A 144,179-nucleotide genomic window follows, 5' to 3' on the forward strand; every position below is an offset into this window, starting at 1 on the left:
GAACTTGTACTTCCCGAATTTCTCTTTTGTGTTGCGTATTGATTTGATTCTGATTTTGTTTAAATTTCTTAATTTGTTCGTACTCTTCTGTGTTACTACAGACTACCGGTCTACTGTCATTCAGATTATCATCTACCTTGGTATATAAATTATTTAGCTGATCCGAAAGTATGGCTACTTTCTCTCATAATGAACAGATTTCCTCAGTGTGTTTTTCTGAACCAAGATTCAGAGTGTCCATTTGTGTTGAAAACGTATCTACTGTGTCCTTTAAGTTTTCCTGAGTTTTTGCAAGTTGCGTAACCGAATCGGTAGATGCAACTCAGTCAATTTCAGCTTGCAAGGTGTCGTGATTTTCATGAGCAACAGTTTGCAGCTCTTTTATTGCTGCTTCGTGATTCTGTAAAGCATTTTCATGACGCGAAAAATAGGTTGAAAATGCTCACAAATTTGCGTTATTACGTCATTACAGACTTTTGACATTTCGATTCCATTTTAAGCAACTCAGCAGTTAAAACTTCACGTGTTTGTTCAAATGTGATGTCTAACTTTTGATGCTGTTGCTGTGTTTGTCTCTGGTGTTGTTCCATTGTGTCTAACTTTTGAAGCTTTTGTCCCATTTGTTGCATTAATTGTAATAAGAATGCACTGGTGTCTGAATCATGTTCCTCAGTGCTATTCGCCAGTGCATTTGCACCGGCAATATTAGCGTTTTGAAAAGGAGAAAATATATATATATATATATATATATATATATATATATATATATATATATATATATATCAGTTCATGACATCCAGTATTTTACTGTCTCTGATGGACACACATCCAGATCATCCGCTCTCAAAACTCCGCCATCTCTCTGCCCATATCCACCACTGCTGGCGGCACACCTACAACTGCGCAACTCTACGCGCTGATCACGTCCAACTCCCCAACACTAGAATAGGAAATATTACAACAATGCAAACCTGCCACAGACTGCACACAGCACAGTCAGTGATACTCATACAAAGCGTTACGTGGCGTTACCAACATCAAAACTTAAATATCTTACTTACAATATCACATAAGATGCTGTTTGCATTCATAGAAGTTCGATGTATTCACAGTCGAACTGGAATTTATTACCTCAGAGTGAGTCCTCGGCCACTAGTGCCCAATTAATAGTGCAGTTATAACCAACAACATTTAAGTCTGTAAAGAAAATCAATTTAATGCTACCGTTGAAATAATTCATTAACAACACATTGCTTTAAGTAAAATGATCAGTTTTATGGGGAACAATACCACACGTACACAACACTAATGTATTTTCATGTCAAAATGTTCCATAAAGGCTGTTACGAAATTGTCAGTTTTCATACTGAAGTACATAAGAATTTACATAACGTAAGATGCTGTTTGCATTCATAGAAGTTCGAAACATTCTCAGTCTAACTGGAATTTATGACCACAGAGTGAGTCCTCGGCCACTAGTGCACAATTATTAGCGCAGTTATAACCAATAACATTTAAGTCTGTATAGTAGATCAATTTAAAACTACCGCTGGTATATTTCATTAGGATAGTGGCTAACATAAGACAATCACTAATCGATTCTGCTTCAGGATATGTCTTATTCGTAATATATTAAATTTTTCTCGCCTTCAACATATACACTAAAATTTGAAAATGTTTCTGATTGTTATAAGACACATTAATTTTTACCATTTACCAATAAACTACGCTCTAAATCAATAGCGCTAACGCCTGCGCTCTTTGGTAGCTGAGCTGAAAAATTAACGTTTATATAGGACGAGAAATACAAAGAAATAAAATTACAAACAAAGAATATTCATTTAATAACACATAAACTGTATTGTCAAATATCGGTTAGCAACATTACAATACTTTAGTACTGTATTTTACAGACGTCTGTTTACGAGACATCAATAACATCCTGTGAGTACAATAGTTGGAACAAGAAGGAAAACGATTTTTCTACAAATTAATGGACAAAGAAAGATTAAGATTTTCATTGTACTTTTTACATGGCTCTATAATTTTTTTACAAAATATTATATTATGTTGTTGATAATAATTATTTATTATTTTATTACCGATGAAGTCCTTTTTATTAGTATTACGTGGATAAGATCTATGTTCGGTCATATCCCACATACAACGCAGTCGTGAATATTATTTTGAATAAAATATGGGCGTGGATATTACATTGACAACTTTGTTATAACATTCGAGTTTTGTGGATTAATGTTGAAGAGATTAGTCTATCTAAATCCCAACACCTCTATAGGAAAAAAGTTGAATATAATGTGGATGTGAAAGTGATTCAAGCGACACACGTAGGCTCTATGTAAGCCCGTATTAAAAACCACGTGTAACGGGTTATGCAGCCCTAGGAGCCATATATCATCAGACCTATAATTTTGCTACTTATATTCGCAATAATATTGAAAATACGCACCTGATATTGCAAACGTCGCCCAGATTATTGAGTCTATCAATTCTTCACATACATACAGAGTGCAAAAGATAAGAATGAAGATATCTTTACTGATCACTGAGGACATTGTGTTGACGACATAACATCAGTATTTTGGTAATTTACTGACGAATATTTACAGCTGTTACAAGTAGTATCTTTTGATGTCGATTAGTACTTCTAGGTACTAGTAGTAAGAGCGAGACATTAATGCTTGTTTTCCCCTGGGCAGCAGCTCATGTGTTGAAGTGTAGATGGTGGGGACGCAAAATGGCTAGTAGAAACTGACAGGCGTAATCCACTTAGCGGTAGAGTTACGATCATGAAGAAAACATCAGGTCGTAAAGTTTGTGACGTGTTTGCGGGACGAGTGTTCGACAGAGAGAAAAAATAACCAACACAGAGACGTGGGTACGTATTAAGGTACACACACACACACATATATATATATATATATATATATATATATATATATACGTATAGTTCTACGTCATAGGGGTCTGATGACCTCAGAAGTTAAGACCCTTAGTGCTCAGAGCCATTTGAACCATTTGAACCGAATTGCAAATAGAATAACTTCTCTCTCAGCAGCATCCTGATACAAAACACCTAAAAGAATGGTTAAGAATGCCTTAAGCAGAAAGCATTCTACAAATCTGAGTATCTCAGAGGCTTCCCCTTACCTGTGATCAATGCAATGAATGCAAGGAATGAAAAAAAGGCAGTGCTCCAAGACTTAATAGAAAACACCAAGAGATCCTTATCAGTTGTGGAAACAAACCTCGTAAGTGGTTTATGACCTCTTTCATCAATATTATGCTATCGGTTAATCTTCCAAAAGCTTTCAAATGAACACAATTTGTAATTGTAGTGAAGCCTCGTAAATTACCCGATAAAGCTGGTAAATATTGTCTAATCGTCATCCTGAACTGCTCTAACTAGCTGTTTGAATGGCTCGTCCTTAACAGTATCGGTCGGAAGATCCATGGAATTACCCTGATTAAAGAATCAGGATTAAGAATTAAAAGAAGCCGTACAGATCAATTACTTACCTTAGCTACGCACATGGAGGCAGGATTCGACAAACAACTTAATATATCGAAGGATTTTGTAGACCATACAGCTGCCTATCATAAGATGTGGTAGCAAATATACCTGTACAGACTTGTAAGTGCCTTACACTGACAAACTATAATAAGAATTATAAGTAACAATTTGACTGAGAGATACTTTGAAGTCGTTCTCAGCTGATGATTTAGCAATCAGATAAAACTTAATACTGGTTTTCCACAGGGTTCAGTCCTTGAACCGATTTTGTTCAACTTATATATTCATCTGTCTCTCTGTAACAAGGTCCAGGAAGTTGATTTACATACACAATCTGCCCTTGGCCACTCAACAGACATGTCTTGAAGCTGGTGAAAAGATACTTTCTGTTGTTGTAGGATTAATGTATGAATACATCAATAAGTGGAGATGAACACCAAATCCAACTAAAACAAAAGTTAATTGCTTTCATCTCGAGAATAGAATGGCCAAAGGAAAGATAAACATCACTTTCAATGATCTAGTCCTGCACCACCAAGACGTTCCAAAATATTTAGGTGTAATTCTTGACAGAGTCTTGTCCTAGAAGAAACACACAGAAAAATCGAGCACAGCTGAGTTCGCGCAATAAATTTGCAGAAAAGCTGATACCTTATGTGTGAGCGTGTTCCAAGTGTCGTTTCTGAGGACTCGTGAATTCTGCTATGGAATACTGTGCTTCAGTATGGCTTATGAGCTGATATGTGATGAAAATCGTTGTTAAGCTGCACCAACCATTGAGGATAATAACTGATTGCATTTGGTCTACTTCTCTTCAGTGGTTACCATCTTGAAGCCATAGAGTGCCATCAGATACATGAAAACAGAATGTACTTCTCAAGGAAGATGAATAATTAATTTGCAATGCCCTGCTCCCAACCATCGCTGCTGTGCCTGTACTCAGAATAGTCTGATTAAAATACATGCAGTTACCCAACATATTGGCAGAATAGCCAGAAACAATCGGTTTCAACATGAACAGGAAGTGATCAGATAAGTGGAATAGCATTGCCCAAGAGGAATGTCACATTCTCATAAGAAACGATACGAGATCAGCCGACACCGTATTATCAGAACGTGCTTAGACAATAATTAAGAAGTTACATAGAGGACACACCATCAATGCAGAAAGTGTCTACCGATGGTAAGGGCTTAATCATCTCAACGTGACAGTGGAAATGAAAATAAGTTTTTCGAACAATTGGTAAGAAGCCATAGCGGACGAGCTAGAAATATTGAACATTTATTGAATTGCTAGAAAACTTGAATATAAATTTGTAGATTTAGTGGATTAGTTATATTCATTTTGTAAGATTTTGCAAATTATGTATGTTACTAGAACTTAGATTGTATTGCCAAATGATAAATAAATAACCTAAGTAGAGTAATATATATACGGAGTATACGTATATATATACGGGGTACCAGGTAGTCATACTCTGATGTGAATGACATTAAAGAAACCGTAAATATGGTGATATGCAGCGACAAAACAAGATGATATGGGCCACCACAAAGGTAGACTGTTAAGGTGAAACAGGCTGAAACGTTTAAACTTTCATGAGAAGCTGGACACCGTATACTAAAAATCACAGCCCAAAATTTATTTGGAAAACAGCTGCATGCGACCACTACTGTGTAAGTGAGTATTAAAGTGTTTACGATATTATAAATGACTGGTGACATGTTTCATCTGTGAGTAAAATCCGCCCCTCTCCATTAATTCCTCTTTAATTTATTTTACCTTCACTTTTAATATTATATTAACGTACAGTCAATTTTAAGTCCTTCGGACTGAACTGCGGGTGCTCTTTTAAGTCACATCAAATTCTTATAGTCTGTCCTAATCAGGTCTGTAGTAGAAATTGCCAGTGTTAAATCCTCTTCCCTACTGCCGATTTTACATCTTAGACTAAGTCTTATTAATAGCAATAATGATAATAATAATATCCTGCGCCGGTATTCTGAGAGTACATAATACGTTTAACACCCAAAACCTAATCGGCTATCTCACAGTGATTAAGAGCCTAACAGCTTCTAAATAAGATAGCCGCTTCGAATATTCTGCCAAAATCAGGTGAGGAAATCAACATTTAATAAGTCTACTGTTGTACTCACCTTTAAGTAAAAAAAACGTGTTAATTTTGATACACTGTAGTGTGTGAGTCTGAAATGGTAAAAATGCTCACTATTTACCCAAAAAGTTTCATAAGCGGGAAAATTTAGTAGTATAGAATAATACAGTCTTCTGTAGTCCAACGTTAATTCCGCAGTACAACTATACATAAATCAATGTCTCCTATTGTGTAAATGCGCGACGTTTACGAAGCTAAAATTTTCTTGTCGCACTCAAAATTAGCTACCCATTTTACAAAAATACATTTTCAGATGAATTCTGAAACATTGCTAGTACCATAATTTGCTCTGTTAATTACTGCTCCTCAAGTAACACTTACATTCAGCAATGCACAGAACAGCACACACTACTCTGGCCAGTTTTCCAAATAAGACATGAAACAGTACTGCACTCAGACTGCTGTTTCAGTGTCGGAATACTGTGTGCCAATCAAAACAAAGATCGATTCATTTCGTCGGCGACATATAAAATACCATAAAAATATGAACAATGATGATTATTTATCATTTCAAAACCGAAAGTTTTTCGGAATACATTAAACTTCTAGTCAGTTTATCACGCAAGTAATTTTATTTTAAACGGCAATTGCCAACGTATTTAATAAATTACTATGGTTTCTTCTTCATTGTTGTTATGGTCTTCAGTCCGAAGACTGATTTGATGGAGCTCTCCTTGTTACTCTATCCTGTGCAGGCGTCTTCATCTAAGACTAACTACTGGGACCTATATCATTCCGAAACTGCTCACTGTATGAATCTCTTGGTCTTCATCGACGATTTTTTTTCCCAAACGCTTCCCTCCAGTACTAAACTGGTAATCCCGTGATTTCGAATGTGTCCTGCAAACCGATCTCTTCCTCTAGTCAGTTGTGCCACAAATTTCTCTTCTCCCCAGTTCTATTCAGTACGTCCTAATTAGTTACATGATATAACCTTCTTATCTTCAGAGTTCTTCTGTGGCATCGTAATTCAAAAGCTTCTCTTTTTGTCTAAACCGTCTATCGTCCATGTTTCACTTCCAAACATGGGTACATTGCATACCGATACTTTCATAAATGACTTCTTGCCACCTAAATCTCATAAACGTCTCTTCCTCAGGAACGATTTTCTTGTCATTATCAGTCTACAAGTTAAATCGTCTTTACTTAGATCCATCTTCAGCTATTTTGCTGCCAAAATAGCAAAACTTATTTACCACTTTAAGTCTCTCAGTTCCTAGTCTGCTTTGCTTGGGGTCACCAGATTTAATTCGACTAAATTCCATTACCCTCGTTCTGGTTTTATGATTTTCAAGATATTGTCCATTCCATTCATCTCTTCCTGCTAGTCCTTTGCTGTCTCTGACAGTATTACAACATCGGCAAACCTCAAAGTCTATATTTTTTTTCTCTGGACTTTACTTCCTACTTCTAGTTTTTCTTTTGTTTCCTGTACTGTTTGCTCAATAAACAGATTAAATAACATCGGGGATAGGCAACAACTCTGTCCCACTCGCTTGTCAACTACTGCATCACTTTCATGCCCCTCGACTCTTATATCAGTCATCTGGATTCTGTACAAATTGGAAATAGCCTTTCTCTCCCTGTATTTTGCCCCTGCCAACTTTAGAATCTGAAAGATAATTTACAGTCAACACTGTCAGATACTTTCTCTTAGTCTACAAATGCTATAAACGTACGTTTGCCTTTCCTTAACCTTCTTTTATGAGAAGTGGGCTCAGTATTGCTTGACGTGTTCCTAAGTATCTTCGGAATTCAAACTAGTCCTTCCCGAGGACGGTTTCTACGAGTTTTTTCATTCTTCTGTAAAGAATACATATGCGTAGTTCGCAACCATGACCTATAGTCGGTAATATTCGCACCTGTCAGCCCCTGCTTTCTTCGGACTTTGAATTATTGTATCGTTCTTGATGTCTGAGCGTATTTCGTCTGTCTTCTACATCTTGCTCCCCAGATGTAAGAGTTTTATCAGTAGATTTAACGGAATGTTGTCTACTCCAAGGGCCTTCCTTCGTCTTTCGTTTTCCAGTTCTCTGTAAAATTCTTCTCGCAACATCAGGTCTCTCACATCATCTTCAAGTACGCACCTTCTATTCTATAACTTTTCATACAGGTACATCTCCTCGGTCTCTTGCAAGTCCATAATCTTGCCATCAGGTACATCTCCCTTGTAGAGACCCTCTGTATACTCTTTTCACCTTTCTGCTTTCCTTTCTTTGCTTGGGACTGGATTTCCATCTGAGCTCTTGATAGTCATACATAGTTTTCTTTCCTCCAAAGATCTCTCTAATTTTCCTGTATACGGCTCCTATCTTTCCCCCAATGATATATGCTTCTACATCCTAAAATTAGTCCTCTAGCCATTCCTGCTTAGTCATTTTGCAGTTCCTGCCAGTCTGAGATTTTAGACGTTTGTAGTGCCCTTCACCTGGTTCATTGACTGCATTATTATATTTTCTTCTTACATAAGTTACATTCAATATCTTTTATGTTACCCAAGGATTTATAAAGACCTCGTCTTTTTCACTACTAGATCCTCTGCTGCCTTTACCATTTCATCTCTCAAAGCTCCCCAGTCTTCTTTTACTGTATCCATTTCCCCAGTGGATTAAAATTACACTATGCAATGGATTTACTGTGGTTACCATTTGCATGCTACAGAATTTAAGCAATGTTTCTTATTGTAGTGCCTGATTACTCACTAAACAGTTCAATGTTTCTTACCGCATTACCTAATCGTCGTCTTCAACAATCCTCCGATCTACCTTGTGTATCACTCTGACTGTGCACGCTGTGTACAATCGTCTTTCCTGGCTGACTGTGTTGCCAGGTACCACACTCTCTATGCTCCCCACTATAGCGGCTTACGTCGTGAATACTGTCCAATTGGCTGCCGCTGCAGCGCTCTTCGCATCCAGTGATGAGCGCTGCGTGTCTTTGACGTATGTAATCAAATTCAAGGACGTAATAACATTGGGGTGCACCTCTGATTCCAACGATCATACTCTGGAAGACCAACTGTTACGAACAGCAATATTTCAGAACACTGTGCCATGACATATCAGTGTATAGACATATTTATGTGCCTTAGACATTCCAAATTCCATTAACGGAATCGTAAAACAAGTACTACGATATTACTATAAACAAAAGATCTTTTTTGATACTACACTTATTATAAGAAAACACTAAAAGGAAGTTAAGTAGCTGTGAACTGAACTGCCTTTACATGTTACAAAAACATCGACAGTGAAATATTTTAGAATGCTGCTAACCTTGTCTGTTAATTAATTTTCCTACATTGAAAACATTAGCAACTTTCCTTTCTTCACTTTTAATTGGATAACACCCTATTTTTGGGACGTTGATGTTAAAATTTGGCGTCTTGTACTACGTCCTGGCTTGTGTCAGAGGTAAATGTATTGAGCCAACCCGTAGAACAATTCAGTCGTGCTACGCCTTTGGTATCCGCAAGAAGTGAACTGCAAAGTTCCGCAAACGTAGTGCTATGCAGTCGATATGTATATTTGCGGCAGCTGCTTAGAGGAAGACGTGTGCAAAAAGTTAGAGCTATTTCTCTACTGGTGTGGTGTACCCAGAACACGTGGTGACCCGCCGAAGGCGATTCCCTTCTCCGTGGGATGTCGCCGCGCTCGTTCCTTTCCCACAGATCCGTCAGCGGCACGGGGCTGACGCAGCTGTCCAGGATCGTTAACGTGCCCACGTACCGGGTCACGTACGGCCTGGCGCGGCTTAGCACGGCATTAGCCGCAGATTGGGACGTGTCGCCCTGCGGCATTGGCCGATATTCTGCGACGCAGCTGGCATCAGCTTGTAACATAGCAAGAGCAGCACAGCATGTTTCCTCATGAGCGCCCCAGTCCGATATTTATCAGACAACGTCTTCTTGGTGTAACAATTATAATGGCCAGTAGCGTAAGTCATACTTCTAGAAGTAAGCCTTTAACCTTAATGTATCTGGAAGAGGTAGTTTCAGCGATCATAATTTTGTAATTTTCATTTAGGAACGTGACTGAGACTTTATAACACAACAGATCTTTAAAAAAAGATTTATAAGAGCAAATTCGTTAATATTACAGAAGTAATAGAAAAATACCTTCGTAGTCAAGACTAAACGTAAGAACCACTACAATTAATTAATATCAAATCCAGCTAATAAGTCCCAAAAACACTGACTCTCATATCAAAGGCAAATAACGTAATAACTTGGGTATACTGCTACATAAGAACATTTTAGAAACATATTCCTAATTCAGAAATGAATTGATTGCACAATGTGCAAATAACAAAACTCAATCATAATGTAACAGTGAAAACATATATATACAACAGTCTCTACCAAATAACACACTCACAGGAAACCAGAAACATTACAAGGTGTACGGAATATCGTTACAATTAAAAAATACACCAAGGTGAGGAAACCTTTTCAAATGAATTCTCAAAATATTTTTAAGCATTGCACTCAGATATGGAGTTATGGGTAACAACGTTAGGTTCATAACTAACTCATTGCAAAAGGAACCAGAGCAGTAATTACAGCACTAGATCGAAGGCACCAAACTATGCGACTGGTTTGGTTTACTTAGGTGTGCTCACATCACCTGACAAATGTACAACAACAATACCCAGTTATTCTCCGAGTGAAACTGCCTTACTGACCAAAATCATGAAAAGCACACTGCCGTAGAGGTAATCTGCTGGAAAAATGCTTAAGAGTCACTTCCGTGCATACCAGTAACACTGCTCTTTCCTATAAGCACAGTATCAGTAGTAGGACGAACAGAGTTAACAACAGTGTGCACAGTTAAGCCCTGTATGACAACACATTTCCACAGCTCAAAATGCTGCCTCAAATTCGTGCTTTCGAGGAACCGCCAGGGAAACACTGGACTACAGCAAACAGCGCCAGACGTGGCATAACTCAGCAGTTTGGACTAGGACTATTGATACAATATCGATGTATCGATATATAGAGATTCATCCCAAAAAGTATTGATATATATCGGCGATATTATTTTCATTGATGTATCATTACATCGATATCGGAATGACAATATGGAGTGCCGATATTTTTGTTTTATATTATATTTTTTTGCAATTTTAGGTAAATATTTGTTGTTTTGTAATTGCAGTAGAACATATTTTTACTTTCAGTGTGTGAAGGAGTCTTACTGTTTTTGAACTTTCATGAGATTCAGTCATGGCAGTGTGGAGCACGTATAGGTGACACAAAGCAGAAGTTCGATTGCACTCGAGGGGGCGGGGGGGGTATATGAGTGCAATAACGAGATGTCCAACGTGAGCAAATTGCACACCAGGTGCGTTTAGAAACAATTTTTAACGCTACTAGCATCCTGTTCTTTCACATCGAGACTCTTCAAAAAGTGACGCTGAACATGATGAATAGTAAGCTAAATGACAATATTGGTCTTTGCTGTTGGCGGAGACGTGTGAGGGGAAATGTTGCGTAATTGGCACTCGGAGCTCCCTATCTGTAACTTTTAACTTCACCACCCAATTTTGACACTGCAACTGCTAAGTCGCTGGCGTCCGCAGGAATGGAAAAATAGGTAAGTCGAGGTGAAATGTTCCAGACAAATCCGATAAGTGATGAAACTGGTTGGCGGACCCATCGGACAATTTTTATTGTGTACTTACATGCAGTTACCATTGATAGCTAAGTGGTTACCGCCAAGAATGAACGTGCATCGGTTTCCTTTCAATTTTTGTTCTAAGGAGGTTAAGCAGGGAACTAGCTTGGTGACACGCAGAATACCTAATAATAAATCAGTACTTAAATGTATAGCTCTAAGACTGGCAGTATATTTACTATGTTCAGCCTGTGTTTATAAGCCGGTGTATCGATATTCTTTTCCACTGATATGTCGAGACTCGATAATGGTATTCTTTTGCATATCTGTGTATCGTATTCCCGATACTATTAAAAATAACAACAATCCTAGTTTAGACAGTACAGTCTTGTTATCGGCTGCCGGCTAGACCAGGCCGTACCCTGGTACTACTCAATTCTTTAGAAAATCGAAATTACAATCTCACCACAGTTATTTAAAGGAGATAGGAAGCCCGAGATGACTGATGATGGACAAGCTCTAGATGGTTGTAGAATTTTAATTTGACATAAGACAAATTTTATTATAAACTTCAGTTTGGACACTTGCCCTCTTACTGATGCAATATACAATTCTTCACTTTAACTGAACTAAATGAAAGCGAGTAAGAATCACATTATTTTGCGTGCGCAACCAAAATCATTGATAGTAGGTACGGCGAATAATCAATCACAAACAATCGTCCTTGTTTAAGCAAACTCAAAAGACTAATAACATTATACACATCCAACCAAAGATACACAGCCACACAATACCACAACTTCAAAATGAACATGAGATCTTAAAGCTTAATAAAACAGAACTGCCCACATAAAGGTCCACAGTGAAACATGCTTATACTAAAAATAAAAGGTGGGCCGACCACGCTCGCAAAACTTGAGCACAGAAGTAATAACAAACGATTGTTCAAATGTGTGTGAAATCTTATAGGAGTTAACTGCTAAGGTCATCAGTCCCTATGCTTACACACTACTTAACCTAAATTATCCTAAGGACAAACACACACCTATGCCCGAGGTAGGACTCGAACCTCCGCCGGCGCCAGCGGCACAGTCCATGACTGCAGCGCCTAAGACCGCTCGGCTAATCCCGCGCGGCGCAAATGATTAAAGTAGGTGTTAAATAAGAATGGCTACTAATAACTCAGCCAGTAAAATAACTTACAGAAGGCTAATATTATAACAGGGTGGCCTCACTTAACTAACAGACATAATTGCGCTTAACTTTAAAGAACAGCATCAAGGCCCAAAGCAGTATTTGGAAACAATAACGCTACGGCCGGCACGCAATACAAGCGTTCACTGCCCACGGCTTGTGCACAGTGTCACAAATCAGGTGGTATATATATGTATATCTAATCCGACCGGCTCTACAATGAGCGGTCCTGACAATCCATAACCGAGCCGACGCCATGGAACAAGCAGTCTTAACAAATAGCCAGCAGCACAAAAAGATTGCAGTTAAGACAAGGTCCAATGACAGCCACACTGGAATAAATAATAAGCATACCCCCAAATTCTTACGGAACAATAACATTACCCGACTCCCATTAAATTAGCGAGAAACTTTAGAGATCGCTTCCAGTTGCCTAAAGACCCTCTCAACATGATATAAACATACTAAATGCTGCCGTGACGAATGATTAAACCATTAACTCCACGGCTGCCGGGCACATACACAATTACAACCAGTCTCAAAGCTGGAAATATGTGCTAAAACGTTATAATTTGCATGAAAACCACTTAAAATACACACTCCACGGATAACCTGATGTGTTCCAACTGGTCTCACAATCCGACTCGCACGGGCGTGTGTGTCGCGGCGCCATCGCTGATAATGCTGTGCCGCAGTCGCAATTTCGTTTGCGTGGTTTTTCAAACTGAAGTGACTGACTGATATCTTGTGACGACATCGAGCCACATCCTTGCTATGCTGGCAACTGAATTAAGAAAAGATAAGGTAATAGTGAGAAAGTTGTTTCAGCAGCCCCAACTTGACAAAAGCTTCTACTTTACTGGTATGGCAAATAGTTGTTTGAGATACCAACCAAATGTATTTGCTGGTGGTATACATTTTGAGCATATTGCATTCTAAGAAGGTGCGTAGGTGACCGGCGAATTGGTAGAACAAATCTTCGCGAGCCTATGAAATTGTCAATGTGTGTGGTGTTAAAATAACATTGTTTACTCTGGTAATTCCAATCACGACTGCACTTTAATCTGTAAGTTAAATTAGCAGTACTGTTATAGAGTGTTTTAAAATGTTATAGAATAAACTTTTACGTGATTTGTTAAATTTAACATTTGATACAAAGAGAGAACCGTCGTTATTGACTATTGTATAATCTATTTCGGTAGTGCTAATAAGCTGGCCACATTCATTTCAATAAGTGACACAGAAAATTTGTATGTGGATATTCTTCATTTTAGTGTTTACTGTACTTCCAAAGTGTGGTACAATTATCGAATTGTAAACATTCACTAGTGCTGCTTAACCTGTGAGGTATTCTTGAAATGTATACTTTTTTAAACTTTACGGAATAATTAAGTTTTGACGGTAGTGTCTTGTACTCTAAACCTTACACATTCAGGGACAACAATAAAATATAATATTTGTGCAAAGTTCCAATTTTCATTTGCAATCAGACATATGTAATTGTACTTGCGTATTACGATAAGCAACATAAGCAACCCGCGTGTTTGATTGTATTTGAAATCATTAATTATTTCGATAAATAACTTTTTCATCTCTGTCTTGTCTCACGATGGTCACTGGCCATGTTTGATGTGTATCGTGCTCTACTACTGTACTTGGCTATTTATTACATAAACATTTGTCATTTTGAATATTTCCTTGTGAATTATGAAAATATACACTTTAAGTCGTCACAGTGAAGATACCATCAAACACGTTCTTCCATTCCCAAAATATTCTTTAGTCCGTGCGATTACGTTTCACCTACGTTGTGTATCTTTACATCACCTATTGTCCTTTGATCCATGGTATTATTTAGTATTGAATCATTGAAAATACAGTTTGTGAATGTATTAAATAGCGTTGGCACCAGAGTTCCAGTTTGTAAACGTTGTAGCCTTCCTAAAAGCTTTTTTGTCCATAACCTTAAGTGGATATAGTTCACATGTAAGCGTAAGGTGATAGTAGCATGTTAAATAACATCGACTACATTTTTCATGCTTGAAACATGATGCGTTAACTTCTTCATGTCTAAAACGGTGCTCATAAGGTGAAGCAATACTTGAAAAATCGTAAATATATTAGGTGAACTCATTTCGTTCTATGAACCATCAATAATTTATTCTCAGATCGAAACGCCAACACTCTACTGTTTTAAGCATGGAGATAGCATTGTAACACTTCATCCAACGTTGTGTGTGTGTGTGTGTGTGTGTGTGTGTGTGTGTGTGTGTGGTGTCTGTGTGTGTGTGTGTGTGTGTGTGTGTGATTCTAACTTACTTAAATGTGGAAATACTCTATACATAGTTTTATGGACAAATACTTTCAAAGATGGAACCTACATTGTGATTGGCTGTTTCCTTTTAATGGCTGATAAGTTACTGGGGAGTGATTGCTTGTTTCGTTTTATTGGCTGGGAGAAATATTGGTGTGAGATTGCCTGTTCCGTTTTATTGACCACTGAATTACTAGTTATGACTGGATGAGATATCTCACTGTGATCAGGGGAATGGGGTATGATCTAACATCATCTTGGTTTGTTATGTCATACATAAGAGATGTGCCGCTTTTCACGTGATAAATACGTAGGACGTGCTTGTGAGTCATTACTCTGCATATAGGCAACTGGTGTGGCTAGTTTCGCTGACTACTAGAGTGATATTGGTCCAGAAGCCTTAATACCCTCCTGCTAATAAGAAGTGTATTTCTTCCATTTACGAACAAAATGCATTCTTATTTTTAGCACTGCTATATCTAGTATAACACACTGAAATTAGAAACAACACATAGCAAAATTTTATATACTGTAAACTAATTTTATTTCATTGTGCTCGGTTGTTAAATACATGCTCTTTAAGTTGTGCTTGCCCATAAATCAAATTTATCAAACAATGAAATAATATCAGGCCACGAGTATTTAAGGTAAGGGGAGATTCACATTATTATCCTCTTTTAACCATACTAATGTTTTATTTGGCAGTAATGTTTTCAATATACAGAGTAACAACCTCAGTTAAACACTCTGACCTGAATGAGACAGATGCAGTTAATGACACTTGGCAAAAACGCCACCCATGTGACATCTGCTACAGCTTCCGTGATCCTGTTATTTACGAATCGTCATTCTTCTTATTCGATTGATGCTCCCTGGGATGATTCCTTTTCCTGTACCAACCTCTTCATCTAAGACTATCACATGCACGTACCCTCCTCGGCTGTTTGTTGGATACGATTCAGGCTTTGTCTTCCCTCAAAATTTTCGCCCTCTACAAGTTCCTCCTCTGTCATGGAATTTAATCCTTCATGTCTAAACCAATGTCCTGTCATCCAGTCCATTGTTCTTGTCAGTGTCCTACATATTTTGCTTTCCTCACCGATCGTGCACAACATCATATCTCATCAGTCCATCTACTTCACAACACCCGTTTATAGCATTGTGCGTGAAATGCTTTGGTCGTATTCTTTTGCGTTTTTCTCCCAGTCCATGATTCAATATCATGTAATACTGTGCCCCAATCGTACATTTCCAGAAATATCTTCCTTAAAGTAAGGCCAAAGTGTCATACTTGTAAACTTCTTTTGACCCAAAATTGTATCTTCACTTGTCCTAGTCTGCTTGTTATGTCCTCGTTTCTTCGTCCCCCATGTGTTATTTTGTTTCCAAAGTAGCAGAATTCATTCACTATGTCTACTTCGTGGTACCCGTTTCCGAAATTAATTTATCGTTAATTTCATTTCTGCTACTTCTCATTACATATGTAGATCTTTGGTTTACTTTCAAGTCACTATTTGTGTTCAATATCACTTAATAGGTGTCGTAATTCTTCTTCACTTTCGCTGAGAATAGCAATGTGAACACACCGATAATTTAGCTCACTCCTGAATGTTTCATTTATTTCAGGCATTGTTTCTTCGATGTATACATTGAACGGTAATGGCTGTAGAATACATACCTGACCTACACAACTTTTTAATCCGATCACCTCGTTTCTTGTAATCCATTTTCATTGTTCCCTCTTCTTTTATGTACTTATTACCCATTTACAGATTTCTCTGCTGCTTACATATTCACTCCTGGAAATCGAAATAAGAACACCGTGAATTCATTGTCCCAGGAAGGGGAAACTTTATTGACACATTCCTGGGGTCAGATACATCACATGATCACACTGACAGAACCTCAGGCACATAGACACAGGCAACAGAGCATGCACAATGTCGGCACTAGTACAGTGTATATCCACCTTTAGCAGCAATGCAGGCTGCTATTCTCCCATGGAGACGATCGTAGAGATGCTGGATGTAGTCCTGTGGAACGGCTTGCCATGCCATTTCCACCTGGCGCCTCAGTTGGACCAGCGTTCGTGCTGGACGTGCAGACCGCGTGAGACGACGATTCATCCAGTCCCAAACATGCTCAATGGGGGACAGATCCGGAGATCTTGCTGGCCAGGGTAGTTGACTTACACCTTCTAGAACACGTTGGGTGGCACGGGATACATGCGGACGTGCATTGTCCTGTTGGAACAGCAAGTTCCCTTGCCGGTCTAGGAATGGTAGAACGATGGGTTCGATGACGGTTTGGATGTACCGTGCACTATTCAGTGTCCCCTCGACGATCACCAGTGGTGTACGGCCAGTGTAGGAGATCGCTCCCCACACCATGATGCCGGGTGTTGGCCCTGTGTGCCTCGGTCGTATGCAGTCCTGATTGTGGCGGTCACGTGCACGGCGCCAAACACGCATACGACCATCATTGGCACCAAGGCAGAAGCGACTCTCATCGCTGAAGACGACACGTCTCCATTCGTCCCTCCATTCACGCCTGTCGCGACACCACTGGAGGCGGGCTGCACGATGTTGGGGCGTGAGCGGAAGACGGCCTAACGGTGTGCGGGACCATAGCCCAGCTTCATGGAGACGGTTGCGAATGGTCCTCGCCGATACCCCAGGAGCAACAGTGTCCCTAATTTGCTGGGAAGTGGCGGTGCGGTCCCCTACGGCACTGCGTAGGATCCTACGGTCTTGGCGTGCATCCGTGCGTCGCTGCGGTCCGGTCCCAGGTCGACGGGCACGTGCACCTACCGCCGACCACTGGCGACAACATCGATGTACTGTGGAGACCTCACGCCCCACGTGTTGAGCAATTCGGCGGTACGTCCACCCGGCCTCCCGCATGCCCACTATACGCCCTCGCTCAAAGTCCGTCAACTGCACATACGGTTCACGTCCACGCTGTCGCGGCATGCTACCAGTGTTAAAGACTGCTATGGAGCTCCGTATGCCACGGCAAACTGGCTGACACTGACGGCGGCGGTGCACACGGCCAACACCGCGGTTCCTGGTGTGTCCGCTGTGCCGTGCGTGTGATCATTGCTTGTACAGCCCTCTCGCAGTGTCCGGAGCAAGTATGGTGGGTCTGACACACCGGTGTCAATGTGTTCTTTTTTCCATTTCCAGGAGTGTATTTGCTAAGAGTTTCCAACATGTTGCATCATTTTGCATTGTCGAAAATCATTTTTAGTTTGACCAATCTCTTGAACGTGTCTTGATTTTCCTTCGGTCTTGCTTTTATTACGAGCGGCGTTCCACAAGTAAAACAACACTTTCGTTTTCGGACAGTTTTAGTTTTGAAAAAAGCGGTATTTGTTGTGAGACGTCGTTGCACATTCCCGCTTCAGTACCTATAGTTTCATGTAGTTTCGACAGGTGCCGGTGTTATACGTACTCTTCAAAATGGCGTCTTTAACGGATCTGCGTTCCAAGCAGAGAGCCGCCATTGACTTTCTTTTGGTGGAAAACCAGAGCATCACACATATCCGCAGACGGTTTTAGAACGTCTACGGCCGCGTCGAGTAGCCGGATTTCTCCTTCTCCATTACAACACTACGCCTCACACAAGTCTGCACACCCAAGAAGAGCTCACGAAACTCCATTTTTTCGGTCCAATGAAGGATATACTCCGAGTGAAGCAATATACGGAAGATGGCGGGATTACCAATGCAACAAGACGTTGGCTCCTACATCGACCAGCAGAGTGGTACCATGCTGCCATACAGAGAGTCCCAGTAATGTGACTAAGGAGGCCACATTCAACAGAAATTACGTTGAGAAATAGGGTTTTGTAATTAGAAGAGTGGGGAATGATATTGTGTACTGGGATCCTGAATAAAATCAACTTTCTTTCAGAAAAAAATACATGCCACATTACGTATTGAATGGTGGCTCTGCTTTCCCTAAAGCCAAACTGACTGTCATCTGACAGAGCGCCGAGTTTCTTTCCCTCTTTTATGCCACCTGTTTTAATGCATGAGATGTTAATAAGATAGAGTCATATGTTTAGAAACACCCTTGCTATCTTCGGGTCAGTGAGGATGATATTTTTTCGAAGGTGTGATGATATGCCGTGAGAATCGTAGATTATACAAACCAACTTCAATAGCCTGTTGGCTACCACTTCCGCTAATGATATTAGAAGTTCAGAAGAATAATGTCTATTGCTTCCAATTTATTTGTTCTTAAATCTTCCAGTGCTCTGTAAAACTCTGGTTCTATTATGGGATCTTCTATGTTCCATATCGACATGCATATCGTCTTCTATGCCGTCTTCAGATGAGTCTTCCCCTCGTACAGGCCTTCAATTCGCAAGCTTCTTCTGGTTTAACAGTGGAAGTCCTCTTCCTCTTTTAATGTTGGCGATTTTGCTTTTCATTTCACCTACAGGTGTTTCGAACTTTCTACATGCTGACTCTGTGCTTATGACGAACGTTTCTTTTTCGATTTTCTCGCATTTTCCTACAACCATTTGCCCTTGGTTTCCTTGATTTTCCTATTTCTTTTATTACTAAGATACTTATATTGCTCCACTCTTGCCTTTTGCTGGTCATTTATGATCTTCCTTCTTTCGTTATCAACTAAAGTATTCCCTCCGTTAGCCAAAATTTCTTCAAAGGTAGCTTGCTTGTACCTATATTGTCTCTCCAACCTCTGTGATTCTCCCTTTTAGACATGACCATTACTCTTCCACTGCCTACTGAGCTGTTTACTGTAGCAGTATCTAAACTCGTCATTTCTCAGTAGTTCAGTAGTCCCGATCCTTCCATAATGTTGATTCCGGACGGTTACTTTAAACTTCATGAACACCTTAATCATTTCTAAATTGATGTCAATCTGTATTTACTCATTCTTACATCATACAACCACTTGTCTGATTTCGGAATCTCTATCTCACCATGACGTATTCCAGCTGAAAACTCTCCTTGTCTCTGGAACGTTACCGAATGCATAGATTTTTGACTCTGTCTACACCATTACTACCTTTTAATTACTCTAGACATAAATTGGCTTCTGCTGACTACCATCCTTCATAACGAGCACATTTTCACCCATACCGGGTTATTCTATTCCTTCTCCTCTACAACTTTCTAATCGCCCAAGACTAATAGATAAAGATCTCGTTCTATATGCTGCACTATCTGTTGAATATTTTCTTATACTTCCTCTAAATATTCATCTTTTGCTTGTGGCGTCGACATGTATACCTGAAATTTTGTTACTGCCGTTGGTTAGCTGTAGATTCGTGTGCAAATAATGGTATCACTGAACTGCTCATAGTAACCTAGTCTCTGCAGTCCATTCCCAACCTTGAAAAATTCCTCTCTTGGTTGACGATTTTATGCTGCTGTTGGTATGACTCTGTACTCATCTGACCATGAATACTTATGTTCTTTTCATCCCACTTCATTGTGCCCCGCTATACCTTGACTGGGCCTTTCCATTTCCATTTCTATATCACGTAGATATAGATGGGAAACCAGACCTAAGCAAAGAATGGGAAGCAGAAAGAAGGAAGGAGAATACAGAGGTTCTATACAAGGAAGGTATACTTGAGGGAAATATTATGAATGACATGGATGAAGATGAAAGGGCGACCTCAGGCATGGATGTGTGTGTTGTCCTTAGGTTAGTTATGTTTAAGTAGTTCTAAGTTCTAGGGGACTTATGACCCCAGCAGTTGAGTCCCATAGTGCTCAGAGCCATTTGAACCATTTTATTGAAAGGGCGATATGATACTGCGTGAAGAATTTGACAAAGTACTGAAATACTTAAATCGAAACTAGGCCCCCTGGAGTAGACAACTTTCTATTAGAGCTACTGATAGCCTTGGGAGAACCAGTCATGACAAAACTCTTCCATCTGGCGAGCAAGATGTGTGAGACTGCCGAAAAACCCTCATATTTTAAGAAGAATATAATAATTGCAATTCCAATGAAAGCAGGTGCTGACAGGTGTGAAATTTACCGAACTATTAGTTTAATAAGTCCCGGTTGCAAAATACTAACACGAATCCTCTACAGAAGACTGGAAATACTGGTGGAAGCCGACCTAGAGGAAGATCAGTTTCGATTCAGGATAAATTGGGGAATGCGCGAGGCAATACTGATCCTACGACTAGTCATGGAAACTGAGGAAGGCAAATCACCGTTTGTAATATCTGTAGACTCAGAGAAAGCTTCTGACAATGTTGGCTTGAATATTCGTTTCAAAACTCTAAAGGTGGCAGCGTTAAAATAAAGGGTGCGAAATGCTATTTGCAATTTGTATGGAAACCAGAAAGTAGTTATAGGAGTCGACGGACAGAAAACGGAAGCAGTGGTTGAGAAGGGAGTGAGACTGTAATGCAGCCCATCCCCGATGGTATTCAATTTTAATCTTTAGCAAGCAGTAAAGTCAACAAAAGGAATATTTTGAGTAGGAATTAAAGTTTAAATCTTTGAGGTTTGCCGATGAAATAGTAATTCTGTCAGAGACAACAAAGGGTTTGGAAGCGCAGTTGAAAGAAATGAACAGTGTCTTGAAAAGAGGATATAAGATGAACATTAACAAAAGCAAAACAAGGGTAATGGAATGAAGTCGAATTAAATGTTCAGTGAATTACATTAGGAAACAACATCCTTAAAGCAGCAGATGAGTTTTGCTATTTGGGAATCAAAGAAACTGATGATGGTTTAAGTAGGGAGCATATAAAATGTAGACTGGCAATGGCGAAAAAAGCTCTTCTGAAGAAGAGAAGTTTGTTAACATCGAGCTTAGATGTAAGTCTCAGGAACTCCTTTCTGAAAGCATTTATGTGTAGTGTAGCCATGTGTGAAAGTGAAACTTGGACGATGAACAATTTAGTCAAGAAGAGAATAGAAACTTTTGAATTGTGGAACCACCGGATAATGCTGAAGATTAGATGGGTAAACCACGTAACTAATGAGGAGGTCCTGCACACAGTGGGGGAGAGGAGAAATTTGTGGCACAACCTGGCCAGGCGGAGGTAGCGGATGGTAGGACATATTCAGAGGCATGAAGGGATCCCCAATTAAGTACTGGAGGAAATCGTGGGGAGGGGGGGGGGGGAGGCTAAGAATCCTGGAGTGAGACCAGCAAGTGAATATAGTAAGCACATTCAGAAGGATGGAGGTTGCAGTAGTTACTTGGAGATGAATAGGCTTGCACAGGATAGACTAGCAAATGAGAGCAGCATCACAATAGGCTTATGGCTAAAGGCCGCAACAACAACATCACCTAGATTATTTTCCACTTTCAGACTTCTGTCATTCCACGCTCCGGCTTGTAGAACGTTAAATTTCACTGGTTATTCAGTATTTCGTCAGGGTCACTTCCCCACTGGTAGTCGCCTCGCGGAGATCCGAATGTCGTACCAATTCGGAATCTTTTGTCAATGGACGGATCGAAATGACGGTATTGCAGTTACAAGCCACAAGGTCTGTGGATGCACATTAAATGCACTTAATGCATTGATTTACATTGCCTTTTGCTTTATCATACTGTTGGTCATCGCTCATGCTTTTACCTTTCGCGGACAATTTCCAACAACCAAGGACAAAATTCTGCACCTTATCTCTGTCCATACCTTCACTCTCCCTGACAAGATCGTTGACAGAAAGAGTGTGGCTCCTTATAACGGAAGACTTTGGTCACCACTGCTGATAATCTTTATTCAAAGTTTAAACAGTGGCTGCGGCCGAAACCTAGACACAGGATAATCATTATTCAAGTTTAATCTGGGGGTTCCATCGAAACGTAGACCCAGGACGTCTCCATTAGTTGCCAAGGACGCGACCCTCAAATCACGATGACAAAGATACAAACATCCTAAGAATAAGAGAAGCGTGTTGTATTGGAGACACGAAGGAAATGTCACTCTGACCATGTCATGAATAATAAGTGACTATAAGTATGAAAACAATCTCATATAATAATACTTAACAATTAAGTTGCAACTGTGGGTGATCTTGACATTCGAACACTGTGTAGATGTAAATGAGGTTGTGAAACTAACTGTCGCACATGAAGAAAGATTAAAAATCTGTTGGGTGTTGCATCACTTCATAGTACAAAGTAATTTAATTATAAATTCCAAAATCTACTTTTCGGCCGAATTTCAGTGGTGTTCCTCTGGGCCGCTCTTCCTGTGAGGAAGGCCGTTGTAATTCGGGCTAAACGTTAGTTCTGGGATTAATAATTAAACTATTTTGTACTATGATGCAGCACAACACCCAGACGAATTGTAATCATCGTAACAGCGGTCGCAGAGGCCTATGTAGCTATAAACGTGATGCACGTCGTCGGTTAATATGAATGTAATGTAACGGATGACGCTGTAACTTTCGCTTACCCAGATTTAAACCGTAATTCAGAAACGGTACGTAATGGCTTTGCTATCATACTTATGTTTATATCAATTGTGACGTAGTTATGCGGTGAGAGGTTCGAAGCAATCCTACAGTAACCGCAAATGGGAAGCGTGTACATCGTTCCTGCGTAACTGATATTTAGTTGAGAAACCTAAGATTTTAACTACTAAAATAGGAAACAGTCATCAAGTTACTGTTTGTAGTATGACCAGTTTCTAGAAATTTAAGTATCATAACTTATCAGTGGCCACTATGGCTTCAATTTAAATGAGTTGTAACCAAGTAATATAAGTAATAACTTTTCGGTAATTTGTGTGCCACATGCTTAGGCAGTTAAATGAGAGAAACAGTAACATATCAAGGTAATCAGAAATTCTGAACGTGATGTGCATTTCATACAGCACCAAATAGAACATCATCAAAATGTTTCAAGGATTAATAGTTTGGGATTACAAGACAACTCAATACTTCGTTTGAAGGCTGGAACACGCACAGACTGATTAGTGCATATAACATACTGTTTGGATGGCAGCAGTGTGTACTGATGTTTCCCTGTGATGGAAAACCAGTTGCGTAGGCAGTGCAATTAATGGGACTGTTTAAGACAAGATTTGCGCGGCAATTGGATACTTGCATGATATTGAAACGAAGCATTACTGAAGATTAAACTGCTTCTGCTGAGAGGAACATGTCTGACAAGTGTTTCTTCCATTTGATGTACAAAAATAGTGCGTTACTTGACAGAAGCGAATGTTGCTAACGAAGAATTCGATTACCGAGATGACAAATCTCAGCTGGCCATTTACATAGAATGACATGCTCAAACTTAATTTAGCAAAATGGTATTTCAGAGTGAGTGACAGTGGTTCGGTAGAGACAGAGGTGCCACGGAAACGTTGGCCTCGCTATAAAGTGATAATAGGATATTGTTTCCTATGTTAATATCGGTGTCTGATGACGTTTTATATTTATACGGTAATCGTTTTACAACAAAAAAATTTGTAAAATCTTAACTGCAATGAATCTAGCCATAACCCAGAATAAAATGGAGTTGTATGAAACGTAAGTTATATTCTTGAAGATGCTGAACTTGAAACTTCTGTTTGTGGGTGACTACAGATTCTGCACTCAAATTTTGTCATTACTAAACGTAGTAATTTAAATTAACTTCTAAATTGGGACTAAGGAAATTATGACTAAACAAATTAGCTGCTTGCATGTCGATAACGGTAAGAAAAGTAAACTACAAGGCTCTACTTCTTCCTCTTAAAGTATAGAGATATTGTTCGAGGTCTTCGTCTCTACGAAGAAATAAATTCTACACTGGAATAGGAATACATCGTGAACACATTACTCATTGTAGTTTGACTGTCCCTGTTAACAAATATATAGATATTTCATTTTAAGTCCTGCGAAGCCTATTACTGCAGTTCATTTTAAGTCCTGCGAAGCCTATTACTGCAGAAACAGACAAGAAGATATTCTACTTAATCTGAAGCACTAGGAGACCTCTGTATTCGTAATAAGAAGTCAGGCAACTGTAGGCAGATATGACCATAAATTGCGTAGAATTCTTCACATGTTTCTCACATGAATGACCCACCATGTAATACATGTCATACAAGCCACCACACTGACAAACTCTGGAACACGCATTGCTTGCTTGACAACGTATGTATATCTAACAGCCGCAGGCCTGTAGTGAGAGATTAACGGCCGTTGCTGTCCGAGGAGTGGCCATATGCGGCAGCTAATTTTCATTGTTAATACACGTGCGTAGGCTCTGCTAACACCCACATTTGCGCCCACTCACATGAACGCACAGACGTGAACTCACAAACACGCGAAAACGTTGGCGTACACACGAACCCTTCCACCAAAACTTTCTCCCCACACATGAAACAGTTCCTTATGTCATTGTCTTGAAACTACGGTTATACCTCACAACAAAAGATGTCCAAACTATTCTACACAGGATGTAGAAGCGTCTATGTCTGTATAAAGATAAGCTTTTAACAGTAATTAGTATCGGTAAGACATGGGTCTCAACACTCATCGGCTTCAATGTTTGGAAGTAAAACACGGACAGACTTAACCCACGATTTATAGTATCCAGCTCTGACTGGTTGTTGCGCACTATCGTGAAAGGACAGCAGTATTTTGGCTTCTAAAGAGCCAAATCAGTTTTTAATGTATCAAAAAAAAGAAACAAGGTTCTTTCAAAACCCATCGCATACGTGACAAGTTTCATAAATTTGTAGTCAATAAAATGTTTCATGCAACAGAGACTGTTTCTACATGTAAATGACCTATTGCTGCTGAAAATACATAGGCAGGAACGCGCAAAACGATTACAATCTTCTTATGAAGCCTAACACTAGAAACATCCGAACTAAAATAATTCTTTTTTCTAAAATTTAGTAATAACATTGTCACTCTTTCGTCTGATGACATGTGACAAACACAGTGCACAGAAAACAGTCAAGGATTTGACTAATACCTCCAGTGAACTCCATAAAACATTATCGTACTTAAAAGTTAGATTCATGTTACGGGGATCACATGCATGGTAAATCGTACTGAAATGGACCATGTCATTTTATATTCAGATAATCAATTTGTAAGTATGGCGACATGCCGACCAACTTTCGCTTCTTTTTATCCAGATGTTAGTCATTCCTACCCACCGTCTTTACACAGTACAATAATAGAAATTTTTCTACGGGACGAAAACTATCGAAGAAAAATCTTTTCCGTTTGTTTTCAAATTTAGCTTTGGAACGTGTAAGAGATTTTGTACCACTGGGTAGATGATCAAACATTTTGGGTGCGGCATTAAGTACCGGTTATTCGCTAATGAAAACGCTGATGTGGAGTATAAATTGTCATTTTTTCTTCTGGTATTGTAATAATGTGCATCGTTGTTTCTTTTTAACAGCAGTGGATTATTCACAAAGAACTTCATGAGATAATAAATATAGAAAAAAGCAGAAACCAAACAGATATCTACAAGATGACAATGGGTGGGCACCAGATATTATTCTTACAGCAGGTATTTGAAGAATAAAGACTGTCTCCCTTAAAGATGAGTTACCTGAGAACATTATTCCACATGATATTATTGAATGACAATTTGCGAACAAGATCAATCACCTGAGTAGTCTCTCCTCAAGATATGCAGTGATGGTAAGTGCAAATGCAGCTGCACTTAGTGGTTTTAGGAGTTCGAGGTCGAGTTTTCTCCAGCTGAACTCTCTTCAGTATGGACACCAAACCATTCTCATGTTTTGCCCGTATTTATTATATTCTCACCATGTGTTACTGTATCACTATTGTAGTATCTGTGGCTGTACATAACTGAACGCGCGTCTTTCTGAAATCGAGAATGAGACTACTAGCAGAAAACCAGTCGATGATATTTTTAAGAACATTGTTTACCGTTTCTTCTCTATCTGTATACATTTTTGGTTTGATTACGGTACTAGTGTCATTCACAAAAGAGTTAATTCAGTTTGTACTATATTAACTGGAAGATCCTTTACTCATATGAGGAACGATAACACACCGAAGATTGAACCTTGGGGAACCCCTAGTCAGAAGGTTTTCCCCTGATTACGTTCGTTGCATTACTAAATAAACTTTCTGCATTCATTTGTTGAATGTGACATTATCTAATATTCGGCTATTCCATCATTTGCCAAAATCCTTAAGTTATCTAGCAGAATTTGTGATTCAAACAGTCAAATTCCTTAGCCAAGATGCAGAAAATATCAGGGGTGCTATTTTTAATCTAGTGTTTATGAAATATGATGACTGCACGTATAAATGGGATTATCAGTAGAACAACTCTTCTGAAATCCAAACTGTGAATTACCCGATGCGATGTTATTCTAGAATATATCACATTTTCAAAAATTGAGGAAAACTATGTCAGGGGTGACACAGGTTGGTAATTATAGACATTTCTCCTGTCACTTCTCTTACACAGGGGTCTAACTATGAAATATCTCAACCTCTCTGGAAAAGTGCCATTATTTAGTGACGGATCTCATATTTCAGATAATACAAGGCTTATTATTTGCAAAAAACGTCTTTAATACCCTGTCGAAATAGTTCAAGGGTGAACTGCCGAATGTCAAAGTCGAATATTTCGGCAAACAACCACTTTGTCATGATCAATTTCACTGATGACTGACTGACGTGGCGTCGAGTCTGTGGGAGGAGAGGGGATACAGATGCTGCAAACGGCCGATCAGAGGGAGAGGGCAAGGCATAAAAGCACGGTGCTAGGCCCCCATCTGTCTGTTTATCAGCGCATCTGCTGATGGCAACGCATTCGTCTGCCGAAATACTGTTCTCGTTGATCTCAGAAATCCGATAGCTCAGCCGTGAACTATTTCTACACGAAGTCCTCCAGAATAAGCTGAACAACCACATCTTTAGAACTCTGTCGGCAACAGTGTCGTACCCTGATGTAAGAGTACTTCAGGAGGAGAATTTTCTGATAAATTAGTCTGATGGAGTTTTTTAAGCGTTGCTTTTTTATATACTGCTGTGACTTTTCTCTTTAGCTGCACGTCCGTATACTTTCTCTTACCTGCAGTCGACCATTTGCAGCCAATCCACTTAATTCAGGAGAGTTGTTATCGTAATCTGTGTTCTGTTATCCTGCTTCTTACTCACTGCATTCAATAGATTCTTAAGTCTTTTGTTGGCATTACTGATGTAAATGTTCCTCGACTTTTAAAAGCTTGTCTTAGCAATTTGGAGTAGTTTTTGTAATGTTCGACTATTTTACGATATTTACTTGCTCTTGATAACAGGTACCGTTACATTTTCCTGTACCATGATACTTCAATCTCGCTAGTGACCTATGATTTATTACATCGCCCTTTAATTTCCATGCTGATAAAATTATGCTGAAAGCTATTGTCACACAATCATATGAATTTATCACAGAATAGACAAAATTATGTGGTCAGCATTTGATTCATTATAAATTGCGTCTCAGGTCAACTCTTGCAAACTGTTCTCAATAATATCTTTTCAGGAGTCATTAATTATTCCAACTGATGACCAGTGGGGAAAATATATAGTTTAAGACACTAGATTCTCACTCTGCAGCGGAGTGTGCGCTGATATGAAACTTCCTGGGAGATTAAAACTGCGTCGCGGACCGAGACTCGAACAAGGGAACTTTGCCTTTCGCGGGCAAGTGCTCTACCATCTCAGCTACCCAAGCACGCCCCATCCTCACAGCTTCACTTCCGCCAATACCTCGTTCCCTACTTTCCAAACTTCACAGAAGCTCTCCTGCGAAACTTGCAGGACTAGCACTCTTGGAAGAAAGGATATTGCGGAGACATGGCTTAGCCGCAGCCTGGGGGATGAGATTTTCATTCTGCAGCGGAGTGTGCGTTGATATGAAACTTCCTAGCAGATTGAAACTGTGTGCCGGACCGAGACTCGAACTCGGGACCTTTGCCTTTCGCGGGCAAGTGCTCTAACTTCTACCAGAAAGTTTCATATCAACGCAAACTCCGCTGCAGAGTGAAAATCTCATTCTGGAAACATCTCCCAGGCTGAGGCTAAGCCATGTCTCCGCAATATCCTTGTATCCAGGAGTGCTAGTTCTGCAAGGTTCGCAGGAGAGCTTCTGTGAAGTTTGGAGAGTAAGAGACGAGGTACTGGCCGAAGTAAAGCTGTGAGGACGGGGCGTGAATTGTGCTGGGGTATCTCAAATGGCAGAGCACTTGCCCGCGAAAGGCAAAGGTCCGAAGTTCGAGTCTCGGTACCGCTCACAGTTTTAATCTGCCGGGAAGTTTCACACTATGCTATGTATTTGTTACCGGGTATACAGCCATTTTCCAGTGTGAGCTGCACCTAAGGATACATTATCAATTACTTTCCTACTTTCTCTATCCACCGGTTGGAAGGTGATTGCTGATATCAAAATGTAGAATCCAAATAAAGATACCAGACTATTTTTCCGTATCCGAACCCTTCACAACGGCTACACTGATTGCTGCGTCTTCCGAAAAAGACACAGCCAGAGCAAGAGGACCACAGGCGCAAAGATGCGAGCTGGTGCCACTTGCGCGAGCTGCACCAGCGCCACTGGTGGCGCTGAGGATGAAGTTATCGACTTTGTCTCGGCTAATTGCAAGCCGAGAACAGTACATCTATGACCAGACGACAACGGGGAGAAGATTACTCGGAAGACAGAAGAGTAGTTCTCGCCACTTGGTTATAGACCATAGTCCAGGGCTGACTTAAAGAACGTCGTTTAGTGGACTCTTAGAAGTGAACAGACAGTTGTTGTAAATTGCATTTGCTATGTACTGTGAAGTCTACCTACGATTATTTGCACTTAGTCATAGAGGGCTTTTTGTGTTACATTAGAAGCAGTATTGCAGACTTCGTTATTCAATTAGTCACAAAGACAAGTAAATCTTTTAATCTATTTGTGTGCCTTAGTTACTAATTTGTTCGAATGTTGCAGAAACTTTGTTCTTCTAACCTGTGACCTGACTCTTGGGCATAGCTGTGTAATAGTGTCAGGGAGGAATTGTCTTAGCGGTGTACAGCACCAGGTGCCGTTTCACGAAATCACTAACTAGGCCGGTGATAACAACAGTGGAAACTCGGCCTCAAAAGCAGGAGCGACGAGGCCTTTACAAAATTGGTGGCGAGGGTTTATCAAACTGACATCGTCACCGACTATTAACCGTTTGCAGCTATCTGGCATATAGCAGGGTAAGGACTCCACATTCATCTCAAACCGTTCTCAGTTTCTGGTGTGGGTCCATATACAGAGTTAAAACAAAAAGTGAAATCTTTTTCATTGCTATTTCAAAAGAACGTACTTCTATGTGCTGATGATTGCACTATCTACTTGTCTCAACGTTTCTGAACTTGAATTCTGTTTTAATCCACGTAACAACTTCTCCATTTCACCTATCATTTCCACATGGGTAAGCTGTTAGAATTTAGTGTTCTATAGACAGTGTTTCTATCTCTGTGGTGCGGTGGGGCTGGGACAGGTGCAGGACGCCTATCTTCTTAGCACTCTGTCCATTTCCCAGACAGACATGAAACTCTTGTAGCTTTTTACCCAGTCCTCAAATGTTATTAAGAAATAAGCTAGCTTACTTTTCTGTCCAATCCCAAGCATTTTGTGAGGTTCCTCTGTTATTTTAACTTGTCTCATAACAGAGTGTCTGAATCCTAATTATAACCTTAAAAAGGGACCCTCCTGACGCCAAGTATCTTATCCTGGGTGTCGGTGACCATTTGCACATTTTCAGGAAAAGCTCAGTCAACCTATATTTCATTCCCTTATTCAGGTATAATGGGTGTCTGCTATATCCCCAACACCAAATCGTAGCAACAGGCCCTGCAATCATAAGAGTAGCAACCTACTCACCTAAGTGTTCACATGGATCACAGCACTGGTCACCCAGAGCTGATCATAGAGCTTCTGGACCTCCACAAAACTCGAACTTGTGTATGTAGTTGCTACTCCTCTTTCATCCAAGTCGCCTCTAATGCGTTTTTTTCCGTCTTTAACCAAGCTCATCATTGCTCCACTTACTGTGATAACCCCATACTCATTGTCAACATATTTACACCTTCCCTATGAGCTGTGTCACCTGTCTAAGGCTAGCATTAGGCTTGGACACACTTGCGATCTGACATCCTGTTCCTAATTTCTCTTGTGCCGTCTATCCTACACCGCTGCCGTGATTACTATGCAGCAGCAATAAACTTTTGTTTCTCCTCTTTTATTCTCTGAAAGAAGTCTGCTGCATCCTAAAGCGACCTACAGTTGGGTGAGGCACTTCCCTTTCTACTTCAGGTAACAAATTAAACTTATGACACACTGTGGACTGAAATTTAGATGAAGAAGTGTAGGGGCTTTTCCCCTATCATCCTTACTCTTTACCTTTACGCAGCTCCCATTATATTTTTCCTCCTTCCGCATATCTACCTAATATTTTACGTAATGTATATGATCTTGAAGGTCACAAATCTTTCCCTCCCGTTTATCGATTCTTTCACCCTTTTTTGCAGAAGTTACAGATCCATGGAGGTTTCCCCTTTAGTTCCCCACAAGAGTCACCCAAGTGAAATTCCAGCTCACATTCGCCATGTATACTATTCCATCTTTGACTGGTATAGGGCGATATCCACACTTACCACGCACTGTGACACAAATTAGATTCTCACAAAAAAATGATAAAATTACTTTACACACTTTACACTACACAAATTTTCATTATTTACAAAACCCTGAAAATACGAATTCTGCACTCATTTACTTGTAACATTTGTTAATTAACTTATTCACAATAATATGTAGTTTTGATCATTTCTTATCAGAAGTATTAACTGATACTACAGAATGTTTACTATCCACAGAATATGGCCAACGACGTGATTTTACGTAATAATTTTAGTAAAAGTCCACAGATCACAAAATTGAGATCATCGCACACCAAACTACCGGAGTAATTCAGTTTGTAAACGTGCCACCGCACAGTCAGTTTGTTTCATACAATCACAATAAGATAGTGTGAAACTAAAGTTACAGTTTCATTAAGTCCATGATCCTCTGTGTATGATGTCTCAGGTCTCTTGGCTTGGCAGATTAATCATCCTCCTTTGGGTATTCAAATGTATCGTTCTCAGCTTTATTGCACAATAAATGAGGGACGTACGCAATTGTATTCTTCAGGTGCTGCGAACTGTGTGTTACTATGCCTCATCACAGCCTCGACTCCTATCGCACTGTGCAGTATTGTCGGCGTCGCACAGCTCTTTATAATTGACGAGGGGACCGAGCATTTGACTTGTTAGTGACGGAATTCCATGAATCTTGGATATGTTGTAGAGAGACCAATTTTCAGTAGGTGGCTAGAGGCTTTTGTTGCGGTGGCTCCTAATCTTCGAGAAAATCGTTCTTAAAGTATCAGACATACATTCTATGCACATAACGCTACTCAGGTTTCCACCGAGAGAGCGTAGCTCTGCGGCTGAGTCTCTCGCCTGCCACGCTGGCAGTACGAGTTCGGACCCGGTACGTACACTTTTCTTAGGTCACTGGTTTATGGAGACGGCAGACTGATCGGACACTTTACTATCAAATTTTTGTAGATGAAGCATGCACCTGCGTTGTACAAATTATTCCACCCAAATGTACGTTATTTTGGCATTCCTGTATTTTTTTTTATTTACTTGTTTATTTTGTTGAGGCAAGTTAATATTTTCACGAAAAGGGCTCATACCAAAGTTAGGTGCGTATGGTGTTTTGCTAAAATCTAGTAGAAAAAATACTTCGAAGGAAGATTCCACGTCAATACATTGTTTAATTCTCCAGCAGTTTAATGTACCTGCTCTCCCAGAACAATCTTTCTGAATTTAAACGAACTCTATTTTGCGGTTCACTTCTCTAAAATCTAGATGCATGCAAGGCAGTAGGTTTCAGTAAATGTGCGTGGTGTTTTAGGTCTATGTGTTTTTGTTGCTTTTACGATAAACACCTGCCGTAATTCTGTTTAAGAATCGATGCTAGCGATAGGTAGTATGACGATTATGTAATCGATTTTGTAGCTAACGGAATACAGATCTGAAGAGAGTTCTCTGTAATTATTGATTTATAAATAATATTGTTATGCCAAAAATGACTGCTTTTGAATAATTTTGCATGAAATACGTATTTAATGATATCCTGTATGACGAAATTGAGAAAAAATTGTTGTGAAGCACGAATGAAAAATCTTCGGCTCTGTGGTGGGTTCTTAGACTTATTTCTGCAGGAGGCAAAGATGATATTACAACACACACAAAACCCTAGATAACTTAATTGTAGCTTGAGCAAAATTAAATATTAGACTTTGTAACAATGCATGACCACAGGAACATTGTGCGTATTTATTATGGTCAATGATCACTAAAATATCACTTGGTAGAGTACGAAGTAATAACCTCTTCTCTCAAAGCACACTTGATTCTAAACTTTACTACATTTTTCTGTCTAATACAACTTCCCCACTGGTATTTGATTGTAATGAGATGGTGTTTTCGTCTTCGACTATGATTGCAGAGAGGGCTGATTGGCACTCAGTTCTGACGTAGGTAAGCTTGCTGCCTTGGTGACGTATGGAACTCTTGACGGTGTGTCTAAGCCGAGACTTTCATTTGTCGCTGCTTGTGGCAGAGACTATGGTTAGTTGTGGTCCTGTCAATCAACTTTGCCACTGAACTCGTTCTTAGATCTACAGTTTAAAAAAGTTGTAGGAGCGAGTTTTGAAGCTGTACTGCCAGGTCGATAGCCGGGAACCTTAGACACTGCGCTACGCTCATTATGAGTATACTAGGTATGCATGAACTTCAATGCCGACTGTCTTGGAAACAAGGGGTCATCGCACGAAAAGCCACTAGACATCAGGCTAGGTCCTTCTACAAAATATCTAAGACTCATCTTAATACTCGATTGAAATATCTGATGGTACACTTGTGAGTTCGACTTTGATACATCCTTTGATACTCTTTGGTTTTGCAGAGCCGCACTGATATTCAGTGAAACGCACGTTAGCTCAACATCTCCCAGTTCTGATGGGCGAGACGGCTGACAAGATCTGAATAAACTGAGTGCCAGATTCCAAGACATGTTTGAACTAAAATCTCCATACCAGTTAATTAGATTTCTTTTCATATTGATTTAGGTAGGCTAGTTAATTACGCTATCCTAGAAACTGATCTCTTCTATCACAACACGCGTCTTGTCGTATTTGATATGATGATAGTTCTCTGTACAGTGCTCAGTGACAGCAAAAGCTTGATGGTTTTAGTCGGGCGTCTCATTCTTGTTTCTTGGATCTCGCCTCGACTATTCCGATTGTTTGCCCCATGCAAAATGTGGCCCACTCGCTTGCAGTGCGATACACCGCCGATACTGGCAAAACTTCACCAATTTTGATATTATAAAGTAGACACTTTGTCTTAGTTGAATGGAGCACAATACACTTGGTATGAATTTTCCGTAATAGTTTCCCCTGTGTTTTTGGGCACTGGGTCAGCAAAAAGTGCAGAAGTGATTACAGGCTTCTTTTCCTCTGTCTGGTTCAAATGGCTCTGAGCACTATGGGACTCAACTGCTGTGGTCATAAGTCCGCTAGAACTTAGAACTACTTAAACCTAACTAACCTAAGGACAGCACACAACACCCAGCCATCAGGAGGCAGAGAAAATCCCTGACCTCGCCGGGAATCGAACCCGGGAACCCGGGCGTGGGAAGCGAGAACGCTACCGCACGACCACGAGATGCGGGCTTCCCTCTGTCTGTCTCAACGTCTTTTTTCGTTAATAATTATTTCTCAGCACCGTCTATCGTGCAACACCGTTGCAAGTTTTCAGGTTTCTGACAAATCTGTATACACTCTGATCACAAGATTCGTCCATTCTTTTCTTAACTACCAATCCGAGGATAGACAGATGAACTTCTTTTGGAAGTTCCACATTGTATTCCAAATTATTAAGATGTCTTCAACTTTTCGTCCCATGTGGCCAGGTATCGCTAGATAAACGTTGGATTGCACTTAAAGACTTCTCCTAAATATTTCTTGTACATACCCCACACGATAGGCAATAACGGACACGCCATTCGTATGTTCATAACATTCTTCGTCAAGCTCTAAATAGGTTGTGAGCCGTTCAGGGCCTCGCGTTGGTGCCGTTGCTAGTTTCGCATCGTTTAGTTGGTATAGTTACGGTTGTCGTCTTCTTCTTGCGTTCATTGGCGCCACTCAGTTTGCAAGCGTCGTCTGGCCGCTAGTCGCCGTAGAGGTAGTTATCGATACCTAGTAACGGTGGTACTATCTTTGGGGCGACGTCGTGGTGTTTCCGGGTATCGTGTGATTCTGCCATTTTGTTGGGGGACGGACGAGCAGCCAGGTCCGCGCAGAGCGCAGACACACCAGGACCACTGGCGGTATGCATGCACTGCCGGATGGAAGGGCTGTAGTCGCGAGGTGTACAACCTTGTTGTCAACCGGACCCGGGATGTTTAAGTTGAGGGGACCTTAATTCAAGTAGTGAAACCTCCACAATTGTGAGATCTCGGCATTTGCTTGCGTGTTGCTGCTCGCAGTGTCTCCGAGACAAAGAGCAGCGAGTGGAGCGTTTGGGGAAGGCGAACCTAATTAACTTCCTCCACTTCTTATTATTAATTGTTGCATTCTATATGTTATTATTTGTGAAGTTCAACCAGTCATATTTTTCCTGCCTAGTGGCCCCTAACGCCCCAATTACCTGCCCTGGAGCGTAGTGTATGTTACGGCAGTGTACATTTCCTCGGCCTTCCGCTGCTGTCCGGTAAGGCGTGTAGTTTAACAGCTTCCTTAATCTTTGGCCGGGTAGTGTTTGTTTTTTTTGTGCCCCTGCTCTGGTAGTGGTGGTTCTTTTCTGCCTCCGGATGCTCTAAACACCGGAGACTAAAGATGTAGTGGTGACTAGCGTTTAGGCTTGCCTGTGTTATTCCACCGTTGCATTGGTCATCAGACGTTAAGTAGATTCGACAAATGATTATTGGTCATGTATTTAAACTGTCATTAGTCTGAGTTACCATTTCGTGAAGTGAATGCAGCTTTTGTCTGCCTGTCTCATCGCTTGCGAAATTTTGAGAGACTTCCCCAAGTCGATCCCTGGAGCAACGCCTGAGCCCCTCGCCCCTTTCCCCCTTGTTTTTGACAGATTTGATGTTTTTTTTAATGTTAATAACTGTTTGAAAATATATAACTGGTTCTTAAAGGATTGATAGTCAGGACTTCAGCCATGAAACAATTTTTAAATTATTACTATTGCGGCCTTCAGACGAGAAATAGTTGAATTGGTTGTCATTAAGGCCTTCAGCCGTGAGTGTTACCTGTCTTAAAATTTTATTTAGGCAATTGTATTCTAGCAGTCAGACTTTTGAGATTGTTCTTTTAAAATATTTTAATCACTGTAATTGCAAGTTGAAGAAGTTAACTCGTTCTTAAAAGATTGCTACTCAGACCTTCAGCCGTGAAACCGTTTTTAAATTATGACTATTCGGGCCTTCAGCCGAGTAATAGTTTTGAATTTGTGTCATTATGACCTTAAGAGGTGGAACACTTCTTGATTTATTGTCACGTTTTAATTGTTTTTTTTTTTTCAAATAAAGTGTACGCGATTTAAAAAAGACCAACAGGAATTGATCACGGCCCCGTCCACAAACGCAACCCATTCCAGCCTTCCTTGGTACCAGGTCTCAGGTGGACAGCAGTAGGTGCTCAGAGAGGTAGTGAAACAACCGTAGAATGTTCCCGTATTTAGTTCCAAGGGGTTGGCGTGACCACTCCGTCCAGCTTTCCAGTGCAGCATCAAAAGGACGAAAAGTTGGTGCAACTGCGTGTTGCGGCTGCGATAGCGGTGTAGCGGTGGCTGGCGCGTAATTTTGCATTGCACGTTGACCCTGGACGAGCTGTCCAAGGTCACATAAAAACTGATCATAAAATGAATATTCGCTTATCTCTTCAATCGCAGAGTCGCAATTGAAGGGATTAGCGCATGTGGTTTTCTGTCTTCCCCTCATAATCTCTGAATATGGGTTTACGATATTTTCCAGCCGGTATCTAGGCGTGCAATATTAATAATAATAGATTTCAATGGAATGCCTTTCTTGTGCATTTTAGGAACTCCATATGATCTTGGTGGATCGTCAGCACTTGTGATAACGACGTGAATTCCGCAGTAGTGGAAACAAACCACGGCCTGTAATTCATGTGCAGATGTCGATGGAAACAGGTTATTGACTGTAATATACGCCCTCCTTCCTACTTCCATTTGTAGTCCACTTTACACAGTGTCTTTTAAGAAGATTTGAGAGTAGCGAAGATTACAGTAAACCTTCTAGTGTACTCAGCTTGTCATGTTGCGTTGGCTCCAGTTCTTCATGTCTTGGGGTCTGATACGTGAAGCTGAAACTCTCACATTTTAGGTCCTCACGGTTGGATTGAATTAAATACATCTGAAGACTGTTGTTGCAGAATTTTTGTGTATATCACATAATAAATTTTCTCACATTTAAGCATATAACAGAGTCCTTTTATTTTTCACATTAACAATGCCGAAATTACATTGTTCGCACAAGGGTTTGCAATTTAACATATGAATTTCTACTAGTTTCTGTTAAATTATTAATTTCGACTATTATTTCATAAATGAATTCAGAAATAAACGTAGTAAACAGTACAGGATTGAGTAATTAATAATAGATATTTTAAGTGTACCAATAGTTCGTAATTTCCAATGTTCCTTACAAAAATAATTTTAAGTGTACTTTCAGAACTAGTACCTATCGATTATAACATCGAATACAAAATATTTTATGAAGTAATTACTTTTCATAAATTTTAGCTTGAAATACAACATCCTTTGTACAAAATAAAAGCAGCTCAGGTAATACTGACCTGTCTAAAATTCGAAACTAATAATGGTGTCGACAACTACTGTTGAGGAAAAGTAGTGCTAGAGGAGGATGGCCCGTCACGATGCTCAGAATAAATGTGGTTGTGCCGGATACTGAAATTATTCAGGATATAATCAATCAATGTTGCTTCCTCTCCGCAGAATGCCGTTCTTTCCCTGATTTTTCCTCGGTTGCTCACTTGTTAAGTATGGTGTCGTAACGTGGACTACGGTTTGCTCTTACCTGAAATGTTCCTACATCAACTTCATCATCAGCCTATAATGATTATGTGGCTTATCATGTTTGTTTCTGTGTCCACCCCTCCATACCTTTTACACTACTATTGTAATAATCAAGTTGTTCATTAACAGCTATTCCAAAGTCGTATGACGGAAGTTTTCACTGGTTCTCCACGCTTTGGTCTCAGTACGTCGGTCAGAGATTGCTCCCAAGTCTGTATTTCTGCGTAACATCCTCTCGACATTTTTAACTCATACCATGAACTTGTAAGATTCCTAGTCACATTTCCACCGCCGTGGAAGAAGCAATAGCAGCCCTCAGAACCGTCATGGCGGCAGAGGGGGCCGCCTTCGCAGCCGCCGTGGCTCCGGAAAAGGACAAGGCCTTGAGGCAACTACGCGCAGTCCTGGCCCAAGGCCTACGATCAGCAAAAGGGGCTGAAACTCTAGCGAACGCTCCTGCACCCACACAGAACGGAACACCAAAAATGTATGCGAGAAAGCACCTGACTTCTCCCAGCCTAGCGGCAGTCACTTTAACCGCCTTAGAAAGCCGGAAGTTGCTGACATTTCCAGCATCACACAGGCACAGCAAGGACGGTACACAAAGCGGGGAATTGGCGTAGGGAGACGTGTGGTGAAAGACAGCGTTCTTAAGAAGATGTTTATCTGGAGAGTGAGGATATTCCTTATAAATCACGGAATCTGACAGATCTTGAGGCGCTCAAAAATGAGTCTGTCCAGAGCTCACGCAGAGGGAGCAGCTATAAAGACGTGTTAGGTAGCCGCTCTCGCAACTGCCTCGGAATGCAGGAAAACATCTTAAGAATGTGAAATCGTGAGGAAAATGCCAATTCAAGAGGCACACGCCAGCTCACGCCAGAGAGAAATTTTCACACCGAACAGAGAGGCGTGGCGACAAAATGGCTATCCGTCACTGGGCTACATGAAAATTTCGTCCGACAATGACACCATCGGAAGAAAGAATATTTCGAGCAGCAATTGAGCTGGGAGATGGGAGGAGAAGGGAGAAGGGAGTCGTGGAGACACCGCCGAAGTGAGTGGACAGGCCGGCAGGGGTGGCCGAGATAGGCGCTACAGTGCGGAAGCGCGCCACCGCTACGGACGCAGGTTCGAATCCTGCCTCGGGTATGGATGTGTGTGATGTCCTTAGGATAGTTAGGTTTAAGTAGTTCTAAGTTCTAGGGGTCTGATGACGTCAGAAGCTATGTCCCATTATGCTCAGAGCCATTTGAACCATTCTGAGTGGACATGGGGGCTCTTTCACCCATCGCCAAGATGCGCTTCCGACACCCTGATAGGATAGCTTCAGCCATCCAACTTGCAAAGGGCAGACAACACGGAGATCGTACCTGCTCCCAGCCGCAACGCCGCGATTGCTCTTTACAGTAGCCTACTCTTGCCGTACAGCTCCGTGGCAACACGCCGAACTGACGCAGCGCCTTTCGCCCACAGAAAAACACGAAGAACGATAAGAAGAATGGTGAAACGATTGCTCCCCTCTCCTTCCCCTTAATTAAGCCATGTCCATGCCCAGTCAAATCGGCGCTGAGATTTGTTATTTTGCTTTGGTTTGTGTAAATAGCACGAAAATAAACACACAGCTTTTCATATTTTGAATCACAGAAGCAATCTTATACGTTCATAAATAAACACCTTAACTTTGGTTCCTTTGTGTTTTATTTCGTTTAGTTATTGATATCAATTAATTGTTGGCACGTAACGTGGTTCAGTCTCTTTAGTCATGTCCGCCAGCAGAGGGAAGAATTCTCAGTTCACAACATTTTTGGCGCCCAACTTGAGGTGACCTCATATGTAATTTTCATGGTGTCAGATGTCACAAAATAGTTTCTCTAGTTCACTATATTTTTCGCGCACAGCGTGGGGCTTCGATTTGACTTCATTGTCACGTTACTGGTAGTGTGAGAACTTCTAGGTTTCGAGACACGACTCATGAAGAATACCCATTCCATTATGAGCATATGTTAACCGCATTGCGTGACTTGTCAGTGTCAGGATGGTATGTTTGTGTGTGCTCAGTGCGTTGCAAATGAGCGGATAAAGTCGACATAGCGGTAGTCAGTATAGTCGGGTTTTGTTCCCACTGCCTCCCCATACTTTTTGATGTAGTTTAAGAATGTGTAGTTTGTTGTTGTCAATATTCTGTTCCGTGGTTTCCATTCTTCTGTTCGCTGTTATCAGCGTTGTCATCAGAATTGCACTGTTTCTGTTCGTTCTGTGGAGTGCTTTTAATTTTTAGTTTAGTTTCTCTATGAAACTGAGGTATGGGTGACTGATAAATATGCAAACAGTGAAGCCAGTTGAGGAAATTTCGGGTAAATGCGAAGAAGCACAAGGTACGTTCATGGGGGATACGCAAAGTCAGAGTCCACAAGATCGAATTCTCGCAGCATTAGAAAACCACACATCACAGTTAACCGCCATAAGGGAGGAGAGTAAAACACGACTTGAAAGATTGGAACTGAGCTAAAACTTTCCAAATAAAACCCTGATCGGCAGATCAATGAAGCTAGGCACGAATTGGTGACCGAAACGGCAAAGATACGGATGGAGGTCACCAACAACCTTGATGAGGTGAGTAAAGAGTGTGAAACGAGGATGACATCTTAGAAACGTGGGTAAAAGGAAAGATGACTGATAGCTCTGTGCGCGTGGATGAGGAAGGTAAATCATCCAAGGAAACACAGACACGAGTGTCAGTCCTCGAGCAAGAAGTGTTTGAATTGGGGGAAGATGTCCTTGTATCCCAGGTCATGCGAACGAATGTGTAGGCTGCACTACCGCTGCATGGGGTGGAAATACCATTTAGCAAGCTCGGCCGAACGTGCAGCACTCACCCGAAGGCATATGTAAAGAATTTGGACGCGTATCTGCGTGCGAAGGAATTGCCGGAATGTAACGCTTTATTCATGGCACGCCAGGCTGCCTGGTTTGACGTTACAGTTTGCGAGAACTATAGTTACAGGATTTTTGCACTACGTTTATGGCAACGTAATGGAACCTGGCCACAGAAGCGAGTGCAAAGATTAGCATATATCGTGGACAATATGCACCACAGTCACGCCAATCCTTGACAACATACGCTGCTCACTTTGTCGTTGTGGCTGGATACTTGGATGACAAAATGTCAGACGAAGAATGGTGCAGCGCGGTGGTCTCACATTTTCCTGCTCATGTACAACAAGCATTCGTCAGGGCATTGTCGAGAGGTCCTTGGACGAAACTAAAGAGCAGGGGATGCAAAGGACACCAAATAGACACGCAATTAGGACAGAAAATGGGGCGCCGCAAGAGTTTGTGCACCGCAATGACAGACAGAACTGGCGCAATAACGGAAGAAGGAAGAAAGAGAGGAATAATCGAGAGCGAGATAGACGTCATGGCCCACACCATGGGGAACAAGGCAAGAACCAAGTGCCAAATCACAGACGCCACGTGGACTGCGTGCAAGCGTCGCATAATGAGAGAGACCGTGAGAATAATGGAGGTTCACAACCTTTGGCCCTACCTCAGGCAGAGGGGCGTGAGATAACACAAATGAATGATCAGAGAAAATGAGGTATCGCAGGGGACGCCACAATAGCGAAACGTTCATCACATACGCAATGTGCCGTATTGCCAATCACAAGTGCAAGACGATATTGACCAGTACTGTGATGACCCAGAGTTTCCGGAAGAAGCAGACAATTGGCACCCCTTATTGAAATAACCGTGGAAGGAATTACGATGAGAGCATGTCTGGTTTCTGGGTCGGAAGTGACAGTGCTTTCAACGTCTTTTTACTCAAAGCTGGTAGAAATTGGTTGCAAATTAGGCGAGATACCCGTAAAAGGAATCTCACTAACTCCCACTTTCGGGGCGAAAAGAAAGAAGGTAGAGAAAAAAGTTTTGGTGTCGTTAACCAATGGAAAAGTACCATCCAGGTGAATGCAGTTGTAATCAGTGGGTTGTCGCTCGATCTTATAATTAGGACTGGCATAATCTCGAGTAGCGTGATGATCATTAGACCGCTAAAACCATAGTCAGACCTGATCGCATAGGTTTCAGAGGTCATGAAGGGCACAGTTAATTTAGTAAAATGTAGGGAGAACGATGAAATTTTCATACATGGGCTATGGGAGCTAAAAGGTGATTTATTCATTGACAAATATATTATATTAGAACTGGCATGTGATTACATTTTGAAGCAATTTGGGTGCATAGATCCTAGAAATCAGTGCCCAGAACAACAACCTCTAGCCGTAATAACGTCCTTGATACGCGTGAGCATTGAGTCAAACTAAGCTTGGATGCCGTGTACAGGTACAGCTGCCCATGCAGCTTCAACGCGATACCACAGATCATCAAGAGTAGTGACTGCCGTATTGTGACGAGCCAGTTGCTCGACCACTATTGACAAGATGTTTTCAGTTGGTGAGAGATCTGGAGAGTGTGTTGGCCAGGGCAGCAGTCCAACATTTTCTGTATCCAGAATGGCCCGTACAGGACCCGTAACATGCGGTCGTGCATTATCCTGCTGAAATCTAGGGTTTCGCAGGGATCGAATGAAGGGTAGAGCCACGGGTCCTAACACATCTGAAATGTAACGTCCACTGTTGAAAGTGCCGTCAATGCGAATAAGAGGTGACCGAGACGTGTAACCAATGGCACCCCATACCATCACGCCAGGTGATATGCCAGTATGGCGATGACGAATACACGCTTCCAATGTGTGTTCACCGTGATGTCGCCAAACACGGATACGACCATCATGATGCTGTAGACAGAACCTGGATTCGTCCGAAAAACTGACGTTTTGCTTTCGTGCACCCAGGTTCGTCGTTGAGTACACCATAGCAGACGCTCCTGTCTCTGATGCAGCGTCAAGGGTAACCGCAACTATAGTCTCCAAGCTGATAGTGAATTCTGCTGCAAACGTCATCGAACTGTTCGTGCAGATGGTTGTTGTCTTGAAATCGTCCCCATCTGTTGACTCAGGGATCGAGACGTGGCTGCACGATCCGTTACAGCCATGCGGATAAGATGCTTGTCATTTCGACTGTTAGTGATACGAGGCCATTGGGATTCAGCACGGCGTTCCGTGTTGCCCTCCTGATCCCACCGATTCCATATTCTGCTAACAGTCATTGGATCTCGACCAACGCTGGCAGCTATGTCACAATACGATAAACCGCAATCGCGATAGGCTACAATCTGACCTTTATCAAAGTCGGAAGCGTGATGGTACGCATTTATCCTCCTTACACGAGGCATCACAACAACGTTTCACCAGGCAACGCCGGTCAACTGCTGTTTGTGTATGAGAAATCGGTTGGAAACTTTCCTCATGTCAGCACGTTGTAGGTGTCGCCACCGGCGCCAACCTTGCATTTGCATATCACAGCATCTTCCTCCTGTCGGATAAATTTCATGTCTGCAGCTCGTCATCTTCGTGGTGTAGCAATTTTAATGGCCAGTAGTGTATTAAAGGGAACAGGAGTTCCAGATGAAATCAAATTGCCGTCCGCAAGTCGTGATGATAATTCCAGGCACACAGCCGACGAAAGTGAATCTGACTGCGACTGCTCGTGGGTTAGCGTTCCTGGCACATATAATATTAGGATCTAGAGGCCCAGAGGTCGTTAATGAGTACGCTCCATTGACACTCCATGCCACTTATGCGAGTATAGATAACACGCCCTTAATGGAGCATAATGATAAGGAGAAAGAGACCACGACAAGAGCGCCGAGACTATGAAAAACGATGAAGGTGAAGCCTCCACAGTTAAAGAGAAGCTTATGGGGAGTGTAAAATGCGCAAGCAATTGCAGAGTGACAGAGAAACACTGCGAAGTGAGCCACAGAAGGAGTCGCCAGTACTAGAAGACAATGTTGTGCCCTCCGCGGTTGCAATATGTGCAAAAGTCAGATGGTTTTCGGAGGATCGAAGGTGTTTCCATACTTCCAAGTGGTGCGAGAGATGGACGTCTCCTTCGGAAGCGGGGGAAACTACAGACTGAAACGAGTTGTTATGCTATTTATGATGGCGAGGGCTCGGTTGATACATTTAACACCCACAGCCTGAGAGCATATCTGGCTCAATAATGTAGCGTATGGCGGCTTTGGTGAAGAATGTTGGTGATGATTGTTAACAACAAGTTGTATTTTGTGATCAAATTTTCGGTTGTAATAATTAATACGTAGTTTCTGTACTTAGATGGTCATTTTTGAGCGTGTCTGGACTGCGAGACACTTGGTGTGAATGTGGGGAGGCGATGTGACTTTTGTATGTGTGTATGTCTGGGTTCCGTACGCCACTGCGACGCGCTGCGCAAGGTGGAGATTAGCTGCTCGCAGTTGACAGAAAGATACTTCCTATCGCGCAGGATTACCATCCATCTCACGCATGCGCATTGCCATTTCCACGTCTTTCAATTTTTGTTTGTTTGTTGTATACATTAAATTGTAATGCAGTGCCATGGATCCATCTTTTACCATATTACCATGCGAGGTGTTCAGTGTAATGACTTTAGCGTCAAAGCTGAAAATTACACATACATACAGCATACAGAGAGGTAACAAAGATACATTGCAGTTGGCGGAGAAGACATTTTACCTTGGCAGAGTAGTACATGAAACGTTGACTGAAGCATGTTAGGATTATTTTGTATGTTACAATTTTAGGGATGAATACATGTTTATTTTGCATACACCTTGTGTACATCTGTGACGTTATCATCATATTTATTGTGTGCAATGTTATTGGTTTGGTCATGTATAGTATACTTGTTTCGATTTTCATGTATTTGTGCATGTCTTGTCTAATGTACGTATCTGATGTTAGAATCACATTCATTGTGTTAAGCGTTATTTGTGTTCCTCATGTATTATTTACTTGTTTTTGTCTTCATTTATATGTGCGTGTCTTGTGTGATGTAAATATGAGATGTTATTATCACGTTCGGTGTGATGATGTTCTTCAAGAACAGGAAATTTGTTTATTTGGTATTTCTTTTACCTCTTTACTAAGGGCAAACATACATGTAAATGGTCGACTGGGCTCGACACGCTAGGGCACAGCTGGAAACTTGATATCCCTACACTATCCCACATCAGTGAGTGGAGTGTTGGTTTATTAGGAAATGAAGACTTTTGTTTTCTTTTGAAGTGCTTGTGCAATGGGTCAGGTGAACATAGATAGGTCACTTTTCTATGACTTTCAACCTTCAATATCACAAACCTAATGGTCATTACAAGGAGCTGTGTAATATGTCGGACCGCAGCCACTTTCGCCAACTCGCCGATAGTATCTGAGCAGGAAGAGGAAGTTGGACACCCTGGGGTGAGCCCCTGGGGAGAGGGCACTGCAGTCATTCTGCAAGGACACAGCGGGATGCAAAATGGGCACCCTCACCTCGCTCAAGGAGGGAAATGTTTCGAAGGGCCCATCAGACAATGAGAGATGTGCCAAGAGCTGATGGACACTTGCAGCCATTAGGGCGAAACGTCAATAAAGTACGCGAGAAAGCATCTGAGTTCTTCTGGCCTGGCGGCAGTCATTTTAACTGCCTTAGAAAGCCAGAAGTTGCTGACATTTCCAGCACCACCATGGGTACAGCGAGGAGGGTACACAAAGCCTGGGGGATTAGCGCAGTGAAGCCATTTCTTACAAACCACGGGCACTTGAAGATTTTGAGACAGAGCCCAAACATGGGTCTGTGCAGAGCTCACGTAGAGAGAGCAGTTATATAGGAGTGTTGTGTAGCTGCTCTCCCAACAGCCTCGGGATGCAGAAAAACATTTTAAGAGTGTTAAATCCTGAGAAAGTTGCCAATTCACGAGGCACACGCCAGCCTACACCAAATAGTAAATTTCCACTCCGTATGGAGAGGCGCAGTAATGAAATGTCGATCTGACACTGGGCTGCATTGAAAATTTCGTCCAATAAAGACATGGGAGATGTGAGGAGAAGCGAGAAGGGAGTCGCGGCAACACCAGCAAGCGAGGGGACACGGGTGCTCTTCCACTCATCGCCAAGATCCGCCTTCCGACACCGTAATAGCACAGTTTCGGCCACGCAACTGAGAACAGTCAGACAATGCGGAGATTGTACCTGGACCCCGCCGCAAAGTCGTGATTGCTGATGAGAGCAGCCGATTTGCACCGCACAGATCTGAGGCGACGCGCCGAACGGACACAGCGCCTGCCGCCATCAGCATTACACGACGAACGATAGCGAATAAAGGTGAAAAGATTCGACCCCTCCTCCTGCCGCTTAATATCTGAGTCATATCCTGGTTCAGTCAAATCGGCCCTGAGATTTGTAATTTGGTTCTGGTTTGTGTAAACAGCACAAAAATAAAGACATTTCTTTTCATATTTTGATCATAGAAGCAACGTTTTATATTCATAAATGAATACCTTAATTTTGTACTTGTGTTTGACTTCATTTAATTATTGATATCAGTTAATTGTAGGCTCACAGCGTGGGGCAGTCTCATTAGTCATCTGCTCGTCATTTCATGTCGACAAGCAGATAGAAGAATTGTCATTTCACAACAATTTTGGCGCCCAACGTGGAGCGAACTCATTGGTAACTTTCATGGTATCAGATGTCACAAAATATTTTCTCGAGTTCACTATAATGCTGTGTCAAGTCACTAACGACATGGCGCAGCAGAGGGCTGAAGGCAGCGCAATGCGCTGCCGCACCGGACTCCTCTTACTATAACGACCTATGGCACAGACATGGTATCCGCTTGCACAGTACTCGTTAGTAATGTAACCTACCCTTGCATGAGCTGTCACAATCATCAAGATATCCGCTACTGCTTTTAATGTCCGATCCAACTACCGGGGAGGCTTTTTTCCCTTGGCACTTGCCTTGTCACTTTCTTCATGCCACCACCATTAGTTCAATTATCGACTCAAACTATCTGCAAATGAGAGTGTATTACAGGTTAAACCTAACCAGACGTTTACAAACATCAAAGCACCCACATGCAGCGAGACCTCACTTTAATGAAGAGTAACCCTTATGCAGAGATGGCAGTAGACGTTTTGCGTTCGCCATCATGCCAATGTGGGTGTGGAGGGGCTCCCCATCCTTTAAATAAATCTTGGATGAGAGTTGTTTGAAGGTCCTGTTAAGCGACGTTTAGATGGAACACATGTCTCTAAAGGCTCTGTTAACTAACCGACAGACGGAGTGTCCCATGCTAGGACACAGACATCGCAGATAACATTCCACGTAGCAGAGCTTAGGTGATACAGGAGAAGGGAGAGTGGGTAGGGGCGGAGAACAAAACAAGACATACTGAGGCCACCACCCAATGACAAGTCAGCAGCCTTCCGCCTAGTTGATAGTTAATATTGAAACAAAATTTTATGATAACCCATTACAGAATTGTGTTTTGAGTTTATAAATATTCTTAAGAGCAATAGTCCAGGAGCTACTAGCATTTTATTGATGATCAGTTTAGAATAGGGATGCTTAAACCTATGAGCACAGCGGCGGCGAGATTTTGGCTTTTTGCCTGCATAATTTGTCCAGTCGTCCTTCGGTGGTATCTTCTTCCACACCTATCGCCTTCTCTGTTAGAAAAGAAGTTCTTCGAGTGGCAAAGCGTTAGTACCACTGTACATGTAGGGTGCATCAAATATTTCCTAGTTCCATCTTTAACTAGCTATTAAATCATAGATACTTCTTGAATGGAAATAACTGTATACAGCCTCTTCTAGGACACAAGTCAGTATTTAGTCCGAAGTTACGGTTTCGAGATTCACATGTGTTCATGGTCTCTCTCAATATCCAGCATATGGTATGCACCGAATCTGTTACTGGAAAATTTAAAGACAGATTTTGAATGAGATAGGATACTCGCCCTTTGCTACACAAAACGGTCGCATCAAACGCACTGTCGTCGATTACGACTCGTATAGCAAGCAGCGGGAATTTTAATTACTCATAAAGTCACAGTTCATACTTAAAATCCAAAACTCACAGTTTTGCTATTCGTCTGTAAACACTCTCCCATTGATTTTATAACTTCATATTCACGCACAATAAAACATCTCTTCAGAGCTCATGTAAATGCGCCCAATCCAACACGTGTCTTACCTCCATTAATCCTCTCTCTTCTTATTGGCTGAGATACGTTACAGGCAATCAGTTATCAGTATTAAACTGTGCTGTTTGAGGTTTTTTACATCCGAACAATCACAACATTATATCTTTTCCGAGCAATTTAGAAAACCAACGAATTTCAAATTAAACCCCTGTTTAAACAACTAAAGTACCTGAGTATTCATCTCGTTTCCCCAGTACCGTACCATTTACAACTACAGATGAACAATTTTGCCTGATCGTATGACCTACTCACACTCTCCAGATAAAGTTGTCACGCTAACTTTTTAAGCAGTGCTGCAATAATTAATAGAAAACAGAATATTAGGGAAAGATGAAGTCGTTCATGAAATATGTATTGCTTTTATTGCATTGGATTCCACTGTCTGTAGCACGGCGACATCTCTCAGTTGGAGCCTTAACCGTCGGCACCTGTTAGATTGTAGAAACACATCTTTCGCGAAGTAGCTGTGACCCCTTACTACTTGTATGCAGCTACTTGAAATCAGCTGACTTCTATTGGTATGATGTGTGACACCATGCCACTACATTTAATTTGGTATGAGGTTTTAATTCTTCATCACATCATTGGCACTGTATCATATTCTGTAATTTTTTGGTTTCTGATCTCGTCATGTTCACCAGTAAGGCTGCTACATTCAGTGAAATATGAAATTCATGGAGATTCCATGAACGCACGTTTGCAGATTTCAGAAAGTCACAGATTTCTGGCTCAGCATTTTATCTTCCCAGTTACCTGTGTCCACTCTAGCTTATGAGGCAACTCAGTGAAATATGATGCTCATGTATAGACAACAACGAATGTCAACCTGTAGATGAAGCATGACTAATATCTTTTCTTTTTGCAACAAGATTAAACTTGATGATCAGCATGGATGGATGTAATGCAGGCAAATCAGTAGGAGCAGTAAGTTATTGATGATGTTTCTGCAGCTGCTTTAGCATCATAATCAACATTTAGGGTTGTCTTTCGATATGCACACACTCATAGGAAACTCACGAAAATACTAGCCTGACATATATTACTTACAAGTGCTACTAATAGTCTTACATCATTCACCTACCGATTACTTGTTGTAACTCAGGAGAGCTGGGCCATTCTCGTTCATTGTGGCAGAGCCGGAAGCAGCTAGGAGAGGGATGGAGCACAAACCATACACAGTTGCTGTTGTCCCCATAAGAGGCCGGAAGTTCCTAGTTATAGTTGTGAAACAACCAAGGACGAAATTCTTACCAACTGTTCTTGTCTGCAGACGGATTGCAAAATATACCTCCCAGAGTGGTTTCTGCTCTCACCGAAAATCAACTTCATTTTCTGAATTCTGTAAAAGTGCTCAAGGCGTATCATAGTAGGCATAAGAAGATGGACATCGTCGACTGTGAGACTGTTTCACAGATACAAACGAAAGTTTTCTTGTTTTAGCCTAGAATTCAGTATATTAAACGTTAAAGTTTCAGCACTAACTATGTACATACCATTACATAAAGTAGCATGGCACTGTAATATTGAGAAAATTTATATGCACTCACTAGGAGAAGATTACTGTGACACAGTATTTGTTTTGTGAGACACATTAGTTTTCACAATAAAGTGACAGGCTTTGTTGCACATGAGGTCCCTTCTAGTCTGTTCGTATCTTGTAAATCAGCATGCAAAGTACTTAAATATTTTCCAAATGCAAGAAAATTAAACTTTGCTAGCATACTGCTTAGTTCCGAACTGAATCATGTGAACATATTCAAAACGCAGGACAAAAACGCCTCTGTTAACATTTGTATGATATCCACTACTGTGGTTATGAGCGGATAATCATAGAAGATGAGAAAGATGATCACAGATGAAACACGAAGAGGAAAGAATTTTGAGTTTTACCATTGTACATCATGAAGTAGCTGCAAGAGGAACATCTATATCTATAAATTTTGTAATGGTCTATTAGAGATACGCACAATTTTTATTACACGAAAGACCTTTAAAGGCTAGCTCACAGTATGGGACAGCTCGACGACATTCGTTTTAGGAATATGAGCTCTTTTTTTTTAATTTTTCTATTCCAAACAAAAGTTAGTTGCCCACTCAATTAAGTGCCTGTAAGGCCCTGCAATCATGGACTGCGCGGCTGGTCCCGGCGGAGGTTCGAGTCCTCCTTGGGGCATGGGGCATGGGATAATTTAGGTGAAGTAGTGTGTAAGCTTAGGGACTGATGACCTTAGTAGTTAAGTCCCATAAGATTTCACACACATTTGAACATTTTTGAACCATTAAGTGCCCACAATTTAAGCTAGTCAAAACCATTATGCCTAGAGGCAGGAATGAGTATACCAGCTTCACCAATTCATGCTGATAAGTAATGCATACTAGAACCGGTTACTACTTACGGTCATAAAACCCTAGTTGGTATCCCACATTTACGTACATAATTAATTGTAGGTTATTATGTGTACCGCAGCTACGTTTACATTGTCAAGAGATATCTATTGCATTAAATGCCTCACTGAACAACTGCATGTAAGTGCTCAAACTATGAATGGTTTTATATTTCCGACTAAAAAGTAGGACCTAAGTCCTGAACAAGAATTAGTCTTTCACTCTGTCATATTTGCTGAGAACAGTTTAGGGAAGGTGACGTAAAAGATACAAATAGCTGTCATTTTACTGGTGATTATCGTTGTGCAGCATATGACAGCCGCAACATGAACTACAAGCTACGCATTTCAGTCTCTGTCACAACTGCGCAAAACGTGATATACGACTATCATTCTTTAATCACTAGTATATGAAAACAAATAACAGGTCATGATGAAGTGAAACTAAATCCGGGGCATATTTCCCTGCTGCCATCGAGTATGGAGATATATACATAATTTACAAATAGTATTTCAACAATGAATCAAGACAGGAAATGCAGCATAAATTTCAGATTTATAGGTTCGATTACCTACCTGACATGTTCCCTCAAGAAATGTGCGTCACAACTTAAGCTGGATGGCGACAATCTTCTGTTTACTGACAATAAATTTAGTAAGATTGTCGTGTCTTTCTGTTTGTCTTTTTGCTTATGCTTCTCCAAAGACATTTGACGAAGCGTCATGGGGTTTAGGCTGGTCACTTCAGCACAGCTTTGGGCAACGTATAAGCTTGACGTCCTCGAAATCGCGTCGCTGAAAAAAAATATTGTGATTTAAAGTTATGTTATACGTGTCTTGTCTGTTTATTTGAACACGCTAAACTTCAAAACAAATAACAAATTTTCATGCGGTTTTCACGGGTAACTTGGGCATAGCTTGGGACACCGTATCGACTACAACTCACTAAAATCATAAGTTAAAGATTATCCACGCTAATATTATAAATTCGAAGGTAACTCTGTTGCGCTTTCATCATTGACCTGTTGAAACGATTTCAATGAAATTTCGTGTAGGTGTGTAGTACAAATGGGTTATTGATGTAATGAATATTACGAGGACTTTGGAAAATAATTACTCCTTTATAAAGCTATTTACTATATCACTTTCAGTCTTCATTATATTTCTAAAAATTGTGTTCTTGGTTGACATATGCTTCGTGATACGATTCAAAGTAACCAAAACACCGCTTATTCAACCATCAGTGTTTTTAATCCATGTTTCCACGATATTTGTTGCTTAATGTTGACCTTGTGTAATGTACAGCAGGTTCAGTAGCGCGGTGCATAGATGCGTGCTCCTGCCGATGCCCCTATGTAAGCACTCTTCTGAAGCGATACTGCGCATGCTGCCCACAGTGCGCTGGGACAACCTGGTAGGGAGATGTGATGATGAGGGGAGTGGGGGGGGCGGGGCGTATGGTAGGACGCTTATCACGAACTACGTTTACCTGGACAGACAAAACGTGGGGCAACGGATTTTATTGCACGTACAGTACAATACATTCTCGTTATCACTCATCTCAACAAAGCTACTGACATGAGAGGCAGCTATGGACCCAGAGCTAAGGTGCACTCACCTCCACATTACCACTTGCCATCCCTGCAGCAACAATAATTTTGTCTGCAGCGGCATGAGGCCCATCCAGCAAGTCAGGTAAAACGTCCCACCATTCCGAGAGTTTCAGCAGCAATACATTTTCAATGCTTAACGTACGCGCATGCTCAGCAAGGAATACTGGATGGATACAGCGACTAGTGACTAGCCACAGGTAAGAGCTATTTTGAAAATATTTTCCTGGTGATTGTAAGTGTAACTTCCTCCGTCACAAAGACTTTTTTCTGTATGTGAGGGATGAGTCTATTTACTGGCTGAACCGCTAATTGATAAATTTAAAAGTTTATTAAAAGGTGAAGGTAACACAAAAGCAAGTACCAAATAGACTGCTGTTGTTAGGTATTTATTAAGGTGTAAAACAGTAGGAGATTAATCCTATTTGTATTGGAAAATTTGTGTGTTGCTCCATGCTGGTGCATTAAAAACTTCTGTAGTTCATGTCTTAAAAGACATAAATTCGATCCTTCTCATTTCATTATTTCACTCAGCTTATCATAACATACTCTACTGAAAAATTACTAGAAAAGAACAATGGTTTGTTACTGACATTGAGCAATTTCATTTTATCGAAAGAGGCCTTAAGACGGTACAGTTCAGTATTCATATAGATATTCTGTTGCAAAACCACAATTCCATTGCCAGTTATGTTGGTGAAACTAACGAATCTTACACTGTTTATCCTCATGATATCCCTTACAGCAGGATAACGATGCAGTATCTTCTAGTGTCAAATTTAGTAGGGCTTTCTCTAGAGAGGGTTGAAACACTTGTGAAAAAAGTATCAAATGATTATGAAATACGATAAATTTAGAAGGTTGAACTCGAATATCATTCATTCTAATTTGTCCTTGTGTCCTAAACCAAACATTCGGGAGGACGACGGTTCAATCCCGAGTCCGGCCATCCTGATTAGGTTTTCCGTGATTTATCTAAATATCTTCAGTCAAATTCCGGGATGGTTCCTTTGAAAAGGGAACAGCGGACTTCCTTCCCACCCTTCCCTAACGATTAGACCGATGGCCTCGCCATTTGGTCTCCTCCCCCAATACATCCCATCCCATCCTAAAAGAAGATTAGCATTACCTGATAGCAGAAACGTAGATACATTAATTTCAAGTTTGCACGGTAAGAAATCTATGTTGTTCATTACAGAAACCTAAAACAATTTATCATTTATAAACTGGTATTACAAAAGACTGACAGAGTTTCGTCATTTAGACAAGCTCGGTGGATTCAGATTAATGCAACGAAACATATTAGTGCAGGAAATGGGTTTGAGAAGAATTATTCAAACATATGAATAACAGCAATTTGGTAAAAGTATGCTGGATGTTCGAAAAATGAGTGAAATCGCACTATTGATATTCTACGTAGGTTGGTACGAAGTGGGTGGACTGTTTGCTAAACTTAGTTTCGAAAAGAGGTTTATTTTGAAGGACGATCATGTTGGCATTCAATTGCACTGAATCAACATATTGTTTAATAATCCTGTAGCAGCAACAACGGCTCTTTAGGTATTTCAAAGGCTCGTCTTGTAGACTTTCCTTATGAAAATACACAGAACAATTTCCAGTAAGGCAAGTAAAACAGCGTTGCCATGATAGTGGTACCTTAATTTATGTATTAAAACTCGAAATATTTGTGAGGATGTGAGGAGTGTTGTACATAAATAATTTGGTACTTTACGTTACTAGGGAAACAGCAGATACAACATTACACTTGAGTTAAATGACGAATGCGCTACTGAATTCATCAGTCAAATGGCTAAAACATATACAGCCGTGACTAAATCAGGACCTTGAATGCGGAAAGCTAAGGGAGCGTAACAGTCTTCTGTGGAATTGTTACCCATTGATGGTTACCGAGTGTGTGTGCTGCAGTAAACTTTTCACGCTGAATGCAATGTTTTTTTTCGCGTTTGCAGGCAGTCGTAGTTATGAACATACGACGGTAAGTGGACTGGGCATTTGTCACACGTTCTCAGGTCAGCCATCGAAGACCGACGAAGACGTCCCCAACGCTGCACTTTAGCACTGCGCTGCAAGTATTCGATTTATTCTTCAAGATAATGCTGGCACATTGAACACTATGAGGCTGACAGCGCCCCACTGTTGCAACTGCATGTTTCCTCAGGATTGCCGTTGGTCGCAGCATACTAGGTCGTTTTCATTCAGAGCAGGTCTTGGAGATAATCGGATTCCACGCATTATCCATCTTGTAGCCGCTGGCACGGTTCATCATGTTATCTGCCAGGCACATTTGCAGGTATTATTTATTAATGGATTTCTAAAATGACGTTACTGTAGCCAAAGTTATTTTTTTATTATACACAATTGGATATATGGTACACATACATTGTTTGGCTATAAGTGACTTGTTTGCCTGCAAAAGGAAAGCTGAATGCTGATGTTCAGGACAACCTTCTCCCACGACGCGCATGGTTTGATCCACGATATTTCCTTACCAATCTGCTGGGTAGATTATCTATAGCCCCTGAACTCTGTCCTTAGGTGACCGAGCTCTGTAGACAACCTCACTGGGTCTGAGACTTACGTGACAAAAGTGCTATAAACACACTCATAGTTTGCGTTGAATTATGATAATTCGTCAATTTTCAAAAAAGAGAACTAGAAAATGGATAAAGAGGGGACCACAGTGGCGCAATCTCTAACTTTTCTTCACTCTGTTGGTAATATTTCGTGTAAGACAGCAAGAATCCTCTGCTTTTCGCCCAGCATCTTTTCTCGAAGACTTTCTAGGATCAGTGAACGACAGTTTTTTTATTGTGGAAAGCTCCGATTTACAAGGTACTTCGACAATGTGGTATGGTTTACATACGTGAGACGACACGCAGTGTGGATGAATGCTGCAGTTGCCTTTTGCAGCGAAGCAAGTCTGCTATTACCGACCACTGAATCATCACCAGCAATTCAGTGGAATATGATAAAACAATAATTTTGGACACACAAACACATAATTATGTGTCCATTATTATATAATATTTGTAGAAACACCTGGTGGAAAATCTTATGTATTCTGAAAGCGGGTACCAACTGGTTAATGTGTGGAACCCGATCGACTCCACGATTTGCTCTAATGGAAGACGGCAGACTGCACTGATGGTCATAGCGAGCGCACTTCCAAGTACAAGCACACAGTTTGCCGTATAGCACGGTCTGTCGTCCCCAAGATCTTGACACATCAGTGGAATACTCACAGCACACTTAAGTTATGCAGAATATGCATTGAATTCTGATGTATGTGCTACCCAATCTCAGGGTTATGTCGTTTTTAGAGTCGGACAGCGCAAGCTATGTTTATAAGCAAAGTACGAGAAAGGTTTTCTACTTCCTGATTAGTGGATATTTTAACATCGGTCACAACTGTCTGAAAAATGATGATGTCCGACCGACTTTAGTGTGCGTATGTGTGTGTGTGTGTGTGTGTGTGTGTGTGTGTGTGTGTGAAAACATAAAATGCGATTTGTAACGGATATATTGTGAGAGAATAGAAAAACATATTTGTATTGTAACTCTTTTGTTATACGATAATAAAAAAAAACAAATAAGATATTAGACATGAATTTTATGTAATTAATATGAAATTCCCTTCTGCGACTTCTACAGTTCGGTTTAGTTGAAGATGGACCGTTATGTGATGCATTATAATGCTTGAACAAAACACACAAAGTATTTACTAGGGCTACAAATTCTTTACAAACCGACTAACGTAAGGAATTTTAAAACCTCCTCTTTCAAGAAGTTAATGCAAAAATTTTCTACGAATCACAATTCGTCGTTTTCCACCTTTAAGGTTTCTGTTTCGATAGGAAGCTTTAAGGTGACACGTTTACTGCACTGTTTCAAACGGATTAACATGGTTCAAGATCTAGTAAGTCACTACAACGACAGGAAACGAAGAGCAATAAACATGATACCTGATGACATGGTAGATAATACCTTTTATCTGTTGTGTATAAGATCTAGGTGGTAGAACCCCTAGAAGCTAAGTACAGCACCAAGGATTTTGTCAGAATTAGCAAATGTAAGAGAAATCCTGAATGTAGGCTCAGCCCTAACAGATGAACAGAGGTATTCAGATTCAAGCAGTCCAGGGACAAACTGAAGGAGGCAGCTCATGGAAGATTACACATCATAACCTGCAGAAGGACGTTTCTGTAGCACAGAACTACAAATACCCATGCTCATACCTCATTCTAAAATCATACACACGAAAGGAAACGAAGCTTTAGTAAAATGGATATGTTTTGTACTCAATAACTGGCTACACAAGTATAATCACCATCAAGATTAATCATGTAAATGGAGTTTTAGAAGTATTACTTTAATAGAAGTATTCTTTAGATTGCGCATTATATTCGTCACACGATAATTTGGTGTGCTTCGAATTGTTAGGTAGCCACTGGAAAATTGCCATAATCTTAATCATAGCTGAATCGAGATCTACTATGTTTCGCTTTCACCTGGAAGGAAACTGATAGCGAGAGTATTCACTTTACCATCCTAGTAAACGTTCAGTGGCATTAAACACTGGTCAGGCGAGGTATCGTGGTGGATGAGAGCCAAGATTAACTGCCCTCAAAAGGGACGTGGTTAGATACTATGTTTACTTGTATGGGTATCGGAGCAGTAGTTACTTCATGTTGCAGCGTTATAGATAATAATGGCTTGTGCATAACCTGGTGGTCAGGTACATATATGCTCTCACTTCTTTATTTGCTTAACTTTCGAACACTTATATAGACACTGACGGATCCAACAAATCATGCTAAAACATTAGCAACGTGGTCTCTATCTCACAAACACGCATAACGAAGGTAAACCATCGCAAATTAAAGATTCTTTATTGTCGTTAAGTTCAAGAAATTTGAGATAATGCAATGACTGTATCTAAAAACGATTTAACATAGCCAAGATATTGTGTAAAATTTATGTAACGAATAGTAAATGGAGAGTCGTCCTGAATGGAGTAATAGTGCTGTTCTGCAAAGGGGCATAAACACGTCAAAATAAAGTGAGTAAAATCTATGATGAAAGGATGTCAGTGATAAGACTCTCTGACGACATTGGTGTCCTGGGTGGAAGTGAGGAAGAACTACAGAATCTGCTGATTCGCATGAACGCTCTATTGAATATAGAATATTTATGGGGAACAAGTCGACAAAGACGAAAGTAATGAGAAGTGGGAGATATAGGAGTAACGAAAAACTTATTATCAGAATTGAGGATCACGAAGGAGACGAAGTTCAGGATTTCTGCTACTTAGGCATCAAAATATCCCACAACGGACGAAGAACTGAGGGCATAAAAAGCAGACTAGAACTGGAAAAAAAGGCATTGCTGGCCGAGAGAAATCTACTAGTATCAAATATTAGCCTCAATTTACTGATGAAATTTCTGAAAAAATACATTTGGAATACAGCATTGTGTTGTAGTGAAAGACAGACTGCGGCATATCCGGCACAAAAGACAATTGAAGCATCTGAGATTTGGTGCTCCAGACCAATGTTGGAAATTATGTGAACTGATAAGGTGAGAAATAAGGAAACTCTCCTCAGAATTGGCGAAAAAAGGAATCTACGGAAAATATTGACAATAAAATGGTGCAGGTTGATATGGCATTTATTAAGACATCACTGTTTGACTTCCGTGGTATTAGAGGGAGCCGTTTACGGTAAAAACTGTAGAGGTAAACAGAGATGATAATATACCCAGCAAATAATTGAGGACGTACGTTGCAATTGCTACTTTGAAACGAAAAGTTTGTCAGAGGAGAATATATCGTGGTGGACAGCGCCAAACCACTTAGAAGACTGATGACTCAATAACCAAATAAATAAATATGCGCCCTTGAAAAATAAGACATAATTTGATGAGTAGCTCGTGTAGACAACATTCATTCCTTTCTTGAGAGATAATTATGAATCTGAAGGGTCTTGAAATAGCTTCAAATACCGCCCATATCAATTAAGTAAAGCGTACTCATTAGCGTATGTAGAGCAGGAGTTTAAAGGATTGAAAGTAAAAAGTTTGTCGATGGAGGAGTATCCTTAATCGATTACTATCAGGTAAAAAGCTCTCGCCGGAGATTCACATGTAGTTCTATCCTGACATAACAAAATTTGCATCATAATTTGTTGACTTTAGGGAAAAAAATTCACCGTGGACACATTTCCAACAGTTATTTGTTGTTTCTCAAAGCAAACCTGCTATCTCCGATAAAGTACCAAAATCAGTTTTCCGACGCATACCCTACAAGGATTGTTCACTGAAGACCTCTTACAGTTTCACATGTCAAATATCAAATTGTTTACTGTCGGGTCGTCGACAGCCTGAGTGAATATGATTGTAATGATCTGGAACAGTTCGTGAACAGTTCGTCCCTAGTCGTATGTCGTCTTGTTATTTCTTGAGCACTTCAGGAAATATTACGCCGATCTAATTTCATGGTAATAAAATTAAGCTCACTGTCTATTCAGCTGAAATTACTTTTAAAAACTTCATACTGTAACGAGAAAAAGAGGATTCTGTAGTCATACTTATTCCCTCGTATTATATTTCAGAATTCAATTACTATGTGAATGAGACAGAAATTCAGTAACCTAGAATTCATGTATTCGATTGCCTTATTCGAATCATTGTGACATTTACGGAAGTTTCTGTTTTGTCTCGCAATGATGAAATCCAAGTAGCTGTAATTCCATGGTTCATTTCCGACGTATTTTGATTAGACTTGGTATTTACAGTTTCTCTTTGTTTTCAATGTGTCAGTTTTTTTTCTATTATTGTTCAGTAACGAATGAAGCACTATTGCTGGGTGGCAATGAGCGCAGCACAGAAGTTCATTAGGAGAGTTAATTTATTTATTGTGAAAAATGGTGCACTAAAGCATTTTCCGTTGACGTGTTCGCTTACACTTCTCTACTACCACAGCGGTAACAGTATCTTAGCTATCAGCGATTTTTCAGTGCGTGAACAGTGAAATAACGCGTTAAACGCCTGATGCTGAAGAGGTGAAATCTCTTTAGCCCACACCTTCCGTTCTGCGCTTTCGACCTGCTGAAAATATATTCGCTCAGCTATTGTAAGCGTCCTGGACAAGGCGTGATGTATGGCAGGCGGGCTATATATTACTTCCAAAATCTATTGTTGCCGGGCGTTCCGGAAGAGGGAATGTAATGGGATGCGGCCGAATGGAAAACAAACCTAAGTCCTTGTTGGATGAAAACAGCGGGAAATGTCTTGAGTGAACACTCCATAAAAATTACCACTGGCTGCCGCCCGTCACTATCCCACTAACGACGAAATACATATCAATACAGGAGGATTCAGACCCGCTTTGATGACAGTATGAATCTGATAATTCAGTAGTGTCGACAAATCGGAAGGAAGAAAGGGAGACTAGGGTTACACGTCGAGTTGGCGATGTGTTTATTAGAGAAAGAATATGGAAGAAAATAGGCCGTGCCTTTTCAAAGGAAACATTCCAGCTTTTGCATTAAGCGGTTTTGAGAAGTTACGGAAAATCTAAGTCTGAACACGTGGACGATGATGATGTTTCAGATCGCACACTGTTTACTGATTTCACAGATGACGGTATATTTCATAAAGAAGTTCTTTACAATATTTGTGACCACTAACACGTATTTGAGAGAAGCAAAGAAACGATGTGAACGTCAGTTACTAACATCTCCTAATGTTCCTAAGGTTACCACATTCTTAGAGAAATCAATATGAAATTACTGTGGAATACGCATTTCAAATTTTAATTTCTATTTACAGACGGCGTATATGTCTGTACGCGAGAACATTAATACATTGCAAATGCATTTGAAACCAGCATGGCTAGTAACATCGACTCTTGACGTATGGACAACGGACAATATTTTAAGGGCAACAACATGGAATGCACACATTACCTAGCAGGGAATCGTTTATTATCGCAAGACGATCAAATACATTGTGAATCTAAACATTTTAAAATATTATAGAGCTGTATGTAGATCTAAATTAATAGTCTAACATAGCGGATAATGGGTCGACTCTTAGAAAAGTAATATAAAATGTATTTGATAAATAAATGCTAATGTTTGTTTATTTTACTGGTTTTCAACCTGTTTTGCTCATGACACGTCTTGTTGAATCTCTCTGCATAACAAAAGATACAGTCTAATCAAATCAGAACTATATTCTCTGTTGCGTTAAGGGATTCGTATAGGGCCATTGCCGAAGCGTTTAGTAATTCTAACCATCGCTTCACTCTTGACGGCATAAAAGGTGATTGTGGCTGAAGTATAAGTTGCTCGTCGTGCTACGCATGAGCTAATAACATTACAGGAGTATTGTGATGTGCATTAGAGGGGAGGAACATCGCAATTGAGTAACTAAGGCAGATTTGCTTATTGGCACCCAGAACGGGGCCTTGTAAAATGTCTGATCATAAGTATTTAAATTCACTTTGCCTACCCCTTTACAGGGCCCATTTACTCCTGTATAATTATGTACATGCGAGTCAAGTTTGCGTTGTTATTACGCTAAACCCTCTTTTTAGAGTGAAACCAACTGCTAGCTGGGCCACTATGTACACCCTATACCCTCTATAGACAACCTTGAAAACCTACAGGACCCCGAGTCATTCAATAGATATCATATTTGGGGAATGAACTTGAAGTCAGAAGTTGAATTCAAGAGGATAACCCTAGTAAGGTAAACCAGAATGTCACAGCACTTGGTGTAATGCTTTTGCTTCATATAGAAAATTGTAATTTTGGTAATGATTTGGCTATCACACGGAAGACTAAAGCTTCAGTAGCAGCTGAATAACAGCGGGCAAAATCTCAATGAAAGAGGTTGTACTGTGAGACACTGTCAGTAGAACCTTTGCTTGCGTGTGAAGTGCAGGATTAGAGAGACAAGGAGTCGAGTTCTATCTTTTTATGGAATGAGATGTGTTAAGGCCATGCTGTGTGCCGGCATTTATTTTCTTATAGTATTCTTCATTTATAGAGAGATACTTATTTCGTAAATTCATTGAGATGGCTTTAAAAGTACTTCAGTAGCGCATTTGCCAAGACATCCAAGATTAGTTATTAATTTGGTTAGGGATTTAGAATCGGAGATTTTATGATAGCGTAACAGTTTTTGATATACTGTTTTTCTTCACAGATGAATATCAAACGTGTCCATAAGAAAGTAATGAGAATTTGTTCTGGTCTCTTCACTATAAACTTAAACTGAATTTTTATTACTCCAAGATTTAAGATATTCTTTCTTGGTCTTTGATAATCCATTTTCTTTATTGTTTTCCCATCAATCAGCATTCTTCTCCTTATTTCATATTTGAAGTATATAATTTTCCTTTCTCAAGTTTCTCAGTAAAAACACCTTAATTGACAATTATCATTGCAGTAAAGAGGTTTATTAGCACAGAAGTTTTGTCGATGTCTCAGTACTTTAAAGCACGGATTGTACATCGCGCTGCCTGCGGTTTGAAGTTTATATTTTCTTAAGTAGCATAGAAGCAGCAGGCACAGTAGTTTGGAGGTAGCAGAAGCACAGCATTTATTTATAGCGTAAACAGATGAGATGTTGATAATTTACGTGTGATTCAATTAGTATTTCAGTAGTAACACAGTTTTCAGACAGGATATTTTTGGTAGTTATTTATATCTCACGTTTTTCTCGCACTCAGACTACTTGTATTACTGCAAACAGGACAATTTTCTTGAATTTAACAGCACAGACTATACTCTCTCCACGAGCGTTGTAGTATACATCTTAACGTTGCATTTATGATTAAATTTTCCGTTGCTGACCATTGAAACTGTAATGAAGCAATCCTGTATTTCCATAATTCCAGCATTTCCCTTCAGGAATATGACATTCCTATCACATTGCATTTTGAATGCAGTGTGTCTACGGAAGAATAGGATATCAGTCGAATACATTTTTTAACGCCAAGCCAAAACTCAAACAGGTTCACATCATACTTTACTTCAGCAGATCCCTCTTTTTATTCTTCAGACGACTAGTCACATTCCGACGTCTTACAAATAATGCAAGCCAAAGTTGACAACAGTGAGGAAGCGTCCAATGAAGACAAATCCCGATTACAATAAATTTCAACCAATCACTCTCACATTTTTGACAACATTCCTGGTACCATTGGAAGATTCCTGTATGAACTTCAAGTCCAACCCCATTATCCTTTGGTCGCCCCTTGTTATACTATTCTTCTCTGTCACTGAAACTAAGTACAACAAGAAACTGAGCACTATCAAACCAGCCACCAGGTCACTTCATGTTTACACAAAAAAGACGGATCTATTCAACTTCTGTTTGACTGATGATGCATTAATGACATCATTGTTTCAGAAACAGATCGACCTCAGGCGTTAGACTAATTTCAAGGCATAACTGTATTTTCTACACTAGACTTGAAATCCGGTTTTTGGCAGACTGAGCTGCATCCCAATTGCCGCAAATACACTGCATACAGCCTTTGTATGTTTCGGTATCTGTTACCAATGGTGTTAATTACCATTCGGCTTAAAGATTTCTTCAGCAGCCCTAATTAGAGGTTTAAATTCGGTTCTACTAGACTACCTAATGAGAAGAACATCAACATGGAGATAAAACCTAGCAACTACACACCACTATTTTGGATTCCCAGTTGTAAGCAGTGGCATTACCATCAAACTACAGCAGAACAGCTTTCAAATTTTTAGCTCACATTATTTCGGCTTTTGATATCCACCCGAATTCAGACAAACTCCAAACCATTTGCGACACTACAGGACCAACAAATAAATGTCCGGTTAGTAGTTTTCCTGGACTAATTAATTTCTTGCGCTGTTGTACTCACTATAAAGCCTGGGAAACTCCCAAATTATGTGGATTGTCCAGTAACAATTCAAACCAAGTTTTGGATGAGAACACAGAAAAAGACATCGAGAAACTTAAACAAGCCTTATTAGATTCACCTTTCCTTGTCCACACTGACCTTCGGCATGACTTTTGCTTCGCCACAGACAGTTCAGAGGCAGCTGGTGGTGTTTACCCGTTCTTGCAGGGTCTTTTTCTGGCCGGAGATTTGATGTGTTACTGGATTGCTAATATTTACGTTACACTCTTGAAATAATCGTACTGAATAGTGTCCACTTTATCACGACCTGCGACATGTTGTGTCCCATCCCAGACATAAGAGAAATAACTCAGATGTGTGAATGGCATTCTACAAAGGTTGAATGGAGAGAGAGAGAGATATGATTATGTTATGCAGTTTTCTGATCAGCAAATCTTTGCTCTTACACATGAGACAACACACACATTTACTCAAAGATTTACGCTACAACACAACATTTTACCTTCTCTTAACAAGAACTTTTTTTTTTTGGTTTGATTCGGCCAATATTTATTTTCCATTACTTGTTTTACCATGCAGTTTCATTTCTAGCATTTAAGCATTTTCATGTTAACGCATATATTACCATTTATTTTCTAGGTCTTGTGTAATTATATGATGGTTATTCTAAAGTTATATTACCATATATCGTTTTCTAAATTATTGTAAATAACCTTTAGAAGTAGGTGAGTATGCAAAGCAACATTTCTTTCTGACATATATCTACAATTGAGGTCTTATTTCTTGGGAATTCTGTGAAAACGGTTACTAGATGCCAACAAAGTATGTGATACTTTGTACAACATAATTTTCCTCTATGCAGTTATAGACGATTTCTCACGCTGGTTACTGGACACGTACTTTTTTGCACTCAGATGCATATATTACTTGGACTCTTTATGACAGAACACTATCGTGAATAGGAACATCGACATACAGTCAATACTTGTGTCACTAAAGGGCTCTTAATGATTAAGCCTTATAATGATTAGGAATTGATGTAATGTGATGAGGAGATATACGAGTATACCTCTTTGAAAGTTATCCTGGCATAGGATGCCACAACAAAAGTGAAGACGTTAGGGGGCTATATAAAAAGGAGGGAGAATATATGCGAATTTTAGTTTACTGACAACATTTATTTTGCCAAAAACTAAGACTGACACGATTTATGCAAAACACGTCATGATATAATATCGTAAACAAACTTACAGGTGGCTTAAGACCACAATGGACAACGATCCTGGGTGGCAAAAGTGAGTCAAGTACTCTGGCCCTAAAAACGTGGATAACGCCATCTGAATTTCTCTGACGCCGAGCAGACGTAGATCGATAATATATAGAAGTCTATATAGGTGCAGCTGAGAACAAGTGGGGATTATGATTTTATGCCCTGACGTGCCCGGAGCAGCAGTAAGTTTTCCTGTTTGCTTTGTACAGCAATGTAACTTGCACCTAGATGTGTGTGGCGAGGGCGAGGCGCTAGGCTGCATCTGTGAACCTATCGCGGCCATGAAAGAAATGCAAAATCTCACGGTCTAGCGATCAGGCAGAAGGAGCGCAATTTACTCTCAACCAGAGCCCTGAAATCACGATATATTTCAATGTGTGACTCACCCGTTCGCTGGTCGTACCAAGGACCAATTTGGCTCGCTTATACGACAGAGCACACAATCATACCAAACGTCAAGACGGGTAAACCAAAAAACGAATAAGTGTGCCCTTGACAGACGAGTAGTCCAAGACGTTTGAAGTCACACTGTCAGTACAGTAGGAACTTCACCACAGGCTCTCCAGTCTAACTGCTCGCAAGTAAATTCAGTCTTAGGACTACACAAGCCAGAGCTTCGACCAGAAGTTACTTCCAGACTGGAGTCCAGAACCTGAGAGCCTCGAACCTTTCGAGATAAAGAAACATCGTTTCCTCGCAAAGTGCGCGAACGACACTGGCTTCACCCCATCTTGAGCCAGTCACAGGACTTTAGAGGCACCTACCCTCCTACACAACAGCACAAACTCACGTCGAACAAGCCAAAGGGTTAAGGAACCTGCGTCTGTGGAGAAAAAGAAACCACCAATTAATGGTTTTTTTAAGTTTTCGCAGTAGGAGAAAATGTTTTTCTCCGAAGTCATGTCACATCCCATGGCAACCAGTGAACAGATACAAACCTAAGGATCTGAGTCCAAATAGCGTGTGCCTTGGAACATATTAGCGCTAGCTATATGGTGTCATAAAGATTCTATCTCTAAACGTTTCTCAGACGCCTGAGTTTCTTATGCAACCGAGGCGGCCGATGGAAGTGGGTCACAGGCCTACTAGCAGTATTGGCGAACACGAAAACTTGTTAATTTTTATTAGGCGTGGGGCTGCACACTAAGTGAAGTTTACCACTCAACTGTGTTGACATGTTTCTTTAGTCCGTCGCCCCAGCCCATCCTCTGGCTGCGCCAATGTAGGTATAGTGGCACTGTTCTGCTGGAGACTTGTCATGACAAGAGGGTGCTCTGTCTACCCTGTATGACTGTGGGCGTGTTCGACAAGATTTACTGAGGGGTGCACTCGGCACTACTTACTTTCCACTTCCAACATGCCGTTTCTACGAAACAAGAACCATAAAAACACCTCATGTTTATAGTACCCTACTAGGCTACACCAGTGCCTGCTCAGGTCGTTAACTTTCTAGAGTCTCGCTCAAGTTGTGTAGCGTTGTAAGAAAATCTTTATGAAAAGTAGCTGAGAGAGTAACTTGTCCTCTCTCATCTTTTTACTTTCCCTGATTGAACTACATTATGCTTCGAGTGACTATGCACAAGACAAATTGAGACGGACTATTTTCCGACATTGTAGTAAAAAGTTATTGAGTGGTTGTCGGTGGAGGTTTGTAATAACATGGAAACAACAATAGGATCCCTCCTCTGAGTCAGCACTCAGTATCTTCAGTTACACATTTTCCATGGAAGAATGCCACTGAGGACTACCTGATAGCATTTGATTTCAATGGAGTGTACTGCAGTTCATTAATTACTCACCTTTTTGTCATCAAGAAATTTCCTTTCGTATTCAGCACTTTTCAGGTACAGTCTATAGTGCTGATTTTCATGGGCTGTTAACAACATTTTCTTGTACAAACAGTGAATACGTTAAGTGATAAATCTTACCAAAAGACTAAGTAATCTTTAGCTCAAAGTTTTCAAATACTCATTTCATATGTAACTACATGCATGTAACTGCATCAGTGCATACATCTTCGAATTTATACATTGTACAAACCAGCAACTTTAATTTTACAGTTTTCTTTTTATTTTAAATGTGATTATTTCTCCCCAGTGTAGAATTTTGCAATCTAATTTCTGTAACCAACAGAACTAATCGCGCAAAAGCTGGCCAGAGAGGCCGAGGGGGAATCTAAGGGTTTTGTTTTATACAGAGATTAGTGATATTATGGATGACACATGGAAAAGTAAAGCCTAAATAGCATCAGAGTAATAGCAGGCAACATCTCTGGCAAAGAGGTGGCACTCTGAGATATTGTTAATAGAACCTTTGCTTGTGCATGGAGTTCAGTCTTGGAGAGAGAGACAGAGAGAGAGAGAGAGAGAGAGAGAGAGAGAGAGAGAGAGATGAGGAGTCGAATTGTGTCTTGTGATGGAGTAAGGTATGTGTAGGCTGTCCTGTGTGCCGGCAATAATTTCCGTGTATTATTTTTCATTTATGGATAAATCACTCCGTCGTCAGGCCACAAGTGGCCCATCGGGGCCACCCGACCGCCGTGTCACCCTCAGTTGATGAAAGCGATAGGAGGTGCGTGCGAACAGCACACCGTTCTCCCGATCGTTATGACTGTTTTCTTTGACCGGAGCCGCTAATATTCGGTCGAGTAGCTCCTCAATAGGCATCACGAGGCTGAGTGCACCCCGAAAAATGGCAACAGATCATGGCGGCTGGATGGTCACCCCTCCAATTGCCAGCCACGCCCGGCAGTGCTTAACTTCGGCGCTCTCATGGGAACCGGTGTATCCACTGCGGCAAGGCCCTTGAATTTATGGGTAGCTATTTTATAAATTCATTCAGAAGACTTCAAAAGATATCGTAATAGTGCATTTTCTGAGACATCCAAGCTTTGTTAATTAATTTGGTCAGGGATTTGTAATTGCAGACTTGTATGATAACGTAACAGTGTGTGATTTACCAATCTTTTTTTGAAAGATGGAGACAATATGTTTTTGTAAGAAAGTAAAGAGAATTTTTTCTGAATTTTCCACTATTAATGTAAATTGAATTTTTAGTATTACAAGTGTTAAAATATTTTCTCTTTGTGATTAAAAGTTTTGTTAATACAATTGCATTATTGTTTTTCCATCAATGTTTCACATATATATTTTTACTTCTGTGAGTTTCTCAGTAATAGAACTTTAATTGAGAATGATCATTGCACTAATGATATGTATTAGCACAGAATTTTTGTGTGTCTCTATAGTTTGAAGCGCGCAATGCACATTGTATTGCTAGTTTTTGGCAAACTTAGAAAAGAAAACTGAGTTGATGATAGATGAAAATCGGTTGGGCATTAAGAAAGATAAATGCACCAGAGAGGCAATTCTGACGTTTCTCTTTATTATGGAAGTAAGACTAAGGAAAAAATCAAGACACATTCATAGGATTTGTTGTCCTAAAAAACGCGTTCGACATTGTGTAAGACAACAAGAAGTTCGATATTTTGTGAAAAATAGGAGTACGCTCATGGGAAAGACTAGTCATATAGTATACAGACAAGAGCCAAGAGGGAAAAGTTAGACTGGAAGACCAAGAATGAAGTGCTCAGATCAAAAAAGTTGTAAGACAGGTTTGTGGTCGTTCTGGCTGCAGTTCAATCTATACACCGAAGAAGCAATGATGGAAACAAAAGAAAGGTTAAAGGTGATACGTTATGAATGATAGGATTCGCTGCTGACATTGCTATCCTCAGTGAAAGAAATATAGAATTTTCTAATGGGAATTAACATCTAATATGTGCTGGATATGGATCAAGGGTACATTGGTGAAGGACAAGTGTCAGAAAATAATGCATGACAGATGGAACAAGGAAAAATTGCACACTAGCACAGACAAAAAGGGGTTTCTGGCAAATACACACGGAAGGTAAGGAAGAATTTCACAACTTTTTCATTTCAATCTTTAACACAAGAAAAATTTTAAATGAGAACAGAATATAACATTTATACCTTGACTTAAACAACTATTTTACAGTTCCACATACCTCTACAGATTGATTAAATAATCTTAAATACTCCATTATTGCACTAAACACGTCTTATAGCAATATTTGCATCTCTATAACTAATGTGGTCGCCCAATGAAAAATTTTAACTTACTGTTTATTTCATTTTGCAAACATTTAAACTACCTTATGTGAACTGTTATCACTATTGGTCTGATGAGAGGTATACTATTTCCTGTTGTATTGACATTAATCCAGATCTTCTATATCGATATTTATTATTCATTACACGGTGCCAGAATTCTACTTCTAAAGCTCGACCTAAGTATAACCCTAATTGGCTATGAAAGCTAATTGGATACACAAATTACTCGTTACTCATCAGTTACACTTTCTGTTTTATCAGAATACTTTAGATCAACATGTATACCTACAAACACATGCTGCTTTTGTGCTGAATGACATACTTAGAACATCTCATATTCAATACACCTCATTACTTATGACTTCCTCAACTTAACGGCGACGTCAACTGAAAATATGTATACATATCTTCATCCTACATCAGTCCTTCATATTCTCTGCAATAGCTACATAAAAATACTACTCCAGGCTCCTGGGACTCTCTATACATCGTATTTCACATCATTTACTAGAACAAGTATCTCCTCATGTATTTGTTTCTTTATATGCCTTTCTATTTACAAGCTGATACATTACTTCAATTCTCTTCCAAATGGTTGACCTTTTCATGCCTCACAAAACAACTCTGTTAGGTTACACAAACCCTTGTTTGACCAATTAGCTTCCCACTGCATTTTATAAACATTGGCTTTCTTATCTCATTCTCATTTTATTACTTCTGCCACTATTTATTTTGTAATGTACTGACGCTAAAGTGATTTTTAACATATTGATTCTTTGATATCTCACACTCTACATCAACCATAACTACTTGTCCTTATTATAAATCAATTATAAAATTGCTGCATTGTTCCTGACTGTATTATTTGGACGTCCACTACCTATTCTAACTACCACACCCTAACTTTCTTAACCTAAGGATAGAGAAAGATGAAACTGGAAATAAGAAATAAAGTATCACTTAGCTGCAAGAGTACCAGTCGTCACCTCGTATACCAGCCAAAGAGTTCGCGGCTTCCCGCACCTCGTTTACTTTATCTTCATCTCTCCTATGACTGTGGTAAGACGGTCGACCATTGTCATGGTTCTTATGTCCATTACACCCACCTCTACCTCTGTATTTTGGTGGGCCATTAAATAGACTTTAATGGTAATTGTTTCCTCCTTGGTTCTGATCACACATCTGGTTGTTTTCCTGCGCATGAATAGTTTTTAATTGATCCAGTACTTCGATTAAAGTATCCTTATCTTTAATCTGGCTACCAGACAAGTTTTTTTTTTTTTTTGTATCCCGCAACATAACCTCCTTTTAATGGTTGATATCATTATGTCGTCATTCAATGTCTGCTCTAATGTTTAATTCAATTCCCATAGATGCTCAGCAATTTCTCTCAAGGTACCTTTCCATACACTAAGGGACTTGCGATGCAGTAAATTGTTGCACACTGCTGACTTTTGGACCAGTATTTCATTAAAAACTGTTCCTCAAATTGATTGTAGCTCGCAACTTCTTCTTTCTTCCTAACTGCCCAGGTGAAAACTTCACCCTCCATTCTCTCTATTGCAAACTGAATTTTATATGTATCTCGTAAGTGTGCTCGAAAAACTCCCTGTAACTACATAGTAAATATCATTGAATGCTATGCCCCCTCGGGTTTATATTTCTGCCCCATGTGGGTCTGGGTGTAAAATAATCAGCGTTCATTAATGTAACGTCATTGCCCTTCTCCACTGTTAAAGTGGAACTACTTATCTTCCTATCAATCTCTTCGGTTTTAGTTTCTAGCTGTTGGACTCCATCCTGCAACTGTTTTACCTCATATGTGGCTATATGTTCCACAGCCTCCTCCAATTTCACATGCCTATTTCCCAATTTATCAATATTAACTTGACACTGCTGTCGTATTTATGCTATGTATTTAATCTGTTGATGTGTTTCAGTTTTTTGCATTCTCCCTTCCAATTCAGTTTTGATGCCCGCAACATCTTCCTCAGCTTTTACAATTATCTCTGATGACGTATCGTTCATCTCTTCTTGGAATCGATGTGCCTTCAGCTGCAGCTTGTCATCTCTCTCATTAAGAGTTATTCTCATCTCTTCCTGGAATTTCTGCAGTCCTGTCCTCAGATATTCTTGGTTTTCTTTGGACATCTTTTCTATATGCTTGTTGATTGCTTCATTTTCTTTCTTGATTTCGTCATTTCCTTTAGACATCTCTTCTATACACTTGTTGATTTTTTCATGTCCTTTGGACGTCTCTTCTACATGCTTGTTGATTCCTTGGAGCATCTTGAATGTTATTGACCACGATTCTCCATCCTCTAGACTCAGTTCCTTTCTAATTGGTTTTACTGGTGTCTCAGGGTAACCGGTTGAGAGACCCAATGGATTCCATACTGACATTCCACTAATACCAATTCCTGACTCGTCTTTGTCCTCCTGCCCTATCCCTATTTTCCTAAGTACCTCCTCCCCAACCTTTTCTTTCAGTTCAGGGTAAATAATCAACTATTCACTATGCACAGACAAGAAAAATAAAATAACTTCCTAGTAACCCAAACACTTGCTAATTAGCTAATAATTAAGTAATCCTCCACTGTATTAGGTTAACCCAGATTGGCTGAAACAGACCTCCCCATACCATATATTACAGAAACCTACCCAGATCAAACAACAATGACCGCATTTATATTGAAACTCTCGAAGTAAAATACACACAACAAGATAGAAGACACATAAACATGTAATTTACAATAAATAATGCAAATGAGACACTGTTCTGTACTGTACAGCATGGAAACGCATCCATATTAGCATACCATGCTTCAGAGCTAATACGCAAAAAATTGTTAAAAAATATTGTTTTCATATTTTCTGCAATTTCCAAATTTAATTTTAAGTTCCTTCAATGCTCTGAAGATAGTGCAATATTGTTTAATATCGCAGCAGCAAATCGTCTTCATACTCATCAAAGTTGCCATGTTTTGACGTTTGAAGTCACGCTACTAGTCGTGTTTAAGTTGGCTACTCAGGTGCGGCAGCTGTCAGGTGATCCAATACTGTAGTTGAGTGTGGTGGTGTGTGCACAGCGAAGTCCACGGCGAATCACGCTGATGCAGTATAGTAGTTTGGCGGTTGGTGACAGAATGGAGCTGCTGTGACTATTTTGCTGATCGGCAGGTAGGTGGCGCAGAGGCCGTATATTTCGGAGGTTCCCCACTAGATGTCGAACTCCGTGTCTTCTGGTTTCTACTTTGACCACTTGGTTCCACTATAGTCACTGTCCAGTGTGGCATGCCTCCACTATCCAATGCCTTGCTGTAGCGACATGTGGAAGTGCTTCAATACTTCAAATGCTATGGCTAGCCACTCACAGACTCTGTGTGACGTCATCCAACAATTACGCCGCAGTCGACACCCGAAAGTGTGCTAATAGTTTATGGGTCCACATCAAATTAACCGATTTACACCAAAAGATAATTTCAGACACAAAGCCACTTGCGAACGTGTTCCTTATACTTCCCTAACGGAATAAACCATTGTTCAGATCCGAAGATTGCGACTGTCCTAGGCACGGGAGCTAAGTGAAACACCCCTGTTTGCCCTTTATTAGGTTTAGTGTGATTTGCCAAAGCTGCCAAACAATTAATTATTATAATTATAGGACCGTGTCCTTAATGGATGAAAGGCCATCAGTTTTTCAGCTGTGGTTTCGGGGGTATTTCAAAAGAGTGCGGCTGTTCTCAGATAGAATAGTTGATGATTGAAAGTTTTTCTATTATTAAAGATCACAAACGGTGCAACATAGAAACTGATATGAATTTTGTTTTAACACACAAATTCTGAGGCAGTTGCTACCTTTGCCTTACACGTTTACTTACGGTTATATCTGTTATTGGTCACTGATTTTAAGTACTTCGTCATATGCAATGATGATGGTTAATATTCACAACAATGCTCATTGCAATCCATGGCTATTGTTGGCCAACGTGGTTGATGATAAACACGTAATTCGTCACTTGTCACTTTTGGTTTTATATCACTCGTGGAACGGTATTAACGAGGGCCAACCCCACGATGATACGAGGGATGCGCTCATTTGTCACACTCTGCCTGAATGTACACTTGGCACATCCGCACTGACCCCAAACTCTGCTCGACCATCATTCTTGTCCATCTTCCCACTACTACCTTCACTCAACACTAATCCCACTGCCTCCTGCAGTGCTTGACAATTGACTCCTGGCTGCTGTCGACCTGGGTGTCAGATACTAACATCTATATTCGTGGGATCTCGGATCCCTTAGAGTGTGTTTGACAATTATCAATTTATTGACGTACTGCACATTCATCTGTCTACATTCACAACAATACTCGCAAAATGGAGAAGGGGTGGTTTAGATACGATACTGAAATTGGGAAACATACTCTCACATCATTGGTCAGTGTCGAAATTACTATAAAATGGCTAAAATTGTTCACATTGTCAACTGTAAAGCTTACTATTTCAGTACATATAGGGTGTCTTTTCCATCCCATCAGTCCACTGGTATGCTGTTGGTTACCGTATAATGATTGACTGACAATGCTTGTTTGAGTTGGAGAAAGAGTTTTGTGGATGGGTGGCACCTTCTGGGGATGCCTAGAACCGAAACAGCGATCATGTACGTGAGTGTAATATGAGGAATCATTCGAAACAGAATGCAGAGCCATCATTTATTCTGCCACTGTGACAGATGAGTTTAAATGTAGAGGTAGTCCAGTTGATCTACCTTCCCTCTAAAATTCAAAGTTCCCGCCAAGGTGGCTTAACATGGGTGGTGGGAGGTGTGGCACTTTCCCGCCATGTTGGGTAACGGTACTCGCATCATCAGCTGACTTCACGACAACCATCTTGAATGACATCAATTGCGTCATCAGCTGATGCAGAAGACCTCTTGAGTGATGTCTATTGCATCACAGTGCAAGGTCTAGTTTTCTGCGAGATGCCGTAGATCAGAACGCGTTAATGTCAGTTTAGAACCTGACACAGACCTCGAAGTCATGGCAGAAAAACAAAATGCATGGCAGTGTACAAAGTGTGTTGGAGTAGAAAAAAACTATGCCTCAAACAATGTCACAGGGTCACAGGGAGCGTCTCTTGCGACTTAGAGTATATGTGTGGGATACAGTCATCCTACTACAGTAAAGGTGATTAAACTTTAAACTGGTCTGTGCAGTGGATCATTACATGTATATTTAATAGGATCGTCACATGTGCTTGAAGCTGGCAGACAGATGTTTTTGTTTTTCGATGTACAGGAGGAGAGAGATTCGATTAAAATCTTACTGAATTCTCTATTGGATGAAGTTAGTGGAGTTTTTATATTTCGTAATTTTTCTCTGTTGGATGGAACAGATTAACGATGATAGCATGTTGGGCTGACAGATGTGAATGGGATATGAGGGACGTGGATCTGCTTCAGACTGTAGTATCTGTATGTAGTTTGGGGATTCACCACAATGTAGTGGCAAAATTGACGTCCTTCCCCCAGGTCCTCTAACATCTTTTGTACTACCTTGTGTTGCAGGAACAGGCTTGCCGGCTTAGTTTCCATTGAATGGTCAAAACACAGCTGTGTCACAGCAACTCCGCTTCTCCTGTTTCTACAGGGGTTACAGAAGGTGGTAGATATAGCTTTCTCCGACTTCTAATCAATTCCGCCTTACATTGGAAAACCACATGCGCAAAGCTACAGGGACGGTAGCACAGAGTCTGAGGAGTAGTTGAAAGAAGCATAGGGGCTACCTAAAACCATGTTGGAATTTTACTGTATCAGATGGGTTCGAGAAACATGGCTCATTTCGATATATGAGAGTGCCCGAAAGAGGACTTACATGCGGCTGTAAGCATTAGAGGACTTCTCTATAGGATCCAACGCAGGTAAGTGCATGAATGGAAGGACTTGATTCCAAATCATAGACATCATTTCTAGCACATAGCGTAACGCTAGAGATATGAAAACTAGAGTACATTTCTGACAACCACAATCAGCACACTATCTATTACTGTTTCTGACTCTTCTCAATCAATCATCCCTATAACTCAGGGCATATATGACAGAACCTCTGACATGGCATCGAGACCGAATGAGTTACAAAATCTGCAGAAGTATCTAGTGGCGGCGGCGTGAGGGCGTTGCAAATAGTGGTTTCATACCACGTTTCTTAGCAGAATCACTTTAAATATTCAGCGATTCTGTGACGAGGTTGCTTTATGGGCTACGTGTAACCAGACTACTGGTCTGATAATATACACTCCTACGATCACCTTCTCGGTATTTTTCTGGAAAAACCACGTGAATCATAGGTATTGTCACACGTGGATTTATAAGGCCAGTATGGCTTTTAGCATGGATACCTGTGTTTACATGTAGAACCAAGACCGCTTGTGACAGTAACATACAGAAGTTGGGATTGGGTTTTTTAACTTCTGTCGGTTTGCAAGATGATTAAACCTCTCTTTCTAAGACACAGTGGCAGCACTCGCCAGAAAAACTTATGAGACATGTCTACCCATCCTTGATTTTCTGGTCAGTGTTATTTCGTATGGCCAGCGATCAGTTATTGAAAATGAATTACACTAAGTAGTAGGAGGTCTCTGATAGGTTCGTCTTGAGCATCAGGCTTATAAAGTATGTGTTTGTGTTCCAGCATGTGCAAAGGAAATGACTATGTCCATTAGTAAGGAAGGTATGAATTTGACGTCAAGTACTGTGATAGCAAGGGGATGGGTCACGTAATAAGAAGGTACTAATATCTCTTTTTCCAGAGCCACAGCCGTCAACATGGTGTATTTCCGATACTTTGCTCAATGTCGAATGTCGTCCTACTGAGACCGTGATTGTATCATTTAGTTGTAAGTACATGGTAAAATATAAATGTGACCAATTTCTTAGGATGATGCATTTAACTGTACATGCTTGGGGCGCAGCGCCAGTGACCTTTGTGGGGATGATTCACGTTTACCATTAACGGTAGGAGCTATCTGAATGGAGAGGCCTGTTGGAGTATAGGAATGTAGATGACTTAACCATGTTGTCCCCTAGACAACGGAATAGCGAGCTAACACTTAGCATGTGTTGGACAGCTTTCGCAATTGCGTGGAAATCTGAGAAGATTGAATATGGAGGTGTGTTTTGCTCTGCACTGTTATTCACTCCCATATTAATTGTTCAGTTGACTGCTTCTGCATATTTCGCGCCTTTATTTAGTTGAGAGAAGGTCTATTGTGGAATGTGCATCTAACATGTTGAAGACAGGTTTGCCAGTCATCTAGAAATGAGAGACACCTTAGTTGACCTTGTAAATTATAGGGATGATTTGGAATCTGCTACATCACCGACATCCGTATTCACGAGTGGATATATCAGTTTTCTCTATTATTTTTGAGTTTCAGCGTAAATGTCTTCGCAGACGTGACAAGTTAGTAGTTAGTCAGAGGTGTACAGCACACCCAAACTAGCTACAGCTTCGGGTTTTTAGAGAAATAATTTCCAGTCTTTATCTTCGGAATTATGTTGCGTGAGCGATTGATAGAATACTGCTGTGTGCTTGATATCAGGAATTACCGCGAAAATGGTTTAATGTAATGACAAACCATATGAAAATACATGTATTCTTGTTATCCCAGAGTCTGAAGATGGGTGTACAAAAGCAAGCAATCAAGCAGGTCCAGACCAGAAACAGTAACGCGGTTGGGCCGAGGGGGAACGAGCCCAAATTTGTAGAACAGTTGTGAGAGTGACTTCTGTCCACTGAGGGCGGTCTGGTCACCAATCGGTGGTGGATGGCTGCCTACCTCGCAGGGAAATATCTACTGCTGCGTGGAGTGTATACGGTGCTGTCGGTCTTTTCGGTTTATGTATGAATGTTATAAAAGGGCTGATTTTGTGTGGTGCATGATACGAATTTTATGTTTACTACATGGACATGCTATGCAGTGATATATTGTTGGGTTGGAGATCTGGTCTGCACTCTAATATTCCAGCTCCTGTCCTCAGAGGGAGAGCAGTGTAATTGAGTAATAGTCTTTGCATATTTGACGATCTGTAGGCCACTTTGTAGGGTTTGACTGTCATTGCAGTATGGTGATCTGAACAAAGTACAGTCATAAAGCTCTATTCATTCTCAAGACATTCTTTGTGAGGGGATGTAGGAGCTTCTACAAACTGATTCGAACAAGATGGAGGCAATGTAGGTATGGAAAGTTCTGGGAAAGCAAGTGTTCAAAGACAAGTTAAAGGAGACCACCCATCTCTGGCAGGGATGCCATCACTCATCCGCCACTGCGGTATTCGGACATCGCCAGACCTGTAACTGTAAGATACTGAAAATTCCGCCCATTTTTTTGTCTTCTGTAAGACTGTGCTTAGAATTCTGGTTGCATAATTGTTCTGATTTCCCCTCGACTGTGTTTAGACAGTACTCTCTTTCCAAACAACAAGAGTGCTTTTATGATTAACGGCGTTTCCGTTAACATGCACAGGCTCTTAGCTGTGAGAACGTTTAACGTTTCTGAGACATATATTGGTAGCAAGTCGATCATTTCGTATGATGCATCAGCCATGCTGGGTATGCTTGCCCAGTCAGATACTGCTCACATGGCCCATTAGGGTCGGAAGGAACAACACACCCTATGCTATTCTGTGACGTCAGTATCTGCAGATTTCGCATCAACGATAGTAAACACACATGTGGGCTAGAGGCGTATTGCATATGGGACTGGCGTGAGCGCGCCTTGGATTTCTTTGATGTCAGCACAACATTCCAAGATCTCTAACTGTATACCCGAAAATAGACCAAACTTTCACCTGCTCACTGTAGGCAGTAGCGGCGTGAGAGCAATGGTTTGCGCTGGCTTGCACTGGCTTGCGTCCGGCAGCGGCTTGCTGTGGCGTCTACGCGCACGCGCCATTGGAGCGTCCTTGCTCTGCAATGGTGCCTAGGTGATCACATATTTCGAGAGGGATTTCTTAGGTGTTGAGTATGAAAGGGATGCAGCCGCCTCATGCTTGAGGGACCTGAACTGGCATCTGTGTGTGGCTTGGCAGCCCATGGCCGTAACACTTGGCAGGGGCTGTTGGTGCATCCCGACTTCTGGAAGTGTGTGCTGTAGCCTTCTGTGTTGTCCAGTGGACAGGGGGCAGCAAGCAGTGCCTGCGCACGGTGTTTGTGTGTCTGTTGCATTATTTTGGGAGCAGGTCTGTAGACTGTGCAATGCATTGTTTGGACAGTTTACGATTTGATTTCGTGTCTGCATATCAGTGTGCTGCATTCTTTAGAATGACTTTGCACGTCTGTGTGCTGTGTACCGTAATTATTTCGTTAATTTAGGAGTTGCTTGCATGTCCGCAGAGGATTATTTCGGTAATTCACGGGTAGTTTTCAGGTCTGTAGGCTGTGTTGCGTCTGAGTGTGTGTTCTGTATCAGTTTGATAAATATACCATCTCTCAGAATCCTGCCCTAAATAAATTGTTCCAAAATAAATAAACTACACTCCTTCCTCTCTCCAGCAGCCCAGTGCAGACTGAGTCCTTTTCCCCTCCAGAAATAAATCTTAGGTTATGTCACGGAATGGACAACAGCACCTTCTGGTGGCAGTACTGTGTACGAGGTCTGGACCCCATGGTGAACATACTGTGCCCCACCGTTTTCCCCCACCATCTTGGATTATGCAATGGTAATGATGACAGTAGCATCTGATGGCAGTACTGTATACTAGATGCAGACCGTTTGGTGAACATACTCTTTCCCACCAGAATCTGTCATCTTGGATAATGGTAGTTGCATCATCAGCTGACGTCATGGCTGCCAGTTTGGCAGTTTGGGAGGGATGCCAGCGCCCTCTAGTGACAGTACTTTGTTCTAGTTCAGTTGGGCTTCGGACCTCGTGCTGAACACACTGGATGGAGGTACTGCTTCAAATTTTTTAATTAATTAGTGCAATAAAAGAATACTTACGTCCAGCACAATTCAAGTCCTCTTTCCACCATTTGCTAGGAAGGGGTGGTGGTCGGATGAGTTAGGATAGTAAAGGTAGCCCAAGAGCCCTTTCTCTCCTGCCATTTTCTAAGGTTCTTAGAGATAGCCCAAGTGGCCTTTTTTACTGCCAAAATTTAATTTCTCTCCAACCTCCAGAAAAAGTTGGCTGTCGGAGGACTTAGGTTAGGGGTGGTAGCTGAAGTGAACAATTTTCCCGCCATTTTCTTAAGTTAGTAGAGGTAGCCGTGGTATATCGCATTTTCCTGATAGAACTTCCCGCCATTATCTGGGGGAGGGGAAGGGAGGGGTTTAGGTTAGTGGAGGTATCCCTATTGACATATCTTCCCGCCAAAATCCTCCATCTTGGATAACGTCAAGGTGGCCATCTTGGATGATATCATGCATTGTTGCCAAGCCTGCAGGCCGCAATCTTGGACGACCTCATCACCGCCATCTAAGATACAACTGGCCGCAATGGAGAGTGGGTTGACGCTCACCTAGCTCCACTACGACCAGAATATACTCCATCGCTGCATTTGCAAGAATGATTGCACTAACGGGAAAAAAAGTATAAAAATCAGATTCAGAGTAAAAATTATCTACCTGATCAGGTGTAATTCGAATAGTATTGACCAAACAATCGTTAATTTCTAAAGATCCCGGTTGAAAATAATGCGTACTTTTCTCAGAACTAAAGCGAGTTGTACACTGACAAGGAATATCCTTTGGAGCGTGGACGCCAACATCATGGTGTGGGCGGGAAACACCGCCGCCAGAGACTAAACTCTAAACCAACAACAAATTCTGCTAGGCAAGAACGATGCAACACCGGCCAATACACGCACAAGACTGAGTATTGCACACACAAGTGCGACACTCAGGGCACTTGGATACAGGTGGAAGTTGGAACTAGCTGCTCGCTCGACGTGCAAGGCGGAACTGCTGAGCTACGACGGGTGGTAAAGTAATGCGCGTAGTACCCATTCCTCCGTTCAATCCAATGCGTTGCACGACAGTGTTGCGACCTCCTCATTTTCATACATTTCTCAAAACACACCCGGTCTAATTTTACTGGATAAAATTTTGTCTTGAATCTCGATGACGATTCGTATGCAGACCTCCAAGTGCAGCAATTTACCTTCACCCTTTCTATACGTGTGAGTCCTATGGTTTCTGCTGCATCTCCAGTCTCAGTCTCCATAATAACTTATTATGTGTCTTCAGTGGTCAAGTTTCTATTGGTCATACTCCTTTTTATCACTTGAACCCTTTTAAATTGATGTCTTCCACTGCGCCTACTGAGCCTAAGGCTCTTCTTATTCTGCTTTATTTAATCTACAGAAAATACGAAATTAACTGAATGAATGGATCACAGTTCTTCGTAAGATTATCTCTGCCCTGTATAGGGCACATGATGTGGATTCTTTACCACTTAATATCCCATACAAAAGCATTCCGCTTCAATGAACATGCATTCTATGATTTGAGTTACATCTCTTGATTCCAGTATGAAAGTTTCACTCTGCATCGGAGTGTGCGCTGAAATGAAACTTCCCTGCAGTTTAAACTGGGTACCGGACCGAGACTCGAACTCGGGATCTGGTAGAGCACGTGCCCGCGAAAGGCATAGGTCCCGAGTTCGATTTCGGTCCGGCACAGTTATAATCTGACTGGAAGTTTCACATCTATTATTTTCTGCTGTCTCCTCCCTGACATGTAGGGCCACCTTAGATAGGCCATTACGTCGTATTTTCGAGGAAGATAGGTCGGTTTTCTCACGTGGCATATTTCACGTCTGTACGCATGTTTTTAATCGGGCATAGGACTGGTGAAGAAAGGCCCAGTCGAGAACAGAAATCTCATAGCGTTCCGCAAGCCACTCCATGCACAGCAGCGTTGGAAAGCGATCCTGCTGGAAATAGTAAAGCCCTCAGGAGGTACTTATTTCACTGATGTAGTAATTAAATTTACTCAAAAGATGAATATACTGGGCAGCATGAAGTCGGTCATATATCCAATATAGCATCCAGATTCCATGGACTAGGAGAGCACATTCAGCTCCAAAAAGCGACAACCACACGGCCACATTTTGAGTCAACAGGGATTTAATGAAGCCTATGTACTTATACTAGAATATCAATCGATATGGGATTCATCAGAATGTATTACTTTCCACGAATGACGATGGGAATTTTTCGTAACAAATGCTAAACAGCAAAGTAGATGGTAATCAAGGAGCTCCCGCTTGACAGCCATTCACTTACCTTGCTATCCAGCTTTCTAAAGCCGAGGCCAAACCACGTCAATCGACCAGGGAAACGCAGTACTACTGTTTCCCAACTGCACCGTGTTTTAAAGATTGTTGTAATGTAATTACAAGTTCATTATCATGGACTGGAAACGTTAGACGCCTACGTTCAGTTCTCCCATGCCTACTGGATACTCCACTGTGACTATATCGTTGTACTCATTGTGTAACAGTTTGGTTGGGGTCACCAATCCTAACGTTACATAGCGCCCGACGCAGTCAAAATTCTTTTCTTCTACAAGTACAATAACGTGGCCTCGAATATGCTTGTTGAAAATTACTCATGATTCATCAATTGACGTGGCTGGACTCAAAGAGCGGTGGTTCGGATACCTGCGCTTGAATCCTAAGCTGTCAGTGGTGAGTATTGAAGGAATGGTACGTTGAAACACAAATTTCAGTCCCTTAGACTGTCATTTGACACAGCAAAATATTTACAACGCATGCGGGATAATGTCTAACGTGATAAATAACCCCAGAATGAAGTTTCATTTTGGGTACGGTAATCGTAACAGAAAATTAACCAGTCTTGTCTTCCTAAACGTGTCCATGAAGGCTTATCTTTAACGGTTTTACTACTTTTTCCAGTCCCTACAGGATAATAAAGTAACATGTCAAAGATTAATGCATTATGTGGTTATTGATAATCGTAACGCACATTTCGTATTGTTGTTGAGATAGACTCTTCATGTTTCCTAACTACGCAAAGACTAGTATTGATGAAAATAATAAAACTTAACTTTCCGGAAATATTAGGCAGAAGAAGTGTGCGTACGCCAAAGTGTCTTTCTTTTTCAGTGTGCATGATGCAGAAGATTTATTTGTTTTAAATACTTTCATGGCATTTGGCACCCGAAGCACTGTCAGGCCGAAATTCAGGATGACATCGTGAAAAGATAATATGAACCGACGTGCGTAACGGTTATCTATTTTTTCTCGAATTATCACCTCTTGACTTGGATAGTGAAAAAAAATCAATTTTGAGTTGTCCGCAATCATCGAAATCGTTGTGGTATAGTTCCTTTACTCTACTTCAATTATATAACCAAATAAACATCAATGTATGTTCTGCTGCTGTTATAAGCCTTTGAAAATCATCGCCCTTTTGCTGTGCCATGATGGAAATTCATTATTTGTTATAATTTTTTGCAGCGGTGACAGACTTTCATATGGGTGAGCTAACAGCAGATTTGGCAAGGAGTACATAAAATACAGACTAGCACAAGCGAAGAGGGCTTTCCCGGCCAAAAACAATAGTTTAGTTTCGAATATCAGCCCTAGTCCGAATAGGAAATGTGTGTTTGGAGGACAGAATTGTATGGTAATGAATCACGAATTGTGGAGAAACCGGAAGAGAAGAGTATCGAAAGTTTTGCAGTGTGGTACAGGAGGTGGATGCTAAAATTTAGATGGGCTTAAAAGATAAGAAATGATGATAAAAACATCGATAAGAGGTAGGTATACGTCGACAGGATTCGTGCTAAGATATCAGGCGAAACTTCTATCTTAATGGAGAGAGCTGTCGATGGTACAAACTGTAGCGGAAAACAAACACTGGAATATATGCAATTGGAACGTAAACAACAAATAACGATATAGGGTGCAAGTGCTGCTCTGAGGTATAGTGTTTAGCAAACGAGAGGAAGTTCCCTTTGCCCGCATAAAAGCAGGCAGAAGACCCAGAAAATACTATTGCTATCACCTCGTTTAATAACTAAAGGCATAGTGCCTCTATGGTATTCCCCACCGTAACAACAACGAGTAGAGAAACAGTGTGCCTCACTTCCTATCTTATCTTTAGATAATTTATTTCGACCCTTTAAGGAGGTTATATTGACATTCACATTACTTATTACTGCGAAGTTCAGATCGCAAGCCAGGGTAAGGGGGTTTGGGGGGGGGGGGGGTGAGGGGGAGTATTCTTGTGTGGATCTGAAGATGATCTGTAATCGGGCCGAAATCGGTTATCCTAACAAAACGCACCAACTGACTTCGACACTTTCTTTCTTTATTGTGTAATAACTTGTTCCAGGACGGACTAATTTTAGTGAAGATAATCGAGCATGAACAAAGAAAATATGTAAATAAATAATGATGAAGAAAGGAAACAATAATTCTAAACTTTAATGTTTACGTAATATGTAATTATTCTGCTGCTTCAATTGAATGTTTTCTCAATAACCATACAGTACGATATTTGTACGTTCTTCACTACTTACTCTGACCTTCGAAATTCTTCAATTATTTTCGAACAACAGGTTGGTGAAAGTGCGATAATTCTTTCCATTATAATAGAATGTAGATGTACAACACTAGCGCAGCTACTATACGAAAATGTGTTTTTAGTTGGTTCTAATGGAGAAGCAGGGTGATTTTGTCACTAACGGGAAGAATATGTGCTATCGTTAAAATGAATGTCATTGCGCAAAGGGAGAACTTAAACGTCGTAACGGGAACCAGTAAACAGACATGCGATAGTCGTAAATCGTTCCTTGGAGTGCGTCATCAAACAGAATGCCAATTGCTGCCGGCTTTGGTCCTATGAACACATCGGTTACAGCGTCACTGCAGAGGAACTGCTCAGTATGTTCGACAATTACGCATGCATGTGAGCATACACTCAGCCACTGAGCGAGAGAAACGAAAAGGTCTTCCTTTATGACCGTTGTATCATAAGTCACTGTATCTGGTTCTACCTCGAGAACACGCGACAATAGCAGGAGCACCGCATAAGCGCTCGAAAGCCGGCCGAAGCTTCGCTGTGACAGAGGACTCCTTTGTGCAATAGCGGCTAATTAACAGCGAACTAACAGGTCACTGTACCGACGGCATTGTTTCAGAATGGAAGCGAGTAACGCTGAGCTGCGGGCGTACGCGTAAGCTGTTATTGTGCGCGCAGAAATGCTTGTCTCTTTGTCCGACACATGTAAGGACACGTTTGTGACAATGGTTTGCCACATTTGATTCCTTCACTTTAAGCACAAAGCTGTGTGGCTTGTTCCTGCTGCAGCTGTCCTCCACGTGTCACGACATTAATGCCTTCGTTTTTGCGTTCGTGATCAGTTGACGCAAACATAGCTAAAGTCTACACCTGGAGGCTACTACTCGCCAGGTACAGTCGCAGAATGCCATAACGCCATGCATAGCGGTACGCCGAACTGTTATTAAAAATCTAAGGCGCTGACGCGGTATTTCTATGCAGGTCTATGCGTTGCCTGTCACTAAATACACTACCTTTATTAATTTTGCAGTCAGTATATACTGAACTCGTCATGTACGTAGCTACCTGCCGAATGGTCTTAGAAACTTAATGACTTAACGAAACTGTAGATAAAGTTAAGAAACTGAGCACAAAATCAGCTTATTTTAAACAATGCGAATAATCTTGGAAGAGTACTGTTCACTGTTCACGTACTTTACTTTCTGTTGAGCATAAGGCAACAACAGGGAGCACTGTTTCCAGACAACAGACTTGGAAGCGGAGATACCTGGGTATATCAACTAATTCATCGACCCCCATTAATGTCGCCAGTTTCACAATTCGTTGACACGCAGTTTGATAGGATCACTTGACTATGCGAGGACGTAAGTAACACCTCAGTTATAGCGGTGAAGGATCCTCGTATATTAACTAGTATAAAATGTTACATTGCAGTTTATAATTCGTTGTCTCACTGCAATACAGCTTTCCAAAAAGTACGTAGTTCGACGTACTATCGATTCCGTAGAAGTGGTTTCATTTTATGAACATGCTTGTAAAATAACACTTCAGTTATAGCGGTGAAGGATCCTCGTATATTAACTGGCGTAAAATGTTACATTGCAGTTTAGAATTAGTTGTCTCACTGCAATACAGCTTTCCGAAAAGAACGTAGTTTGACGTAGTACTGATTTCCGTAGATTTGGTTTCATTTTACCACCATGCTCGGAAGAATAACTTCTGTAAGTGCTTAGGCCCCATACATTCTCGGGATTTTACGTGTAGTACAGTGATTTCCTCCTCGCAGCTTCGTTTATCATGTAAAGAATAGAGTAGTTTCCATTTAATTCCATCTATTTATCCTACGAATGGCTTCATAGAAAAATTATCTAATTTTAGGCAGTTTTTAGTAATCTTAAGGCAATTCTGGTAATTTTCCATGTAAGTTCCCTGGGTATTTTACGTAATTCTGCAGCGATTCTTATTTTCTCCCTTTTATGTTCTATATTTTACCTGCTGTTTAAATGTTGAATAAAAATCGTCTGCAGTGGCACCCGATGACCGCTGGCATAAGGAATCATCCATCATTTTGCTAATCATCTTGTCAAAAATTTCGAAGGCATAGACAGAGGTCCCGGAGCACCCTGCTGCCGTTTGGGTGGGATACCGTCTTCAAAAGTCTGTACAACGAGCAATGACCAACCGCATGACGATGCAGAAATTAATGAAAACCAATGTATTAGACATATTTAATGTTCATCCACAGGACTTAAAAAAAGTATCATGATATTTTCTCCATTGGCGAAAGATACTGGGTTAGTCCCTGGTTCGGACCTCAGGTTGGGGTTGTTTGGGGAAGGAGACCAGACAGCGAGGTCATCGGTCTCATCGGACTAGGGAAGGATGGGGAAGGAACTCGGCCGTGCCCTTTCAAAGGAACCATCACGGCGTTTGCCTGGAGCTATTTAGGGAAATCACGGAAAACCTAAATCAGGATGGCCGGACGCGGGGCTGAGCCGACGTCCTGCCGAATGCGAGTCCAGTGTCTAACCACTGCGCCACCTCGCTCGGTCTGACCTCAGGGAAGGGACAGCCATGAGCAAAAATATTGAATAAACAGTGAAAAGGTGACATCCTACACGCTGAAGCGCAGAATGATGTCACAAGCCTGACAGTGATAGGGAAGCTGGAAAATCTGAAATCGAAAATGCAAAGGATGAGTCTACAAAAAGGTTGTCTCAGAAGTTCGTGACAAATTTGGAGGGGTTGTAGAGAGTATCTTGAGGTAGAAATCAAGAACAGGAGCCCGTGTACGTAAATGTCAAAGAACGACGCTATAGAGAGTCGAGGTTGCGGGTGCCGGCGCCTGCTACTAGGCCACCATTTCAGCAGCAAACGTGGCTTGATACGCTGTCTCACCGCACGGCGGACGTCTCGCAATGTTGTCTGTTATTCAGAGTTCGCGACTGATTGCTACAGTTACCAGTGGAGAAACAGGGTAGAAAGGCCTTGTAACTCACGAATATGATGTTCTCTTGCTTCGGTGGATGACAGTTTCACACAAGGATTCCCTTCTGCAGTTTATTTTTCTCCTGTGTCCCTCTAATATCTCTTATGTTACCCTGCTTACGGGAGAAAAATAAACTGCAGACCAAAACCTGTGTCCGAAACATTCATCCGCCGAAGCAACAGAGCGCAGTATTCGTAGCCGCGTGGGATTAGCCGAGCGGTCTATGGCGCTGCTGTCATGGACTGTGCGGCTGGTCCCGGTGGAGGTTCGAGTCCTCCCTCGGGCATGTGTGTGTGTGTGTGTTTGCCTTAGGATAATTTAGGTTAAGTAGTGTGTAAGCTTAGGGACTGGTGACCTTAGCAGTTAAATCCGATAAGATTTCACACACACACGCACAATATTCGTAGGGGAAAAGCAGCTAGTTCCCTCTTGCCCACTGGCGAACGTTGGAATCAGTCGCAATCAGTTGCGAGACATTCCGCCTACGGTCCGTCAGCGGACGAAGTAACGTTTGCTACTGTGGGGGCAGCCCAGGGGTTGGACTCTTGTAACTTCGAGGCTCTGTAGCATCTTTGGGTAACGTTTCCGTTGTTGCTTGATTTGTTCTTCAAGATACCCTCTGCGACCCCTCCAAATTCTCGTAAAATTAATGGGAAACCCTGTAGAGAGCTGGTGCGTGAAGTGAAATGGAGAGAAGATAAGTATTTGTGAGCAGATGGCAAGGCATAAAATACGATAATGGGAGTACGTTTCGTTAGGAAAGGGTAGGGTAGTCAGAGAATGAGTGTCTTTGAAGACTTGAGTAACAGATTATTTCCATCAGAATCGGCAGGAAACAGACGTCAACGGCAGTAATTCAGGTATAGATGTGAATTTCACAAGCAGAAAATTAAGTGACAGTGTATGAAGTTACTGAACGGCTAACTCGGTACGAACGCTCAGGTGACAAGTCATGGATCGCATTGATTTTGCTAACCATTTCCGAAATTGAATCCCCCATGCATCTAGCTTTAATTACCATTTAGCGCCTCCAGTACCCTCTCCTTTCAAACATTGTGAACGCTATACAACCGCTATCTTTAGACGTGCATATCGAAATCCCACGAGTTTTGTCGCCTCAGTGTAAAGTGAGATGATAATCGATGAATAACACTCATGAGGAAGGGGAACAGAGCGGTTCGGAAATTCAATGCATTGTTGCAGGAGAATACATGTGTGATAGCGGGAATGAAGAAGGAGTTCTGCGGTAATCTTCAGCTGTTACTTCGCAGGGGAATAGCCACCTATACAGAAAGAAATCAAATGGCTGCATGGAAGGTAATTGCGAAGCAACCGTAGAGAAAATAAGAAGTATTTCAAGTGATCGACGGTAAAAGAAAGTACTTTAGGAAAAGATAGGCCTGCAGATGTAAGCCTTTTTGGAATGAAATAAATAGGAAAGGCAATGAAATGGCAGCAGGAAAAATACAAAGATGTAGTAATGGTCCTTCAAAGGACAGGTAACTTGTTTGTTTTCTGCCTTCTGTCAGTTATTTATGTGGCCCTCCCCGAATTACTCTCCTGTGCGAAACTTTTCATTTCAGCGTAGCCCTTGCGTCCGTAAGTCGTCAATAATACTCCTTGCGGACAGGCCTTGGAAGGCCGAACGTTACCGATCGGCCGCCGTGGCATCCTCAGACGTAGGTGATACTGGAGGCGGAGATGGAGGGGCATGTGGTCTTCACACCGCTCTCCTGGTCGTATGTCAGTTGACGAGGCCGCAGCCGCAGCCGCTGCCTCTCAATCAGGTAGCTCCTCAGTTTGCCTCACAAGAGCTGAGTGCACCCCGCTTGGCAACAGCGCTCGGCAGACCGGATGGTCACCCACCCGGCAGCGCTTAACATTAGTGGTCTGACGGGAACTGGTGTTACCACTGCGGCAAGGCCGTAAGTCGTCAATTATTTTTAGATGTATTCCATCCTCTGTTATGCCTTATTAGTTTACCTGAATTTTAACAGTCTTGTGTAGTACCACTTCTGAGTCTCTTCGATTCCCTTCTGTTCCGTTTTTCCCACTTTCATTCACTCACTACCAATCAAATCTGTGCTCCAAACGTACTTTCACAAAAATTCCTTCCTTCTACGAAGGCCTATGTTTGATACTAATACACTTCTCTTGCCCACGAATGCAATGCTTCCCAGTGCCAGCCAGTATTAAGCCCTCCTTACTTCGTCATTCAAGTGTTTTGCCTCCAAGTCAGCAGAATTCCTTAACTATGTCTACTACGTGACAATCTGTTTTGATGCTGAGTTCCTCACTGTCTTCATTTCTGCCAGCTCTCATTATTTTTGCCTTTACCTGGTTTACTCTCAATCCATTTTTTGACTAATTTGACTGTTCATTACGTTCAATAGGTCCTGTAATACTTCTTCACTTTCACGTAGGATGGAGTGTCTTCAGCGAAATTTATCGCCGACATCAGTTCGCCCTGAAATTTAATCCCATTCTAGAGCATATCATTTATAAGCTTCGTTTCTTCTTTAGTGCATAGATTGAACTATAGGGTCGAAAGACTGCATCCCTGTCGTATACCCTTTGAGTACGAGTACTTCGTTTTTGGTCTTCTAATCTTATTACTCCCTCTCGAATTCTATAGCGATTATTTGTCACGCATTTTTCCCTACAGCTTTCTTCTATTTTTCTCAGAATTTCGAACGTCTTGCACCATTCCACACTTTCGAATGGTTTTTCTACGTCGACAGCTCCTATGAGCGTATCATGATTTTTTTTTTCAGTCTTGGGCAAAGTCAGAAGTGCCGCTCTTGTGCTTTTGACGTTCATAAAGCCAAATGATCGTCATCTAACAGATCCTCAGTTTTCTTTCCCGTTATTCTGTATATTGTTCTTGTCAGCGGCTTGGATGTATGAGATGTTAAGCTCATGTTGCTATAGTGTTCTCACCTCTCTGCTCTTGCTGTCTACGGAATTGTGCGGATGATATTTTCCCGAAAGTCAGATGGTACGCCGCCCATCTTACGAATTCTCCACACAAACTACAGTTGTCATTTGACTGTAATTTCCCTCAATTATTTTAGAATTTCAGATAGAATGTTGTCAGTGAATTCTGCTTTATTTGATCTTGTATCTTTCAGAGCTCTTCTAAATCCAGAGTCTAGTACTGAATCCCCTATGCCTTCCTTATCGACTCCAGTTTCTTCTTCAAACGAGTTATATAAGTATTTACATGTAAATATTTACGTATAAGCGCTTTGTCTTTGCTCACAATCGTCCAAAGCTTGCGGAGTTCAGCTGAATAGCTGAATAGCTCAGAGCAAATTGGGGATAAGGGTCAGAGGACACTATAATTGTACTGTACAACATGTGGGAATTTGGGCTGCGAGCATATGGGGGATACGGGACGGAGAAAGTGTGCGGTATATGGGAATTTGGGTTCGATAGGTGTGCTCGGATGGCTAGGGCTGTTAAGACAACCGTTCCAGAGAAGCGGAGCATCCAGGTTCGAGTTTCACTCACATGCAGCTGAGATCTGTAAACTTCTCTTTCGAAGTACAGTCAGTCATTTTACAATTCTTTCGTGACTCGGAACTTAAAGTTTGTTAAAGCGAATATTGAGTTACCATGACATACTCCTTAGCTTCCACGGTGCACGTATTTATTCTGGAGCAAGTCTTTAATACCATGTGTAACGCGGTTATTTGTGCCACATCATATAAGTCAATACAGTTGCGATATCTGGAAATAATGCTTCTTTTACACAGTGTTTACTTCTACCTTACAGCATCACCATACATATATAGCTTGTAACTGAACCAGTTTATTAGTTCACGTATTTCTTGTTATTTCTTTGAAAGAAGATGTTTGACATGTTTAATTTTCCCATGTGTGTAAAGTTTCCTAAAATAACTGCGATAATTGAATCATTCTGGATATAATTTCGGTGGTTAATTAATCCTGTGATATCAGACTGTAGATTAGCCAAGGGCATCAGCCACACTTGTATGTGGAGAATATGGTTTCTTAAGACAATTCCATGGTGAAAACCTTCCTTTAAATAATAGGCAGCTTCCAAGCAACCTAAAGACAATAGGACATATTCCTTTATTTTCATTTAATCATTGATGTTCAGACATTTGGTGACCTATGTATTAAATTATTAGTACAATTTAACAGCAACAGCTTACATTGTTATCCCATAATAGACTTGTTTCATTTCCCTCACCTTGTTAAAATATTATTCCTTATCAACATAACAGTCGTCTTCCCTATAGCTCACCCTTTCATTAGGCTTAGTTTCTCTCCATGTTTTCGTACTTAGAGTATACTTATTCACTGCAACATTACAAACTGTAAGATCAAAAAATAGTTTGAGACTTTTAGTTGTGTAAAGGGGTTGCAACTGTTTGACATTGTGAGGAAAACGTAGCTTTTGTGAAAAATATAATTGTGAACTATAATCACTTTCTAGGGTCATCATTTGGTTCATGGTCTGAGTTCTGTTATACTGTATATCATGCATCACAATGACTTTTATGATTAATAAAAATTAATAATTTTGACAGAAACTAAGAGTAAAATACTTCCCAGTCTCACATTTCAGCCGATTTTAAATAACTGAACACACCTATTAAATTTTTAGTAACAACTATAATCAAAGTTCTGAAATTATTTTTAGCAGTAACTACTGAAAGAAATTTATCTTGTCAATTTCACACATTTCGGTTTCATTGAGCTATATTAAATTCTTTTATGTGGCTACTGGGATTTTTGTAACTATATATGCTATCTTACTCCAGCACTGCAACTTTGTTTCATTGAATATCTAAATTTATTATTGTTTCAGTGAAATAATGATGTTAATGGATGCTTGACATTCACAATTTATGGCTGTAAGAATTAAAGTGAGGTCACACACTCAACATGTTGCCTACAACAGTTATTCATTCATTTTTGTCTATTAATCACCATATGAAATAATTTAAAAAATTATGAGCCTCAGTTTTGATGTAACCAATGTAAAAAAGAAATTGCTTCTGTGTGAGTAGTTACTGCTGTTTCAGTATAAGCGTAACTGACAGAAATTCATTTCAGCAATTCAGAAGTAGTTAGTTCCAACAAAAGTTGTCCACTTCAGGACTGAGAACTTCAGTCTTTAATAAAAGGAGGAAGTTATTAGTTATTTTATTAGTATTATTACTAATTAGTATTTCAACGACGTAATATTAGTTATTACTAGATATTAGTATTTTAATGGCATAAAAGTAATCTTCACATATGATCCTAGGTAATCAATAACAAAAATTAGATCTTCAGCTATAATTACTGTAATTGAATTACGAAGAAATTATAGGAAATCGCCATTTTTCATATTACCTGCTTACTTTTCCACATCTTATTAGTCAAATTAATGAATCTCGGCGAAGTGGGGGGCTTCACGTTAGAGTGGTAGAGACGAGCTGAGTGGCGTGATATCTACACGATCAGCTTTCTTCTTAGCTTTTTTACCCACTGCCATACGAAATACCTCTTCTCGTACATCATATACCGGTTATAGCTGCATAACTAAAACACAAGACCTAAATAGTCCAACACCTGCTTTCATTTACGGTCAAAGTTAACATTTCTACTACCACATTTGAGTCTAAACAATTTTGAAACTTACTGCTCAGTAAGATGCATTTGATTCAAAACAATGCTCTGTTGAGGTGTACGAACGCATGTTATTTTACAGCATGACGAAAACAGTGATATCACAATATTATGTATATTAATCTGATTTGCTTGAAATGTTCTTTTGAAGAATATCTACACAATCAGCTTTCTTCTTAGCTTTTTTACTCACTGCCGTACGAAATACCTCTTCTCGTACATCATATACCGGTTATAGCTGCATAACTAAAGCACAAGACCTAAATAGTCCAACACCTGCTTTCATTTAAGCTCAAAGTTAACATTTCTACTACCACATTTGAATCTAAACAATTTTGAAACTTACTGCTCAGTAAGATGCATTTGATTCAAAACAATGCTCTGTTAAGGTGTACGAACGCATGTTATTTTACAGCATGACGAAAACAGTGATATCACAATATTATGTATATTAATCTGACTTGCTTGAAATGTTCTTTTGAAAAAGTTATGATTTTATTTCGGTTCTTCAAAGTATATTCTAGAAAAGTTTCAGGATCTCAGTTTGTTGATTAAAGACCAAAAATTTCTTTCTGTTATTGTTAACCGTGTCTAGTGCAGCTCATTTTCACCCACATGAAAATATTCTTGCAGCTCTACTGAAAGTGCTGTCTTGATAATCGGGTTGTAAGGCTATAGCAGCTAGCGCACACACTAATCTCATTTTGGCTATTATAACAGTAGTCTATATAAACGTTACGTCTTTCATATTACTGCAGTTCCACGTGTAGTGTTCATTTCTATAACTCTACCCTTATATATCTGACTGCTGCGGAAACATGTTCCAGCACATACGTCTGACATTTCGCAGTTCCCATTGATGTAGGTATCTCCGATGCATATGTTAGAAATGTACTGTAACCTAGTCCCCCTCTATATAGATACGGAGTATTGGAAAACCAACTACAATTTGCAGCAATTTCTTCTCAAAAATAACTTAAAGGATAACATTTGGCAAGAAAATCCTTCACTCGTCATACTATCTTCAATCTGAAAATTTATTTCCTTCACATGCAATAAAAATTCACGGTCTCCATACATATGGACTGATGAACACAGAAAATCACAGTTATTGGAACGTCAAAAAACAGATCTGTAGAAACTAGATATGTCATTGCAAAATGCTTTTTTTCTTATACAGTAGTTAATCAACATCACCCTGGACACACTGATAATATGACTAGCTAATAACAAAATGATTCTCCAGATACCGTTTTCATAGTAGTAAAATACCTTAATTTCACTGAAAACTATCATGTTATCCCTATGAGTGACAGTATGCAGTACATCAGTGAGCTCTCTAGCATTTGCTGTTCACACTGCCGTGGACTGTAGTAGCGTTCGGTCATATAAGACGTCTTAAAAACTCATGGCGTTTTTCTCGTTCAGATAGATTTTGTGACATTACATGGTTCAAGACGAATAACTCTGAGATACAATCCGGTTAGGGTGAGGACAGTCCTATTTATATCATTGGTGCTAAATGATTCCCTTGACGAACTAAATGCACGTTCTTCCTGATGGATACTGTAAATATTATCCAACATTACAGATCTTGCGGTTCCCGGTAAGGTACAGGTGACACTAAGTAGATATCCAGCAGCAGATATCCATTTATTTCACCCTAACTAAACATTTTAGTTCTGTTTGAACATCCAATCAACATTTAAAACTCTCTTCCAGCGTGCACCACTTCCCGCGCTTAATTCTCCAGGAAATATTCCAGACGTGTACGACACAAACGAGCATTCGTTCTTTCAAATATTTTAGAGGAAAGTGGTGTTTCATCTGACATACCTACATGCTTCCAGTCGTCAGAGGTCATTAATCTGTGTCTCTTCACCCACTGTAATGTTGCAGTTTTGTTCCAGGGTAAAGTTGATGACTTTTGTTTCTAACCCTTCTCCAAACATTTTCGCTTTGTTACACTATCTAGGGCGCTAGTTTGAGAACCACTTGGGATTATTGTTGAAGACCTTTACCTCTTCGCAATGACGTAGTTTTTAACAATGAACTGAGACACCTCCTTGCTACGTCTCTTCGCCATGACTACCTTCCGGCAGCAATTGTACAGTGAATGTCCCGTATACTTGGATGTCTGGCACTGGTGACAAGTCACAAGTCACTAAAAAGTAGCGCAGATTCAGTCTAGAGAAATTTTTGATACTGCTGTCAAAGAAGAGTTTTTGATCCTATGGCAGTAAATCCCCATATATCTCGAAGCCGCCACATATACGAATAAGGCAGCTCCCACCATTGCTGTCAGCATGAACATCTTTCCCTTCTCTACCAAGTTATTTCCATTGGGAAATCAAGTGTGTTACTACTGACTTACATCACCAGTCGTCGGTTTTCCTGTCTGGTGTTCCTATTACACAGAAAAAGATATAGTAAATAATGATATTACTCTCGAAAACTGAGGTTTGCGGAAAATATTCCAGCGACTACTCCAGTAGTGTGCACAGAAGAGTTCAGATATTAATACACAGTTCCCGGCTTGCGTAATATTATGGCGCTTGCGGGAAATGGAGATGAAAGGCAGACGTAATATTACGTCGCTCCAGAGAGGATTTCCCGCGATGTCGAACGTATATTCAAGGCTCCTGCAAACGTCTGTCGGATCTGCACGCTTCGTAGTTTTTGCTAGGTGGGCTACTCCAAAATTTCGGCGGTTTTGAAATGTTGATTATCTTCTCTTGTTTCATAGGTGCAAGCCGACGTTCAGATTCTGTACGTTTCGTTGGTTTTGTTTTCTAAACGAGCAGTGAAAAGGAGAAATGTCTGGATGAAGTGATTTACACAGTCCTTCACGTGTCGGCAGATGATGAGAACATAACATCCGATGACGATTCAGACTACATGTTTATCGTATTACATTCAAAGAGTGTCTTGCTATGAAGGTTCTTTTTTCTTATTTTTTTCCAGATCAGTTCGGATATTAAGCTATCCATGTTTCAATTTGTATCATAATCTATTCCGCCATGACGCTCAAATTTGCTTGTGCTTGAGTTTTGCGTGTTTCTTCAGCTACCATTGTGGCTCAGAGGCCCCTCCGGGATGTTTAATATCTTCTGTTCTATGCATTTCACTTTTATGAAATTTTATGACATCCTTTATTTGTCAAGTTAGTCATAATTTTTGGAAAAATTATAAAAATTTAAGTATGACTTTGTGTTAAAGCGAAGGTGCACAATTCCTTTCGTACGGGCCTCGCAGCCAGTGCGAGTTGGTAGCAACTTTCCAACAAACAGATGTCTGTCTGCGCAGTGTCTGTTCATTTGCCATTGTTGACTCTTTTTTCTCTCCGTGTTCAATTGTTCTCCTTGTGATTTTTGCATGTTTATTTTTGTGCATTATTTCATAACGTTGTCTTTTCTACAAACTGAAAACGTTCGGAGAAAAGGGCAACCAGATAAGGAGTTTAAGCGAATTGTTGGAGCAGTCTTCTGATTCTGATGACCCAACTAGTGAACGTGAATCTTCCAGTGATGATGATAATGTGACAGATGTCCCTGAAAACTCAAAGCCACACGAGGATGCTGATAATGAAGAATTGTTTTATGATTATTGAGAAGGTCAGTTTGGTGCAAAATTGTGTTGAATGTGATTATTGGTTTCTCGTAATGGGAATAAAATTCGGGCTATAGCTCCTCAAGCTCGAATGTATGGTAGTCGAAGTGAAAAGGTAGTATTAAAAGAAGACCAGTGACCCACAACTTATTCGATTAGGACATGTGGTTCAAATGGCTCTGAGCACTACGGGACTCAACTGCTGTGGTCATAAGTCCCCTAGAACTTAGAACTACTTAAACCTAACTAACCTAAGGACAGCACACAACACCCAGCCATCACGAGGCAGAGAAAATCCCTGACCCCGCCGGGAATCGAACCCGGGAACCCGGGCGTGGGAAGCGAGAACGCTACCGCACGACCTAGGACATGTGATAATGAAGAATTTTGTTCTTTGGTGTATCCCTCATTGACAAAGTGTGTATGTGGACTAACATGGAAGATCGAATCGTTTACGAGGACTGGGTGGATATAGACATGCATGAAATAAAAAAGTGTATTGGTGTTCTAATCCTGACTGGAGTTTACAAATTAAGAAAAGAAGTAATCGTTCAGCTTTGGAGTATCAAGAACGGTCGACCACCATTCAACGAAATTACGTCTCGTGACCGCTTCCATGCTATTCTGAGGGTGTTGTGCTTTGACCATGCACCAGCTCAATGTGAACATAGTTGAAGTGACACATTGGAACCAATGAGATAAGTTATTGAGATGCGGAAAATTACCCTTAGGAGTGCCTATATTCGAGGATGGTGCAGGACAGTTGATGAACAGTTGGTCACATTTCGAGAAGGCTATCCATTTCGAAAGTGCATCCCATCAAACCGTGTAGATGGGAAATAAGGCTCTGGGCAATTTGTGGCAGTGCAACAACCTGGGGGATGAAAGTGTATTTGGGGAAGGAGGAGAAAACCAGAGCATTGCGATTAGAGAAAGTGTCGTGAAAACCAAAGAGACAAAATTTAAAAACACTGTACGTAATATCACTTATGATCATATCTATACAACGCTCGATTTAGCTCATTTTTTGGTGTCAGAAGGTCTGACACTAATTACTGCTATCCGAGAAAACAAAGATAAACTGTCTGCCGATTTTGTTACTCCTAAAGAACATGAAGTATGGTCTGCATTATTAGGTTTTCAAGCAGATGTGATGATAGTTCCTTACATTCTTCAGAGAAACTAAGTTGTTACAGTTCTTAGCTCTCTTGATGACCATCACAAGTAACGAAGTCTGAAGTTATAACGACATACAAGGCCACAGAGGACGGCGTTGACACCATGGACCAGAAGACGCTATGATACAGTGTGAAGAGAAAACAATACGTTGGCCACTGGCTATTTTCTTGAACATGATCGTGTAGCTGCAATAAAGGCAGACATAATTTGAATGATGCTGGCTACCCATAAAAATGAGACGGGCTTTTATCATCTATTTGGGGAAGGAACAAGCATGTTTGAAGAAATCTATCAATTCATTATAAGCACCGGATCCAGGAAGGGCAGTGAAACCACCAACCAACAAACAGTAGAAGATCCTGCGTAATGTGTAGAGAAGAAAGATAGAATAACTCAAATTACACGTTGTAAGTGCACCAAATTTGTATGCTCGTAACGTTCTGCTATTGTCTGTAGACCCCTCGCTAATTTGCAATAACAATAAAAGCCATTAGTAAAAGTATAAAAATTTAAATTTTTCTTAAAATATAAACATTGAATAAATAAAGTTATTTTAAAATTATTTATACCTCAAAAATCGCTCAAATCATAAGCCGTGAAAACAATGTCAATTTATCCCAATTTAAATCACACGGGCCTGGGAGGCCCAGCTGGTAGGCGAAGCTATACTGATTTTTGGTAAGCGAAGGGTAGGAATGGACTGTAAGCGAAATTTTAAGTGAAAGATAGCGTGTTAGGTTACCGGGTGTGTGGTTGAATACTATAAATGACGGTCATCAGTGGTATCTGTTCGTTCGAGAACAGTTACTATCTTCATTTATACATAGTTAAAGGCTACCCAGCCACTGACCTTCGTCTGTGCAAATGCGAACAGGCTGTCCGAACTTTTACGGGAAACGTTAACTTAGTGTGCGCGAGGAATGAGTGGATGGGCAAATATCTATTAGGTACATTAGGCATGTAGAATGTGGACAGTTGGGAATATGGATTTCACGGCAGGAGTGCAAGGGATAAGTCCTGCAGTGGCGCTATACATCTGTTCTCGGTGGCTCAAATTGATAGAACGTCTGCCACGTAAACAGGAGATCACAGGTTCGAGTCCCGGTCGGGGAACATATTTTTAGCTGTCCCCATCGAGGTATATAAACAACATCTGTCGGCATCTGGGGATTTCAGTTAATTATCATTTACTCTGGAGAAACTGTACGGCCATCAATGGTATCTGTTCTTTCGAGAACAGTTACTTTCTTCATACACAGGGTGGTCCATTGATCGTGACCGGGCCAAATTTCTCACGAAATAAGCGTCAAACGAAAAAACTACTAATAACGAAACTTGTCTGGCTTGAAGGGGGAAACCAGATGCCGCTATGTTTGGCCGGATACACGGTGCTGCCATAGGTCAAACTGATATCAACTGCGTTTTTTAAAATAGGAACCCCCATTTTTCATTACAAATTCGTGTAGTACGTGAAGAAATATGAATGTTTGGACCACTTTTTCGCTTTGTGACAGATGGCGCTGTAATAGTCACAAACATATGGCTCACAATTTTAGACGGACAGTTGGTAACAGGTAGGTTTTTTAAATTAAAAAACAGAACGTAGGTACGTTTGAACATTGTATTTCGGTTGTTCTAATGTGACACATGTACTTTTGTGAACTTACGATTTCTGGGAACGCATGTTGTTACAGCGTGATTACCTGCAAGTACCACATTAATGCAATATATGCTCAAAATAACCTCAACAGCGAGTAGTTCCCCTTCCGTAATGTTCGCACATGCAATGACAATGCGCTGACGCATGTTGACAGGCGTTGTCGGTGGATCACGATAGCAAATGACTTTCAACTTTCCCCATAGAAAGAAATCCGGGGACGTCAGATTCGGTGAACGTGCGGGCCATGTTATGATGCTTCGACGACCAATCCACCTGTCATGAAATATGCTATTCAATACCACTTCTACCGCACGCGAGTTTTGTGCCGGACGTCCATCATGTTGGAGGTACATCGCCATTCTGTCATGCAGTGAAACATCTTGTAGTAACATCGATTCAACATTACGTAGGAAATCAGCATACCTTGCACCATTTAGATTGCCATCGATAAAATGGGGGCCAATTATCCTTCCTCCCATAATGCCGCACCATACATTAACCCGCCAAGTTCGCTGATGTTCCACTTGTCGCAGCCATCGTGGATTTTCTGTTGCCCAATACTGCATATTATGCCGGTTTACGTTACCGATGTTGGTGAATCACGCTTCGTCGCTAAACAGAACGCGTGCAAAATATCTGTCATCGTCCCGTAATTTCTCTTGAGGCCAATGGAAAAACTGTACACGACGTTCAAATTTCTGGTGCATGGAAATACGGTACGGGTGCAATCGATGATAATGTAGCATTCTCAACACCCACGTTTTTGAGATTCCCGATTGTCGAGCAATTTGTCTGCTAGTGATGTGCGGATTAACCTCGACAGCAGCTAAAACACCTACTTGGGCATCATCATTTGTGGCAGGTTGTGGTTGACGTTTCACATGTGGCTGAACACTTTCTGTTTCCTTAAATAACGTAACTATACGGCGAACGGTCCGGAGAGTTGGATGACATCGTCAAGGATACCGAGAAGTATACACAGCACACGCCCGTTGGGCATTTTGATCTCAATAGCTATATATCAACACGATATCGACCTTTTCCGCAATTGGTAAACGGTCCATTTTAACACGGGTGATGTATCACGAAGCAAATACCGTCCGTACTGGCGGAATGTTACGTGATACCACGTACTTATACGTTTGTGACTATTACAGCGCCTTCTATCACAAAGCAAAAAAAGTTGTGCAACTAAAACATTCATATTTCTCTACGTACTACACAAATATGTAATAAAAATAGGGTTTCCTATTTTAAAAAAATACGGTTGATATCCGTTTGAACTATGGCAGCGCCATCTAGCGAGCCAACCATAGCGCCATCTGGTTTCCCCCTTCATGCTATACGAGTTTCCGTCTTTGTAGTTTTTTCGTTTGATGCTTATATCGTGAGATATTTGGCCCGTCACTGTCAATGGACCACCCTGTATATTATAAATTCTTTTTAATTTTTCTATGTTAATTACTACTGCATTGAAATTTCATCTGTGGATTCACATTTATCAATAGCGTTGCAAAATATGTAAGTTCAATGAACCTAACAATGTTTTGAAAGTGCGACTACTAACTTATACACACAAGTTATAACTCCCATGAAAGAACATATTTTGTTAGTCTATAGATAAAGACAAGCATCTTGTTAATTATTTGTTTAACACTTTCGAGACGGAGCTGAGTTTCTCAGAAATGAAGTTTTCAATTTATTACTTCTTTACCATTAACTCTATTCGCACCATATTTTGCAGACAGTGTACACATATGCTACTGAATGTACCTCCTCAATCATATCACTCCTCGACACACAATCCCGTAAATATTACGTCTGTGGCTCTGGGTCAGTGCCTGAGTGGGAGTTTGGCAGTATAGGAAATTTTAAATATGATCTGGCTCTTCCTGGGTATTTTCAGTTCGCATGAACGACTCTACTTGTACGTCAAAATGATAATCTGTACACCCTCAACTTCGATAATTCGCACGTTGAGGAAGAAATTGTAAACGTACATATGAACATCTGAAGCCCCTGTTAGGAGGGGCGCTCAGTAAGTGATTCAACACATTTTTTTTCTGAATGCAGGTTGGTTTTATTCAAGATTCAAGTACACAATATTATTCTCCACTCTTTCGGGTGCGAAATCCATTCTTCAAGGTAATCTTCGTTGAATGTGACAGCATTATGCCACGCTACAGGTAGGGTCTGTATGCCTCCATAGTACAACTCTATTGGTCGACGTCGGAGGTAACGTCCCCATCATCCACGGAGTGCATCTCGAGGAGTGTATTCTTCATTCCATACAGACTGTCCTTTGTTGCTTTTCTTTGGTCTTGTATTACATGGCGCGGAACCCAGCGGAGACACACCGTTAAGTACCCCAATTGGTGGACGAGTTTGTCAGCACTACTAACAGAGACATCCAGTCCTACAGCGACGTAAGGCACTGTGATCCGTAGATCACCACCAATAAGAATGTCCACACGTTACACCGATGCAGGAGTCGCATCTTTGAGTGACCGGCCAGCGCGCAGGAGATCGGACTGGTTTGCGCGACCCTTTTCATGGTGACTGACGCTTCGCCCAACGACTCACCGTGCTTTTGTTCATTGCTGGGTCTCTGTAAACATTCTACTAGGGCCTATGAATATCTGAGATGTACTGTTTTTCCACCAGATGAAACTCTCTTCTTGGAACGCAACTCCACGGCAGACGTCATTTTGGAAGCTTCGACAGCGGCCCCACCTATTGGAATTTCATGAAACTACAGGGGCTGAAGCGGAAATATTCCACGATGTCCCACAGTGTTCCAACCGAAATCAGCCGAGAAAAAAGTATTGTATTAGTTGCGGAAAGCCCCTAGTAAGTAGTGTTTCCTTTCTCTCAGTTAGTAATTTGTTTTTGTGCAGTATAATAGCGAAGGACGTAAATTTAGGTCAGCTAATCAGTGTCCTTCAGAGTGGAATATTTTGGTATTATGGCTTTGTTTCCGTCTTTCTAGAGAGTAGTGGAGTTTAAGGGACTGTTACACCAACCACGGCTCGCTTACAAAAAATGGTTCAAATGGCTCTGAGAACTATGCGACTTAACTTCTGAGGTCATCAGTCACCTAGAACTTAGAACTAATTAAACCTATCTAACCTAAGGACATCACACACATCCATGCCCGAGGCAGGATTCGAACCTGCGACCGTAGCGGTCGCTCGGTTCCAGACCTCAGCGCCCAGAACCGCACGACCATTCCGGCCGGCCGGCTCGCTTACATTGCCGAATCATCGTCAAATGCCCTTCTGAGAATGTTGTATACATAATACTCTTCTGCATTCAGACTCTTATACGTTAAACAGTCTCGCGTATGAGTATTTATTGCACATTTTAAATATTTTTACGGTAAAAGATATTTATTTCGTTACCGGCAGTGAAAACCGATTCGTTTCACTCAGCCCTTAGCATTTTCTCCGTTTTCTACGAACCTGCTTTAACTATTGCCGCATTTGCGTTCGTTGGATCTAACAGTTGTTTTGTATAACTCTGCAAAACTTTCCTAATAGCAGAGAAGGCAAACAGACGAAAATGCAAACGAGTCAGTAAAAGGCGAAATAAAGGAATTGTGCCACTGAAACTAAGATTTTTCATCTGTAAACAGTGCTAGCTAGCAACGAGGAAAAAACTTGCTCTGAAAATATCTGAAAATTAGCAATAAACATCATAAGTTAAATACAACTACATGGAAAACCCGTTTTTCATCTATGAGGTTAAAACTCGAGATAAATATTATGCATAAATATTCACAGAAACATCACGTACTTTTCCAATACAAGCGAAACAGGCAGGATGTAAGTCCTCTCTTAAGTTAGAGTTCGCCGTGGATAGCAAGAAACAAATAGCCATCATGACATAACATTATCTGCGGAACATGTGGTTGTGGCAATAAATTATGAAATATACTTTGTTATTAGCGCTGTCTCGATCAGTATTTTACGACAATATATTCTGCTACTTGCCTGAAATGTACCACTGGCGATTCTGGTTACCGTTCTTCGGTATCGTGGGAATATCACATTCTCCAACGTATGTTGTCCCTGTTTAGGCTTTCACGTACGCAATTAATCAGTTGTGCCTCAGTGAGCGCTTTAATACCGCAATTAGTCCCCATGATACAGGGGTTTTGCTGGCAGAGTTAGCACGAGGCCTCAGGTCATGAGCATATCTGCGAGTGGTATAAGTGGAAGAACCTCTTTGCTATTCCTCCCTGAGAAGCAGTGACTTAAAATTTCCTAGTTAAATGAAAATTTTCAGAGATGTTACTCTTTCTCGTATGGATGTTACTGCAACTGAGCGTCCACAACTAAATGAAATGTGGTGCGTTTCGCTGAAAAAGTGAAGTAAGCTGATTACGTTCTGTCCGGGAGGCTATTTACTTTCTTTTGATATGCTTATGCCTGCACGTGGGTGCTTAATCAAGAGAGCTCTTTCTGTCTCTATCTCTAATACGTTTTACATCTCTCGCAGCTCCTACTTCTCTCGTGCTCGCCCTGTTTTCTGGAATTTGTGTGTGTGTTCGTCCGACGATGGCACAGCTGCGAAAAAGGAAAGAAGGGGAATATTACAGCCGCCTATGTTCGACGGCAACGTGCAGTAACCACTCACAGACTAAGGGTGCAAGCATTAGCAGTAGACGTTATTAAAGCGTGTTTCTGGACACGGATAAGAGTGCAGTCGTTGTCGATATGTCGAAACGGAGTGCTGCCGCTGACGTCCATAAGGAAGTGGTAATCGTTATGGGGCCAAGGGTGGGAGTATTTCCGAAAGGATTAAGTTTGTAAACTGTTCGAGTGCCGCTGTAGTTGAAGTAGCCTATACTGTGCGTGCCAAATGGCCCTGTTCAAAACCGGAACCAAGCAAGCTGTGGTGCACCATGGGTCATTGACTACAGGAGTGAACGACTGCTGTGGAGATGTGTACGGACCAATAGACGTGCGAATGTTGAGCAGCTGGCCACCCAGATGAACCAAGGAGCTACCAACAGTGTCTAGTCAGTACAGTCCAGCGAACGTTGGTGCTAAAAGGCTTCTCCAGCAGGCGACTGGTTCATTCTCATATAATGACTGATGCTCGTTGACGACGATGGCGGCAAGTTTGACGCATATATCGCAACTAGATGTCCAATGAATGGCAGCCGTTTCAGGTGAATCACATTTTGTGCTTCGTCAGACTGAGAGTGAACACCCTGCAACAATCGCAGTAAGGGTGCAAGAAAGGGAAGGGAGAGTTATGGACTGAGGGATATTTTCCTAATATTTCCTGGGTGATCTCATCATTCCGAGAGGCACATTGGATGAACACAAGTATGGATGCATTCTTCGGGACCATGCCCACCCTCATGTGCAGTTTTCTCTCCCCGGCACGATGGCTTCTACCAGCAGGACAATGTAACGTGTCACACAGTTCGCAGCACACGTTTGTGGTTCGAATAGAATCAGGATGAGTTTACCGTACTCTCCTGGCCACCAAACTGCGCGGATTTAGAACCAATCAAGAAAATGAGAAACCACCTCCACCAGGCACGATCCTCAATCGAGCAACCTCGCGCAGCTGCTCACGACACTGGAGTAGTCATGGCTCCACATCCATGTCGGTACCTTCCAGAAATTCAATGACTGCCTTTCTCCACGTCTCACAGCTGTCCGCACTGTAAAAGGCAGTTATTCCGGCTTACGATAGGTGATCACATTAATGTCACTGCACAGTGTATTTCGTATCTTCACCAGCTCGGAAAAATACAGAGCCATAACGATGTTCGGATGTTTAACTTTTTTACTCGGTTTGAAGGAAATTTACTGTCGTAGAAACGTTACTGAAGTGAATACTTATAATACTATTAGCAAAAATATGAAGAAAATGGTTACTTGGTACAGACTTTCAGTAATGGGAAGATTAATAAACATGTACATCCATACTATCAAAAATACTTTCATGTCATCACACTTACTTGTACTTGTAGCTGTAACTGATTTGGAAGAATCACATGTTCCACAAAAAATAAGATGTATCGCAGTTGTTACAGTCTTTAGATTAAGGTAACATGCAATATAAGAGGCATTTCGACTAGATACAATGGAAGAATTGTATGTAACAACCGTTAACCGATTTTCAGAATAATATCTTAAGATCAGACTGAGTCTAATATTCAGTACCGTCAGTTACATTACAGTAAATGGTTTGGTAAAAGCAGTTCTTATACTTCTGCGCCGGCTGGTGTGGCCGAGCACTTCTAGGCGCTACAGGCTGGAACCGCACGACCGCTACGGTCGTAGGTTCGAATCCCGCCTCGGGCATGGATGTGTGTGATGTCCTTAGGTTAGTTAGGTTTAAGTAGTTCTAAGTTCTAGGGGACTGATGACCTCAGAAGTTAAGTCCCATAGTGCTCAGAGCCATTTGAACCATTTGAACTTCTGCAGTAACTGGTAGTTACATGATAAAATTAAAGTTGTAATATATTGCACAACTTACGAGAATACTGAGCTAAATCTTTAAGTGTAAGTTATTAGCGTTATTATTTGATTGAACTAAGTTGGCCCGAGAAATACGATGGACTGCGTCGAGTTGCTTTGTGCAGCTCATGTCGGTGTAGTAATATTTCTTCTCGAAAAGATATATGTCAGCAGTCAATTGGTATGTTTCTGGTACTTCGCTTACGGTGCACCTATAAATATTATTTCACTCGAAATAATGCATCCTTGAGGGAATGAAAGTTGATAGACTAATTATTAAGTGTTGTGTGTCCCTGTTGTGTTCAGCTTCGATTAAGAAGCACTGTCCGTGACTTGTGGGCTAATAACAAGTATCACTGTTCCAATTTCGGGGTTCCGTGTTCGATTCTCGGTCAGATCGGATATTTTTCTTTTCTGGAGGACTCGCAATTTGTGTTGTCCTAATCATTTCATTTCATTCTTTTCACAAAGATGCGCAAATTGTCAGTTAGTTAGATTAGCACTAGGCAGATAAACAACCTCTGATATCCGGACCAGCATTGCCATAAGCTCACTTCATATTATACAGGCCGAAATAAATTCATTGACAAACAGCTTTGCTGTTTCAATAGTTCGGTTGTCTATCAGTACATCGGAAAATTTTTGCCGTTTAGAAGCCACATATCGTCCAATGATTCAACGATTTTGGGTCTTCCTGTGCTCTGCTCTTGCGCTGGTTACAGTTTTCCTTTGGGATGAAGACTAGATTCATCTGGTGTCGATCTAAACTGATTTGAAAATTCTACAAGGGTGGAAAAAATTGGTGCGTTCATTTCAATTACTTGACATGGTAAATTTAGGCAAGTTCCTTAGATATTTATCCCTGTACCTGATGATTACGCAACAGCCGAAAACTGGTTTGTGAAATAAATAAGAAATGCTGCAGAAAAAATGGTTCAAATGGCTCTGAGCACTATGGGCATTAACAGCTATGGTCATCAGTCCTCTAGAACTTAGAACTACTTAAATATAGCTAACCTAAGGACATCACACAACACCCAGTCATCACGAGGCAGAGAAAATCCCTGACCCCGCCGGGTTGAGCAATTCGGCGGTACGTCCACCCGGCCTCCCGCATGCCCACTATACGCCCTCGCTCAAAGTCCGTCAACTGCACATACGGTTCACGTCCACGGTGTCGCGGCATGCTACCAGTGTTAAAGACTGCGATGGAGCTCCGTATGCCACGGCAAACTGGCTGACACTGTCGGCGGCGGTGCACAAATACTGCGCAGCTAGCGCCATTCGACGGCCAACACCGCGGTTCCTGGTGTGTCCGCTGTGCCGTGCGTGTGATCATTGCTTGTACAGCCCTCTCGCAGTGTCCGGAGCAAGTATGGTGGGTCTGACACACGGGTGTCAATGCGTTCTTTTTTCCATTTCCAGGAGTGTATTTAGGTTCTGTAGATGTTCTGCTGTTCAGCTGGATCAGTAATTGTATGGATTCCTATATTGATGTGTAACATATGATCAAATTTATATCAAAAAACAAAGATGATGTGACTTACCAAACGAAAGCGCTGGCAGGTCGAAAGACACACAAACAAACACAAACATACACACAAAATTCAAGCTTTCGCAACAAACTGTTGCCTCATCAGGAAAGAGGGAAGGAGAGGGAAAGACGAAAGGATGTGCGTTTTAGGGGAGAGGGTAAGGAGTCATTCCAATCCCGGGAGCGGAAAGACTTACCTTAGGGGGAAAAAGTACGGGTATACACTCGCGCGCGCGCACACACACACATATCCATCCACACATATACAGACACAAGCAGACATGAAATATCGCGAAAGCATTACGGAGATGATAGATAAGCTCCAGTGGAAGACTCTGCAGGAGAGACGCTCAGTAGCTCGGTACGGGCTTTTGTTGAAGTTTCGAGAACATACCTTCACCGAGGAGTCAAGCAGTATATTGCTCCCTCCTACGTATATCTCGCGAAGAGACCGTAAGGATAAAATCAGAGAGATTAGAGCCCACACAGAGGCATACCGACAATTCTCTTTTCCATTAACAATACGCGACTGGAATAGAAGGGAGGTACTCAAAGTACCCTCTGCCACACACCGTCAGGTGGCTTGCGGAGTATGGATGTAGATGTAGATGTAGATGGAATCGAACCCGGGAACCCGGGCGTGTGAAGCGAGAACGCTACCGCACGACCACGAGCTGCGGACAAATGCTGTAGAAAATTCACCAGTGTTCAATGTGTTTTCCCTTATAATATGTAAAATATTCTACTAAGAACCGACGGACCAGTAAATCAATGCGAGTTGCCTCAGTTAATTCGGAAATGCTTGGTACATTTCTGCGTAGTTTACTCGCAACTTCTGCTTGTTCACGTTTGCGACCGCATTTTTTGCTTGGCGAAAAGGAATCTCGTACGTTGCACAATCTTCGATAAATGATAGCTTGTTGTAGTAACGATTGTTATATTTTCAATCTGTAGTCCTCTAGGTTCTAAGTTATCATTCCTATATAGATTACAAAAGACTTGGTGTTATATTGAAATTTTTGTTCTCAGAACTTAGTATATGGATTGCTCATTGTGAAATTCACGGAAGTTTGGTTTTCAGGACTCACGTCATCTTGTAAACCGAATCCATCGCTTCGGTAACAATGTGTACATATACATTACTGATGACTATCCAACTGAATTATTTCCTAATAAGCAAATTCATTTCTTTTTCACTTGTATGTTATACAGTACCTCGGTGCTTCGCCGCCTTATTACTTTAACTTGTTGATTCTAACTACAGCTCGTGAATATTCTGCTGTGTCAAGAGACAACTTACTGAATTAAGTCAGCAATTGCAAAATATTAGTAATAAGTAATTCCTTTTGTGCATTAAATTATGTTTCAGATGAAGAGCGGTAGGTCTCCAACTGCAGTTACGGCGATTGGTGCTTACTAACTGTGTTAGGGAGTGATCTGTTAACTTAGTGACACTCCAGATGGAAATTATACTCTCTAAGTGTGTGTTAATTTTGATGGCTCAGTTGTTCCTTCATGCTTAGGATCAGTAACTATATGCTTGCGGGCATATTCTAATGTGCTCATCTGGATGGTATAAGGAAAAAGCAAGGATTTATTCAGCTCTTTTTCAGAGTCATTACTTACTGCTCGCTGCCGAAAGGTTATCTATGGAAAAACCAATTTCTGTTGGTGTTAGCTTATGAAAATATGAGTTTGTGTGTGTGTGTGTGTGTGTGTGGGTGTGCGTGTGTGTGTGTGTATGTGTGTGTGTGTGTGTGTGTGTGTGTGTGTGTGTGTGTGTGTGACAGAGAATATCCTGTTAAACATAACGGGCCAGATTGCATTTCTCTTCTTGGTCTTCAAAAGTTCGTACTTAATGCTCTGATTTAGATTTCATGGCTTTTGTTTCCACTGCTAATATGGGCACTGTACATCTTATCTCAATACAAGACTTACAGTGCACAGATTATCGAAAAACTCTTTTTAGAGGCGTTGGCTGCAATAAATTGAGACATATATTAAGAAATTCATGCAATCCAAGTAGCTCTTCCACATTTCTTCATCAAATATCTGAAAAATAGGCCGTCTATATGATCAGGCACACAAGCAAATTATACAGAAATTTGGAATCAACAAAAACACAGCATATTGCCATGCCTGATACGGTATAGGAAAACGAATGGCACTGAAAACAGCTTAGAGTCCTCTCTGAACGTATTCATACATGTCCTCTTTGGTTGTCAAGAGAACGCTATACAGTTCTTCCCGACAAAATGGTTACAAGTTCAGCTAAAGATAATGCAGATGGACAGCGATCACGCACTATTCTCTCTAAAGTAGGCCACAAAGTCTGAATGGTGCCGACATTCTGTGACTGTTGTTGCCAGAGGAGATTCGACAGTTAATCCTCGGGCTCACAAAATCAGTCCCGGATGATACTATCTGTGTGATCTGGGGCCGTGCGTCTTGTAACAGAGCATTGTCTATCGGAAACAAACATTCTACCACGGAGCAGGCCTCATCAACCAAACTGATCACACAGTCCATGGCAGTAGTGAGACCTTCGAGAGCGCCCCTTAGGTCCCTGGAGTTGCACGACCGAGCTGCAGATAGCATCACCGATCCCTGAAGTTGGAAACAGTCTGCAACGACACTCATGCGACAAATGACTTCTTTCAGGTCGAGTGGCTTCTTTACTTCGACAATCATCAGTTAGTTTACTTCAAAAACCGCAAAACTCATGTACTACTTTAAGTGTCTCATTACCAAAACTAAATCCCTCAGCATCATCTGATTTAATTTGATTACATTGCATTTTTCTCGTTTTGCTTTTCTTTATGTTCATCTCATTTCCTCCTTTCAAGACACTGTCAATTCCGTTCAAATGCTCTTCCAGGCACTGTGCTGTCTTTGACAGAATTACTATGTCATCAGCAAACTTAATTTTTTTTTCTTCTCCATGGATTTTAATTCCTACTCCTAATTTTTCTTTTGTTTTCTTTACTACTTATTCAATATACAGATTAAATAGCATCGGAGATAAGCTAAAACCCTGTCTCACTCCCTTCTCAACCACTGCATCCCCTTCACGCCCCTCGACGCTTATAACTGACATCTGGTTTCTGTCCAAATTATAAATAGCCTTCTGCTCCCTGTATTTGACCCCTGCCTACTTCAGAAATTGAAAGAGAGTATTCCAGCCAACATTGTCAAAAGTTTTCTCTGAGTCTACAAATGCTGGAAACGTCGGTTTGCTCTTCCTTAATCTATCTTCTATGATAAGTCATGCTTCCGTAAGCAACTGTAAACATTTTCCGATGAATGCGTTGACTGCATTTTCATGAAGTGGGGTAATTTTATTAACAGTTAAGTAGATTACATTTGAAATAATAAAGAGTTTACATGGTATCTCCCTTCTGTATCGTTTCATTTCACTAGCCTTTTGTAAAATACAAACATTATGGGGCGGTGTGTGCAAATTCATTCCGCTGTTCTCTAAGTCCTGGAATTTGGTACAAACAAATAGATGCACAAGGAAATGTAGCTGTCCTATGTTGCCTACAGCGTACACTCTGACATAATTATTCTGACTTCGTTGACGCTCTCGAGTATACCGTGCTGAATAACACTCCTAGAAGAAAGGACAACATACAGAACTGTACAGGCCACTTTCTGACGGAATCTCACTGTGTATGAGTTCTTGTCAAATGAATTGAAACTGCACGTCGATTGGAAATCAGATTCGGGTAAATTCCAATTGAGGGATATGTTCTTACCACCACAGATATTCTGGGATAACGCCCCTACCCCTCCCTCCCCATCTTGCAAGTGGTCTTAAGGCATCTCTCTTAGAAACCGTTATAACTGAGATCTTTTCCGTAAGATAGGAAGGGTGTCGAAGGATTATTTTATAAATCACAAACTACCCTACAGGGTTCTTCATTCAAGGAAAACATGGCTAACCGTTGCGAACTACTGTGATGCCTTCAGGATTGGACATAGCAGGTACCTCCTACAAATTCTCGTAAAATCTTGTAACCCTAGTTATCGCTCAGAACATCTACAGCTATACATACTTTAAATTAAAACTTTTCTTGTTATGGGTTTGTCCCCCAAATAATTTAGTTTCGCTGTCTGGCACAACAAGATATTTTAACTATAGCTAATGAAAGATACGAATTACATACTGCTGACATGGTCAGCCTGGTGGCGATTAGCAACGTATAGCAATTGAGTGAAGCTTCACAAGCCAAGGTCGATAGAGCATGAGATACGTTGATGTCAGCATAGCTCTGCTGAAACCAGTCGTTCAGTAAAATGCTTTTTAGCCACCTTGGCTTGTGGAGCTTTCAGCAGTTACCAAAGATAAGAACTGTTCAATATCAAGAACCTTTTAACCATTAAAAACTGTTAGGAATAATACGTTAGTTTGCAATTGAAATAAAGCGTTCAGCAGTAATGTATTCCGTTCTATTTGGTTTATAGTGCTTCGTTAGGTGTTGTTACGCAGACTTTATTTGTACCTTGAGCGAAAGTGTAACATTTGTATTAGCAAAAATTCTGTTTCGGATGCTTTATTCGTGGGGAGAAACTTTAACAATATCTGTAGATACTGCCATAAGAGTATTTTCGTTCGAGGTCTGCTTCTCAACATTTACTTCAGATCTCATTAATTATAACTGATATGTGAAACAGGCTTCTTCATCTGCTGAGTTTGTTTCTCCAGGAAGCAGACAATCATTTTAACGATATAAGAAACACCACGAATACTTTTTAAGTCATCTTGGCATTAGAATCGCTACATAACTACCAAAAATAAAATTTTACATTACCTACTTTGCTCTAAGTATGAAATATAAGGAAAAATTATCCAACAGTCTCTTCGATTTAGCAGGTACTACTATGCTATAAATGCAAAGAAACACGCAAGCCTGTATTGAACGTTGCTACGATTAAAAGAACTATCAGTTATTTTAATACGAACTACCATCTTTTAAATAAGAGAGAGCAGCAGTACTGGTCTCATGAATAATGCTTGCAGGATGAATACAAGGGCGTTTTTTAAATATATTAAAATAGAGATCCCAAAGACAAGCCAGATTGCCGTCAAATACACTTAATTAGAATCCTTTCTCAGCTGAACGTTCAAAGTCTCTCTCTCCATTATACAAATATTTTATAGTAATCTGACAAAGGAGTTAAAAGTTAGGATATACAGTACAAGTGATGGTGATGTACTGTAAAGTTGTTACTTATCAGTTGTCGTTCTCATCACACTATAAAACAGCGTAAAATGAAACAAAGTGCAATGTCAACTGAATATGCCATGACCGTCGATAAACATATTTCACTTAACTGAACGAAGCTGTGTTTTACTCAAGTGAAGCCAACATTCAACATAATGTACTACGGAAACTCAAGTTTCTTTGAGGTCAGTTAGAACCACCACATATACCTGTAAACATTTAATAATTTTATTTATTCAGTGTCAGCTTATACAACGCTACAGGAATTACCAGGAACATCTTTAAACAAATTTATCATAAAAATAGTTTGTAAAATTTCAGAATGAAAATAATAATGAACACAGTAATAAGTATTTGAATTATTTTATTGATGTCAATAACGAGCCAGTAAAGGTGGAGGTATCGTTCATGATCGATTCGCAAGAACCCATTGTCTATTAAAAAAATTTTAGCTCCTCAGTCAACGCAGTCAAAAGGTATTGCCATTTATGTCACATATTTTGATACTCGCGGTGTGACCCACCAAAACCTATGGCTGGATTATCTGTGTACATAATTAACTTTGTACGGAACCACAGAGCTCGAACCTTACTCCCTCTTGCCCGTTTTCTTCCTTAAAATCTAAAAGACTCATACGAATGGGAGGAAAAGAGGAAAATTCTGAATTCACGGTAATTCAAGATTTTATCACTTTTTAAGTTTCACTAAACTGAGAATATCACTTACTATTCCATCATTTCTGCGAATTAACATAGTGTGTGACAAACGGTATCTTTTACGAGTGAAATGTTCTGATTTTGTATGACATTCTGCCGTTTGTGAAAACGGATTCCTACGTTTGTACAATACCATTCAATATACATTCCGTACAAGGTGTGAAGAGCACCTAAAAATCTGACTGGAATCTGTAGAAGGTTAATTATGCAGTGGAATAGCCCCACTTCAGAATCTGTGTTCAGTTGGTAGGAGTGATTGGCCACAGAGAATGAGTAATGTAGTTTCTTTGATATATACTGCAGCCGTTTCTCCCGAATGGAAAGGAAGTAGTTGGTTTCCGGTACTCCGTCTGCGTGATTCACACTGATTGTCGGATTGGCAATTCGCAAGCAGTAATAGCGAACGATGAGCGTGGAAGCTCGACTTCATTTCCATCAAAGGCGGAATGTTTGGAAGCAGGAACCGGAAGCACATTTGCCGGAAATGTATACAGTCTGTTTCGCCGTAGCGCACCATGTAGACCACATCAGACATACTGCAGGCGGTATCCTTCTCTCCGGCTTTGTCTAGCGGCCTTTCAGAGCCGGTCGCTGTGGCATCTGCAGATTACTTTCGCCATTTCTCTGAAAGGCGCCCATTATCACTGAAGCACGAACCCGCATGTCTGTGTGAGTTCACTTTCCTCGTACCGCGTCCTCCGTTTCCGCGATCCGCCTATCTCTTCTCGAATATTTCTCCACTCCATTGTTCGTTACGAGGCCTACTTGCCGGTGGGTGCTTTTCATAACGTCTGTGTGCTGCAGTGAAACCCGCAGTCTCTGTTCACCGCGACGAAGGTCGTCGACTTGTTACGATATATGATGGTTCCTCCGACTTTGAAACACTGTGCAGAATAGGGCTCGTCTGTCAACGATACCTTTTGTCATTCCTCAATCCCGACAGAGGTGGAACGTTTCCGTTTTGGAAAAAATTGTGTGCTGTACACTCGCTTCTTTGTGTTAATTTAAACTTTATCTCAAATACGTAGTCCAAATGAAGTGGAGTAAGTTTTAGAAATTCTGGCATACCCGCATTCAGATCCCTCGCAGGACGTTACAGCCAACGTTTCACTACAACAAAGTGCAAGGGAAGATCATCACGGCCATTCTAAGCCCTCGTCCATGACTTATCTAATCATTTTGTCTCTCTCTATTGATCACGTTCCGGACAAAATACTATTCTCAATTCCTTGATCCCTTACTTATCTTCTGTGACTTAATACATGTTACTTCTCAGCGATACTAAATGAGCCCATCAGACACCCAGTGTTCCTCAGTTCCAGATATACGCTTTTTGAAAGTGTAGAGATGACTTGGTATATTTATTTAATTTCTGAGCATTGTTTGAAATCATCACCACCGTAATTTCAACCGAGGGATTATTTGCAAGGACTATCCACAGATTTAAGTATACGAATATTTTTCCTAGCCAGCTTGTACATGGATCAAAGTAGCATACAAAAGGTGAGAGCAGTAATGCTACTGTCACTCTCTGATAAGGCACATGATCACGAATTGCACATGTTAGTGACAATTTTTATAGTCATCTACTACATGCAGAGCTAGGCACATCACTTTTTCCAGTCAAATTACTTTCTATTCGTTGAAGGCATATGCAATCTGTTATCACCAGCTGAATCGTGCCCATAGATTAAGAAAACGAGGACCGAAGCGTTTTCGCAACTTTCTTGAGCACAAAGACACTCCCGTTAACGGTTTGTGTAATAGTGTGTGTAGCAGATCTGGCTGCGGAAAAATAATTCTTTTATTAATTAGCAAAAATTACTGTGCGTAAATAAACACTGAACATGACGGTTATTACACTGTGTTGCGGACGTTTGAATTAAGCTCCGGCTGGGTGTTAATGCCACTCTCGTTAATATTAACGCCGCCGAGGCCAGCGATACGTAAAGATTTACGCTACACTCAACGGAAACCGGAGAGCGAAAAAAAATTTCTTGGTTCTCAGTAAAAAAAAAAAAAAAAAAAAAAAAAAAAAAAAAAAAAAAAAAAAAAAGAAATTGGCATATGCAATGTATTCTCAAATCAAAATTTTGTCAGGTCTGCAAAAGAGCTGTAACACTTAACGCGTCTCAGTTTGTTATTACAATAGGAATAAAAATTAAAAATACTGCTGCCTATATCTAAGTTAATCAAGTTGCTAAAACTTGCTGCAAATAGACTGTAAATATTTTAAGCAGTCCAAAGACATTAGAAGCTAATACTCTGGGTGCCTTACATTGCTGTAAACATAGCTTTGTATCATCTTATAGCGCGGTACCGTCGGCAAGAGTCATCGTTATTACAACATGTCTGCGACTGTGGTCAACAGTACGAAACGAAGCTTAAAGATTAGTAATACGGCCATTAAAAATTGGTGCCGGGCTGTCGAACAGAAGAATGCTTAGCCATTTTAATTTATCAAATGAAGAAATTCGTTACATTTTTAACACTTACCGTATGAATGGAAACTTCTTTGCGTTACTACATCTCAGACTAATATACAGGGTGATTCAAAAAGAATACCACAACTTTAGGAATTTAAAACTCTGCAACGACAAAAGGCAGAGCTAAGCACTATCTGTCGGCGAATTAAGGGAGCTATAAAGTTTCATTTATATGTACATTTGTTCGTTTGAGGCGCTGTTGACTAGGCTGAAAACCAAACTACCCGAGGCAGCCCGTGACAGAGCACTTCATCACTGGCCTCCAAGAAGCCCTGATCTTACCCCCCGCGATTTTTTCTTATGGGGGTATGTTAAGGATATGGTGTTTCGGCCACCTCTCCCAGCCACCATTGATGATTTGAAACGAGAAATAACAGCAGCTATCCAAACTGTTACGCCTGATATGCTACAGAGAGTGTGGAACGAGTTGGAGTATCGGGTTGATATTGCTCGTGTGTCTGGAGGGTCCATATGGAACATCTCTGAACTTGTTTTTGAGTGAAAAAAAAACCTTTTTAAATACTCTTTGTAATGATGTATAACAGAAGGTTATATTATGTTTCTTTCATTAAATACACATTTTTAAAGTTGTGGTATTCTTTTTGAATCACCCTGTATAATGTGGAATTAAATATCAGTAGTTTAGGGCCAAATTTCTTCGGTTAGTGCAGAAGCGACAATGTTCCTAATAATCTTAAGAACCAGTAGCACTCTATTTTTAGTGGCTCAAAAACCATCTTGCTCAGCCTACGCCGTAGGTATAAAAACATCCCAAATAATTACTAGGGCTTACGAATTTAGCTGATGCGCTGCTATTCTCTTATATTCTGCATGTTCAGTATTAACTGGAGAGCAAGAACCGAGAATAAATAAAAACTTTTCTAATAAGCACAGCATAATAAAATTTCGCAAAAAAGGAAGTAATGGTTTTACTTGTGAGTGAAGAGTGTCTATTGAAGTAAAAAATTGTAAGTAAACTTATAAACATGTATCACTATAGTAATTTGAAATGATGTAATTTCTTATACTTACATACTGATGCATAAGGTGAATATATAACACAGTGAGAACCCTCATGAGATTCCAGGAGGAAATCTCTTAAAAGTCTGTAATGCATTTTTCTGATTATTGTGAAATGCCAGAACATACAAAAATGAATATCATTCAGGGTGAGTCACTAACTATTGCCACCTAGAGTACTCCAAAAGAATGACAGTAGCTGAAATGTTTGTCGGAAAAATTTTGCGTGGGACAACAGGGGCCATAACATGAAGTTGGTTTTTGGTTGTTAGATGGTGTCGCGTCAGAGATATGAAAATTTTCTGATAGCGGATATCGAGACGAATCCAACGATGTGTAACAATACATAGAAAGAAGGATCCTTTATTGTATGATTATATGATAGAGGAACAAACACTGGTAGCAGTTACTTCTGTAAATAATCTGTTAGTATGCGTGCGGAACGATTTGAGGTGGAATGATTATATAAAATTAATTGTTGGTAAGGCGCGTGCCAGGTTTGGATTCATTGGGAGAGTCCTTAGAAAATGTAGTTCACCAGCAAAGGAGGTTGCTTATAAAACATTCATTCGACCTATACTTGAGTATCGCTCATCAGTGTGGGATCCGTACCAGTTTGGGTTGAGAGAGGAGGTAGAGAAGATCCAAAGAAGAGCGGCGCGTTTCGTCACAGAGTTATTTGGTAAGCGTGATAGCGTTACGGAGATGTTTAGCAAACTCAAATGGCAGACTCTGCAAGAGAGGCGCTCTGCATCGCGGTGTAGCTTGCTGTCCAGTTTCCGAGAGGGTGCGTTTCTGGATGAGGTATCGAATATATTGCTTCCCCCTATCTATACCTCCAGAGGAGATCACCAATGTAACATTAGAGAGATTCAAGCGCGCATGGAGGCTTTCCGGCAAACGCTCTTCCCGCGAACCATACGCAACTGGAACAGGAAAGGCAGGTAATGACAGTGGCTCGTTCAGTGCCCTCCGCCACACACCGTTTGCTGGCTTGCGGTGTATAAAGGTAGATCTACATGTAGATGTATATGTAATGTCTTTGAAGGTCAACGAAGGTCAAAAAGGTGGCATGAGCGTCCGTTTACAGAAGGTGTTCGAAGTGATGACCATTGGTATCAATGCAGTGCTGCAATCTTCTTTTCATGGACCGAGTGGTATTCCTTTTCATATCGACACTTATCGAATCACATACTCTGACAATTCTCCCCCGTATATTATGCGTATAGTAAATATTCGCCGAATGCGGTGTATCCATCTAACGTGCCATTGACATGTAAACACCTAAACACCATTCGACGGTTTCGCAAAGCAATGCTAATAGGAACGGTAAGAGTAGTATCGTCGAATCAGGCGAATGTGAACGAGGTTTCCTTCGAAGAACAAGTCGATATGCTTCTCATTTTCGGAGAATGCCAACTAAAGTCAGTGAGAGCTAGAGACTTGTACGCTGAAAGATATTCGCAACGTACTCACCCTACACGTCGTACATTTAAATACGTGTGTGATAAACTGAGAACAACTGGATCTTTAAGGCATCGGTAACATATCCAGCAATGGAAAGTTACTAACGAGGAAACGAAAATTGGTACTCTTGCCACTGTGGTTCGATATGCAAATGTTAGTCGCGTCAAATCGCAAGGGAATCAGTCATGAGGCAGAGTAGTGTTGTTCGTGTTGTGCATTGTCACAAATATCGTCCATACCATATCACTCTCCACCAAGAATCAACTGCTACGGATTGTATGCGTCGCATTGAATTCTGCCGATGGGTTCAACTTCAGATTCAAAACTATGTCGCCTTTATACGAGGCTACATTGACGAACCATGGAATATCTAATTTGCATAACATGCATTATTGGGCAACTGACAATCCATGTTGGCTGCGGAAAGTTGCACACGAAAAACCGTGATCGGTGAATGTATGGCGTGGGATTTTGCAGGACAGAATTATAGGGCCGTATGGCATCGAAGGAATTCTTAATGGTAGGAAGAACGCCACATTCCTGCCAGAAACATTAGGTCTGTTACTGGAAGAAATACCTTTAGAATCAAGGAACAGGGTGTGGTATCAACACGATGGGTGTCCGCCACATTTTTCGTTGATGGCTCGAAATGAGTTGCAGACACAATCCCCAAATCGTTGGTCTGGACGCGGAGCAGATCTGCCATGGCCGGCTCGTTCGCCAGACTTAACGCCTCTGGATTTTTTCTTGTGGGCATTCGTTAAAGACACTGTTTATAAGGAAGTTACAGCTACGCCTGAAGATATGCGAGAGAGAATTGTCAGAGCACGTGTTTCGATAAGTGCCGATGTGATAAGGAATACCACTCAATCCACGATAAGAAGATTGCAGCACTGCATTGATGCCATTGGTCATGACTTCGAACACCTTCCCTACATGGACGTGCATTCCACCTTTTTGACCTTCGTTGACCTTCAAAGATTTTACTGTTACACATCATTGGATTCGTCTCAATAGCCGCTATCAGAAAATAAGTACCAAATTATAGCATCTCACTTAAAAACACAAAGTTGACCATCTCTCTGACGCTACCCCACCTAGCAACAAAAAACCAAATTATGACCCCCCGTGGTCCTATGACACTTTTGTCCCACAAACTTTTCAGCTCCTATCATACTTTCGGAGTTATGCATGGTGGCAATAGTCAGAGACTCACCATGAATAAGAAAGGTACAAAACTGTAAGCAAAGGGTAGACGACATATTGTATATCATGGGTGTATGACAAGCCGTATCAAAAATTCAGTGTGGAACACTTCTTATGACACATTGCAAGAAATACCTACCTAATAGACAGTACGTCAGTTTTTGGCACGGATAAAAGCGGAGAAACGTAGTTGCATGGAAGCAACGACACCTCGGTAGGTCACAGGAGGGAGCTGGCATCACGTTTGCATACAAAAATCACCCTAAATTACGGGGAGGGGCCGAAGAGCTCTGGCGCCACGTTCAAATTCCAGATGTACTCGATTGGGCTCAGACCTGGCGCGTTCTGGGGCTAGACATCAATTGGAACTCGCCACTGAGTTCTCAAAACCACCCCATCACACTACTGGACTTGTGACATCGCGCATTGTCTTGTTGAAAAATGGCACTGCCGTCGCGAAACATGGGTACCATAATGTCAGTAATGGTCAATTTACTTGGAATGGAGGTCATTCGAAAATTATGGCAAATGAAGAATAATGATCAGTTGAGGGCATAATAGTCAGCGTATGTAGCATATCAGTCGATCGGCGGGAGACAGACAGTAGATGGCGGGTGGACATGACCCAGCTGGTAGCCAGGGCTAGGCAGGTGATCTAGGAGGGCTACCGAGGCGATGCAGTTGTAAATACTATCTGGGGACAGGCAGCTGACAGCAGGCGGCCGCCACTGCCAGCAAGTCCAGTAATCACGGCTTTACACTGAGCAGTGAGATGGCGGTAGGAGGTGGTGTCGCGGCCCACCTGTGCGGTTGACGATGGCCTGGACCTCTGGTTTAAGCATAGTGGCCCAAAGCTGAGTTTGTGGAAGAGTCATATTTCTTTGTCGCCAGGGAATTTCTGGACTGGAGGCCAACGACCAGGGTCAGGCTGTTATCATGCGAAAGTCACACCGCACAAGCTTCCAGGTGTACCGAGACCTCGACACTTGGAAAGAGGCTAACATGGAAGTAGGTGACTTCTAGCGACATGTCGTAGCGTCGTCTGATGAGCAGACTGTGGCTGTGGCCTGGATTCGGTTCTGGGCCGCTTTCCGTGCTGCTAGAACTGCAGGCTTTTAGGCTGCTACATTTCTGTGCTCCTTAGATTAATACAGTCCTAATCTCTTCATGTCCAGTCTGTTACTTCCCTTTAGATGCGACACCTGTCCCCTAAGAGAAGTTAAATTGACAGTGAAGTCTCCATGTAGTCTACGTCGAAATCCCGGTTCATCTTATCTTTCTGTACCACTTCCAAGTCAGTTATCAATGCACCTTTTGACAGCCAGACATCTTCATCATCATCGTCGCCTTCAATATTTAGGTGCTATAGTCACCTGTTCCAGTTCCTATCATCCTTCCATATCTTACGAGGTCTAGTTAGTTCTCTCTTCCCACTTATCCCATAATTAATTATCCAATTTTTGGCAATTACCTTCTATCATTCTGTCAACATGATTCCGCCATTTCGTTCCATTCCCACGTATTTTGTCACTACCTGGGAAGTTTATTAAACCTGATATTTGTGTTTCCTTCCTTATTTTATGCATTTTGTCACATCCACTGGCTTCATATCTGCTTCCTGTATATGTGATTTTTTTTTCCCTAGCGTCCCTGATTCAGAACCATATAAAAGAGTAGATAGAGTCATAACATCATAGAATTGCATATGTTTCCTATCCCGGTTTTCTTCCCAAATTTCATCATATCCTAGATAAATCATATGGGATAACTGATCTAAAATTTTATAATTTATTCTTATTTCTGACGCAACTGTATTCTTCGCTCTGAAAGCCATTATCTTGGTGTTATCTGCAGCTGTAGTGAAGTTGCAGTACACTGCATTTTAGTTCGTCTGTATACTACTGTTTCTAAATTATCTTCAGTTTCTTGTATAGTTGTGTGTTCATCAGCACATATCACAGTATTTAATGGTATGCTAGATCCTATTTTCATATCCAATTGTGTTTCATCTTTCTGCTCATAGCTAGGTCGTCAATAAATAAATTAAATGCGTGATGAACTACATTGTTACTGAGTCCTTCACTTCTTAAAATATCATCCGACATTCTCATACTTAAACTTATAAACAGTTTCGTATTTACATATAGATTCTCTACGGTATTAAGAAGGTGTATAGGAAAACATTTTACTTCCAGATATTCCAGAAAGGGGTCTTTTACCTTTCAAAGTCTTTTTCATAATCATTAAATGACAAAAGCATTTCTAATCCCCATTTTCCGAAGTCTTTCAATAACACATTTTACACGTATGTTATTGTTAGACGAAAGTCGGTTTCAGACGTATGATTGTTCTTCTGAAATTATTTTATTGGCGATATTTTAAAAACATTGGTTAACAACTTTCCCATAAATTTTAGAACCTGCACTTAGTACACAAATAACTCTACAACTTCCTACGCCTTTCCTATTACCTTTCTGAACTGTAAAGATAACATTTTATTCCTTTCTTGAGGTACAGAACAGTTCTTCCAACTCACATATTTGAAAGATGGAGACAGCAAAAATACAGAACGGTTCCTCTGTATTACGTTAATTCAGCATTACTTCCACTGGCGCTTTAGCCTTTTTATTGAAGATAGCGTAGTAAAACGCTGAAATTGGTTGGCAGATAAAATAAGGTTGAAAATTGACGGCGGAAAGGTATTTAATTTGACATCCTCAATCGAATAGCCGAGTTCCACAACCGTTTCTAAAAATATGGACAAACAGAGACTTATTATATTTTGTTACACATGAGGCTCCTCTGAATTCCTTTACGCTTACTAGATCTACAGAGTCATTAACAATCTTCAAATAACTCCTTCTCTGTCATCATGATGTCATCAATTCCAGGAATGGTGTATCCTTTGATTTTATGTTTGCAGAATCTTTCTCTGTGTTATTAATATATTCCATACGTTTAAACGCTACTTTCTGTCTAGTGTATATGCCACATTTTACATAACCATGAATCATTCCCAGGATTCACTACGCTACTGTTTTACAATTTTTTAATTTTTTTCGGTTTATATATTTGACAGACCTCGTTCATCTGCGTTTGTAAATAGGAATTGTAGGCCTTTTGTTTTCATTTAGTATTGTTGCCTGTTCCTGTATTTCATGTAAATAGGAATTGTAGGCGTTTTGATTTCATTTAGTATTGTTGCCTGTTCCTGTATTTCATATTTTCAGACCCCTCTCCTGGTTCGATATTTACCTTTCTCCTAGTACACCTTTAGCTCTTTTCTACACTGTTCATTTTAATCTTTCCCATTCTTCTGAAATATTGTCTTTAGTATCCGTCATTCACAATTTGTATGTGAATCTTTACAGATGTTCCTTACGCTATTTTTATTTTTGAACATGAGCTTCCTGCTTCAAAATTCGAGTTTGGGTTTTTCTTTGCATTTGTTTGTTTCCTCCATTTTCTCTATTTCTACGTTTCAAATAACTAGAGGGTGATCAGAACATATATCATTACCGCTACATACGAGAGTATCTCGAATTTTAGATCCTATTTTGTTAGCTACTAGCATGGGTCAACAGCTTCGTTCAGGGAGCTGGTATGAAATTCTGTGGTAGCTGGAATAACAGGATAAACTATAAATAAAAGGTAAAAAATTTATTGAGAACATATTGTAACTATTTACAATACTTGTTAAACTATAAGTGGTAAAGATATTATTGAAAACATATTGTGACTATTTACAACACAATATTTTTTATTCAGTCATCTCTGGCATATTGGTACAAATGTTTCTCATATCCAACTAGAGAGCAAGTTACGTATAGTTGAGAAGCAGGAGTTTTTGAGTTTCATGTAGCAATATTCTAAAGTTTATCGCTGCGGATTGTAACTTGTAAACTGTTGGCTAATTTGATTGGAAATTAAAGTTTTTTAAATCGGAATGGCATTTCAGCATGTATCATTGGTATTCTGTGGATCAGTAGTGTGTGTCCTTTGTACTTTCCAATCATAAGTTCTGCTTCGATGATGTTAATGGATAGCTGTTTGACGATCATCCTTGTTCCATTACATAGTTTTGGTAAGTTGGAATTTCTGAGTAGAATGACCAGAGATTCAGTTGTAAGACGAAGGCAGTGCCATGGCATTTCTGGTACTTGAAGAATTTAGAAATTCTGTAGGGAAGGTCACGTTTTCTTCAACGTTCACCATTGTGTCGATTGAGGTGCTCTTCAGATTTTATTCAGGTTTCTCATACCTGATATTGTTCTTCGACTATATTCTAAGGCAATTGTAGAGCGGAATGGGCAATTCGTCCTCATTCTTTAAATGTGGCTGCATTGTCGGATGATGCTAGCGCAAGTGTGATATATCGGTTAGCATGTATTTCCACCAGCCATAGATTTATTAGAAACGTTTTCCAGATGCCGCCTGGTGAGTCCAAGTAAATAATTTCGCTAGTGTTGTTGATGATCTGGTACATTATAACCTTTTAAAGATCCCTTTCATTGTTAATTGTGAGTGGTTTCTTGTGAGTAATGTACTGAAGTAGTTCGCTGATACTGTAACTTTTTTCCTTTGTAAGTTCGAAGTATATCAGACTAATAGCACCTTTTCGTGGTGCTTGCATCCCAACTTGCGCTATGGTCTACTTGCCTACTGCTAAAATTTTATCTTCTAGGCGAATGAGTGTTTCATTGAAGATGTTGTCGTCGAATTCGATGGTCAGTTCAGGATGAGCTTGTCGGATCCGGTACGGTATGTCATCACCCACAATCTCTCTGAAGGAGTCCCATGCTATTTATGATTCCACAAGCTATATTTGTTTAGATTTATGGTGAATAAGTCTCTCATTTGTTCAGCTGAGGGTGTGAGTGAGGCTTCATTTAGTGGCAATTCACAGTGGTTGTCGTCTTCCAGTAGTCCTAAGCGTTGGCATGCTTCTCTGTACGTCTGGCATAGGTAACCGTCAACAGCCTTGAGATATTTCAAACTTGTTGGTCCTCGTAGCAATATCTGAAGAGAGAAACATTCGTCGTTATTCGGATTTACGGTGTGTACTCGGACGTGTGCGCCGGTTTCCATAATTCCTGGATGATCTTTTACTGGAATAACTTGGTTTCGTCGTTGAAAAAGTTTTATTGATGTATTCCACGTATAATAGGTAGGAACGTCGCCATATAGTAACATTTTTTCGAATAGATCCGTTTGGCACATTTGGTAAAAAGATGTTAACGTCTTGTTTTGAGATGTTTCTCTTGCAAATTTTCTAGCTCGTTTGTTTTAGTCGCCAAACGTGGGCTATTATGTCGTGTCAGTGCATAGGGGCTTGTCCGTATGTTAGTTGATAGTTTGATTTCTGACCACTATGAGCTGCGTGTGAATGTTATGAATAGGTCGGGTTGTCCATATCTTCACAGGTAGCTCATGGCATCTCGAGTGTATTCGCGTATGTGTCTCGGAAGTCCTACTTGTCGTGAGTGTAAGATTGCCATTGTTCAAAAGTCGTCATTTTTTCCGTCATTTATGATTGCTACTCGGATCTTTTTTCCGTCGATAGTTTCTTCTCACTCAGTCATATGAAAAGCATCTGTTCCGCTTATATTTTTTCAAACAGATCTATCACAAATTATTGGAATAAACGGCGGGTGTTGAGAATGTGATTATTGTTCCATTCTCTCAGATCATTAATAATAGAGCTTCTAGAAGTGACTTTGTTGATTGCTTCTACGCCTGTTTCGGGTTGTATTTTTTCGCAATAAAATTATATCCGTCCTCTCCGTGCAAAAATATTAATGAATATTGGCGGGCATCACATGAATAGTGTGTCTCTGCAGTGCAGAGTACTTCTCTTCTTCATTGTACAACTATGTCACGACTTGTGACTTCATTGCCCACAATTACGATCTCTATTTCGTCTATCTGAGGAGCATCAAATCAACATTTGTGTTTTCGAGGTGGTCTTCCGTCAGCTCGAATTATCAGAAATATTACGGTGTAGCGCGGTTTTGAATATGTGGATGAGTTGATTGTGTCTGTGTAAGATCCTCTGTATATCTTGGAATACTTCTAGTGTCAATCCATTGATATTTGTGCGTCGTTTATCACTTTCTGTTTATTCATTCCCATGAAATCCACTAGCAGAAATTTATGGCTTTCATAGGGTACTGGTTGTAATGATTCCACGTTGGTTCTTGAATAAAAAAAATCGGTTTCATATCTATTAGTGACAATCAAAGCAACAACGAAAGAAGTCATTTGGAAGCAGGTGTTGTACGCTTGCATATTTTAAAGAACAGGTTTTGATTCTGGAGTTTCTCCGGTCCTGTAATGTAAAAATTCCGGCAGAGGTACTACCAGTGGTGGTAATCGAATTTTTCCATTCAGGAAACTAAATCGTGGTCTTTCTCTACCGAATTTTTCGTGTTGCAGAATTGGCAGGTGTTATCTATTTTTCCGATTGCGACGTGTTTGTCTTTGCTACACTCAATCGTCAGGTTGCAGTGAAATGCTTCATTTGTTTCATTGTAACGTTTACTTGTCATCGTCGGTTCTTCTCGTAGAGTGATGTTTCCATGACTGGCTTGGTTTGGCAGTCTTTTATTATAAGACTGTGTCGCAATTATTGGTTATTGAATTCGTTGATTTCGTAGTTTGTCGGTTTCTTTGCTTCTCAAGGTGTTCATTGCCGTTTGTAGCGAAATTGAAAGTGCTTCACGCTCTTCGTCTGTTTCTGTTTTTCGCTGTTCCCTTTGTTTTCACAAATTTGGTTTCAGAACTGGCAACGTATCCTTCTCTTTTGTGTTTGGACATTGTCTAAATTATAAATGAAACAAAAATTTTACTAAGAAATACACTAAGTACACTTTACGCATCCATCACACTTCATTTTTTATTTATATTCGGGCAGTGTATCACTTTGACTTCTCACACACCATTGTTTGCTTTTCCTGCACTACTTTTTCGGTTCCTCCCTTCGTCACTGATAGAAAACTAACGTTCTAACCCACGATCGGTCTATACTAATTAATACTCCAACCAGTTGTGAATTCCAGAACATACCAAAAAAGTTTCGAATGGACCACAATGTTCCAGAACGAGTGTTCTGGAATGTTCCAAAATGATCTGGTATATTTCAGGATGTTCCGGAACATTTTGGAATCGTCCCAAATGTTCCAGACTATTTCCAAACATTTCAGAATATCCCGGATCGTTGTGAAACAATCCAGAACATCCTAGAATATTGGGGAAAGCTCTCGAATACTCTCGAGTTCTCTGGGATGTTCTCGAATACTCTCCAATGTTTTAGAATGTTGTAGGAATTTCTAGAGGGCGAAAGTTCCCAGCCTTTATGTCTTGAAAAGCAATCCCTTCACCTAAAAACGGGAAACTTCTTCATGGGTGTGGGATAAATGGTTACCACACCATATAACTCCCTTGATCGTACTGGCGCACGTTTCTGAGCTTTAGCAGCTCGCACATTGTAATACTACGTTTATAATATAATAATGATTACGTAATGAACTACCGTGCTTGAATCTTTTGTTGGTAGCTGTGTATTTATTTCTGCCTTTCTTTTTCGAAGAAAATATTTGTAATTTGTATCTGATTATTATATGTAGCGAACTTTCTGGGTCTTGCCACCTTTATTTAAAGTTATTTCACCAAATGTTCCCACAGTATCTACTCTTAGCACTTATCCAGTTTTTGAATTTTAGTCTTAACAAACGTTCAGTTTTATTATATGCAACTACTTGTTTTTCTTTCAGCTCTTAATAAAGAATTCAGAATTATCACGTTTTCCTTCTTCATGTGCCTCTACACCCTTGGTACACAAATAGCCCCTATCATTTTTAAATCTAACGATTGCTGTTCTTCCATTTATACAGTTATAAATCAATACCTATACCTAACAGTGTTTTTCCGTATAAGGATGCCTCTTCGACTCAATACCTGTTGCATTTGTTCGAATTCACATTACATTAATTTGTAAGTAATTTAAATATTGTTTCTCTTAAGTACTTCTTTGCTTCTGTTAACACAGCAATGGTTTTATTTCTTTGCTTCAAATTTTCTGTAAGCTGCAATTCCTTTATATTAAAATCTCCTCTTATAATCCAGGTACCTCAAAGTAAAATATCTTTAATACCCACTTGTTTTCCATTTCATGGCTATCTCCTCGTCTTTGGGAGCTTTCTGGCTTATTCCTTACAAAAATTATGAGTTGAAAATCTTTTAATATGGATGGGTATCCCGAACTTCTCTGTTAATAAATCCTCAGACTAGTGTGTTGCTCTTTCCCTCTTCAAATGTTGTTTGGAGCACCTGGTTTCCCGTTGTATCGTCGATTGTTGCTGTCTTCACCCCAATTCTCATATGGCCACCCGCAGGTTACTGTCTCCCACTCCACGTTAATCTAGGTTTATTTTAGAGGTATTACTGCTCTTCCTACTTTGTAAACTGGGCTTGGTACAGGATGTACTGCAGTTAGCCTCATGTGTTCCGAATCAAAACTGTCTACACTGATGAGCACCACAACGCTTCCTTCAATATCCTGTACTTACGGTAAACTTCGTCGTACGAAACATTTTGCCCGGTCTATTTCTTCATTCTGTGGAAAGGGCTCTACTATACATGAAGTATCAATAGGCAGATCAGCTCCTACCTACATACAAAGAAGCCTTCCTGTAACTTTCGATATCGTCTCTTGCAAGTGAATTTTAAGAGGCCCTGTACACAATTTAAATGGTTGGGTGTTCCCTGAGAGGCAAACGGCCTTGCCGCAGTGGTAACAACGGTTCCCGTCAGATCACCGAAGTTAAGTGCTGTCAGGCTGGGATAGCACTTGGATGGTGACCATCCGATCTGCCGAGCGCTGTTGGCAAGCAGGGTGGACTCAGCCCTTGTGAGGCAATCTGAGGAACTACTTGACCGGGAATTAGCGGCTCCGATCTCGGAAACTGACATACGGCCGGGTTAGCGGTGTGCCTGCGAGCTGAGGATGACATTGTGGCCGGTCGCTACCGTTGGGCCTTCATGGCCTATTCCGGAGGGGTTTAGTTTTAGTTCCCTGCTACGGTTTGGTTCTACAGGAAAACTAAGACGTAATGACATCCTATCCAGCCCAACTAGGCGCTACGTTACATCTGCTTTGGTGCTATGACTAACTGGGAAGTCCAAGCCCAAAAGTGACGTAGCTTGTGCGTATCATAGGCAGAATTTCAACACACGCTGGAGGTTTCCTCTCCCCAGTCGGAAATCCAACAATGCCGATCGGAGCTAGTTAACACGCGTTCCAATTCACGGCACCAAATACAATCATGCTACCTGTGATCCTTTCTCATTTCTCCAACAAAAGGGCACACAGTCTTTCCTTTACACAGCAGGAAAGACCAATGTTTGGCAATAAATTCACAATGGGGTCCCGTCCTCAAACTTACTGGCAATGTTGTGCAGTAGCCACCCCCTGTACTACGTTTCGGAGGCAGGCGCTTGACACCGTGATTCCATCTTCCAGGTGCCTGCTGATAGTTTTCAATTGAGTGTTCCAACTGTTTGAACATTAGACACTGAGGCTTCGGACAAATCCACTGAATATTACCCAGAGTGCCACATGGCTAACATACGACCTTTATGGTAAAAAATACTCGCTTCTCTCTCAGCCTAGTTACCGGCACAGTTTCAAAGCAAATCGCTGCAGATGCTACTGCTTCGTTCAAAGTTTTTGGGAATTCCGTGCTCATTTCTCGCGACGTTCCAGCTGATTCACCCCGTAGAGATGCGCCAAGTGTTCACTGTTCAGCTTCCTGCTGACTAGCATGATAATCATCCGTCAAGTCACATCTATTAAAATTGGTTTTCCTGGTATGGTCTACAAAACTTTCTACCGATGATCCTTGCTTTTGCGCTACGTCGTTAAGTTCTTAGCGATCATACCTAGATTTATTTTTATTATTTCAGTGATCTGTTAACCTCCCCTGGAAGTCCACAATAGACTGAGTATCCCGCAACTTCTCACTGGACATGACATATGTTGTAACATCACCTACTGGTTTTGAAGGAGTCACAGTTATAACTGCTGCCTAACTTCGCAGAGCAGCTATATGTAAACTCTCAAAAAAAGACAGAAATATCTTCTGTAGATAAACGGAATATATGGCCGCTAATGAAGCTAGATCAGCATCAAGAGTGGGCAGAGAAATGCTAGAAGTTGACCGTTCTCTTCATTCAACCATTACATGGCATGGTCTATTTCTTTACGCAAGGGATCTTTATCTTTCTGTAACTTCCCGTTGTCCTCATGGAGCTCGATGGTTTGTATTTGCTGATGAACAACATCACTGAGCAAGACCTGAAATGCGTCCCTGGATGTCACTTTCTCACCGACAAACAGAACAGAAAGGAAAGAAAAAAAAACACAACCCTACCGGCCCTAACAAAGCTTAAAATCTATACTTACTTGAAAACTCGTGACGACTGCCGCTGCTGAGGCATCCTTCTCGTTTCTGCCCCGTGCACGTCTGCTGTAACAGTTTCCAACAGTTGCTCTGAAAATTAGTGGAAGGAAATGTTACGGAAAGGTGTGGGCGAGCAGCAATCTGACAGAGATGGGTGGTAGTGCCGCTAGTCTACTGGCAAAACTCTTTATCAAAAGTCACACGTGAACGTGCGAGTAGATCAGTGGATCTGTTGTAGGCAGAGAGTAGGTGGTGGGCGGCGACGAGCCATGTGGTTGACAGGTCTAGGCAGGCGAGCTTAAGAGGACTATCCGGGCGATGAACAAGGATGGAGAGCGGTGGTGGGCAGCGGCCGTTGCTGGGTGGTCTGGAACTCATGGCTCGGCCTGGACAATTGAGAAAGCGGAAGATGATGGCTGCCGCTGGTGCAGGCAGTCAAATGGCGAGCTCTGCTTCACGGTCCAGAAATGGAAATCGTACCTGCGTCATAAATTTGGTGACGGGTGGATTGTACATTACCAGCTGTGTCTATGACAGTGTGCTAGATCTGGGGGTTGAAATGTTATGCTGCTGTTGTGGCAGAGCCGATTTTTTGTTTTCCCTGGAAGCCTCTGGAATGGAAGACCATGACCAGGGTTCGACGTTTCATACAACAGATGGCCACACTGCATATTCTTTCTGACGTCGTTGGTACCTAAAAACAGGCTGGCGCAGAAGCGGGCAGCTTCTGCTTACTTGCAGGAGTATCTTCCGGCAGGCAGACGATGGATACGACGTGATTTGGGCTCTGGGCTGTTGTCCATGCTGTTAAAGAATTAGGCTTCTACATGCACCTGAATTTCTTCACTGACCATCAGTTCCCAAACTGAAAATTGACCATCATTGACCCTATGGTACCTATTTTTATGGTTCAGATGGGTGGATTATGGAGTGCACAAAATTTAATAACAGCAAAGCAACCTATTGCCGAATGTTTATCGATTAAAAGTGCTGTTGAAAAGTTAAAATACTTCTTAAACACGAAAGATACTATTAATGAATCGGGATGCATCAGGTCGTAGAATAAAAGTAAATACGCACAACAAATGAAACACACCTGAAGTTTCAATGTGTTTGAAGCGACTATGCAGAAGCATGCACTTCTATTTTCCATTATACCCGTTTCTCAACCGTCACACAGACTGGGAAAGCCATTCCAAAAGAATACAGACGAAAATGAAGACGATGTATTTATAGAAATTGCAGTAGGAGTAGAATAAGAGAAAGATCGTGATGACGACATTTGAAAGAGGAATAAGAAGGAGGAGGAGAAGAAGAAGAAGAAGAAGGAGGAGAAGAAGGGTGAGTATGATTATGGTCCCAGTTGTAAGACAGCCAACAAATTGCCAACAGATATCGGTGGGAATGAACTGTTAGAGCGATTAGCTTTCTTGCTGCCTTCACAAGCATTGGGCAAAACTTAAGATGATAATGAAATAATATCTACTGAAGAGAACGTCGAGAAGCATCGATTATAGCTTGAAGGTACAGAAAATAAAGTGTATGAGCGGTGAGATCCATTTGAGAATATTAACGGCTCATGTCCAGGCTTTTGCTACCAGTTTATATATTTTTAGTGATGCTGCCAGTATTTGACTGTAATAATTTTTATTTTATTGTAATACGATCCAGATTTCGGCCTTAGACCATTTTCAAGTACTAAAACTAATTTATTTGTCAAAAGACATCAGATTGGTATAAAAAACAAGTCCTCGTCGAAAGAGCATAAATGGTAATATAGGCAAGATCTATCACTAGTAAAAATGAGAATATTGCTAAAAATATTACACTTTCGTTTCTTTACCCTACAGCCCCTCTGTTATATGAAACTGCTATTTGTATTTAGGTGAATTTAATGCATGGTACAAAGATCGAACTAAAGCCCTGTACTAAAGTATAATTTCTACCGTAATGTGTTATTTCTCCTATCATTTTTGTGTGGTTCGACAGAGTGTACATACTGAGCGTTAACTGACTGTAGTACAAAAGTCTTCATCAATCTTTTGTACAGTTAGCCTAAATGATGTGGAATCGATCCCATTACTACACAGGGTGTCCGCATGAAATCTCCTTAATATCCAAATGTAACAAATATATACATAGATACTTGCGGTTGGCCACAACATGTAAAGATATTCAAGAAGTTTTTTCCATACAAAATTAATGTACTTCTATATGGACTCCTTCTATAACTCATAAAATCTGTAACCGATACTCTATCCCACCCCTTTTGTGCACAGGCATGTGTGGATGATGGAAACTATTGCACTCATAATTGTTGTGTGCGGATTGCCAAAATCACTTACAGTGTACCTGGTGACTTTCACATCACAGCACTTGAAGAAATCCAGAGGAATTGCGTCTGGAAATTGTGGTGGACATGTCCTGTTAATAGCTGTACGAATGTTCGATACAGGAAATCACAAACAAACTCCAGTGTTGTGATCCACCATCCTACTGCAACATTTACCTGAAGGGAAAGAAGCTGAGAGACTCCAAACTAGTCAAGAATCTCTAGAGATAAAAGGTTCCTGTTATGGTTTCCTGAATGAAGGAGAAACTGTCCAGTTATACAGTCTTTTTTCCATACATAGCATACATTCACTATCAGTTGTTTCTACTTCGAAAGCTACGCGATTACTCCGAATCAGTAATATCGTTGTTAAAATATGCACTGTATTAACAGAAGTGAGTTACAACTTACGACAGTCACTTTCTGACGAAATTGTATTTTAATAAACTTTGAGCTATCTGTAACATTACCGTATCTACAAAAGCACAAATTAGCAAGATATTATGCTCTTTCAACTTCTAAATTATCAATGTTTATATGCTGTGAGACGCCCTGCTAAACCCACAGAAGAGGACAGGTAGTTTAAATTGTGGAAAGGGGCCAAAATAAGCGGCTATCAGTTACACTCGAACATACACCTTTATTTACTTGAAAAAACATTAAGAGAGGCAAGAAAATTAAAAAAAGGAACAGCATTAATATTTGGAATTTAATAACTGGCTGAATACGCTATACGTACATACAGAAACCCTGTTAATAATTTATTCTTCACCATTCTTTCATAAACAAAAGCGTGTATTCACAAAAAGGAAAAATAGTGTAGGAAGAAGGACAAAAAGGGTCCACCATGTATGTGCTGTTGTACGTTTCTTGCGATAACACTATGGTAAATGTAAATAGCGAGAAGGCTTATGATAGTGACATTTTCATTAGATATCCATATTGATTTTCGGTCTGTCTCTTTGTAGCTCTGGAGTAGGTAAAAGGCTGGCCTCCAGCGAGATTTGAACTAAGAGCCAATGCAGCATTCCACTAATATTGTAACTTCGCTACCTCAGAGCTACCGCAGAGCTGCCAAATTCATCTCTCCCAATTACCCCAGTGAAGGCTATGGCAGCTAAATTGCAGTTCATGAGATACATCATTTATTGAGGCATCCTGAATGTTCATAACAGAACGATCTTTTTTTAAATAAGAAACTCCTTTTTTAACACGACACACATGACATAAGTGTTTTGAGCTGTCTCTGCAGCCTTCACCCCTCTATTAAATCGAAAGATAACAGTATGTCACAAATTTCTGACCTTTCACTCTTGCTACAACGACATTCCTAGTATTCAGATTCGCAACATCAAATTTGTAACTGCTTCACAGTTTTTGTGTACCTGTGCGAGAGCAGAGATGTGCCCAGTATGTGCCATGCCACGCTAAACCGGTCGGATGGTGACCAGCATCAAGAGGCCATTGGTGGGTAGCCACTTGCCAGTGGCCTCTGTAGCGGAGGAAACTCTCGAGCATAAACTGTTCTCATCATGTCGCAGTAATGAGCTCTCTCGTGGGTGTTTTTGCTATTACTGATGGGTTAGAAAGTAAAAAAAGTAATCCCTGGAGTTCTGTCAGAGTACTTCAAGCAGGCAGCCAAAATGTAGTTCAAAACACAAAGAAAAGGGGCGACTAAAACTCCTTACTCTGCGACCTCACTGAAAGACTTTTACTACCATATCTGAGCACGTACAGCACTGTTGCAGCTGCAATGGAAGATCACATTTCTTGCAGATACTTACATATCCTGCAGTTTTTCCAGAGCACGCAGATGGTGGGTCTGAGTAAGCTGAAGGGCTCCCAAAGTATGTGCTGCCAAGTAGACATATTGGACAAAAAAGTTGTTTTAGCATAGTTGCCTTAACGTTTTCGTTATTTGGTGGACATCAGTATTTGCATAATATGTCAGTATCACACTCCTGTTATCTGGACGCATTTGTCCTTGCACAGCATGGGTGGTATGTACAGTTCTCAGAAGACCTATGACCTTAATACATTGTCATAAGGAATGTCCGGCTCATTCATGTTTGCCGTATGTACCCAGACAAAATTCTGCTTGCATCGCTAACCTGTCCCTCTTTTTGTTACTGCACACGCATTCCAACGATTGCAATTTTTTGAAGTGCATTAGTAAATGAAACATACTGCTGTTGTCTGTGAGCTATTGTATTGCAGAATGAGAGAACTGTTGTGTGAACACAAGTGAACACCAAAATAATTATAGTGACAAATCGATCTCACAAATATTCTATGCTGCTGTAGACCATATCTGTTATTTTTCTGTAAACGTTTATATAACAGACATAGTAACATTCCCTTAAGTTTGTAGCTGCTATTTTTATGAAGCTATTGTCTAAGGAAAATGGTCATGTACTTCCTTTAATTTCTACAAATTAAAGACGTGTATACATTAACATATAAATATGACTATATGCTGTCCAACGACGACTGTTTTTCTTTTTCCAGTATAAATTAGTAATTCATTAGTCACATATTATGTCTGAGACATCAATCTAAATGATTCTGGGGAATAAAAGAAATTGTAAGAGAGATATTTTTAACTGAACTTCGCAGTGCCTCAGACATTTAGCGCATAGCATTATCGTGTAAATGTCAAAAAAATTTATGGCAGTATTGTATACCACTTTTTTGGTCCAATTTCAATATCAATGTGCAATTCCGAATGGACTCTTTCCCTTCTGATATTGTATTAATTACTCCCCATGTTCTTAAAGTTAGTGAATTATTTAGAAAAATTGTGATGATGTAAGTGTGGTTATTTACGCTTTTGGTGGGACTGATACTGATGGCGGCATATGTCTCGATGCGACTAAAATTGAGAAGTTTGGTCGGGGACCAATTGTAAAATTTACGAGAACGCATCTTCTATTACTGAATATTTCGACGGTGGACGTGGGATGGGTCTACCAATGGATGTAGGAGGAGGAGATTAGTGATATGGTGAACTCCTTGTGAAGACAAATGAGTAGACGGATAATAGATGACGGAAGGTGTATAGGATGAACCTAAATTCTACTGACAAACGTTTGTAGGTTCTGAGTCTTTTAGTATGAGGTAATCATGGTCTCTGGTGAATCGTAATGCAAATGTGACTTAGTCATTTTGTCACCACAATAACCTCTTTTTCTGTGAAACTTCATAACAGTGAAAAAGCCTGTAACACACTATCACAAAAAGATAAAATATTAAACATCATCTGCAAACATACGGCAATTTCATTAGTGTCACTGCAGGAACAGTTGAGCATAGCGTCGTTCTGTGACTGCTGACGCCAGCTATGCGGGATGTGCACTCCCGACGGCGATAATATTCTTGCAGGAAGCTGGTGGGTTGGATTCAACAGCAACGTGATGAGTGCGGAGTCAAGAATGTCTTAAGTGAAACATCTTATTGTTGTCAGTTACTGTTCATACAGCAGTCATACGTTAGCGGTCCAGGAGCCGAACGTGGCTAGCAGGCAGTGAGAGGCGTGTGGTGGGACGGCGGTATGCTGCAGTAGCGCAACAGCAAATGGCAACAACAGTGGCTTTGATAAACCAAGTAAGGTTTCAGCTTCGTTGTGCAGCGAGGCTAGGTGACCGGGCTATCGTATGCTGCACGTGGGTCTTGGTGGCTAACAGGAACGTGCAGGCCCTACAGTAGAACCAGAGACCCACGCAGACTGGCTGCAGTATCAGGCGACAGCATCGCGGGACGCCCTCGACTCTGTGGATCCAGTTCGAATCCCACAAACGTGAGGGCTGACGGAGGGCTGCAGTAGCTTAGCCACACATTCCAAAGATAACTGAAGGGGAGACCGCTCGTCGCATGCGTGGCACACAAGCAGTGCTGCTACTGACTGAGATGGGACCAACTATGCTCACTCCAGTCTGATGTGGTACGACAGGAGCTAGGCTCCCATCACGTAGCGAGTAGCTGAAACGCTGCATTCCGCTACATTACGTATCCATCCTGTCCACCGCTGACTCTATAACGCATTGTTAAGGAGTCAGTGCTATTGCGACTTTCAGCTGCAGTATTACGCCAGAGACTGATCCGCATACCACTTGACTGCTTGCAAACTTCTGCGTAAGACTGATACCACAAGATATTTAGTTCAGACAACTCACACTTGATATACGTATCGGCAACATTTCCAGCAGTGAACCATCCACATTACTGTGTTGCTTACGCTCGAACGATAGGAAAAATAACATAAAAAAATAATGGAGAACATTTCATAGCCAAAATTAGAAAAAAGAGTAAAACTCAAATATTTTGTTTGCAATGTACGAGAATATTGAAAGGACTAAAGCTGAGTTAATGTGAACCGCATTCCCATTCACTGCCTAAAATCTATAGGTGCTATTGCGTTAACAGTTGATAACGACAAACAGGTCAAAAATTTACTTGTAATACTCCTAGCAGTTATAAAAAAGCTAGAACTTAAAATTAACTCAAAAAATCTGATTTATGAATCGACACCGAGAACAATTACTGTCAAATATTCAAATAAATAAAACAAAAGTCTTCATAATTTTGGTTATTGAGGCATTCTAGGTAGTGAAAACCAGATATGGACCATCGAAGTTGCAAAACGAATTTTAATCGGTGGGTGTGTTTTCAATCAACTAAGACAATATTTTAATTAATAAATATTTCAGTAGAGGAAAAAAAATACATATGTTAAGGATTTTACATGGAGTGTGCTTCTAAATGTGTGTGGAACCTGGACACTACTGCAGAGAGGCAGAAAGCGCTTAAAAGTAATGGAACTGTAGCTCGGGAGAAGTTTGATGTCCATTTGGACACAAAGGAAAACCAATTACACTGGTCATAAAAGTTCATGAACGAAGAAACTCCATATTAAGTATCGCCATAAAGGTGAAATGTCTATGTAGGTAAAGTAAACATCTGTCAGACATGATGGAAGAACAGTTTTGATCAGGAAAACCAAGTGCAGACCAGGAAACCAAACAGTCAAACATCTATTCAAAGTAATTTAAAGAAGTGAATAGGATAATATAAATTAGGAGAGAATGGTTGGAGCGACAGTGAATAGTGTTAGGAAGATGATGAGAGGACACTACTGTGTATGTTTCAGTGTTAATGTACAGCTAACGATGCCGGAAAAAGTAATCCGTGTTAGAATCGAACAGTATTGAAATTAATTCGAGGCTGGAAAACTATGTGGACATTACTGTTGTCAACAGAAAATATTGCAAGTGAATTCTACAAGTTACTTTCCATACAAGAGATACTGTGAACAGCCACAGAGACTGATACACCTGCCTAATATCGCTTAGGAACCCCGCGAGCACGCATTAGTGCCGCAACACGACATGCAACGGACTCCACTAACGTCTGAAGTAGTGCAGGAGGGAATTGACAGCATGAATTCTGCAAGGCTGTCCATAAGAGATTTCTTCTGAACAGGACGTGGCAGGGCCTCCAAAATATGATCAATAATGTTTATGCCTGGGAAATTTGGTGGCCTAAGGAAGTGTTCCTGGAGTCACTTTGCTGCAGTTCCGGAAGTTTGGGGTGTCGCATTGTCCTGCGGGAATTTTCCAAGTCCCTCGGAATGCCCACGGGACATGAATGGATGCAGGTGATCAGACAGGATGCTTACGTTCGTATCTAGAGGTATCATGTGTCCCGTATCACTCTAACTGCGTACACTCCAAGCCATTACAGAGCCTCCACCAGCTTGAACAGTACCCTGCTGACATGCAGGGTCCATGGATTCATGACGTTGTCTCCCTATCTGTACGTGTCCATCCTCTCGATGCAGTTTGAAAAGAGACTCGTCTGACTAGACAGCATGTTTCCAGTCATCAACAGTCCAGTGTCGGTGTTGACGGGCCCAGGCGAGGCGTAAAGCTTTGTGTCGTGCAGTCATCAAGGGTACACGAGTGGGCCTTCGGTTCCGAAAGCCCATATCTATGATGTTTCTTAGAATGGTTCTCACACTGACACTTGATGATGGCCCAACATTGAAATCTGCAGCAATTAGTGGAAGGGTTAAAGTTCTGTCACGTTGAACGATTCTGTACAGTCGTCGTTGGTCCCGTTCTTGGAGGACCTTTTTCCGGCCACAGTGATGTCGGAGATTTGTTGTTTTACCGGATTCCTGATATTCACGTACCACTCGTATAGTGGTCATACGGGAAAATCCTCACTTCGTCACAACCCCGGAAATTCTGTGCTCCATCGCTCGTGCGTCGACTACAGCACCACGTTCGAACTCAAATCTTGATAACCTGCCTTTGTAAAAGCAGTAACCTATCTAACAACCGCGCCAGACTCTTACTGCCTTATACAGGCATTGCCAACCGCAACGCCGTATTCTGCCTGTTTACACACCTCTGTATTTGAATTGGCATGCCTATACCAGTTTCTTTGGCGCTTCTGTATATATTTTCAGTACAAGACATAAACAGAAATAGTATGAGAAATGAAATGCCGAACAATTGTTCCGTAACGAACCATCGGTGATCTACGGTCACTTATACTAAAATGAACCACCTCTGAAATGTAGTCATCGGCGTTCGAATTCATGACAGTGGTGCTCTGAAGAGCCACTGACGAGAATACATGGTGACAAGGATAGATGTATGGATAACGAATCAACCAGCAGGACAATGATAGGTACGTAATTGCGGCGGCCGAAGGCCACCGACGCTGCGTACGACCCTTCAGCCCTCTTAATGGGCACGCAAGTGGTATTTAATGGTCACGCAAGTGGGATTTAATGGGTACGCAAGTGGGCACGCAAGAGGCTTACTTTCGGTAAAACAGGGATGCTGTATGTGTCGCATGACAATAGGTTCCTCCACTGAAAGTCTTACGATCGATGCAACTAGCTTCCCATGGAACCTGTAACGGAACTGAAATGATGGTGGGCTGACAGTAATTTGGAGCCCGCGCGTCGGAAACGGGCGCGCTGGTGTGAGACTGCCAGGGAGTGCACCCTGATGCCATCTATTGGCGAAACTGGGAATTAGCGCTGTCTCAGACAATGCAATAAGATATCGGAGTCAAATGTATTCTTTTTCTTGGTATTTATAAGCTATTACTGTATGATTTAATGTTATAAAGCGCTAGTAGTAAATTATTATGACTGGTATGAACTCCAGGGTAATAAATATAAATATTCTTAAATACTAAATGATTTCGGTGAAAAGGTGGTAGGGGAACGCCCCCACTCTTGGTGATACGAGCGTAGCTAGAGGTAGCTGGAGACACAGGGACTGAACAACGGAATGGCCTGGGGAGTGTTGACGTGAGCGGACGTGCGTAACTGTGCTCACGCAAAAGTAATTGTGCAACAGCGAAGAGGCGAATATCGTCGCCGTTTGTGGAGTGGAACGCGACGAATGGTTGTCGAAGCCGTCTCTATGCCACTGGGGCTGAGTGTAAGAGTTCCTGCGCCCAGATTTTATGGCGGACGCGCAGTAGCTTATACGAGTGCTACAGCTCGTAGTTCCAGCCGCCATTAAGGGCACGAGGCGTGAAGAGGAAGAGCTGCGTTAGCCACATGCATATCACCACCAGCACCGACACGTCTACCCAAGGCAAGACTGCTTGAAATTGTTAAGTCGAACTTTGTATACATGTAAAAGGAGAATACCAGTTTTCTTTTGTGCAAGTGCAGAAGACAGAATATAGTAATGAGCAAAATTACGACGCATGTTGTTCCTTGTAAAGTGTAGTAACCTGAAACATAGTGTAGTGAAATCAGACTGAGGCCACCATCGCCTCTTTCATTTACAATTCTTTTGGTTGTAGAATACTTTAGCGTTTAAGAATGTAGAAAAGAGCAATGGTCACACCAGAATGAGTCGCCTATTTATAGTTACTTAAATTTTTCTGAATAACCTTTCAAGTAAAGTCACTTAACTAATTCTATAGCAATTGTCCAAGAGTAGTATCCCAAAATCATTAAATAAGTTGAAGGGTAGAAGTTTGTTAACATAAGTTGCTTAAATTGTCTTGGTGGTAATTACCAAGCCAACTCACAGAAATTGAGAGAGTATTTGCTTTGTAGAATCACCTAGAATGATCAGAAATAGTAATATTCAGAATTAAGTTTAAAATTCAACTCAAGCCGTTTCACTTTGAAACGAGCCAAAAAATTGATTTATTCTTTTGCTCCTTCAGAGCTGGCGACCGTAGTTATAAGTATTTTCAGGAGGATTCGACGGTAAGTCTGCTGCTCTCGTCGTGCTGATAGGATTATCTACTGCTGCTAGCAGTGGTGATTGGATACATAAGCTCACTACCAAGTTAAGTGGGTCAGGTAGGCAGTGTTACCGTGTGAACTGTAGGGCACTGTAGGCCGTGGATCGAACCCGTTCAATCATCACAGCTCTTTGAGAAATAGTCCGGTTAGGAGTGTACTAATCCAATAGGTAAATACTGGCGAGTAACGGTCAGAAATGTATACGCAAGTGAATTTAGCAAGGTCTATGTAGCACCTAGTTAATGTGGTGTAATGGCGAGGGTAGGAGTGGAGTAAAAGTGAGCTGAGCTTGTGGCAGCTGTGCTGTCTTCAAAGATTAATAACGCCAGAATTCACTACTAACTCTTAACATTAGGGCTGAGCTATTTACGGTTAAAATACGTAGCAGTAAGCGCAAAGGCGTGACAGCTACAAGTCCGTATTGGCTTTATACATACGGAAGTAGGAAGCGGGTCATTCTGTCAGTGGAGGGGTTAAAACAACGGAGTCACTTGAGAACATACCCCATTTACTGATGGAAAGATTCGGCGGTTCGGTCGCAAACCAATAAAATTTCTTGTGCGCAGGACCGTCTTAGGGTACGAATTTAAGAACGTTTTACTAGTTTTCAGAGCAGTTATAAGGCTGGGGACCAGTTTTGTGCTATCCAGTTTGCGACTGGTAATGAAAAGTAGTACCTATGCTGGCATCTATATATAGGATCTCGAGAGCTTATTAATTTTATAAGAGGCCAAGACTACGTCAACGGCCCAGATATTCAGATACGCTCAAATTCTCAGCTCCTCACGTATTTTCACCTTCCCTGGGATGCTGCACGAAGTGGTCTGCCTGTCAGTCTATTTGCAGGTGAATGTTCATGTTTACTAAATACATCGATCTCGCTTTATAACGAATTCCAAGTTTTCCGATATCCTCGATGTGTACAGTGTAAGCATTACTCAGACCATGCGTTCGAGCAGTGACGAAGACGATTGCTATTAATGATGCGATTGGGGGTCTCTATAATGTCTATGCGAAATTAATCATTTGAGAAAATTGACAACCACCTCTGGCCGTAACAACGGACTTGATACGCCTAGGCATTGAGTCAAGCAGAGCTTGAATAGCGTGTACAGGTACAGCTGCCATGCAGCTTGAACACGATACCGCAGTTCATCAAAAGTAGTGGCTGACGTATTGTGACGAGCCAGTTGCTCGGTCACCATTGACCAGACGTTTTCCATTGGTGCGAGATCTGGAGAATGTGCTGGTCAGGGCAGCAGTCGAACATTTCCTGTATTCAGAAAGGCCCGTACCGGACCTGCAACATGCGGTGGTGCATTATCTTGCTGGTATGTAGGGTTTCGCAGGGATCGAATGAAGGGTAGAGCCACGGGTCGTAACGTCCACTGTTCAAAGTTCCGTCAATTCGAACAAGAGGTGGACCGAGACGTGTACCCAATGGCACCCCATACCATCACGCAAGGTGATACGCCAGTATGGCGATGACAAATACACGCTTCCAATGTGCGTTAACTGCGGTGTCGCCAAACACGGATGCGACCATCATTATGCTGTAAACAGAACATGGATTCATCCGAAAAAATTACGTTTTCTCATTCCTACACCCAGGTTCGTCGTTGAGTAAACCATCCCAGGCGCTCCTCTCTGTGATACAGTGTCAAGGGTAGCCACAGCCGTGGTCTCCGAGCTGATAGTCCATGCTGCTGCAAACATCATCGAACAATGCGTGCAGATGGTTGTTGTCCTGCAAACGTTCCCATCTGTTGACTCAGGTATCGAGACGTGGGTGTACGATCCGTTCCAGCCATGCAGAGAAGATGCCTATCATCTCGAGTGCTAGTGATACGAGGCCGTTGGGATCCAGCACGGCGTTCTGTATTACCCTCCTGAAACCACCGACTCCATATTCTAATAGTCACTGGATCTCGACCAACGCGAGCAGTAATGTCGCGATACGATAAACCGCAAACGCGATAGGCTGCAATCCGACCTTTATTAAAGTCGGAAACGTGATGGTACGCATTTCTTCTCCTTAAACGAGGCATCACAGCAACGTTTCACCAGGCAAAGCCGGTCAACTGTTGTTTGTGTATGAGAAATCGGTTGCATATCACAGCATCTTCTTCCTGTTGGTTAAATTTCGCGTCCGTAGCACGTCATATTCGTGGTGTAGCAATTTTAATGGCCAGTAGTGTACAACGGGGCTGAGAAAAATATTTCATAAATTTTATGTTTCGAGTGTAGTGCTATGCAGAACTGCATCACGGGCCGTGAAAGGAGAGAAGAAATGTATTTAGAAAGTCACTCGATGCATCTACACATCCATACAGAAGGTAAAGAAAGTTACATCTGAATATAATAATCGTTTGCCTTGTCTTTTAAAATTTTTAATCTGAAACATGCTATCACAGATGTGTGTCATTGCACCGATTAGTCTTCTTTGAATAGGTTTTTAATTGTTTCTTGTGATAGATCATATTCTGGTTTACCCATAAGTATATGTCATTTAGTAAGTACTGGAACACTGTGCGGGGCAAAGATACAACATAAACATACGGCCGCGAAAAAGAGAGACGTTGGTGTTGTTGTGGTCTTCAGTCCTGAGACTCATCATATATTTCATCAATTTCTTTGTCATCTGCAGAGCTAGTTGGCATACAAACCCGTACTAGTGTAGTAGGCGTGGGCTTCGTGTCTATCTTGGCCACAATAATGCGTTAACTATGCTGTTTGTAGTAGCTTATCCGTACACCTATTTTTTTATTCATTATTAAACCTACTCCAGCATTACACCTATTTGATTTTGTATTTATAACCCTGTATTCACCTGACCAGAAGTCTTGTTCCTCCTGCCACCGAACTTCACTAATTCCCACTATATCTAACTTTATCCTATCCATTTCCCTTTTTAAATTATCTAACCTACCTGCCCGATTAAGGGATCTGACATTCCATGCTCCGATCCGTAGAACGCCAGTTTTCTTTCTCAAGAGACACGTACGAAAGGAAAAATGACCATTCTTGTCTTTCTTTAAGACGATATCAAATTTGTCACCTTTCAAATATCTCGCTTTTCCCGTTCGTGATTCTGACGGACGTGTTACTTGCGTAAGCTATGTTTAGTTGTGTAAAAGCTTTTTTTTTACAATATATCTTCTGGATAGAGAGACAGTTTCTTTCATTTCTAAACTCTTCATCCTGGAAGCTATACCTGGAAGCAATGCAACCTCATTTATGATATTTTTTTGTACTCCATTCTTTACCACGGTAAGGGACTATGTTTCCTTCTCTTCAAGATAGAGGAGGAAAATAACATCCTGTTACACTAATCAATTAGACTGTTTCAGTGGTTATCGTAGCGAGAGACTATAGATATACGAAATTAGATGCGTGAATTGTGGTTGACGAAAGTATCCTCCGACCTCACACCTCGAAATAACTCAAATTATTCGCCCTCCCTTGCATATCCGGTGCATTAATAACTACTGTAACTGGCGACCCTAGAAAGGACGGCACAGTGACAGGTATAGATGACTGAAGTAATTAAAATGTATAAAACATGTTCTAAAAATTTGCCGAGGTTTTAATTAACTTTTATTTTCTTTGTTGCCAAGTGAAAAATAGATAAAGGACCACGAAAGAAGGGTAAACATGGACGGAGAATAAGATTTGTCAGGAAATTACAAGAGATACAAGTTGTGAAACCCATCAAGAGGGCAGAAAAATTGTAGTTTGTAGATTTCTCGGCTGTGCTTGGTAGTGCCTCATTAGTATCTAATAGTAATAATAGTACCTCTCCGCTCCCATCCCAAAGTTGGAGCATGTTAAATTGTAGTAAAATAGTGTATTTATTAAAAGTCCATTTTTGGCTCAGAATTCTGAATGAGCGTAAGTGTGACAACAATTAGTTTCAGTATATGTTCGTAACAGACCACACGAAAAAAATTTCCCAATAAAATGAAGAAAAAGATATTCATTTTAATATTTTGCAGTTAGTAAATCACCAGGACAGAAACTTAATGTAAAGCACAAAATGTCACCGCAACTAAAGTGACGACAAAGGACAGTGAACGTGAAAATGTCGGAGAGTCAGACGACAGATGATTTTAGGAATCATGTGACACAAAGATTTGAGGAATCTTCAAATGAACAAATATAAAAATATGAGGATCTAGGTAAAAACTGGCGTACCGACCTGTCAAATGATTTAACATGTAAGTTGTCGGAAAACGGAAAGGAACGAATGGTGGAGTTATCCACAGATCTATCTCACGAAATATGCTAGAGAAAAAGGTATCGGTACTGACAAGGTACAGGTGGAAATAGCAGGTAAGCTGAAGAACATGACCGACAAACGGACTCAATTATAAATTAATAAAAGTGTAGAGGAAATGCAAGATACCATTAACGAGTTGCAAAGCATACGTAAAAATTTGCCTGAGGAACTACAGGGACTCTCTGTAGAATTCAATAATTGAAAATTGAGCAACAAGTTCGTAAAGAAAACCCAAGAAAGAATTAATAACGATGTAAAGAAGTTAATGGAGAGAGCCGAATCAGGATGACTAGATAAGAGTAAGACGCTAGACAGAAGGCGTTGCAAGAACACAAGACCTATGTGGAAGGGATCTAAGGGATCAAGGAGAAAGAAATGAATTAATTGTCAGTGCTGAATCAGGTTTAAAGGCAATGGAAGAATAATTGCGGAATAATTTAACTAATGGTATTGATATCACAAAGCAGCCATTCATTGCTAGCAATCAAGGGCAGTCTGGCAGAAGATAGAGCTGCAAAACAAATTCGACGTTTATCACTATTCCCTCACGCGGAAAGGAAGGGGAGTGTAAAATGCAA

This window comes from Schistocerca americana, chromosome 7 (genome assembly GCF_021461395.2).
Source record: "Schistocerca americana isolate TAMUIC-IGC-003095 chromosome 7, iqSchAmer2.1, whole genome shotgun sequence".
In the NCBI taxonomy this organism is placed as follows: domain Eukaryota; kingdom Metazoa; phylum Arthropoda; class Insecta; order Orthoptera; family Acrididae; genus Schistocerca; species Schistocerca americana.